The sequence below is a fragment of a genome, unplaced genomic scaffold, assembly GCF_019419815.1.
Source record: "Pyrus x bretschneideri cultivar Hongxiangsu unplaced genomic scaffold, Pyrus_bretschneideri_v1 Contig7, whole genome shotgun sequence".
Classification (NCBI taxonomy): domain Eukaryota; kingdom Viridiplantae; phylum Streptophyta; class Magnoliopsida; order Rosales; family Rosaceae; genus Pyrus; species Pyrus x bretschneideri.
In genome coordinates, this window is record NW_025999809.1 from 587,069 (window position 1) to 728,524 (window position 141,456).

The 141,456-nt window shown below is 37.9% G+C and overlaps 14 protein-coding genes, 3 long non-coding RNA genes and 2 pseudogenes across 26 annotated transcripts; 17 read left to right on the top strand and 2 right to left on the bottom strand.

Moving 5' to 3' along the window:
• Positions 1–1,096: 1,096 nt before the first annotated feature.
• On the top strand, positions 1,097–2,532 carry LOC125468074. The gene is made up of 4 exons (XR_007254348.1): positions 1,097–1,192; positions 1,432–1,501; positions 1,621–1,741; positions 2,512–2,532. It is a non-coding gene; the product is annotated as an uncharacterized LOC125468074 (long non-coding RNA).
• A 294-nt stretch (positions 2,533–2,826) lies between these two features.
• Positions 2,827–11,834, top strand: LOC103966258. Of its 6 annotated transcripts, XM_048573748.1 has the most exons (15): positions 2,855–2,890; positions 3,869–3,946; positions 4,039–4,091; positions 4,229–4,386; positions 4,639–4,837; positions 5,602–5,721; positions 6,474–6,559; positions 6,686–6,760; positions 7,590–7,667; positions 8,449–8,537; positions 8,767–8,915; positions 10,381–10,523; positions 10,615–10,667; positions 11,109–11,219; positions 11,764–11,834. In XM_048573748.1, exons 6-15 carry the CDS (start codon positions 5,704–5,706, stop codon positions 11,784–11,786), a joined length of 825 nt encoding a protein of 274 aa, XP_048429705.1. In that variant the 5' UTR covers positions 2,855–2,890; positions 3,869–3,946; positions 4,039–4,091; positions 4,229–4,386; positions 4,639–4,837; positions 5,602–5,703; the 3' UTR covers positions 11,787–11,834. The 6 variants fall into 6 exon arrangements, with proteins under 6 accessions (XP_048429706.1, XP_048429705.1, XP_048429704.1 ...); XM_048573749.1 differs by lacking the exon at positions 4,039–4,091 and having other exon boundaries at positions 2,827–2,890; XM_048573747.1 differs by lacking the exons at positions 2,855–2,890; positions 3,869–3,946 and having other exon boundaries at positions 4,029–4,091.
• Positions 11,835–12,743: 909 nt separating this feature from the next.
• On the top strand, positions 12,744–14,136 carry LOC108865412. Its single transcript, XR_007254347.1, has 3 exons — positions 12,744–12,803; positions 13,538–13,659; positions 13,831–14,136. It is a non-coding gene; the product is annotated as an uncharacterized LOC108865412 (long non-coding RNA).
• Positions 14,137–15,857: 1,721 nt separating this feature from the next.
• LOC103966261 lies at positions 15,858–19,207 on the top strand. Of its 2 annotated transcripts, XM_048573753.1 has the most exons (4): positions 15,858–15,964; positions 16,809–18,368; positions 18,501–18,708; positions 18,824–19,206. In XM_048573753.1, exons 2-4 carry the CDS (start codon positions 18,042–18,044, stop codon positions 18,922–18,924), a joined length of 636 nt encoding a protein of 211 aa, XP_048429710.1. In that variant the 5' UTR covers positions 15,858–15,964; positions 16,809–18,041; the 3' UTR covers positions 18,925–19,206. The 2 variants fall into 2 exon arrangements, with proteins under 2 accessions (XP_048429710.1, XP_048429711.1); XM_048573754.1 differs by lacking the exon at positions 15,858–15,964 and having other exon boundaries at positions 17,955–18,368; positions 18,824–19,207.
• Positions 19,208–21,641: 2,434 nt separating this feature from the next.
• Positions 21,642–22,449, top strand: LOC103966231 (peptidyl-prolyl cis-trans isomerase). The gene has a single exon (XM_048573755.1). The coding sequence runs from the start codon at positions 21,682–21,684 to the stop codon at positions 22,198–22,200; it is 519 nt and encodes a 172-aa protein (XP_048429712.1). The 5' UTR covers positions 21,642–21,681; the 3' UTR covers positions 22,201–22,449.
• Positions 22,450–23,242: 793 nt separating this feature from the next.
• Positions 23,243–27,144, top strand: LOC103966232 (probable magnesium transporter NIPA6). The gene is made up of 9 exons (XM_009379387.3): positions 23,243–23,693; positions 23,883–23,939; positions 24,040–24,130; positions 24,225–24,385; positions 24,492–24,619; positions 24,718–24,855; positions 25,370–25,462; positions 25,583–25,706; positions 26,211–27,144. The coding sequence occupies exons 1-9, from the start codon at positions 23,570–23,572 to the stop codon at positions 26,303–26,305; spliced, it is 1,011 nt and encodes a 336-aa protein (XP_009377662.2). The 5' UTR covers positions 23,243–23,569; the 3' UTR covers positions 26,306–27,144.
• A 1,003-nt stretch (positions 27,145–28,147) lies between these two features.
• Positions 28,148–31,129, top strand: LOC103966233 (eukaryotic translation initiation factor 4B3). Of its 2 annotated transcripts, XM_009379392.3 has the most exons (3): positions 28,148–29,439; positions 30,426–30,581; positions 30,932–31,129. In XM_009379392.3, exons 1-2 carry the CDS (start codon positions 28,253–28,255, stop codon positions 30,532–30,534), a joined length of 1,296 nt encoding a protein of 431 aa, XP_009377667.2. In that variant the 5' UTR covers positions 28,148–28,252; the 3' UTR covers positions 30,535–30,581; positions 30,932–31,129. The 2 variants fall into 2 exon arrangements, with proteins under 2 accessions (XP_009377667.2, XP_009377666.2); XM_009379391.3 differs by lacking the exon at positions 30,932–31,129 and having other exon boundaries at positions 30,426–30,802.
• A 1,400-nt stretch (positions 31,130–32,529) lies between these two features.
• On the top strand, positions 32,530–34,350 carry LOC103966234. Its single transcript, XM_009379393.3, has 3 exons — positions 32,530–32,712; positions 32,915–33,377; positions 33,809–34,350. Exons 1-3 carry the CDS (start codon positions 32,562–32,564, stop codon positions 34,158–34,160), a joined length of 966 nt encoding a protein of 321 aa, XP_009377668.2. The 5' UTR covers positions 32,530–32,561; the 3' UTR covers positions 34,161–34,350.
• Positions 34,351–35,484: 1,134 nt separating this feature from the next.
• LOC103966255 (probable amidase At4g34880) lies at positions 35,485–38,132 on the top strand. The gene is made up of 5 exons (XM_018652144.2): positions 35,485–36,408; positions 36,644–36,858; positions 36,996–37,232; positions 37,323–37,518; positions 37,619–38,132. The coding sequence occupies exons 1-5, from the start codon at positions 35,866–35,868 to the stop codon at positions 37,979–37,981; spliced, it is 1,554 nt and encodes a 517-aa protein (XP_018507660.2). The 5' UTR covers positions 35,485–35,865; the 3' UTR covers positions 37,982–38,132.
• A 1,632-nt stretch (positions 38,133–39,764) lies between these two features.
• Positions 39,765–43,019, top strand: LOC103966236 (probable amidase At4g34880). Its single transcript, XM_048573806.1, has 6 exons — positions 39,765–39,922; positions 40,609–41,093; positions 41,372–41,586; positions 41,705–41,938; positions 42,023–42,209; positions 42,373–43,019. The coding sequence occupies exons 1-6, from the start codon at positions 39,886–39,888 to the stop codon at positions 42,871–42,873; spliced, it is 1,659 nt and encodes a 552-aa protein (XP_048429763.1). The 5' UTR covers positions 39,765–39,885; the 3' UTR covers positions 42,874–43,019.
• Positions 43,020–43,161: 142 nt separating this feature from the next.
• LOC103966235 (probable amidase At4g34880) lies at positions 43,162–46,080 on the top strand. The gene is made up of 5 exons (XM_048573805.1): positions 43,162–43,899; positions 44,311–44,525; positions 44,723–44,962; positions 45,042–45,240; positions 45,394–46,080. The coding sequence occupies exons 1-5, from the start codon at positions 43,345–43,347 to the stop codon at positions 45,904–45,906; spliced, it is 1,722 nt and encodes a 573-aa protein (XP_048429762.1). The 5' UTR covers positions 43,162–43,344; the 3' UTR covers positions 45,907–46,080.
• Positions 46,081–66,198: 20,118 nt separating this feature from the next.
• Positions 66,199–66,774, top strand: LOC103966253 (annotated as a pseudogene).
• A 2,745-nt stretch (positions 66,775–69,519) lies between these two features.
• On the bottom strand, positions 69,520–74,716 carry LOC103966252 (translocase of chloroplast 120, chloroplastic). 3 transcript variants are annotated; one of them, XR_007254509.1, is made up of 3 exons: positions 74,570–74,716; positions 70,234–74,225; positions 69,520–69,869 (listed from the first exon to the last, which is right to left on the bottom strand). XR_007254509.1 is itself a non-coding variant. In XM_048574255.1 (2 exons), the coding sequence occupies exon 2, from the start codon at positions 74,183–74,185 to the stop codon at positions 70,319–70,321; it is 3,867 nt and encodes a 1,288-aa protein (XP_048430212.1). In that variant the 5' UTR covers positions 74,186–74,216; positions 74,570–74,715; the 3' UTR covers positions 70,016–70,318. The 3 variants fall into 3 exon arrangements, 1 of the variants encoding a protein (XP_048430212.1); XR_007254508.1 differs by having other exon boundaries at positions 70,234–74,216; positions 74,570–74,715; XM_048574255.1 differs by lacking the exon at positions 69,520–69,869 and having other exon boundaries at positions 70,016–74,216; positions 74,570–74,715.
• A 4,120-nt stretch (positions 74,717–78,836) lies between these two features.
• Positions 78,837–81,026, top strand: LOC103966240 (pentatricopeptide repeat-containing protein At2g21090-like). The gene is given in 2 exon segments (XM_009379397.3): positions 78,837–80,111; positions 80,113–81,026. Coding segments are annotated over 2 exon segments (1,839 nt in total). The 5' UTR covers positions 78,837–79,010; the 3' UTR covers positions 80,851–81,026.
• Positions 81,027–81,176: 150 nt separating this feature from the next.
• LOC103966241 (PI-PLC X-box domain-containing protein DDB_G0293730-like) lies at positions 81,177–84,163 on the top strand. The gene is made up of 2 exons (XM_009379398.3): positions 81,177–82,003; positions 82,792–84,163. Exon 2 carries the CDS (start codon positions 82,897–82,899, stop codon positions 83,851–83,853), a length of 957 nt encoding a protein of 318 aa, XP_009377673.2. The 5' UTR covers positions 81,177–82,003; positions 82,792–82,896; the 3' UTR covers positions 83,854–84,163.
• Positions 84,164–85,193: 1,030 nt separating this feature from the next.
• Positions 85,194–89,356, bottom strand: LOC103966264 (annotated as a pseudogene).
• A 3,275-nt stretch (positions 89,357–92,631) lies between these two features.
• Positions 92,632–95,619, top strand: LOC125472355. Its single transcript, XR_007254285.1, has 2 exons — positions 92,632–93,330; positions 94,616–95,619. It is a non-coding gene; the product is annotated as an uncharacterized LOC125472355 (long non-coding RNA).
• A 22,602-nt stretch (positions 95,620–118,221) lies between these two features.
• Positions 118,222–120,168, top strand: LOC103966243. The gene has a single exon (XM_009379401.3). The coding sequence runs from the start codon at positions 118,222–118,224 to the stop codon at positions 120,166–120,168; it is 1,947 nt and encodes a 648-aa protein (XP_009377676.2).
• A 19,046-nt stretch (positions 120,169–139,214) lies between these two features.
• On the top strand, positions 139,215–140,280 carry LOC103966247 (glycine-rich protein 2). The gene is given in 3 exon segments (XM_009379405.3): positions 139,215–139,463; positions 139,465–139,552; positions 139,555–140,280. Coding segments are annotated over 3 exon segments (630 nt in total). The 5' UTR covers positions 139,215–139,316; the 3' UTR covers positions 139,950–140,280.
• The last annotated feature ends 1,176 nt before the right edge of the window (positions 140,281–141,456 follow it).

Consider the following 141,456-nt stretch of genomic DNA (forward strand, 5'->3'; position numbering starts at 1 on the left):
ACGAAGAGTCTATCGGGAGTGGTCGTTGAGCATGACAAGGACGAGAAATAGAGGACAGTCTTAGCTAGTCCCATGGTTATTGGGGGTCTCACTAAGACCTCTTAGTGAAGGGTTTTGTCCATACTAGTCCCCTTTAGTCTCATTAATGTTAGTCCCAGTATGGAACAAACACAGTATTGGACTAATAGCTAGTCCAGTCCAGTCCAGTCCGACTTAGTGAGGGCAAACAAACGCCCCGTTTTAAGTTCACCCTCTCTGAGCTTCGAAGCTCCGTCAATGGCAAGCACTAAGCCCGTCGACGCCTCCCTCTGGTGGGACTACTCTTTCTCTCTCTTACTCACCGAGCTCGAAAATGCCTCTCTGTCGTCCGACCTCCCTCCCATTCTGGTAAACCCCCATCTCTCTCTCTCTCTCTCTCTCTCTCTCTCTATATATATATATATATATGAATAAAAATGTATGAAAATTTATGAACTTGATTGGTATTTTGCTAAGGTAAACACATTGAAGGACAATCATGCATGGTTCGTGGACACAGTGTCTTGCTTCAAGCCGCCCAATGAGAATTCGGGGGAGGCCTTGAATTCACAGCAAGTGAAAATTGGGTCTCATCAGTTGAATCTAAAGCCTGAATTGAAGATAAAGCTTTGAAAATCAGCTCCTATTTGGTGAGTTTGTACTGCTGCTTTTATGCCACTTGTACTTCTAAAATGTGTGTGCATCTGGTGTATATATATACATACATTTTGGATTTTCAAATCAACTAAAATTCCGAATTTGAACTTTGTCCTAGTGTAAAAGTTTTTGTTTTTGGCATTCAGGCTCTGCGAGAACTTTGATTTCGTTTTGGAGTCTCAATTACTGACTTGTAGAACTAATCAAGCAGTTTTAGGAATAATGAAATCGGTTATAATGGGACTTTTTTCTGAGCTTGGAATGATCCACATGCAAAATTTCAACAACTGGGTGCTGCTTGGCTGATTTAATTACATGTTCTCATGTTGTTGGAAGCAGATAGATAATGATATTCTGTATAACATAATGAAGGTCATTGATTCTCCATTTGCTACGAAACTTATTTTGTTGTTTGTCTCAATGTCTGGATGAGGTGCAATCGTACATTCTTGTTGAAAGGTCTCTTGAGAACAAAGATGTAGCTCTTGACTCTATACTGCACGAGTATTTTCATGCGGTTAGTATCTCTCTCATTGCCTGGCTGATATGAGTGTTGGATGCTATAATGGTTCCTATGTTCTAAGTACTTGGTGTAAGGGTTGGATGAGCACAGTGTAAACGAAATTTTTTGCTGCTTACATAAATCAGACATTTTTTTACCACAAAAGGGAAAGAAAAAAGAAGAGGGACATTTATAGCTAGTGGTCTGTCACACTTAATTTGTTTCTGTTTTCCCCCTTCTCTTCCCTCATGCAGGTGATTATTCACTATTACGTTGAACGCCAGTGCCTGCTGAAGTGCATGAGGAGTATTCTCACACATGCTTGTAAGTCAATCATCAATCCCACCCTCCATTTAAACTTTCTATGGCATCGTGGATACATTTTAGAGCTGAACTTCAACAAATGTTTGAGAATTGGTCATTAATACAGTGTCTTTTGGAAGCGTCTCTGGCGAAGCTAATGCTATTAAGGAGGAAGTACTAAAGTTGATTTCTGACGGAATGGAGGTGAAGCTGATAAATGTGCTGCAAGTCCTTTTCTACTCCGATCACCCTGAACAATTGGTATGCATAAATCCCAATTCAAGAATGGACTTTGTTGGATTTTGAGTCTTCTAAACTAGATGGAAAATATGATATTACCCCTTAAGTTTATAAATCCCTACTCCCTAGTGGAGCAATTAGGTTGTTTTCCCCGCTTCAGGCGCCCTTTTGATCTTTTCGTTTTTATGGGATGTGCTATGCCAAATTATGAAGTTCATTGACGTAGAAATTACATCTTACTGCATGGTTGACCATCTTTGGCTGCAATGTCAGTAGTGGGGGATAGGACACAATGGACAAAGTAACTCTTTGGTATTTTATTATTTACTAGGTTTTCATATTGTTATTTGAGATAGTGTGTTGAAGGAGGTTATGTTAAGTAAAACTGAGGTTGTAGTGACCTAATTGGACTGTGGGAGTCATTGCTATGACAACAGTTGGGAGAAGTTCAAAGCCAGTTATTAACATCTATCAAGTCTCTGCTCGCATGTGATGCTGTAGCCTAAGAAACATGTATTTGGGTGGGGAACATCTATTTAGTTGTCCCTGTCTTACATTCATGCGAGGCTGTAGGACAGAGAGGTGAAACAAATTTTAGCTTCAACAAGTTGGACAATCCTATCATACTTGACAATCTTAAGTTACCTATTTATATTTGAAATTACGTTGATGCCCATGTACAAATACGCGTCTCGACATATGTGTACACGTCTACATGCGCATTTTTTGGGATTGAATAATTATGTATTTGTTACAAAACCTGATGTTATCTTGTCTGGTTGCTTTATTAGGATATTGACCTTTTCACTTTGTGGGCTGAGGAGACACTAATTGAAGACAATTTGGTTTTGGACATTCTTTTCCTTGCTTATTATGAGTCATTTTGTACTTTTAATGGTGAAAGGTGGAAAACTTTGTGCTTGCTCTATAAGGTATTTTGTTATCTTCGTCACAGAATTCATTTATGAAGTACTTTCTTATCCAGTCCAAGCTCAATACATTTTTCCTGCAGGGAATTTTATCTGGGTCTTATAACTTTGAAAAGCTGGCAGTATCAACTGAAGCACTACGTTCTTCTTATCAAACTAAAGTCCAGCTGCTTCTAATCCTTATAGAAACCCTGGACCTGGAAAGTCTTCTCCAGATGGTTCATGATGCAATCCCTTTCAGGTTCTTAGCCAGTTAGGATGCATCTATGTATTTACTCTGCAAGTCATGATCTAGTGACAGTAAATATCTTTGGTCAAATTGTTGATTTTTGCATTAAATATCTAAATTGTGGAGTTCACATTTGTTGCACCAGTACAGTGCAATATTTTTTGGCTTATGTCATTACTCAATGAAGATTCCTTTTGGCGGAGACCAAGGGATGAACTGTCCTGAGGTGGAATCCACTTGTAAGGCAGATGCCCCATGCCTTTAGTTTGCCTCATCTTTAAGACATGGTGTTGTAATTTAGACAGGACCGAGTTAAAATAACAAAGGTGGATTTAAGTATTGGTTTCTATTGGGTCAGAAAATTCTGCTAACTATGAAAACCAAGAACATACGATTTTGCTCTTTTATTATCATTTTTTTCATGTGAATGCAATATGATTGATACTTTTATATAAATAAGAATCACTGATCCATTACTAGGTTGAACATTTCCATACCCAAACTACAGAATCCCGATTTAAGTGAACCTTCACTACTATCTGATCTATAAGCATGCTTTTAGCCAAGCCTGTGATGCTACTGTGACTGGGAATTCAGGACAATCTATATTTTTAGGTTTGCAATCGGAGGACCATAGGATAATCTTATTTGCAATTTTAAAATGCCATGAAGGCAACTATGGATATACATAAGCTAATTTGTGCTGGGTAACTTTCTTTTTATTTATTAAAATGCAAACTGCATCGTTGAATTATTGTGTTGAAATCCTTCAAAGTGATGTGTTGAAGGAACCAGATGTAAGTTATTCTCAATTTGTTAGTGTATGTGTTTAGAGTGATCAGTTTCTAGGGGTGCCCCATATGTTCAGGTTTTCTGCTTGTTTTTTTCGTCTCTTGGGATCCATCTTGAGGTGTTAACGAGTTTTGCATCTCTTCCCTCGGTCTTTTCATTTCCTAAAGAGTGATCATTTTTGTGTTTTGTTTTCTTTAGGGGCCTGCTGACGGCTACCGTAGTGTGTTGAGAACTTTTGTATCTGCATTTATTGCCTCTTATGATATCAGTCTTAAGGTAAATGCATAATGGACCTCTGCTTAAACCTTGTTAGCATTTTTTTAGATGTATTTCTTATTTTTTCTGTCCTTGTTTTGTGCAGCTGGAAGATAAATCTCTGAAGTTGTTACTGGATATTCTTTGCAAAATTTATCAGGGAGAGGTTTGGACACTTATTATCTTTCAGCATCTGTGACTTCAAATATAAATATTTTATAATTATAAAGTTCAAATTCGATTTTTGTTTGAATAGTGTAATTGTTACTCATTTCTAAATTGCAGTTCATCTGAATTTTGCAGGAGTCACTTTGTATCCAGTTTTGGGATCGTGAAAGTTTTATTGATGGCCCTATCCGGTGTCTTCTTTGCAACTTAGAGGGTGAATTTCCTTTCAGGACTGTGGAACTAGTTCGTCTTTTATCATCACTTTGTGAAGGAACTTGGCCTGCAGAATGAGTGTGAGTAGAATTATTTGGCATGGTCGTTCAAATTCTGGTTTTTGATAAACAAAATGAGTTGTAGACCTGATCACTATATGGGTGTAGGATTAAACTTTAATTTGGTTATTGAAATCCTCATTCGGGAAGTATTTTCTTTATTACTTGAACTTATAATACTAAGAATTTTTGTAACAATTAATTATATTCGTTTATCTAAACGATTAATTATTATGTTGTTCTCTTATTGTTGTGTAATCATCCTGTCAACAGGTATAACTTTTTGGATAAGTCTGTGGGTATATCATCCCTGGTTGAGATTAATGGCTCCCTTGGGGAGGATAGGTCTCAAATTGTGGAGACGCAACTCCCGTTGCATGTTCCTGGATTTGAAGGTCTGGTCATTCCCAGTAAAACCTGTGGACGTATTTTAAGATTAGTTAGTGGAAATACCGCTCTTGTACGATGGGAGGTAAATGGCCAATTACTTTAACTAACATTGATAATTGCTTTGTATTGGTGAATTTTGTATATTCTTGAGAAATATCACTAGACTTTCAACTGCTTGTAAGTGCACAGGTATTAGGTTATACTTTAAAGAGCATTTTCCAATGTTAGTGCATTTATCGCTGTGTTGTTTTTCTCCTTCCTCTTCAAAGTTTTGTGAAATACTCTTTCTAATGTAGGTCGAAAATTGAAGAGGCATTTTCAGGAATTATCATGTGAAAAGTTATTACCTATCCTCAAAGGGTTAAATTTTGTCTTAAGTTTTTATTTCCCAATTATACGCACTACATGTGCGGCATCAAAATTTTATTTCCTAAATTATCTTCCTTCAATATCGTTTTTTATTTCATCTTCCTTCACTTTCTACATTTTTTTTTTTTTGAGAAGAAACTATAACAGTTTATTAAAAAAGAAAAGTGAAATACACAGAAGTGGATAAGAAATCCACCAAGAACAGAACAAGAAAATCTCTCAAGAGGATCTGATTACAAGTAGGAAAACCTCAACCAAAATCACTTTACAACTGCTAACATATCCCACAGTATGTGAGAAAGAGAGTAATTCTTAAAATCATTAGCAATGACAAGATTTTTTTCGGAGATAATGGGTTACATTTAGTCTTACTTAGTGGGTTGTGAAACAGTATATTCAAGGAGAGTAATAGAAGATATGCAATTGTATTTTCAATTTGGTTGCTGTTTTGTGCTAATTCATGCCTATTTTGTACAGTATACACAATCTGGGGTGCTAGCATTGCTCGTGCACCTGTCTCAGGAGCTGTATTTTGACAGAAATGACAAGGCTCTTCTTATTCTTGACCTATTTAGCCGGATGGTTACCTTTAACACAGTATGGTTTTCATCATTAATTGCTGGAGTCTTTATGGTTTTCATCCTTTTTTTAGCATTTATTCGATTTGGCATATGCTAATTGGCTGAGGCATACACTTTTCATCAAGGTTTACGCCTTTTGGGATAAAATGACATTTTAAGGTACTAACAGTAAAAGCTTCAGAAACTGCCTTTTTACTCCAATAACTTGGTGGTACTTTGCATGGTGATCGTTGTAATGATGACAAAGAGGACTAGAATGAGTGAATTGGATTTTCCCTTATTGGAATTGCCTTTTGATTATGCTTGTTTGGATTTCCTATTCAAGTTTGATGGTCTGGTTGAATTATATGTTTAATGGTTGAATGACAGTTGGTAATTTATTTTATATTTTTGTTATTATAGTTCAGGTTTTCAAAGGGTTATGCCTCAACGTGTCAAGGTTAAGGCCTTGTCAATGCTTTCGCATTTTAAAGCATTTGATAATAATCTTCATTAAGTTGTTTTAAATAAATGTGGATGCATGCAGTCAGAATATTGAAATAGTTTTCTCTTGGGTTGCCATAAATATGATAACATTTTATCAGCCTCCACTGTTAAAACGCTAACTTCTGAATTCTTGTCCTGTTTAGAGTAGAGAGAGAATAGTATAGCTGTAATTGATCCTAACCTTGCCTTGTTTCCTTCCCCTCTCCCCTCTCCTCTCTTAATTTCTTACCATCTCTGTAACCATCTCTACTTTACCAAGTTTTAATTTGGTGTTTTATTTAGGCTGTATGTTTTGCTTTGATGGACATTGGGAACTCATCACATTTCCAATCAACTGGCATGAATGGGCAGACAGAAAGTAATATGCGGTAATTAAGCAGCCTTTTTGTTTGTGCTTGTGTGTTTCCTCTTTCTTGCCTATATTATCATGTCTTGTAATAGGCACTTCTTGTTTCACCATCCAAGTTGGTTGAAATCATTTGCACTTTGGTCAGAAAATTATCTCCTACTTCGGGCGGTGCCGCTCTGATGTCCGTGGGTATAAATATATTGGGAAAGATGTTAAGATGGTAACTTTATCACCTATTGTCTTTTGAGTTCTTCTGCATCTGTGTGTCGTTTTAATCAGGGTCTTATGAAATTAAGTTTTGAAAGTTTCAGAAGTCTTTATGCTATTATTTAAAGCCTTCATTTCGTAAAATTATAGCAATAAGTAAAACTGAAAGAACTAGGGATATGATGGGGACTTGTAGCTCCAGTGGTAGAGAGCCGTTAACTCCACACCCAAGTTCCAATCCAAACCTCCTCCTCCCCCTTTGATATCCTCTACACCAGGAGGAAATGCAGATGACACACAGGAATGCATTTTCTACTAAAACAAAAACATTAATATTTATTGATAAGATGCAAGTGTAATACACTGAATAAGTTGTTAGTCCATTGTATGCAAACAATTCTAAATATTTAAAATTTTAAGTTAATCTCAATATAAATTTTTAGCCTTGTCGCATGCAATTGATTAGCAACTGTTACTCAAAGCTGTCTTCAACTGGAAATGTGTTGTTGGCTATGTATTGGGTGTGAGTTACTTTTGATCTGTTATAGAGTTGATGTTATGATTCTGATGTTTGATACGGCTCATTGTTGTAGGTTTGTTCTTTTTTTGGTGGACTTGTTTGCTGTGCTTGTAATTTTGCTTTGATTTTATTATTAATAAAGTTCTGTTTCCTTAACAGCCCAATCTTATATGCAATGTATTTTGAACTTTTTTTGTGTGGATAAATAATATATCTTGAATTTCAGAGTGTTATATTAGCCTATAATTATTGCTTGTATTGTTTTTGGCATAGGCCGGACCTGAGCACAACCTGTTTTTCTAACATGCATTTACTGTGGCAGTTCCCCTTCTCGTGTGTCTGAGGTGGCCTTAAAGGCAAATATATTTGGTTTCAGCAATGGCCACAATGATCCATCAAGGTGATACCTTTGAGAAAAGACTAGCTTTCTTTGTTCTGCTGTTATCATGCATACATAAAAATGTGCGGTTTACATTCTTACCTTTAAGTTAATTGAGGTATACAATTATCTAAAGTGGAGCTTTATTTAAGTTTCTCATTTCTTGTTTTCTTTCAGTGTAGAGAATTTTTTTATATGACATTTTTTCCCCACTATATATTGTTGGGTTTTTTTCCACCCCATGATAAGTTGTCCTAAGTCTATTGGGAATTAATAGTCTTAGAGGATTAAATTGTTTTCTCAATTGGAGTTGTTTTCCCAATTGGAGTTAGTTTCTCAATTGGAGAATGATTCATAACTAGATTCCAATTAGGATTAGTAATCCTTATTGAAGAAGACCTTTATCATGTCTATATAGAGGGGCTATTGTACTAGTTTTGAGGGGGGGGAGCAAAACAATAAATTGTATACCACTCAAGGGATTAGAGTGAGAGAATATTGTAAAGTGTGTGCAAGAGAAAAGAAAAAAGATAGTGTATTTCTTGTTCTTGTTCTTTCAGGTTTTTCATCAAGTCCTAGTTCTAGAGATTTGGCAAGATTATTGGTTGTACTCATTACTGACATGGTGAAAGATTGTTGTTGTTGTCCCGTGGACGTAGGCACATATTGCCGAACCACGTAAATTCTTGGTGTTATTTATCTTGGTTATTTGTTTCTCTTTATGGCACTTCTTCGGCTTTGCACTTTCCTTTTTTTTTTCTAATATTTTCTATCACTTTGTTTATTTTATTTTTGTTTCTAGAGGAACATGGTTTCTTTCTGGGAAACTGGCAAAGATGCTATTAATTGACTGTGAGCAGAATGATAGTTGCTGCTCGTTGACTATATCAGGTATAAGTTAAATCATTCATTTTGCCATCTTCTGTTTTGCTAATTCTTGCATTGATGTTATGTGCTTTTGCTGGTGTAACATCATCTAGTTCCATCTTGATTTGTGTTGTACTAAAATATGTTGATACATACAATAGGAAGTACTGGATTTTTTTTTTTAATTTGTTTTTTGTTTTATTTTTATATCTTAGCTTTCTGCTTTGACATGGATGATTTTAAAACGTTTCAGTGCTGGACTTTACCCTACATCTCATGGAGACAGGATTAAAAAATGATGCTGTCCTGGATTTAATTGTTTTCTCCATTCAGTATGTTCTTGTTAACCATGAATACTGGAAATACAAGGTGAAGCATACCCGTTGGAGAGTAACATTGAAGGTACAGCCTTGATGAAAACTGATGGGGTTCAGCCTTCTGGTTTGTGTACAACTAACATAATTTGGTTTCTCTTGTGCTGGTATTATTTTTGACACAAGTTAGTTCCACTGTTTTTTTACGAGTACGGAACAAACTTGATGAATACTGATGGGGTTCGGCCTTCTGGTTTGTGTATAACTAACATAAATTCTGATCTGGTCCTATTGATTGGATTGCCTCCCTATATCAGCCTTGAACCATCAAACGCCAAGAAATGACAAGAGAGTAATTTTATCATTATGAAATTCCTTTAGATTTATAGAAATGACAAGAAATTTGGCAAATCAAGGATTTTTTCTTTTTCTTTTTTTTTTTTTCTTTTTTTTTTTTTTCGTTCATACGAGGTCAACTCCATTTGCCCTGCATGCAGTTGATATCCTATTTGTTGTACCTTGTTATGCTGTGACATATTTGGTTAATGAGTGCGAAGCCTTTTGTCTTTCTTATGCCTTCTGCATTTGTTCTTTTAATTGATGTAACTTAACCAGTTAAAGAGTATGAGGCATATGACTCATGAGTCTTTCAAATACCTTTCAAATAAAAATGAATGAGAGTACAGTTATATAGGAAGGGGGCTTAGTTAGGAGGTGGTTGTAAAGATTTCCATTGGGAAGATAATCTTTTTGGCCTTTTTCCATTCATGTTCGATTTGGCATTGATGCCACTATGTGAAGCTTTAATGTGGTGGCTATAGGTTTGAATTAAGGTCCTTGGAATGATATTTCAAGCGAAGTTAGTTATTTTCTACATGATCTTTGGTTACTTGTGGGAATGGGGGAAGAATTGGTTCTTAGGGGGATGACTAGGTTGGGTACCTTCCTTTTTGGCTTTCTGTATCTATGTTTAGTTGGTTATAATTTGTCCATGATGTGCCAATTAACAATCTCTGCTCTCCTACATTCCAAATTTCCAATGAGCTGGAATTTCAATTTCCGGAGAAATTTGAATGATTTTCTCTCCCTTTGTTCCGTAGTTTGAATAATCTTCCAGAACTGTTAAGTAGATAACAAGCTGGTATAGGACTTGTGTACCTTTAATGGATTACTTGTTCTCTGTTGTACTATTTTCACCTCATTCTAGTAGTGTTATTCTGTTTATTATCGAAGAAAAGAAAAGAATAAAAGAATCAAGTTGAAAGCATATTTTTAAGCTGATACACGAGCCCAATAGCCAAGCTTGTAAAAGAATTCACATCTGAAATTTTGTCTGCATCAATGTGTGCATGTTAGGGAACCGCAATGTGCATCAATGCATGCATGCATGCATGCATGGTACTGAACATTGTTTTCTGCACCTGAATGTCGCTTCTCAGGGCTAGTTAATCTACTCTATTTACTCAGTTATTGAGGTCTCTGAAATGAAACTTTGCGTTGTAAATGTCGATTACGGTGGGAGGGTCAATTTTTACATTATTTTACTGGTTCAGGTGCTAGAAGTGATGAAAAAATTTATTACATCTGTATCATGCTCTGAAAAGTTGGATGAAGTCATCCTGGACAGGTTACTGTCTGATTCGTCCATCCATAGTAATCTCTTTCGGATTGTTTGTACAACTACCAAGCACTGGAGGTGGGTTATGTTATGTATCTTTTAATCTTATTTGGTAATGACCTGCTGTTGTTTTTGTTCTAATCACTAATTTGAGAGCATTTTTCTGCAGACTTTATTTCAGCCGGCTCGTTGATCTAACAGAGATTGAAGGTTTACAGATGGGTACATGTTCCATTTTAGATATCCTTTTCATCATGCTCTCTAAATTTTCTAAGATATTTGGAAATAAGCTTGTTGAATATACGTTTTGATTGCATGCTATGTTTGAAAGACTTTTAAAGTCGCACATGTTACAATTTTTTGGGATTATGGTAGATGATGCGCAGATGTAGTGTTCTGTTTCTGTCCAAAAGTGAGTTTTCTTGATGTACGGTACAAGTTTAAAAAATAAACCAACCCTCTAGCTTGCTTTAAAAAGTAAAATGAGCAGTGAACAGTACAACGAAATCCTGTGTGTTCTTTTACCTATTTTCTAGAGTATTCTGTGTATGTGCCAACTATATGCATCTGTGATAGATATCTTTCTTTATTTGAAATATGATGGTTTCATTTTTATTTTGTACAGTAGGTCCGTAGTTGATGTTCAATTATGTTTATTTTCAGGATATATCTTCCAGTCCTCCATTTTTTCATCAAGCAGTTTTCTCATCAGCTACCAGACCAATTCCTGTTGTTGCAGCGCTTGTGTCCTTGATATCTTACTTTCGCAATCCTGTATGGCCTTTCTCTGTACTCAATTGTTATTGATTACATTCTCTTCATTGCGTATATAAATACTATAGTTATATTGTTCTTCCATTTCGGTAACCGTGTATTTACCTGTACATTATCAAATTATAATGTTGTTTTTTCTTTTTGTTATTTCTGCTGGAAGAGTTCCTCATTTACTTATCTCCATATCTATGTGATTATCGTTATGTAGGAGTTGCATGTCAATTTGTTTCTGTTTTATATACTTTGTAGAACACATGGATTCATAGGAAACTTGTAGTTGCATTCAGTGGTTTGTTACTCAGACAGTTGGGCGTGATAGGCGTAATGCTAATCTTTTTTACCTTCAAACTGGAATGCCCTACTGGATAGTAATGGCTTTGTGCATATCTTATTTGCATTTAATTATGAAAAGGTTGGGCAGACTATAAATATGGGGGAATGTGTCTTTGTTGACTTGACCTTAATTGTTTGCTTGGTGGTAAGTGGGATAATAATCTTATAATTGTTGAGCATCTTTATTAATATTCTCAAGTTCTCAATGCAGGGAATACAAGTTGGTGCTGCTAGGGTTTTATGCAACCGTATTTGTTTGGTAGCAGCTTCGGTCTGGATGATAAACAGGTAATGTTGATTTATGCTTATCTTTTAGTTCTTAATTTCTTGTAAATTGAATTGAGTGAATCAACTGCTTCTAAATCGATTTGTGGCATCACTGAACCGTCGTAGATTGGAGAGCTGAGGCATTCTATTAGTTACATACTACTTGAGCAGTCGGAATTGAATGAAGATCTCTTTGTTGCTACAGTCAATCTCCTCACTTCTGCTGCACTTCATCAGGTTGTTATAGTAGGTTTCAAGTTCTGTATTTTTTATTTGTTGGAGTATCACTCATAGATTTATGAAAGAAAAGAAAGAATGCTTAAGGTCCAGTTCTTTCAGCTTAATTTAAGCTATCTTCACAATTGTTTGATTAATGCTTTAAAATTTCTCATTTTTCAATTTCTTAGAAAAAAATAACTTTTAAATTCTGTGTTTATGTGCCCGTAGGGGTGCTTTTGGTCGGATCGATCGGAAACAAGCATTCCAATCCACTCCAAAAAGGGTTGGAATCAAATATTAGTTCCAATTTCGGATTTTGGATTATGGGAATTTATCAGAAATTTCAAAATTGATTTTATCTCGGAATTTTTGGAATATAATTCGTATCTCTTGCATTTTGCAAGACTTAGAAAATTTTCAAACTTTTATGTATCCACCATTCAATATTTTTTCTGAATTTTTGCAATATTTGTAGGCCGCTGCATGTGTGACATCCCACATTGCCCAGGGGAGTGGATCCTGTAAGCCTTATATGTATATTCCCATCTCTACCTAGCACAAGGCCTTTTGGGAGCTCACTGGCTTTGGGTTCTATAGAAACTCCGAAGTTAACCGAGTTCGCGCGAGAGCAATCCCAGGATGGGTGACCCACTGGGAAGTTCTCGCGTGAGTTCCCAGAAACAAAACCGCGAGGGCGTGGTCGGGGCCCAAAGCGGACAATATCGTGCTACGGTGGAGTTAAGCCCGGATGTGGTGGGGGCCCGGGTGAGGATGTGACAGCATGTGTGTTATGAGATAAAATCATATTAGATAAAATAAAATAGTATATATGATTACTCTTCATTTCTAATTATATAAATACCAAATAAAGCATATCCAAATATAACAATAAACATGATAAAATAAGAATATGCATGGCTTTTTTATAGTACTAAGTTTGAGAAAATTCAGATCGGAATTTCGGACTTTCAGATTGGATAGGTAAATTCCAATTGCCATCCAAAATTTTCGGAATTGGAAATTTTTGGACTTGGAACGGAAATTTTTGGTTCAGATTGGAATTTCCAATCGAACTTGCAGCCCTACGTACGAGCTCATCGTTCACAAATATTTGATTAGATTGGCAAGCAGTGTATTAGTTGTGTTTTGCTTGGGGCTGTTTTAGCAATCGATTACCCTAATTTCAATACTCTGTGTCTTTGAAGTGAATGCTGCCTTGTCCACTTGCAATTTTATCGCTTGATCAGTAAGAAAAAATTTCTGTTGCAAAAATTTAAAAACAAAAAATGTGTTCGAGTGATTTGGCCCAACCAAAGAATTAGTTAATTGAATTGCATTGTATTTGTGTGCATATGGTGGCAATTTTAATGCATTTCATCCCCAGGCAAACTTACGTAGTTATATTGAAACCTTTCATTCAAGTTTTGTGATCTATTCTGATAACAATTTCCTCCGCTGTTTGGTTTAGATGTTTCTTATATAATTGTTTATTCGTGCAGCCTGCTTTTCTTGTTGCTGTATTACCAACCAAAGTGAATAAGGATGTCCAACTGAGTAATGGTGGTGGTGTGAAGCTGCCAACAAATGATTTTGAGTCTGGAAAGGCAAGCGTTGTCAACTGGTACTTTTTCCTGAATGAATTCTCAATTTGGTTTGTCTTTCATCATTTACCTTGCAGTCCTGAAATTGTGCTTCTTTTTTTTTTTTTTTTTTTCTGGGATTGATACGGTCATGTTTCAGAATGGTCACTTTTCAGTTGTTTGAACCTTTTTTTCTTTTTCTAAATCTGCAGCAATCCCCGATTGCTGCTGAATGTTCTTAACTTTCTAAGGCGCTGTGGCAAGGTGCTGGTCAGTGCACTAATATTTTGGAATGCCTGAAAAGCTCTGAAATTTTCTGGAAAAAATTGTCCAGTTCTATTTCGACAACCTCTAACGTGGAAGCTCCTTCACCTGAAAATATAACTGAGACAGAAGCTGAAGATTTGTCATTCAGATACCAGTGCCAATCTGCCATACTGGAAATAATAGCGCATGACATGTTCCTGCACAAAAAGCTGTTACATGCTGAGTCATTTGTAAAACAACTGCCTGATCAGGATACAAAATACAGTAAGATCAGAAAAATCAAAAGCTGCGGATCTTGAAGCTATTTTATCAGCCTGGTGTGAGAGCTCCGTTTTGGGCAATCTGACTAAGTCACTTACCTGTTGTGAGTATGACCCTGAGTTGTTTTTGCGGGCAAAGGTAAGTTCTAGTCAGAATCTTTTATTTTTCTACAAATCCATTAATTTTAACTTGTGAATTATGTCTCTGGTTTTGTTTTCATTTTGGTTGTTGGCTGTTTATCACTTCTTTTTTCATCTTCATACATTCTGTGAATTTGTTGGTTGCCTTATGTTTTATGAGTTGAAGCTTTTGGTTTTCCGCTTAAGTTCACTGCTCTAGGAAATAGTCATTTTTTGTATAAGAAAGTTTCTCACCTATGCATTATTGTGTTCAATATGCTTCATGACATACATTAGTACTAACCTATTATCTACACTAAGGGGTGGGGGAGTGGCTAAGCCTCACAATGGGCTTGCAATAATGTGGTTCAAATTCCCCTTTGGCAAGAATAGAAAATAAGACCTCTCACATACAAGTGAAGAAGAATACCATTGGACCCTAGTACTAAGTGGCTTATAGGTTCTTAATTTTTAGAATGCAATATTCATACCTCTGTAACTTCACAGGTTGCTGCGAGTGTAATCACTGCTCGTGTGATGGTGAACTTATCAATTGGTGGTGCAGGAAGTTTGTCTATGTCATTAGTTCAGAAGTCCAGTAACATGTCAAATAAGGTTCGTTCCCTTCTTGATTGTGTTACTTAATTTGTAATCCAAGATGATTGTATGCTGAGAAACCCATTAAAGGTTCAATTTAGTTTCTAATTTCATAGATTCTCGTATTTAGTACTTTCCGTTTTAGTAAAATTGAGATTGTATAATTTGCATCATATCTGATTGCTGTTATCTTTCTTCTCACCCTTCTTCATTGGCAGCTGAGAAGTCATCCTGCTTTTTCTGAATTGTTAGCTCAATACTCACAGCATGGTTACAGGTAACATGTGTGCTATTGTTAATTTCGGTTGGAATTTCTATACTTAGCACTGCCACTTTTGAACAAGGCATTTGTAAGTCAACAAACTGCCTCTATACAGTACCTCGCCTGAGGATTCTGGATATTTATAACTGCCCCTTCCAGTAAATGTGTTCTTATAGTGTGAAAACAGTTCTTGCTGTGTTATGTGTGATAATTTAGTTTTGAGTTCTTGTATTTGACAGACCGTCTAAGTGGTGACATGCAGTCATAAGTTTGGGAGGTTAAATTTGCATAGGCTTTGAAGACCATATGTGGTTTTTGTTTATTTGTTTCACATGTACTCTTTTAATAACATGTGTTATATCTCATAAGAATGCTGAGACTACGAAAATGGAATCAATGAATAATGCGTGTTATGTATGTGCCTATGTATGAATAATATATTATCTTATTTTCAGTGCAGGGAAAGAGCCAAACTATTTGATACTTAGTGATCTCTACTATCATCTGCAAGGACAGCTTGAAGGCCGTGAAATCAGTCCTGGACCATTCAAAGAACTCTCTCAGTTCCTGATTGAATCAAATATTTTTCAGACTTACCAACACAAGGATGATGGTGATCTTTTTGTGACCAGAAGAGATACATACTTGTTTGATCTTAAATGTGTACGTGCTGATTTGGGGTTAGATCTTTGGGATTATTCAAAATGGAAAGAATCAAAGGCAACTGCAGAAACAATGTTGCATCACATGAAAGCTGCAAACTCAATGGCGATGCTTACAAGTTCGAAGCTTTCTGCACTGAGACCATTAAGAAGTGTCTTAACTGTTTACGGGGAGGATGTGAGTACTCTTTTAGAGTTTCTAATTGCTTTTAGATGCTTTCTCATTGTTAGAAATTTGATATGCAGTGTCCTTCCGTTGAGGAATCCCTCAACGAAAGGGGTCCAATAATATCTGTAACTGCATTTTAGGGTTGGATATTTTAAGGATCATGCAGATGTAAAGAGATGCAATGTTTTTGAAACATGTTACATCTGATGCTAACAAATGTTAATGTCTAATATTCTACGGGAACCTGTAAAGTTTGTGTAAAAACTATTTCAAACATTGATTTCTCATTTCAAATATTTTGGAAGTTGAACAGCATCAATGATATTGCTGTCTGTGAACTCTATGTTATACCTATGTCATGTCTACTTAAGTGCTGAAGAATGCAATCAAATAACTAGGACCTATGGCTAGAGTAGTAACTCTCATGATATAAGATGTGTCAAGTTTGTATTGTTCAAAATTGGGGTATGAATAGTAAAAGCATTTAATGGAAACTGGAGAATGCAGATTTCATTTCGAAATACTCTTTTAATTAACTTCTATTCATCTTACAATGAACGGTTGTGAAGTCATTGCATTCCCGTTAAATCAAGAATATGATAAGAAAAACCGAGATGATGAGGTTTTGAGAGTTTGGACATATGGTGAAGGCTACTTTGTCTTCAATAAGACACATGATCTAAGCCACCTGCTTTCACCAGTAGCATCTAGATGCTGACCAGCACGGTATTTTTGTCCTTGTGTTGAAGGTCGATGAATTTTTTTGTTGTGACGGTTTAGTTCTTGTCACTTTGTTGCTTTTACAAATATCTTATTTCTTTTGAAACTAATTCATGCGTACCTGCTACTGCAGTCACTGGAGACAAAGAGGACAGTGAGACAGATCCCTGATCAACTTGTTTTCTCATGCATAGATCACATATGCCTGAGCTTCCACAACACAGTAGAATCATTAGCTCCAGTACCCAGCGCTTCTGAAGATATCTTTCACTTCCTTGCGGCTCAAGCAGAATCGCTTCTCTATTTTATGATGTATGCACATAAAAGCCTGCCTTTATCTGTTTGCATTCTCGTACTAAAAACATCAGGTTCTGGCTTAAAGCGTTGAGTGATTCAGAGCATTAGTTACCAGGCCATCAGTTATGGGGGTTGATACTTGATACTGTAGTCAAGCTCTTACTTATGTTGCTTCTCTCAGCGGTGGAGTTTAGTTGTCATAAGTTGCATTTGGTTGGGGCAAGAGATATAGTTTCTGTCGAAGACATGGCTAAAATATCTAATGTGAGTCTTGGTCTACTACCAGTTCTCTGTAACTGTATTGCTACTGCTGAGCACGGAACCCTCTCCCTAACTACTGTGGACTTGATACTTAGAAATTTCTTGACTCCCAACACTTGGTTCCCCATTATACAGAACCACCTCCAGCTTCAGCATGTGATTCTGAAGCTTCAAAATAAAAATTCTCTTGAATCTGTGCCTGTTATAATGAAGTTCTTTATGACTCTTGCCCGTGTTAGGCAGGGTGCAGAAATGCTTATTAATTATGGCTTTCTCTCGTCTCTGAGATTCTTGTTCGCTGAATACTTGGATGGTACATCTTCTTCCGAAGCTATTGATAACAGAAATTCCAACTCATCATCTGAGAAACTGGAAAAGCCTAAGCAGATTGGGGACTTGGTTTGGCAGTCATCACAGCTATGGTTGAGTCATTGGGAGACAGTTCTGATTGTTCCAATCTTGTGGAGAATGTAATACCTTACTTCTTTTCAGAGAAGGACTATATGATTTCTTACTATCTGAGTGCTCCGGATTTCCCATCTGATGATCATGACAAGAAAAGACCTTGGGCTTAGCAGAGACAAACTTCTCTTACTGATCTTAAAGAAACTGAGCACACTCTCATGCTAATGTGTGCTAGCAAAACATTGGAATTCCTGGGTTAAGTCCATGAAAGAATTGGATTCCCAGTTGAGAGAGAAAAGTATCCATCTTTTAGCCTTTATCAGTCGGGGAACTCAACGGCTTGGAGAACCTTCTAGTCTTAGTGCCCCTCTGTTATGTCCTTCTGTCCTTAAAGAGGAATTTGATGGCTGGAAGAAACCCTATCAACAGTAAAAGCGGATGGTTTGCTCTTTCAGCCCTCAGTTGTGTTTCAAAACCAAAATTCTCCACCATCCCTACCACATCTACTGCGCTGGTTATTAAAACTCAAGCAACTGTAAATGGCAGTCACATTTCTCAGTCATATTTCTCCGACTCTATTGCCCTACAGACCTACAGAATAACTTTTCTCCTTTTGAAGTTCCTGAGCTTACAAGCTGAGGGTGCTGCTAGAAGGGAAGAAGAGGCTGGTTTTGTAGATCTTGACCATTTTCCTGAGCTTCCAATGCCTGAGATCTTACATGGCTTACAGGTACGACGATAAATTTTGTTCTTTGCTTAGCTTTTTGTTTTGTTATGTGAAACTATATCTGGTCTACAATAACTTGTAAGTTTTGAGGTGGCGTTCCTTTTTAATATGGATGTGTTATTATCTCTGATGTAGGACCAAGCAATTACAATTGTTACAGAGCTGTGTGTGGTTAACAGATCAAACGAGATTCAAATTGAAGTCCAGAGTATCTGTTGCTTACTGCTACAAATAATGGAGATGGCCCTGCACTCGGAACTCTGTGTTCTGCAGATATGTGGCATAAGACCAGTAATAGGTCGTGTGGAGGATTTTTCAAAGGAAGTTAAACATTTAGTAAAAGGTAAAAACTCCCATTTATCTGCATACGTCTTCCAGTTGCATTGAATACGTAGTTTGTTACCAAGCTACTGGACGTTCAGAGAGTACTTAATGTTTTCTTGTAATGTGTTTTGTAGCGACGGAGAGACATGCTTTCCTCAAACCATCTGCGAAGTCCTTGAAACAGATTATATCGGTCATTTATCCCGGATTATTACAGGCTGACGAGTTTCTGTGAGATAGTCTTGTGCATATAGGCGAAAACCGAAAACTGTAAGGCTTTGCAATGTAATGTAAAAACTCTGCATCACTTGAAAGGAAGGCTCAGATGAATGGCTTTAGAAATATTCCACATTTTGGTTATAAAATTGTGGGGTTTCTTTGAGGCTTTTGAGAAAGATGTGTTGTATGATTGATGGGCAAGATTTTGTTGAATCCGTGGCCACTTTTCATTGTCGCATGCGAATTTCCTGTCCTTCCCTTTTCCAAAATTGATTCAGTCAAGTGTTGCGTTTTCATTGCCCTTCTCTCTCTCTCTCTCTCTCTCTCTCTCTCTCTCTCTCTCTCTCTCGTGTAATTTACACGAATTTTGATTTGAAGGGAAGATACTTTGGAACGGAGTAATGAGATTTTAAACGAAGAGATCTTTATCTTTGATTTGAAAAAATAGGGATTAGTTGTAGAATTCATTCAGCATTGAATTTTAACGATTCGAACCATTTATTTTTTAAGCCTTGATTCATAGATCATTTTTGCAAAATTTTAATTCAATTCGAAACTATTTGTCTATTTACTAGTCATGATAAAATTTCAATGTTTTTAAGAGCATGGTGTGTTGTCAATTTCTTTGAACTAAATTAGATGACTAAGATCTGGCAAAAAAAAATTAGATGCCGAAAATATTTCTAATTTGACTAATATTTTACAAGCTGATCTATGAAGTACAACTTGAAAAATAGATGGTTCGTATTGTTAAAATTCGATGTTATGTGGATCTCACAACTATTTTTCATTTTTGAGAAAAATGGAACTCCCTTTCCTTAAAGACTCTGATTGTTACTATAATGCTCAGCGATATGCCTCACATTGTTTTATTGTCCTTGCATGCCACTTCTATATTTGTGTAAATACAATGAAAGAATTTTATATACATCTGTCTATTATTTGCACATCTCATTTTAATTCTGACTTTTGATTTCGCTACCAATAACTAAACAAAAATGTGCAAGAGGTGAAAATCAATTTACAAAAATAATATCCCTAAATACGCAAGTTTAGAAAGTTGGAAGGATTAAACTTGAGATTCATAGGAAAAATCTAAAAGAAAAACTGAGACGACTGTCCATGTAACGGTGACCACGTGACCAATGTTGCGAGAACATCTGTCCAAGCACCCAACGAAAATTGCCACATTGGAATAAATTGAAGATAATCCCCCAACTTTACTAAACAAAGTGCCCTCCTCTTTTTAGGAACAACGACCCTTTAACCATATTACCTCTATTCATTTCTGATTTATATTTTCCATTATGAAGAAAATTAACAAACTAATCTTAATCAATCTGCTTGTTGTTTGGATCAATCCAAAAGAGATCTTTCAATGTGTCTAAAATACGAGACGGTATGTCATATATTATTATATAAGTAGATGATTTTTTTCTTCAAGTGTCTATCTATTCGTATAATAACATATGATGTATGTATCTTATGTTTCGAGTACATTAAAAATCTCCCGGCAACCCACATTTCCATGGTTGGTGGATCCATGCTCCACGGGTATAATCATATGTAATAAATAAATATATAAATATATAAATTGGTTTCCCTGATTCGTAATTTCAGATCTTTTGGCTTCAAATATTTGTTGGCATCTGAATAACATCGTGAAATCTCCACCGTTAGATCTAATCAAGAGAAGGGTTAGTAAATCAGTCAAATTGTCAGTGTTAACTTGTTATTAAAGACGTGTGCCACGTGCCACAACAATCAAATCCACACCCGAAACCCCCAAACGACGTTGCATCTTCTCCTGATGTGCCGACGAACCCTTACCCGAAAGCAGAAATGGTTTCAAAAGTAGAGAAGAGATCATCTCTATATCTCTTCCATCAAAATTACCAAATCAAGTAACATGAACTTTTAAAATTTCATTCAACAGTAAAAAATTATTATAGTTTTTAAAGAGTCAAAATAAATGGGCCGTTAGATAAAATTTCAAATGTCTAAATCACTTGATCAGATATCTTGGTAGAAAAAATCCGAAAATAAATCTTTTCTCTCTAAAGTGAAATTACAAGAGAATCACTTTATGTTTATAATACTATATTTTATAGAGTAATGCTATTCATAAGATATTTTTGTACCGTATTTTTATATCACCTTAGGTGATATTTGATGTTGATAGGCACATTATTTGAATTAATAAGATTTTTAAATTTAGATCATTATTTAATAAACTAATAATTAAAAAAAACTAGTTAATTAAATGATGATTGTGGTATACGAGAAGTCTTTCTCTTTCATTTCCTTGGGTTTTGCAAATTTTTCAAATGATGTGGATTTCTACATCAGATGTCATATATTATAATGATGGAATGAAAATTACTGTAAAAATCAGATTCAAAAGTGAGACTCTTAACTCGATAATAACTCATGTTATGGCACAGTATCTTTTGTTATTGAAATGAAAATTAATATTAAATTATGAGATGATAGGTGGTCTCATTCCAAAAATGACAAAAGCATATACCCAGCATGCCCACTTCATTCAGCCTCGGATCCCAAAATACACCACGGTTAAAAAGCCGACCCAACCACGGTTAGCCCGTCCCTCTTCGGATTCGCTCCACGTTTTTCAATCCAACGGCTGACAGAAACTTGACCTAGACATTCCCAGCAGAAACCCTTTTATAAATCCCCGCGTCTTCGTGACCTTGACCACGCATCACAAAGCCCAATCCCACTCTCTTGATTCTCTCCTCTAGAACGAACCGCAATGGTAAACCCGAAGGTTTTCTTTGACATGACGATCGGAGGCCAGCCGGCCGGCCGAATCGTGATGGAGCTCTTCGCCGACACCACCCCCCGCACCGCGGAGAACTTCAGGGCTCTCTGCACCGGCGAGAAGGGCACAGGCCGCTCCGGCAAGCCCCTCCACTACAAGGGATCCGCCTTCCACCGCGTGATCCCCGGGTTCATGTGCCAGGGAGGTGACTTCACCGCCGGAAACGGCACCGGAGGAGAGTCGATCTACGGCGCCAAGTTCGCGGACGAGAACTTCAAGAAGAAGCACACCGGACCTGGAATATTATCCATGGCCAACGCGGGTCCCGGAACCAACGGATCTCAGTTCTTCATCTGCACAGCCAAGACCGAGTGGCTCGACGGCAAACACGTGGTGTTCGGGCAGGTGATCGAGGGGCTGGATGTGGTGAAGAACATCGAGAAGGTCGGATCTGGACAGGGAAGGACCTCGAAGCCGGTGGTTGTCGCCGACTGTGGCCAGCTATCCTAGACGGCGCCGCTTGGGCTGCTGATGTATGGACGATGGAAACGTCGTCGTGTCATGCGATGAGTGTTTAAATTTGGGTATTAAAGTAGGTGGGGTCATATTAGAGTTTGGGTTATGGACCTTATTATGGTTTTAATTTTCCAATTTGCCGTATAATGCTCTTCCGGTGGTTTCTGACCTGAGATTGAGACTCTTTATTCTGTATTGAAACGAGCTATTATCGTTAAATAAAATAGGTCTTATTCTCAATTATTATTAACTATCTTTCTTTTCCAATTTATCTTCTTTTTGGTTTATCATTTAATTATTAATTGTTAATTGTTAATTGTTGATCCACTTGTGTTTTTGGACTCTTGTGCTTGTTGGCATCTTCAATAACTTGTATTGGAAAATGTATGTTGTATTTGTGGTTGCAATCTAGTAATGTATCTTATTGATTTACTTGTTTATGAACCCGTTCGATGTAAATGCGTTTGGCGCATCCGCCCGCCGCTGTCATCCAACTGATCACGTGACTTACTGTAGTGGATGCAGATGTGCTGCGCCCATAAATCCACTGCCCAGCCTGTGAACCCATAACTGGAGTGTAACAGCGTTAAAATTCAAACAAATTCAAGAGGGAAAAAAATAGAAAGACCGAACAAAGATACTGCTACCGTCGCCAAAGCAGATCCAACACAAAATGGCTTCCGAACCCAATTATTAACAATTACAGGGATTTGAATTAGCCTTCTTCTAAACCCATTTGAAAAATCGAATCAGATAATCCTAATTTTTTATACAGTTTTAACGATTCGAATTTAGAATTTCGGATCTAAAGGAATTTTCCAGCTCGTCCAATTCGGCCGAGGTGAGCTGAAGTTTTCTGATTTTTCTTTAATTTGTTTTTTTTTTTTTTTTTTTTTTTTCTTGTCAAGTTAACAGAGTTCAAATGTTGTTAAGTCCTAGGACACTTGTCAACATACGAATGTTATGCAAACCGCAAAGGGTCTTGGCACCTGCCAGTAGAGCAAGGACACGCTCATCATTTCAGTATGGCCCTCAACAAGTCACGGGCCAATAGAATCAGCTCCCGCAACATGGGGGTAACCAGCGCGCGAAGCAGGGAATCATTACCTCGGTCCCGACGGCCACCGGAAACTTCCGACAAGACGACGGAACTTGGGAGTCGCGAGAGAGGATTTCAATTTAGCAAATAAATCAGGAATATATAATTAAAATTAATAGAAATTACAGATCGCTCGCTCTCTCTTTCTCTCTACTCTTTGAGAGCTTTGGAGGCGTATTGCAATTTACAGAGAAAGAGAGAAGAGAGGAACCTGTTGTAAAATTCTGGTTGGCGGGAAATCGAAACCTAGGGAGAGAGAGACCGATGGGGGTTTCGGAGAATACAAAGGGGTTGATACTGGCGATGGCGTCGAGCGCCTTCATCGGGGCGAGCTTCATCCTGAAGAAGAAGGGTCTCAAGCGTGCCGCCTCCGCCGGCACCCGAGCAGGTAAGTTTAGTTGGATGCAATCCCCAGATATTGGGAGTTGGAGTAAATTACAAATATGTAATCAAACCATTCAATTTTTAAAAATTCTTCTAATTGATGGGTTCCAGAAACCCAACTGGCTGATTGATTTTGTTATGGTGATCTCATTGATTTGTTTGATTGATAATTTGTCTAATTTGAGTTGTGTAGGAGTTGGTGGGTATGCATACTTATTAGAACCACTCTGGTGGGCTGGCATGATCACCAGTAAGTGTAGCTCAAACACTTTCCCTGCAGAAAATTTGACTGAATTCCTAAGTAGATGTGAGTTATTGATATTCGGTTTTCGATTTTTCCAACTGGGTAGTGATTGTTGGGGAAGTTGCCAATTTCGTGGCTTATGTATATGCTCCGGCACTTCTTGTAACCCCACTTGGTGCACTGAGTATAATCGTCAGGTAAATGCACTTGTACAACACTCAGTTCATTTCTGTGCTGATTATTGTGTGAAAGTTTGTGTTTCCGTCTTACGGGTTTGTTGGATTTGTCCAGTGCTGTTTTGGCTCACTTCTTGTTGAAGGAACCAATAACAAAAATGGGTATTGTCGGATGTGTTACCTGCATCGTGGGATCAGTTGTGATTGTGATCCATGCACCTCAGGAGCATAGTCTAAATTCTGTAGAGGAAATCTGGGTCCTGGCGACCCAAACAGGTTCATGAATCGTGACCTCTATCTCGTCCTTTTTCTCTTTCAATGCTACTTGTCATAAAACCTTCATTGGCTTGTTTAACTTGACGTGTTTTTCTTTTCTACACAGCCTTTTTGATTTATGTTGCAGTTACAATTTCCCTAGTGTTAGTTTTGGTCTTGCATTTTGAACCTCGGTATGGACAAACGAACATACTGGTCTATTTGGGAATCTGTTCCTTGATGGGTTCACTTACGGTAACTATCCTTTTCTTGTTTGCTAAGTACGTATAGTCATTTTGTTCTTATATGTTCAAATTGTTAGGTGCTTAGCTGTGTACATTATGCTACTTCAGGTTGTCAGCATAAAGGCAATTGGAATTGCTATAAAGCTAACTCTTGAGGGAGTAAGTCAGATAGCTTATCCACAGACATGGTTTTTTCTGACAGTTGCAATAATCTGCGTTGTTACACAGTTAAATTACCTTAACAAGGTCAGTTTGCTCTTTTAATTTTGGCACCTTCCTCCAAGACCATCGTCACTGGCATTTATGTGGTGACTAGCCATTTTTTTGCTAAATGTCTGCTCTACCTGCAATGCCTAATTTGTATTTCCTTTCTTAGATCCTGTTCAGCCCATTTGTTTACCTTTTGACTACATCGTGTTCCTAGCCGATAAAGGAGGGGCAATTGATGTATTCTACTTTTGCTATATAACGTGTCAATTTGCTGTATAACTTGTCAATATAATAGCAGTAGATAAAGCATAGAGTATTTGCATTCTGATAAATTTGGAAATTTCTCAAAGTCTTTTCAATTGAAATTTGAAAGTAAGTTTAAGTCGGTTTACTTATTGAAAAATTCAGCTTATCACATGCTGCTTGGATGATAATCTTATTGGTATTTTCTTTCAGCCATCTTTTAACTCAGATCTCTCTAGAAGTTCGGATTATAAATAATTACATGCTGAGTCTCGTATCACTTATGTTGCCAGCATCTTTGTTTCAGGCTTTGGATACATTCAATGCTGCAATTGTTGCCCCAGTATATTATGTGATGTTCACAACTCTGACCATAATTGCTAGTGTAATAATGTTCAAGGTAGATTTCTTGATCTATATACTGGGGTTTCCTTCTGATGCCTTAATTTGTTACTTGTTTGCCATGCAATTATGAAGACATCGGATTCTGATTTCACGTTGTTTCCTATATTCTAAACAGGATTGGTCTGGTCAGAATGTGAGCAGCATAGCCTCTGAAATATGTGGATTCATCACTGTGCTGTCAGGAACCATCATACTCCATGGAACAAGAGATCAGGAACCACCTGCTCCACAACCACAAGGTATATATATGGACTTTGTTTCCTTAACCTGTATTATCTGGGATTTGGGGCTCTTTATTATACTTAATTTCTCCTTTAAATTCAAATCAATATAGCAAGTAAAAATTCTGATCTAATAAACAGGTTGAACATAAAACAGATGCTGCAAGACATTTGGTTTCCTCATGATAGGAAAACTAAGATCAGGAATAAAATTTACAATGTGGTAACATTCCATCACCATTTTAACTACTACTCTGGTTGAGCACCAAAAGAGAAAAAAATACTTCGCATGGTGTGTTTCTTTGTCGGGTTGAACTGTTTCAGGAGTTGGTGTGATTAACACATTGGTTTGACTAAGGATCATGTTACAGTTACACTTACAGTTGGCTATAACATTTACTTTCTTTGCTTGTGATTGGTACCGGGAAACTCTTCTTCAGAGTGCTTTTGAATCTTAGTATATGGTAAATCTTTGTATTGGGTATTGACTTGAACTTACAATAGTTCTTCTCGTCATCGCAGGAACTGTAACATGGTACATTAGAGGAGATTCAGTGAAGAGTTCTGAAGATGAACGTTTGCTCACTTTACAGAATTCACATTATCCTGAACCGTAATACCAATTTTAATCTGCAACAGTCATCTTGAAGAATGCAATCCCAAGCAATGAAGCTGCACTGCAACTATCATTTTGATAGGAGTTAGTCTGTGGGCATCCAGCACGTTGCTAACTATTTTACCCTTACTCTTCTAAAAAACATTGCACTCCCATCCACCGTCCCCTTTCGTCCCCTTCCTCCATCCCATCACTGGCCTGTTTTTTAATTTCTTTTCTTTAGCAATGTGTTGGGTGCCAATAGAACCACCCTTTACAGAGTGTTTGTAGATGGGGAGTTCCTGGTTTCTTCTAGGCAGATATTGGAGCTATTAGCAGATTGCGGAGTTACTTTTATGTGCTTCATCGGCCAGCAGATGAGGCCCTCAGTGAGTTGTGTTTGTGGCACCCCTCTGAATGCTAAGTTCTGAATCATCCTCCGTCAGGAATGGGGTTACAGTTCTGTATCAATATCAGGGAATAGAGAGACTTGTGATGCTGGCGATGTCCAATCTCTTCACGACGGGCTAATGGCATCTGTACATAATGATGCTCAGCTTCTCATTCACTAGTTTCGTTCATGATCCTCGTTGATATCCAAATGAGGTTGATTGTTTCCTCTCTTTCTAGTGTGTATCATACCGGCATTGATAGATTATAGAATAGAGCTGATGGACAGAGTTACGTTTTAATGGGCAAATACTACATGGAATTTGTAAATCTTGTATAAACTCTTCAATTTTGGGTTTTCTTGTCAATGAGTTTTCCTTTTTTTCTGAAAGAAAAAAAAGACATGGATGGCTTCACTCACAAATGTGAAATGTCCATCTACATATATCCGAATCTGCAGATTGTGCAATATTTTACCATTTGAATGTAATCTTCCCAAATTTCTTTAGCCCATAAGAAATGATAAATAGTGGGTTCTAGGTAAAAAAGGGAAAAGAGGAATCACTAATTTCAATTTCAATCCTATGGATATGGACACATATGGGAAAATTGGAATAAGTTTGTAATGGAATGCATTCAATTCAACAAAAAAGACCTTAGAGGTAAGGTAACGCTCTCGACCATTTAAATTATAAGTTATTTTTGGATATAAGTGTGTCAATGCATAATTTAAACTCCTTCGAAGTTAAAATTCTATTTATTTTTCTTAGATAACGACTTTGGCACCTCCGTTCTAAAATACCCCATCTTGAACCGACTAGCTTTTTGTTTCGTGATATAGGAAATAGAGATTGTAAGGTATCCCCCTCATTACAAGAAAAATACTCCCAATTCAAATTTGAAAATGTGTAGAAATTAAACTAAATTTGTTAGCCCTTTCTTTGTATATGAGAAAATCTAAGTTGCAATAAGGTTCCCTTTTCGTTTGTATACAAGAAATTTTAAGCTTTAAACGTATTATATGTAATGAGAGATGCTAATAAACTATTGGTCTTTAACTTGTATACGAAAAATTTGAAGTTATAGTCGGATCATCTGTTCGTTTATATGCGAAAAATTTTAAACTTTAATCGTGTCATATGTAATAAGATAATCTTTAACTTGTATACGACAAATTTGAAGTTGTAATCAAATCACATGTTCGCTTGTATGCGAAAACTTTAAAAGTGCATTTCAAGTACCATTTTACTTGCATAAATGGAATTTCGCTTCGCACCATAAAAGATACTAGTAAGGAAAAATTAAAAAAAAAAAAATAATAATAATAATTAAAAGTCAGAGTCCTTCTCCATATCTAAAAACAAAATAAAAATAAAAATAAAAAACCTCGCAGATTCCCCATCTGATTCGGAAAATCATAAACTCCAATCAACCGTCGGATCAGATCCTCATTCCTTACCCTATATATTCGTAGAACCCCTTCACCGCTTCTCCACAACGCAACCCCGAAAACCGACTTCGCGCAAGAGAATAAAAAGGAGCCACCTTTTCAGTTTTCCACAGAGCTACCACTGCAACCATGGCGGCCACCGTGTCTCCGTGGGCCAAGCCCGGCGCCTGGGCCCTTGCCGCCGAGGAGCAGGAAGCCGAACTCGAACAGCAAGCCAAAGAGGAACAACAACGCGCCGTTGAGCCGCCCTCCGCTGACTTCCCATCTCTCTCTGCAGCCGCCGCCACCAAGCCCAAGAAGAAGAAACAGACCATCTCCCTCGCCGAGTTCAATAACTTTGGGGCGCCCAAACCCAAGCCCGCGGAGCATCCCGTGGGCCTGACCCACGAGGACCGGATGCTTTTGCCGACCGGTCCGCGCGAGCGAACAGCCGAGGAGCTTGATCGGAATCGGCTCGGCGGCGGGTTCAGGTCTTATGGGGGCGATCGGGGAAACAGCAGGTATTCCAATGGTGACGAGTCTTCGGAGTCGAAGTGGGGTTCGGGTCAGAGGAAGGAAGGTGGGTTTGGGAGGGAATCGAACCGAGATGAGCCTTCGAGAGCGGATGAGGTTGATGATTGGGGCGCCAAGAAGAAATCGATGCCGGGAAATGGGTTTGAGAGGAGGGAGAGAGGAGGACCTGGAGGTAGTTTTTTTGGTGGGTCACAGTCGAAGGCTGATGAATCCAACAGCTGGGTATCGAATAAGAGCTCCATGCAGTCGGAGGGACGGAGATTTGGCGGTGGTGGCAGCGGGTTTGATCGGGACAGGAAAGTAGGGTTCCCATCTAATGGAGGTGCTGATTCTGACAATTGGGGGAGGAAGAAGGAGGAGACTAATGGTGGGTCTGGATTTGATAGAGAGAGAAAAGTTGGGTTCGTTTCCAATGGCGGTGGTGCGGATTCTGATGTTTGGGGGAAGAAGAGGGAGGAGAGTAATGGTGGTCTTAGTGAGAGTACTGCGAGGCCCAGGCTTAATTTGCAGCCGAGGAGTTTGCCTGTGAGCAACGAGACCTCACCAGGGTCGACCACTCCACCGAAGCCCAAGGGCTCTAACCCATTTGGTGCAGCAAGGCCGAGGGAAGAGGTGTTGGCGGAGAAGGGGAAGGACTGGAAGGAGATTGATGAGCAGCTTGAGTCTGCTAAGATTAAGGAGGTGAAGGAGATAGCGAACAGCGAGTCGTTTGGGAGGAGTTTTGGGATGGGAAATGGGCGTGCTGGTGATCGAACTGAGAGAGCTTGGAGGAAGCCTGATTCGGCTGATTCACGGCCCCAGAGGTTGGTTATTTCAGTAATATGATTGATTGGGAATCTGAAATACTCGAAGTTAGGATGCTTAATTGTGAAGTTTGATCCTTTCTATACTTTTGCATGTTGATTTTGATTGTATGTTGCTGTTAGAATTGTTTGAATGAGTTTTTGGGAAATGTTGCTCGATGGAACAGTGACTTCGCATATTGGTTTTATGTTGTGTGTGTGAGTCATTCAGTTTTTCTTTGTATAAAGGGATAGTTTTGGTTAACTCTCTAAACCTTGTGGGGGAGATGTAGGGCATTCATGTACACATCTATGTCCAAAGGAAGCTTTTTGAACTCTTGACAATGTTTCTGTATTTCAAAAGAATTTTTCTCCGCTGACCATTGTCTGCCATCTTATTGATTAGTGTTTACGGAATTCTTGGTGGTTTGATGAAATGAAATCCACTTCTGAGGTGTTTTGTTTTGATCCGTCTCATGTGTGTGCATAGACAAAATTAAATTAGTGGCACTTTTTCATTTTGTTCCTTATTACATATTTTGAAGGTTGAGCGGTGATCTGTAGATGCGTATCCTTCTGCTGTTTGCACACGCGTACTGCTGTTTGCACACATGCGCGCGCGCACACATGCAAACACACTCACACTCGCTCGCTTGCTCACTTAGCCCCCTAACCCTGCAGCTGCACAAGGAAAGAAGGTGTTTTACGCACTAATTGCTTGCTCACACACTTAGCCCCCTAACTCTGCAGCTGCACAAAGAAAGAAGGTGTTTTACGCACTAATTGTAGTTGCTAGTATATGCTAATTTCTGAATACTGGGCTAGAAGGATATAACCATCTTCAATGGAATCATTTAAAGTTTAAGGCTCATTCAACCATGCATTCCTCGTCCGTTAGTTTCAACTTTGTAACTTGTCACTGTGCGATTGCATGTGCTTCTAACTACGTGTTTCCTATTTTCAGATTTTGTTAAAACTTTGATCCTCATTGTTTTCTTTGGGTGCAGTGCTGATAAAAGTGAGACTAGGAGCAATTCTGAGGAACCACAGAACGAGCATGTTGAGTCGGAGAACGGGAATATGGAACCAGGGAACGAGCATGTTGATGAAAATTGAAGAGGAGGTTTTACAAGTTCGGTGTAAGGCATGGGAAAAGATTTAAGGTTACTAGAGAGCTTGGATCCATGAGGCTGTTGAATTTTCAGTTTATAATTTATGTTCCCTGCTGCGACTGTTATACATTGAACTTGAGACGATTTTTGTAGGCTTTTTAAACAGTTAAACTAGTTTTGCGTATAGGATTTATTTGTATGTTGTATTTAAGATTGAGAACTGCTGTTACTCTAATTATTATTTTTGACCCTTAAAGCTCCCGGTTCCCACATTTGTTGAGCGCTTGTGCATGGTGTGCAGATTTTGGTTTTGAAGTTGTGATCAAGTAAATCTAGAGTTTTCAGGTGTTCTCTATAACTTTCTTCTTTGCTTTGACATGTGATGTTGTATAACTTTGTAGGTTTCTGTTTGTGCGATCGATATGTTGCTGAATGTCTGCTTGGTGCGAGATGAATAGGGAACGCTACAGGACGAGGGTTATAGCTCACTGTATTTATGTATTCTGGGTTCATGCATTTGTTCTGCTATATTGAAAATATCTGGTTCATAAAATAATGTAATTGATACTATGAGCAAAATTTGAGGCAGAGATTCTCTATGCACGACGTCCATGAAGAAGAAGTTTGAGGCTTCATTATAAAAATAATCGCCCATATGGAGAGTAGTTCAATTTACTCGTAAGTTCATGCAAAATTCCTCATCAATGTGAGATTCATTCTTATCTGTCCATTTTTTACTTAAATGACCCTCATTGAGAAACTCTAATTTAAACTCGACTCTTTTTGCACTGAAACATACTTCTTGTCTAAAAAAGAACTAGGTGTTTTTCGTCTCTCACACATCAAAATAAAAAGTTCACCTTCTTCATGTGCCCTAGCTATCACATGGACAGACACAAGAGAAAGGCCATACCTTTTGCAGACGTGGATTGGCTGGCTTTGCAAATCATCACTCTCTCTCTCTCGTGGTCTCATGAATGTGTGTGGTGCTACTTTTACGGCCAACGAATACCCCCCCAACCAGCAACGGCTTGAAATTCATATTATACATCTGGCGGCAAACCCACCCATGTCTAATAATGGTAATATGGACTTTTTATTTTATTGCCTAGAAAGCAAAAACTCCGGCCCACCGACTAGTGTTTTCTTTGCCGGTTCTCAAAATTAAGAATGTTTACTGGTGTAACTTATTAGTATAACCTAGTGGTATACTTTTATACTTGTAAGTGAGAGGTTTTAGATTTGATTCTCGCAAAAAATGAGTTTGAACCACATTATTTCTAATATTGTTTGTTAAAAAAAAATTATTTCTCATATAATTTAGGGTACCCTATAATTTACTTCTACTATTAATTTCAGTTGAAGTTCACATGGAAAGCGTTTTCAACTTTTGACTTGCATAACTGGAGGTAACTAGTTAGGTTTACAACGAGACTTAGGTCTCATTACTACATATAATTTAGAATCCACATGCATATTTGATACAGAATGATTGTAATACTATTGCACATGGATGCTAAGTTGTACAAATCAACAAAAAATAAACATTTGATCGAAACTAGTATTGGAAGTAAACCGTAAGCATAAATTTGGTAAATTTAAAATCAATACTTAAATTTATCAATTATCATGAACAACGACTATTACTTGTGACTTTCAATCAAAATTCAAAGAGGTTTCAAGTTCGAATCAGCTATCTTATTTGACAAAACTCATGCATGGAATAGTGCAATTAAATCTCCAACTCATGCACATTAAGTTAATTTCTAGATCTAGATGGTTTAGGCCATTAACTGTTGGTCCATGACACTTGTGATTCAAACATTAGTCGTAATGAAACCAAGAATAATGGGGCTATTAGAACCAAGCCTTAAATGTACCTCTGCAAGTCTGTACTATCAATTGTCCCTCCTAGTTTGAAAAATAGTGTTCCCTTTCCACTCACCATAAATATTGGCAGTTGAGAGTTGGCATATAAGAATTGCTTTCACTCCTAGTTCTTCACTCTCTCTCTCTCTCTCTCTCTCTCTCATGGATTGGCCGGAGAAATTCTTTTTTGTAGCAATTCTGGTTTTGTTTGTAGCCATTGATGCAGCTCAGGCAAATACAATGGTGAGTGGCACCGTCTTCTGTGACCAATGCAAAGATGGTGAAAGATCCCTCTTTGATTACCCCATCTATGGTGAGTTCCCTACTCCTTAATTCCTAATACTACATTCTCCTTTTTAATTTATTTTCGGCGATTGAAGCCGAAAGAAAGTTAGACATCCGCAGCTGTAGATTTTTTAGTATGATCCGCTATACACTGTAGCATAGTAGAATTTTTCAATCACATTCTCTACTTAGACTCTTAGTGCTAAACTTATATGCTTTGATTTTTGTAGGAGTAAAAGTACAAGTGGCATGTAGTGACAGTAATGGGCAAATCACAATGTCAAGGGAAGAGACTACAAATTGGTTTGGAAACTATGCCATCGGGTTTGATGGGACACCAGATTTGAGCGGCTGTTATGCTCAGATTTCTTCAAGCACAGGGAGTGGCTGTGTGGTTAGTGCTGGTCCTGCTCAAAGTCTTAGACTTGTGTTTAGAATGTTTGACGTGGGGATGTATGTTGTGGACTCTTTGCTCACTCAGCCTGCTCAACCCATGTCATTTTGCCCCAAGTCATCTAATCCTGTGCCTGCACCGGTAACACCGGTTAACCCTCTACCTAAACCAGTGACGCCGGCAAGCCCTCCGCCTTTTAGGCTCCCCCCAATGCCTCGATTGCCTCCACTGCCACCACTGCCCTCGTTGCCTCCAATGCCGCCGATGCCCTTCTTAGAAGCTACAGCATGCCCACATCAGTAAGTTATTCATTAAGCAAATCGCGTTCTTGTTGGATTGTGTCATTCATTATTTCGCAAATCACGATTTGACACATTGTAGAATATTTATAAAAAAAAAAAGTTTACACTCAAGTGTAAACTGTGATTGGCAATCAAGTAAGAATGACTTTCACCATAGGGATGAGCCAAATATGACTTTACCAAGTTGTACTAGACTAAAATGCATTAGGGTTTAAGGCTGTTTAGCACAGCTAATTCACTGCAACAAAATTAAGATTTGTTTCTCCGTAAAAGTGCAAAATGGGTTAATTTACTATGGTATAGTGATATTTCTATTTTCAAACGAATTCCATGTTCAAACATGCCTTCCCTTTCTATTAGCAAGAAGAAATGTGTTCCTAGTTGGCAAGACTCTTTTGCTGATTGTGTGATCGGATTGTGATTCTCAGACAGTGGACACTACCAGAGCACAAATGCTACTGGAGGGCAGTGAACCCGAACACAAAGGTAGCCGTTATTTTTGGACCGGTGGCGGCTGGGAGATATGGGACTGACCTCACATTGTGGCAAGGCCTACAAGGAAGAGGAGACCCTTATAGGACACTCCTAAGGGAAGGGATCACTGCATTTCTCAACTCCTACAACAGCCTTCAATTTCCTTACAATTCGATTGTTGTGGTTCAGCATTTGAATTGGGGCTTGATGGGCTCCAACAGAAATGTCCTCCTTACAGGATTGAGGTTCATTAGGGCTAATTCAGGTTATGGGAAAGTCCCTTGCAAATTTACTGCTTGCAAGTGATTTGTGTTTAAGCTTGCTTCTATGTTTATCTTAGGCTACAATTATGTATTTTCATTTTAGAGAGAGGGAGGCCGAGAGTTGAACTCTGCTTATTATGAGTATACAGTTAAAGTGCTCTGCCATTGAAGCTATAAGCTCTTGCGTAATATAATATGTACAATACATTTTTATGTATTGTATTTTAACAGTAGTTCATCTTCGTCTATATTTTTTGTGTTGGGTTGTATTTCATCCATATCTTACCAATTTGAAGATTATATTCAAGCTTATAAGAATGAGCCAGTACTTGAATGCAGAAGGTAAAGCAGAACACATTACTACGTACCAAGTAGGATTCATCATTGAGCTCAACTAGGCTCGAGCAGGGCCCAACAACCTTTCCACATTTTTGAATTGGGCTAGGTCCGATGGATCATGGATAATCCATTCCTTGACCTAAACTCATGGGTGATTCATAACTCTTGAGTTACATATGTATCAACGGGTAATAGGCAAACTAATGCTCGTGGCTTAATTTTTATCTAACGACTTGTTCAAATATGCAACTTAAATGTGCATTTTTTATGTGCACTGTAGAAAGCCCCACATTAACTTTGGGTTTTCTAGTGGTGATCCATGGCAGCTCCATTAGTGTACTTTCATGGAACCTCATGACGGAGGTTGGGTGGGAGTTCGCGGTGGTTGGTGGGCGGGGAAGTTTAGGATGGCTAGTGAGTTTTGCAAGTTCACATGCATTATCATCAATGAAACAAAGGATGACTCTACAGTGTAGTTTGTGAGGCATTATTGACAAGTTGAGAGTAATAGTAAGACATCACACTTGGGTATCAATCAAATGAAGCGGCCCCAGCCACTAATCGGTGACACGATGTCTCGAGATTATCAATTTGTCCGCTTGTGGCCTTATTTAGAATTAGAACATCAAACTCAAAATTATTTAACAATAAAATGTAATTATCTCCACATCAACACTAACAATGTGATACACATGACTGATACAATGCACAAGCAAAAGACAAAAAATAAAAAAATATCACCACCACTAACCATATTCTGCATAATCATCGTGAAAAGAAGTGAGAAATATTGATGCGATTTCTTCCAACATGTACGAAACAAAGGAACAATTATTTCGACCCACTATGCTTCAACCTGGTTTCACACTTTGCAACCTTATCCATATATCTCATGATATTATGTTGCTTCGACATATTTTCTAAGGCGACCATCAAAGAGATAAGATAATTAGGGCTCGTTTAGTGAACTGGATGAGATTGAATTATAGAGATAAGCTTGGAGTGGCAGAGATGAATTACATAACTCATGTGTATGGTTGGGTCACATAACCCATCATATTTCTCTTTTTTTTCGAATTCATAGTCAATCTAATCCGTGTTACAATTTTTCTCACCAAACATTGATTGGACTATTTATCCAATTTAATTAGATATAACTTATTCCATTCTGTCCACCAAACGGGGTCTCAAAGCATCTTTTTAAACGTGCCCGGCAAATTGTAGTGATGGTGGTCCTTGTGGTCACAGTACCAACACCGATAATGGTGCTGGAATTGGTGGAAGCAGTGGGCAGATTTTTCTCCGTTTACACTATTTCATAGCTGTTTGTGATACTTTTCTCCTTTCGGATCCTATAAATTTGTTTACACCAAGCTTGGAGTTGCAGAGGCTCCACTAATACTGCTTCCATGGAGAAACCAAACCTCCATCACTTCTCATCCTTACTTCTGGTTTTTCTGTTTACATTGTCGCTTGGGACTCGGACAACGACGGGCCGGAAATTCTCGATCAGGGAAGCCACCATTGACGATCTCCAACTCGCTTTCAAGCACAACCAACTCACCTCAAGGCAACTTGTCCAGTTCTACCTTGGAGAAATCAAAAGACTCAACCCTTTCCTTAAGGCGGTCATAGAAGTGAACCCGGACGCGCTTTACTTGGCTGACAAGGCGGATTACGAACGCAAGACTAAGGCGCCGCCCGCGTCACTCTCTAAGTTACATGGGATTCCCATTCTGGTCAAGGACAACATTGCTACCAAGGACAAGTTGAACACCACAGCTGGCTCGTATGCTCTGCTTGGCTCAGTTGTTCCTCGTGATGCAGGTGTTGTCACCAAGCTGAGGAATGCCGGGGCTATTATACTGGGAAAGGCCAGCCTGAGTGAGTGGTCCTTTTGGAGGTCCAACGATGCACCCTCCGGTTGGAGTGCCAGAGGCGGCCAAGGGGTGGTGAGTTGAGGATCACTTGTTGGCTTAATTTATGTTTAATCGCTGAATAACTAGTATGTTATGTTGTGAAACTGTCGAGCTAAAACTTACATTTAAATAAGAGTCCAACTGATTAGTATTTCAGATTGACAATATAACTTGACAGACTGTCTCCTAAGATAACATTTCTATAGTTTTAGACTGAACAAGGCAGAAAAAAAAAATCAACAGACTAAGCTTGTTAGGTGGAATGCAGAACCCTTACAATTCTCTTGCAACACCTTGCGGCTCAAGTAGCGGTTCAGCAATATCAGCGGCAGCAAATTTGGCAACAGTGACACTCGGCACTGAAACAGATGGATCAATTTTATGTCCATCCAGTTTTAACTCAGTCGTGGGCATCAAACCAACAAACGGTCTTACTAGTCGAGCAGGGGTTGTCCCGATCTCTCTAAGACAGGACACAGTTGGGTGAGTGGTGATCAATTTACGTAATTTTCAGTTTTCCACACAATATAGAGTAGGCTCGTGTAAAATTAATTTTGGATAAATTTTAGTCATATTTACTATTTTGTTTCTCTGTCGTTTGTTGGTCTTGGATTGAACAGGCCAATTTGTCGGACAGTATCAGATGCTGCTCATGTTCTTGATGTCATTGCAGGCATCGACCAGAACGATGTTGCAACAACTGAGGCATCGAGGTACATTCCCAAGGGTGGCTACGCACGGTTCCTCAGGCGTGATGGGCTTCGAGGAAAGCGAATAGGGATAGTGAGAGCCTTATTTAACATCTCCGGTCAAACTTCGTTGACTCCAATTTATGAAAAACACTTCAACACGCTGAGGTAACAAAAAAAGTCATATATTAGTCTCAATCGGAGACATGTATCCATTCTGATGAAATACTAATTAAGTTGTTGGAAAATTAAATTTAGGAAAGGTGGTGCTGTTTTGGTAGACAATTTGGAAATACCACATTTTGATGAAATCTATTCCGATGGAAGCAGTGAGAATACTGCACTGTCAGCTGAGTTCAAAATATATATAAACACATACCTTAAGGAGTTGGTGGCTTCGCCAGTCCGATCCTTGGCGGATTTGATAGCCTTTAACAATAAAAACGCAAAACTGGTGAGTAAATAGGAGCAAGCCGTTGTTCTTCTCAAACTATGTTTCGTTCTGAATAAGTAGCTGCGGAAACTAAAACCGATTTTGATTACTTGGAATGCAGGAGAAGGTGAAGGAGTATGGCCAAGGCCTATTTTTAGAAGCTGAAGCAACAAATGGTATAGGAAAGGCAGAGAAGGCAGCATTGTTAAATTTGGCAAGATTCGCGAAGGATGACTACGTGAATTTAGTGACAAAGAACAAGCTAGATGCCGTGGTGGCTCCTCTTCAAAACGTGTCGCCGTTGCTTGCGATTAGCGGCTCCCCGGGTGTGATTGTCCCAGCAGGATATGATGATGGGGTACCAGTTGGCCTTTCCTTTGGAGGGCTGAGGGGTTGGGAGCCGAAGCTAATTGAGATGGCATATGGCTTTGAGCAAGCAACTAAGATTAGGAAGCCTCCTTCACTTAAAAAGTTGAAGTTTTAGAGCTTAGTAATGCCCGTGCGTTGTTGTAGGATTAGAAATCAACTTTCCAGTAGTATATGAATTTGAGCTAATAAATGTACGTTGGTATAACATTGATTAATATAAATAAAAATATCTCAAGAGAGGAATAATTTTATTTGCTGCAGAAAAATTCTTGTTTTGTTACTTTACCAAGGCAATTCGCTTCAACTTCCTTGGTGTCATTGCTCATCTCAGCGACAATCTTTGACATTCCGAACAACTAAAAACGAATGCAAAATTTCTCAATCAAAATTAGAAGCAAGCCGATTCAACAATGAAAACATTTGCACACAGGCTGTATAAGCATTAAATGTGAAGGGGGAACAAATCTTCTGCATGGTCTTCTTGAAGCATGTTTTATGTTGAACCGTAGATGCATTGACAAAATCATCAATGTGATTCTTCAAATCCTCCAAGAAAGTGGCTTGCTTGATGCGACTTTTCGCACTTGGGCTTCTGTTATTACTAGTTGGACCACCTATTGTTATTACTGTCCATTTGACCCATTATATAGGTGATAACATTAGGCTCATTTACAACTCAAACTCTACTATTCTTGGGTGTATTTAAACACTTTTTCTGATGTAAAGAGTACTATGAATGAAAATATGAATTTACTTTGATTTCTTTTCCATTTTCTGCATTTACTTTCTTGCAATTTCCTTGTTACCATGTCTGATCCTATCATGCTCGTTCTTTCAGCATGAAGTGGCGGCTAGGGTTGCAGCAGCAAGTAATAGCTCATGTTGAGTTTTATGTGATTCCATTGTTAATAGCGTCTGATACAGAAGTCATTCGTTGTAGAAGATCTTGATGAATGATAGACCAATGACTTTCAAATTTAAAATAATGCAAACTGATCCTTTTAAACTAAATTCAAGCCACTGCGACAAATTCAGTACAATCATCTTATGCAGGGTAAAAAAACCTAAGTAGAACCAACCAACAAATTCAATTTGTTTTATTTTACTATTGGTCTAGATGTTATAATTGAAGACTTGCTTGTGTATGGAGGAAAAGTATGTTGAAAATGCATAAATTTTCTTTCCAATATACATGAGTTTGTAAAAGGAAATACTATTATGAAATTTGAATTTACTTGGTCAAGTAATGAGTGGCCTTTTGTTAGTACCCCGATCAATTCTTGACAAATATATTCTTTTACCTTCATTGATAATAGCAAAAAATATCGTCAATAAATTATTATTTCAATTCCCGAAATGGTATAAGGACTTAAAAGATTGAAATAGAAAAATGCATGTTAAATGTACAAATAACGACTTTTAATTGTCAAGAAAAGAAAATTATAACAAATTTCTTTTTTATTTTTTAACTTGTTAAAAAAAATAAATAGGTATGCGGTTACGGCTAAATGCATACACGATTATGAACAACCGTTTATAAATAGTTATAGATATATTTGTTTATTTAATTATCCAATGAATAAAGCTTGTACAGGTAAAAATTTAAATGGTTAGGGGTAAATAAACTCAGACCGCTGCCTGTCATAACCACACAACAAATATATGATATCTTAATTTATGTTAGCAACAAAAGCAAAAGATTAAAGAAGGCAGGCAGACCATAAAATGTAACACCAAGCAGCATGTAAATTTGGAGAAAGATTCTTTACCCTCTAATTCTTATTCCTTTCAATTCTCTTTTCTTACCCATTATTTTTCGTCTTATTATCTTTATATAAAAATTAATATAAAACACTACCATAACTTAACCATGTCAAAATTAATATAAAAAATTTTGACCGAAAAAATGCAGCAGTACAAAAATAAAGTTGAAAATATAATGAATTATACGACTCCATTCCCATAAGCCTCGAAAGCATATAGCACCAGACAGAGGAGAGAAGGTGAGGTAGTGTGTCAATGGCAGCTGGGGATGACTTTCCCTTGACGGGTGGAGGTGAGTTCGATTTTGTTTGTTCGATTCAATTTAGATTTAACTGGGTTTTTAGTTTGATTACTTTTGTCTTAATTTGGTTTGCATTAGACTTAAATTACAGATTGTTTGGTTTCAATTTGCATCTTTTTCCTGGCTTTTGGATGAATACCTTCACAAATTAGCCTGCTTGGTATTCTTCTTATCCAATTTTTTCTGTTTTTGAAACTAATGAGTATTAAGTAATGTAGTTATATTCGTTCTTTTTAAAAACTATAAATTATTTTAGATTTTAAGCATTCTTCTGTCTTTCTTCTGGGTGTGTTTGCTGATATCAGGAAATTTCAAAAATATCGTGTAACGTCGTCCATATCTCACTAGGGAGACTACATTTTTTTAACAAAATTATGTGGTTGTTGATGATAGATTATTACTTAACGTGTTTATTTTCTATTGGTGACATATTATTTCGTTTAAAATTTTGGTCTTTCTAGCATTACCCTCTCAACAATGTCAGGTAAAATCTTATCTAGTTTGGAAGAATTCTTTAGTGTGACTGTTAGATCATCACGTGACATTCTATTTATGTGTTCTAGGTTCATGAACATCATCTGTCTTCAACCTATATTATTCAAGACATGTAAACTAGTAGCATCATGTACAAAACCTCCCCCACACTTCATCCTTATTTCTGGTTCTTCTCTTTATAGTGTCGCTCGGGACACAAGCAACTACAGTCCATGGATTCTCAATCAAGGAAGCCACCATAGACGATCTCCAACTCGCTTTTGAGCACAACCAACTCACCTCAAGGCAACTTGTCCAATTTTACCTTTCTGAAATCAGTAGACTCAACCCTTTCCTTAAGGCGGTCATAGAAGTGAACCCGGATGCGCTTGACCTTGCTGATAAGGCTGACTATGAGCGCAAGACTAAGGCGCCGTCCGCAACACTCTCCAAGTTACATGGCATTCCCATTCTTGTCAAGGACAACATTGCAACCAAGGACAAGTTGAACACCACATCTGGCTCTTATGCTTTGGTTGGCTCAGTTGTGCCGCGTGATGCAGGCGTTGTCACCAAGCTGAGGAATGCCGGAGCTATCATACTGGGAAAGGCCAGCTTGAGTGAGTGGTCGAATTGGAGGTCCAATTGTGCTCCTAGCGGTTGGAGTGCCAGAGGCGGCCTAGGGCGGGTGAGTTGAGGATCCTTAATTCCCTCTTATATAGAATACCTTCACTTTAATTTGTTTGCTTAAATTTTACTGTTAAGTTCTCTTGCTAGATGCCCGCTATGTTATGTTACACCTTTCAATATGAAAAGTACATTCAAATTCAAACAAGAGTCCGCTTGGTTAATGGTCGAGATTGACGGTTTGATAATATAACATAGTAATGTGGTGTGAAAGCATTTCTATAATTTAGACCAGACAAGAATAAAATCAACAGACTAAACCATTTACGTGGAGTGTAGAATCCTTACAATATTGAGGTGACGCCTAGCGGCTCAAGCAGTGGGTCAGCAATATCGGTGGCAGCAAATCTGGCATCGGTGGCACTGGGGACTGAGACAGATGGGTCAATTTTAAGTCCGTCCAGTTTTAACTCAGTAGTTGGCATGAAACCAACAGTCGGTCTTACTAGTCGAGCAGGGGTTGTCCCAATCTCCTCAAGACAGGACTCAGTTGGGTAGGTGGTGATCAATGGCAATTCTTTTTCACTATGCTCCTATGTAAAATTAATGGATACCTTTTATTGTCGGATGACTACTTTTCTTCTCATTGTTTCTTGGTATTGGATTAAACAGGCCTATTTGCAGGACAGTATCAGATGCTGCTTATGTTCTTGATGTAATCGCAGGCATTGACATCAACGATATTGCAACAACTGAGGCATTGCGGTACATCCCTGACGGTGGCTACGCACAGTTTCTCAAACTTGATGGACTTAAAGGAAAGAGATTAGGGATATTGAAAAAATTCTATGACTTAAATGATACTTTCTTGACCCAAACTTTTGAACAACATGTCAACACATTGAGGTAAGTAGCTTTCCACTCTTGTATTAATCTCAACTCGAGACATCGGTCTATCTGATGACATAACACTATATATATTCAATTTAGGAAAGCAGGTGCTGTTGTGGTAGACAATTTGAAAATGGCTCATGAGGTCAATTGCCGTGCAAGTGGCAAACATGCGTTGTCATTTGAGTTCAAAGTATCCTTAAACAGATACCTTAATGACTTGGTGGATTCCCCGGTGCGATCCTTGGCAGACGTGATTGCCTTCAACAAGAAGAACTTGAAACTGGTAAGCAAATAGGACTCAGTTTATTCCTTTCAATTTCTCGTCGTAGACTTTGCTTTACATGTTCAGTTGATAACTAAATATGGCAGTCTAGTGGATAATTTTTGGGCTAATACATACATATACGGCTCATTTAAGTTTTACAAGGAAGAATGGTCATTCGCAGGAAAAAATCGATGAATACGGACAAGAGCTCTTCGAAGCATCCGAGAAGACTAATGGAATAGGGGAAAAAGAGCAGAAACTGTTGTCAAAGTTAGCGACACTGTCGAGAGATGGATTTGAGAAGTTCATGACAGATAACAGACTAGATGCCTTGGTGACCTATTCTAGCAGTGCGTCTTCTATCCTTGCAATTGGTGGTTTCCCGGGCATTGTTGTGCCAGCGGGATATCATGACACTGAAAACTACCCTTTTGGCATTTGCTTTGGGGGACTAAAGGGTTCGGAGCCAACGTTGATTGAGGTCGCGTATGCATTTGAGAAAGCAACTAAGATCAGGAAGCCTCCGCTTCTAGACCAACTTATCTCAAGTACCACCACTCCTACTGCTCCCGATCAAGTTGAGTCTGCGACATCCACCATCGCTGCAGCCACAGAAAGACTCGGCCTAGCCGCTCAAGAGCACCCCCAAGGAAGTCTCTTGCAAGAAACTGGTCAAATATAATCGACCCCAAAACAAGAAGGCTCCCTGCTTGGGGGGGGACGTCTATTAAAATGAAATGATAAAATTCATATGCTAGTAAATATTTCTGTCTTAGAAAATCATATGACATCAAATCTTATTGAGTATGCGCAATGACAGTTTCTCGACTCCAAACTGTTCAACATCTCAGCACAGGTTTCGGGTTTCCAAATAATTATAAACTGGAGTTTTGTGATCATCGGAAACTCTCTTACTAAGATGTTGGTCATTTGTTAAACAACAAATTTGGTGTCAAAATATTGTCGACAATGAATTGATAACGTTCGTAAAGTTTTGTTCCTGACAATTAGATTGCTTGCAATTGGGGACATCAGCAAATTACTTAACCTGCTGCGGAACAATAAACAAATGAAATCGCAAAAATATTGACTTTCAAACAACCTTTGTTTAAATGGCAAAAAAACCCATCAATTTCTAGCTTTCATCAATTCCATGGCTACCACCAATTCAAGGCAGAGACTTTTCTCTCTCCTCTCGTTTCTTATTCTAATTCTTCAATCCAAAATCTCATCTGGGTCCGAAACCCCAATTGAAGAATCCACCATTGACGACCTCCAGATCGCTTTCAAGCTCAAGACTCTGACTTCACGGCAACTGGTTCAGTTCTACCTGGACAGAATCCAAACCCTCAACAGCCACCTTAGAGGGGTCCTGGAGGTGAACCCAGATGCGCTTTCCCAAGCCGATTCCGCCGACGAACAACGCCGGAAATGGGAATCAAACCCATCAGCCAGAACCAGAGCACTGCCGAAGCTGCACGGGATTCCCATTTTGCTCAAGGACAACATTGGCACCAAGGACAAACTTAATACCACCGTCGGCTCCTTTGCGCTGTTGGGTTCCAAAGTTCCGAGGGATGCCGGGGTTGTGGCGAAGCTGAGGAGCTCTGGGGCTGTGATTCTGGGGAAGGGTAGCTTGAGCGAGTGGTCGTATATCCGGTCGTTTTCCGCGCCGTACGGATGGAGTGCCAGAGGCGGCCAGGGTGTGGTGAGTTCGACTTAGACTTGATTATCAGCTGCTTAAATTTTATGTATCGGTGTGATTAGTAGGGGCCACTGAACCGTCTTTGAAACTTTAACATATGATATATCTATGCAGTAGCATTATAAAGTTTTGAGTTTTGATCATTGTCAAGTTGATAGTTAGTTGTTCACGATCCCGAAAACTGGTGAGATGTTTTGCTAAATTAGCGTTTGCACCGAGTTGTGATCACCTTTAGAACGTTTCTGTGTTTCATTTAAGTGTTGTGATCAGTAAATGTGATTGCCATTTAAGCACTGCAAAATTTGGTTGTGGTATGCATGAATCATTCACTAAATTCTACTTCGTCTGTGGATTTCGTATATGAATTTGGCATGAACCAGAATCAAAGACGTGTGGTTTTGTTGCTATATGCAGAATCCTTATAATTCATCGCTGGAAGTTTGTGGATCAAGTAGTGGACCAGCAATATCTGTATCTGCAAATATGGTAGCTGTGGCTTTAGGGACAGAGACTGACAGCTCCATCTTATGTCCGTCCAGTTATAACTCGGTAGTAGGCTTCAAGCCAACCGTTGGTCTCACTAGTCGAGCTGGAGTCATCCCAGTGAGTCCGAGACAGGACACAGTTGGGTACGTGATGTGCTTATTGTTATCGAACAAATTTACTTTGTGCCTGAAGTTTTTCTGTTTCTTTATGTGATCATGCATTGACACTTTCCGTTGCTGAAAGTTTTGGTAATTTGGATTAATTGATCAATTGTAACATCTGTTTGTCTGATTAGCTCAAAAGTGTGAGTAACAAAGTGATCATTTGGAACTTGGAACAGGCCAATTTGTAGAACAGTGGCTGATGCTGTTCATGTCCTGGATGCCATTGTCGGTATTGATAGCAACGATATCGCAACGCATGAAGCATCACAGTACATCCCAGTGGGTGGCTATGGACAGTTTCTCAAGGCTAATGGTCTCAAAGGAAAGAGATTGGGGATAGTAAGTCGCTTGTTTCGTGAAGTCAAGGATGATTGTTTCTTGAATCAAACTTTTGAGCAGCACTTTACCACACTGAGGTAACAGATAAACAGAATGCATTTTTCGGTGCACTTTCTAGTCTATAATTATGACATACTATTCCTTGCTGCAACGTAGGAAACAAGGTGCAGTTTTGGTTGGAAATCTTGAGATAGCCAACATTGAAGATATTCTCGATTATTCTTTGAGTGGTGAATTTGTAGCAATGTTAGCGGAATTCAAAATGGCCTTGAACCCATACCTAAGTGAACTAGTTGAATCTCCGGTGAGAACCTTGAGAGATGTGATAGCATTCAACAAGAACAACTCAGTTTTGGTGAGTGTCTGAGTAGTGAGTACAAGACTCTGTTTATGTATTCATGTCTTTGTCATTTTGTTATTCCAAAATATTGTGTGGCATACAAGTTTAAATTAGATGCATTCAATAACCACAAACGAACGGTGAACAAAACTTAATGGTCACCTACAGGAAAAGATGAATGAATATGGACAAGATCTCTTAGAAGCTGCTGAGAAGACTAACGGTATAGGAGCAAAAGAGCAAGAAATATTGTCAAATTTAGCAAGACTGTCCAGAGATGGATTCGAGAAGTTGATGAAAGATGAGAACCTAGACGCGCTGGTGACTTATTCCAACTCTGCTCATTCAATCCTTGGAATTGGTAGTTTTCCAGGCATTGTTGTGCCGGCAGGATATCATAACGATGACAAGTACCCTTTCGGCATTTGCTTTGGGGGACTAAAGGGTTCGGAGCCAAAGCTGATTGAGGTTGCGTATGCATTTGAGCAAGCAACTAAGATCAGAAAGCCTCCGCCCGTTGGTTCTCAAGGCCAACTCCTCTCTACCACCGCTACTCCCACGCCTGAAGTTGAGTCATCAATACCCACCATTGCTGCAGCCAAAAGAAGACCCATCCTAGTCACTCAAGAGAACCTCCAAGGAAAGCGCTTGCATGACAGCAGTCGACATGAAGTTCTCTAGAAGGATACTTGGGGCAGTTTTAAGAAGAAGCAGTTTAATTATGCCGCTAATCTAAGAAGTCAAGTCTACTGTGATTGTTGTTGTGTGGAAAGGTTGTAGATTGTAGGTTCAAATCCTGTATATCGAACGGAAAAACAATTATGCTTCTGGTGAATAAATAATGTGTCATTAGCACCTGTGAGTGTATGGTTTTGCAGGTTGTATTGATATGGTTGTATCATTAAAACCCCGATTATCCCAAATACAAGCAATTATGCAGTAGAAGTTATATTTACTCGGTCTGGGACTGCCGGGGTACGAAATGGTCACACACAAGTTTCTACATCAAAGAAAAATGCTAAAATTTAATCCCAAGTGGGAAAATACTCGGGAGCCTTTTCTTCTTGCAGATAAATTACAGTTTGATATGCTCAAATAATTTTTTTTGCTTCAAGTGAGTTACATGTACACGCGTCGGACTGATTTGCACATAAGCAGCCAAGCAGCATCCTCCGTGGATCATACTCTTATTTGAACTAAGCAAATAGACCATGCCTGGTTGAGATTATGAATTGCCAGTTGGTCCAGAGTTTTTGTTTATTTAACTTCTAGACCAAAAAATTAGGCAAGTACAATTGTTTCATCAAATCAGCTACTACATTGTTTTTCCATGGCCTCAAAACTTTCTCTCTTTCCATTGTTTCTTTTGATTCTTCTGGCTATAACTTCATTTGGTTCCCTAACTTTCAAAGTCCATGGATTCTATATCAAAGAAGCTACAATATTTGACCTCCAACAAGCTTTCAAAAACAACCAACTCACTTCAAGCAAACTTGTTGAGTTCTACTTTCAAGAAATCTGCCGGCTAAATCCTCTCCTCAATGCTGTCATATAAGTGAACCTGGGCGCACTTTACCAAGCTAATAGGCCGACTATCAGTGAAAGAGTAAGGGCCCCGATTATTACTCTGGATTACATGACATTCTTGTTCGGGCAGGAATTTCGTTGGGAAGAGTCCTTGGCTCGAGCGCACAGCTCCCCGAGGAGTTGGCACTTTGGTTGCCTGTCGGGCTGCAAGAAGAGGACAAAGTTAGTTTTGAAAGGTGCCTTTGTCAAGCCTTAGGTGTAGGTCTTGAGGCTCGTAATCAAAACCAACTAAGTGCTGAGGCGTGCCACTGCCATCTTTGTATGGCAAATGTAGAATGAGTGTATTTAAGTCGATTACTTGCACCCCAAGTTATTCTGACTTCTTATCATCAAAGGATTGTCGTGGATGGGTTAAGTGAAGGAAAATTTGTGAAAAACATGTTCATTTAAGCAACATCAATAGCATGCAATTAACAATTAAAGGCGGAATCATGCTTGTATGCACTTAAAACAAAACATTTACCCATGAAATTCAAAGCCTAGTAGATAGGTGAATCAAGACTCAACTCAAAACAAAGTGAGTTGAGAAATCAATACCTTTGTAGATTCCTCTTTGCATAAGCAAAGGCTAATCACCCAAAGAGAGGGCCTTCATTCCTTGCATCTTGGATCCATGGATTTGGATGGATGAAAAGGTTTCTCCAAGTTCCCAAAATTGAGAACCTCTAAGTCTCCACACCAAGGTATATTGAAGAAGAAATGAGTGACCTAGAGGAAGTAAGATTGCTAGATTTTCCCCTCTAGATTGGCCAAAATTTTAGAGAGAAAGGAGAGCTTGTGTTCTCATCCTTTTCCCCAAAAATAACCCTTAGTAAATTTTAGGCTATAAAGTCCTTTATATAGTCCCTTCAAATAAGTGACCTAATGGACCAAAAGCCCTATTCTTTTACACATGGCTAGCCTATAGGTTTATTGGGCTTTCAAGCCCTTTGTTTTATTCAAGTTGTCATACAACTTGAGTTAATGGGCTTTGACATTCAAATCCCATTGGGCCTTGCGGCCCAAAACTAACCCGAGGTCTTTAACGAACTTATTCGTTTGATTAATTAACATATTAATTAATCCTTGCCATAAATAATTAAACCATTTAATTATTCTTACTCATCTCCGTTGAATCTTCAAACTCTACCTTACACGGTGTACGATCCATTAGGTTCCTTTTAGCGAGGCAGTGGGCGATTCAAACTCTTTCAAATCGATTGTGAATTGAAACTTACTTTCAATTCTCCCGTTAGTGATAATACACTTTTAGGGCTTCCACAAACCATGAGTGACACCTAGCAGCATATCATGGTTACCCAAGCTAATCAGAAGAGGTGGAGAACCTATTCAGTTTAGGATTACAAATGCAATACGGTCTTTCTCTAATACAATACTCTTGACCACATTGTTTGGTTTGATAGTTTATTCATGTCTACTATCCAATGTGAATCTTTGTACTTATATGATTACCTTGAATGTGATCTGGAACGCATTCCAACATCTCATTCATACTCTGGCCAGAGATTCCAAATCATATCATAGAGTATTCTCCCTCAAACAGTTTGAAGGTTAGAGATCCCTTGTTGCGCATTCACTTGCCTCCATGGCTAAGTGGCTTAACCCCGACGATGCCGTGGACACCCTGATAGAGTGACTTTGACATAATCAAAGATTAAGGACCTAACCACAAGACAACTGTGATGCCTCAGGTCAAAAGACTAATTTGCATTATCCCAACCATGAGTTCTCATGTGACATGAATATGAGAACTCTTCGTTGATCGTGTTCAGTGAACTCATTCTCTATTGAGCACCTACGTACTTGTCTTGATGTCACACACACCAATGACTCGAGACTAGTCACTCTCCCTGAGAGAAGACATAGCACGTACTGATCTTAACGGACTGTTAATGCCCAATTGACAATCCTATGATCAGGAACGTTTAGGATGTGTCAACGAAAGAATGGTCTCATGAATCTAACTTCTTTAGATCGCATTCTTCCAATCACATATTCCTTGGACTTATCGTTTAAGCATATAACATTTATATTAGACGGCTCAAACAATAATCTTTGCCCTTTAAACTACATTAGTTTGAAATGTCCGTAAAGTATCATCATATGATTGGTTTTAGGGCACATTTCCAACAATCTCCCACTTGCACTAGAGCCAATCAGCTTAGTCATCATTGATGATACCTCTTCTGTAATTCATTTCATAAATGGCTGAGTAGTAGGCCTAAACAATGGATATCTATATGTTATCCATAGAAGCAACCTTGAGAATAACGACGTCACCATTATACATGATTCTCAATCATGTGGTTCAGTCTCTCATTTGAGTTCGGACCTTGATGAGACCTTGATTCCCTGGCTTGAGCTATCGCCCCATTAGTGTCATACACTTTCTGGTTGGAACCGAATGGAGAGTTCATGAATGAACTTTCCCATCCAAACAACAATGTTGTAAGCTTCTATATGGCAATATATTTTGCATACATGATGGAACACATTAAAGTCATTTACTTTTAACGTTTCCACCCAAAAATCTCTTTAGTCATAATAAAGAGATATCTCATTATCACTTCATTCATAATGAAGAGATATTCTATGATGGATTAGATTCATAATCTAATACATTTACGCTTCCATTACGTTACTCTAATTCTTCCTCATTCTTGAGGAATCCATCCTTAGTATTTCTTAAATACCAAAGGATTCACTTGACAGTTGCCATGGTTCTGATCCTGGGCTTGCACTGATATCATCTTGTACCGTTCTAGGTACGACTTATATCAATGTTTTCATACAATATGAAATACATAAATCACCTTTCTGCGTATGCATAAAGGATTCTATTTACGCATTATTTCTTTGGGAGTCAAAGGGTACATTCCCTTTGAGAAGAACAACTTCCTAGTCTCACTAGAATTGTCATTCTAATTGAAGTTTATCATCATATGAGAAACTTCCTAGCATCTCATTGTCTATTTTAGGGATTGATATAATCCAATTATATCTTGAAATCTATCATTATAGATTTCCATCCCATGTATATAGACTATGTCTCCCATATACATTCTATCATTATAGAATGTTTAAAGTCATAACTTTAACGATGAAGAATTCCTTTCATTTTCAAAATTAATATATATCATGTATATATATATATTCTAATTTAGGAATATGATCAACTCCCACTAATCTTTTGTAAACCTAGTAAACAAAAGATTCATTTACATCTTTATGAGAAATCAAACAATTGATCTTTTCTCATAAGACGCTTATAGCTCCCACTAGCTTGCTAAGATCCATGATGGATGGATCTTCTTACAACTAACATGTCTTAGAAGTATATATCATATATATATGGGTAATTGATAATGTCCAACGAACTAAATCTTATTTATGTTCATTCTTCTCCTAATGGAGAAATTCATTATCTTATGATGCTACTTTCCTTGATGTTTTTCAAGGAAATTAATCTAAAGTGTTACTTTTTCCTTGGATCAAATCTAAGGAGGTAAATACTTTAGACGTCTTACTCATCTACTTACATTTCTTGAATTCTTTGAAACCTTTTGCAAAGTATTCGGACTTGTGTTTATTCAAAATAAACTATAGTCCAACCGAGAGTGATCTTCGGTGAATGTCATACAACATGAGTAGTATTATGTTGTGGACAAGTGCCACTAACATCTAAGTGAATAAACCTCAACAACTTTGTGATTCTTTCTTCTTTCCAAAAGAATAAAGATTCGAACATTTCGCCTCTATACAATTTTAACAAGAAGGTATTGGATCCGGATCTAACGCTCCAAAGCATCCATCTATGACCAACTCGTAACTTATGTTTTAGAGGTATCACAACTCAGTTGGGATTAGTCACTACCTTGTAACCTTTTGGGTTTTAAGCATCATCGTATTCTAAACAGTTAAACTACCACATCATCTCTACTATAGAGACAACCAATTAAATTACAATAATCTAATTTATTGATTAATAAAGAACAATGTTTTTGTCAAACAAAACATTTATCCATCTCTACTATAGTGACGGATTTAAGTTCCTTAAAATTGGAATGTAAAGACAATCTTTAGTATTTTCCAATTTCTTTGGTAGTTCATATGAGGAAGTAAGTACAATCCGCTTTCGCAGAGATCTATATTTTATTCACTTTCCGAATGTGAAGTACTTTCTCTTCTCTCATTTAATCTTCTACTTCTTATTAGCACACTTTTACAACAATTGTAAAACATAGTTACTAATACGGAATCAAGCATTCAAGTAGAAGAACCAACTGTTTTGAACTATTTCAAGAACATATTACAACACCTTCGAAAGGTGTGTTCTTGACACTTGCAAGACATTTCTTGCAAATACCCCTTCCAATGTCCATCCTTTCATAAAGAAAGTTTGTTCCCTTGGAGTTATTTTGCCTTCTTTATTTGACTTCCCTTTTGATTACAATAGTCATGGTCCCTAAACTCCCACTATCTCTCTTGAAACTTATTTTAAATGTGTTATACACATCAAACGATTTGGAGAGCGTGCGGTTATTGTTCACTATATAGTTTACAATAAACTTAGTGAACCATTAGGATAGGGACACAAAGGTGAAGTCCTTGCCTAGTTTCCGTCTCGTTAAGTGGTTTAACACTTCAACACTCAATGATTCAAAATCATCATAAGTCCATATAAATGGACTATTTTTGTCAACCAACCATTATGTTCTAAACATAATAACAAACTTTCAAGAGTTGTTCAAGGCAACTCTCATTTCTTCATACAACAATTTGTAAGTGAAGAATCATGGCACATAAAGTGTTCATGCCCTTGTGCTTACTTCTCAAGTTCCTTGTTTATGTAACAAAGAGACAAGCACTAAAGTTTGTGTTGATTAAGGGTTGTTCAAAGCAACTCTTATTTCTTCATACAACAATTTGTATTTGAAGAATTATGACATTAAAAGTGTTGTCCTTCTCATGTTAGACTTATCTAACATATTCTTCCAATGATACATTATCAATTGGAAGATTGTGAGGATGAGACTACTTAGTTACATCTACAAGCCATTAAAGACAATCTATGGGATTGTAGAACTAAGTCCGGAAATCAAAGCGTTCGGTTTTTCTTTGTCAAGTTTTGGATAGCGTTTGCAAATATATTGGTAAACAAATACATAACGAATATAAATTGATTGATTTTAAGCCATTTGATTCGGGTCTTTAAATCAAATAGCACCACCCACTATTTTTGGCAAATTCCATATCCCTCATCGGAATTCGAGAGTTTTGGAGGAAACTCTTAGTAGGGTATGGGAGGCTCACTATTACCAAGCCCACCTCACGATGATACGATATCGGCTAGCATTAATAATAATGAGAGAGTACGCTTACTCATTTGCATCTCATGCAAGTACCCATCTTATTTGGCCTCTAGAGAATGTTGCCTCACAATGATATGATATCGGCGCCATTGCACTTAGTTAAGTTATTCCCACCATGCTTAGTTCATGAAGGGGTTCAAGAATAGCCTCACAATGATATGATATTGGCCATCCTCGTTGCCTACACTCACCTCATCATATGCGTATAGACTCCTCCTGAGTGTAAGCATGCACTTTGTACTCCCCCATGATAGGGTGAAGCCGGTGTACAAGTCACAAACGATTGGAGCCTACCACGGTGGAAGGCCACGAAGAGATATTCAAAGCATCTCTCGCTTATCAACTTAATATTGGTTTGTTGAGGGTTTTAGGTCTCATCACATATAAACATACATTTTAATCCAATTAAAACATTTTGGTCCTATTACAACTATTGGTCCATTTGATTGATTTAGTTGTATATAATACTCCCACTAAGCTTTTAAAACGGTTTTTAAAGCAAGAGTATATGATACTACTAACATAAGGTTTGCATTCATTGATGGACTATATAGTTGCCTTAGGGCCTTAGGATGACTATGAACCTTTGATTCGATTCAACACGAGCCTAGTTGTTGAATCTCGGTCTAGGGATGGTGATTGATTTTAGTTACGCGTTTAATCACATTAAGGCGTGTTGTCTTATTGGGCGTTGGACCCAACTACTCCAATTTCATGCATATCGAATAAAACAAGAAAGGAGTACTTCAAAGTAAATAAGAGCTTATGCTCTTTTACAACAATTGATCAAATCAAATTACTTTAAAGTAAAGAAGAGCTTATGCTCTTTTACAACAATTGATCATATCAAATTACAACCAAAATTTAATCTACACATTCCCATGGTTCAAACAAATTTGAAACGGCCTTTCACATAGCTCAATTATCGTAGGCTAAGGTTCATAATCACCCTTTCTTTAATTAATTAACGCTTTAACTAATTAAACTTGAATGCAACATTTTCATTTGGTTTTTGTATCCATAGAATTGATTTAAATGGAGCTAAATGAAATGAAAATCCAATTCTCATTTAAAGAGACAAAACAATTTTTGTTCTCTACCTAATTTGGGCCAAAATGCTATGACCTCAACTTGTTTGGGCCATAGTGCAATTAACCTCAACTTTTGGGCTATTTTGCAAAAACTTAAACTTTTGGGGTCACTTTGTAAAAACACAAAAGTCCACTACTTCATGTAATTACAACTAGAACCCAAAAATTTCCACAAAAAATAAAACTTCATTAAAGGAGCAAAACAATTTGTCCTTTTAGTGATTTTGGACCTTTACGTAAAAACGTAAACTTTTGGGTCAAAATGCAAATACACAAAAGTATCAAAACTTTATATAATTGCACAAAAGCCCCACAAGGACCCTAATTGAGTAGGGTGGCTGATTTTGAAGCAAAGTAATAAAAAAAATTTCAAAGTTTTTGTAAGTGGGGTGTGTGTAATGGAATAAATCATTACACACCAAACCCACTATAATTTCTTTAATTTTTCAAAATAAATATCTAATATATTTAAACATAAGAAATATTTCAAAACAAAAACTTTATGAAATAAATCAAAACTTTGAATCAAAACACCAAACCTTTTGTTCTTGGCAAGAACATATCAAGAACAATGAAGAACATTCATGAAAACCCATAAGAGCTCCATGAACATTCTTCATCCAAAAACATCCCAAAACCACTCAAACTTAAGGGAAATAACATACAACCATACTATGGTACATAGGGGTTCCAAAAGTCACTTTAAAACAATTTTAACAAGTCAAACAAGAACCCAAAATTCCACCCTTTGGATTTGGCCGAATTTCCCAAAAAACATGGCACCAAATTTTAGCTCCAAAATTCATGCTCATATGAACTACATCTACAACATTTGAGATGGTAAATTTTCTAACAAAATTTACATTCAAAGAAGCAAGAATAAAGCTTGTAACAATTACAACATTCAAATCATAAACTATGAACTACAAAACCCAAAAGGATTCACCAACTACTAGACTTAGGCTCTTGATACCACTTGAAGGAAAATTTGTGAAAAACATGTTCATTTAAGCAACATCAATAGCATGCAATTAACAATTAAAGGCGGAATCATGCTTGTATGCACTTAAAACAAAACATTTACCCATGAAATTCAAAGCCTAGTAGATAGGTGAATCAAGACTCAACTCAAAACAAAGTGAGTTGAGAAATCAATACCTTTGTAGATTCCTCTTTGCATAAGCAAAGGCTAATCACCCAAAGAGAGGGCCTTCATTCCTTGCATCTTGGATCCATGGATTTGGATGGATGAAAAGGTTTCTCCAAGTTCCCAAAATTGAGAACCTCTAAGTCTCCACACCAAGGTATATTGAAGAAGAAATGAGTGACCTAGAGGAAGTAAGATTGCTAGATTTTCCCCTCTAGATTGGCCAAAATTTTAGAGAGAAAGGAGAGCTTGTGTTCTCATCCTTTTCCCCAAAAATAACCCTTAGTAAATTTTAGGCTATAAAGTCCTTTATATAGTCCCTTCAAATAAGTGACCTAATGGACCAAAAGCCCTATTCTTTTACACATGGCTAGCCTATAGGTTTATTGGGCTTTCAAGCCCTTTGTTTTATTCAAGTTGTCATACAACTTGAGTTAATGGGCTTTGACATTCAAATCCCATTGGGCCTTGCGGCCCAAAACTAACCCGAGGTCTTTAACGAACTTATTCGTTTGATTAATTAACATATTAATTAATCCTTGCCATAAATAATTAAACCATTTAATTATTCTTACTCATCTCCGTTGAATCTTCAAACTCTACCTTACACGGTGTACGATCCATTAGGTTCCTTTTAGCGAGGCAGTGGGCGATTCAAACTCTTTCAAATCGATTGTGAATTGAAACTTACTTTCAATTCTCCCGTTAGTGATAATACACTTTTAGGGCTTCCACAAACCATGAGTGACACCTAGCAGCATATCATGGTTACCCAAGCTAATCAGAAGAGGTGGAGAACCTATTCAGTTTAGGATTACAAATGCAATACGGTCTTTCTCTAATACAATACTCTTGACCACATTGTTTGGTTTGATAGTTTATTCATGTCTACTATCCAATGTGAATCTTTGTACTTATATGATTACCTTGAATGTGATCTGGAACGCATTCCAACATCTCATTCATACTCTGGCCAGAGATTCCAAATCATATCATAGAGTATTCTCCCTCAAACAGTTTGAAGGTTAGAGATCCCTTGTTGCGCATTCACTTGCCTCCATGGCTAAGTGGCTTAACCCCGACGATGCCGTGGACACCCTGATAGAGTGACTTTGACATAATCAAAGATTAAGGACCTAACCACAAGACAACTGTGATGCCTCAGGTCAAAAGACTAATTTGCATTATCCCAACCATGAGTTCTCATGTGACATGAATATGAGAACTCTTCGTTGATCGTGTTCAGTGAACTCATTCTCTATTGAGCACCTACGTACTTGTCTTGATGTCACACACACCAATGACTCGAGACTAGTCACTCTCCCTGAGAGAAGACATAGCACGTACTGATCTTAACGGACTGTTAATGCCCAATTGACAATCCTATGATCAGGAACGTTTAGGATGTGTCAACGAAAGAATGGTCTCATGAATCTAACTTCTTTAGATCGCATTCTTCCAATCACATATTCCTTGGACTTATCGTTTAAGCATATAACATTTATATTAGACGGCTCAAACAATAATCTTTGCCCTTTAAACTACATTAGTTTGAAATGTCCGTAAAGTATCATCATATGATTGGTTTTAGGGCACATTTCCAACATTAAGTCCACATTAAGTTCTTTTCTATGCCTTGAGATCAAGGACTTTTGTTTATCTTGTATGCTTTAAAGGGTAGGGGTTCAGATCTGATCAAGGCATCAATTTCATTTATTTTTACGATAGTAAAAGTACTAAGTGAACCAGGTCTGAGAGTTAATAGAACTTTGGATCATTAAGAGACTGAAAATGACTTGCATATATATACTGAGGGATACATTATAACACCAGATCTATTAATGGAAAGGCAAAAACAAAGAAAGTCGAGCAAGATTTCACCTTGTCATGCAAGGTTAAAACGGCTTGCAATCTCTCATTTTTCCAGTTACAAAGGGTTGAGTAATAAAGAGGGATGAGGGGTAAACGAGTTTACATAAGAGAATCGATACTACAGAATTTGGGGACAGTAACAAAGCTTTTACATGGACAAATTTCTACGGGAAATCTAAGGCTAAAAGGGTGTAGAATTTGGACAAAGCACGGCTTTCTGAGTATTTGCTTCACTGAGAGAAAAGTTGTATGTTTGTTTGTTTGATTGGTTGAGTGTCCTTGTCTCTGAGCCTTCTTCCTCCTTGTATAGACGAATTAACCCAAATGTGCTATTTCTATTCTTGCTCGGAAGTAACTGAGGGGTAGTGAATCATCAACATTTTTACTTGTACTGCCATCCAAAAGTACTTTTGGGCCAGGAGTAGGTGGATTTCCATCGGTTTTCACTTCTCTTGTAAGCACCTAGCCTTTGCATTAATGGGGGGCCGTCATTTCATCTTGAGATGGATGTCCTGGGCTTGACTCTAGGCTTCAGGCAAACCTTCTTTATTGAGCTCATTTGGGCTTCTTTCCCTTGAAGCCCAAAGTTTAAATATTAACCCAACCCCTTCAATCGTTGTTAAGCTTGCAACTCGAGTCGTTAATAATGATTGAACAGTAGTTATAAGCGCACACCTTCTCTCAGGACTTGTATTAAAACAGTCGTTGTACTTTAAACCCTTGCGCTAACCCACGAATTCAATCTCTAAGTTGTCTGTTCACTATAAATTCCCTCCTTGACTACTTAGTTAAGCACCCTTTGAGCTTTCAATATATTCTGAACTTCTCAGAATTCTTAGAACCTTCATAATTTCTAGAAAATCTTCACTGGCTTTCTCAGTTCTTGATATCACCTAAAATTTGAACTCAGCCCTCTTGTGAGATTAGTGAGGAGATTTCCACTGTGCGCCGCTTGATATATAGCCCTCATCACCTTTGGGTTGGCCTGCATACTGAGCTTTTCTTCGATGAGGACGGAGTGTTTTCCTTGGAACCTACATGGATATCTCAGGTTTCAATAACCACAAAAAGCAATATGCTTAGGGCAAATCATAGCCTCTGTATTCTTGGTCACTTCATCATCATAGGTGTATGCTTTGGGAGGACTATCATCAGCCCAAGCCTTCTTCTCCTCAAGCATCAAAGTATCTATCAGCATCTCATTGATTCGAATGATGGGTTCAACCATGAGATTAGTAATGAGTCTTAGCCTCAGTTTCTGCCCCCAATTTTTCCATTCCACAAAGAGACTTTAGTGTACCCAAATAACTCCATGGGTCCTCCAAGCATGGATGCAGAGAGATTTTATTGCTTCAGATGAGTTAAGTAGAATCTTTGTTATTATGCTGTCATATCATCCTAAGATAGTTGCTTCAGAGGAGTTGAGTAGAATCTTCATGTAACTTCATCATTTAATGAAATGAAAATGTTCTCTTTGCTTTACCTTAGCTTGCTCTTTCATTTTTCAACTCAACTGTGATGAAGATGCTAATTGTCTTTAGATCTTTCAAACCAATTAACCCTCTTCGACGTAACAATCCCTAATATCCCATAAAGTCGGACGATATTTCTTCAGAAATTTAACATTAATTGGATGTTTATGTGAATGTCCCTCTAAATTGGCCAAGTAATATCCTCCCTTATCTAATGCTTGATGACTAATGAAAGGACCTTCCCAAGTCAGACTCTATTTCCCAAAGCCCCTCACTTGGGCTCCTAAGGGCAAGATTGCCTTCTATACTAAGCATCTATCCTCGAAAGTTTTCAATTTTACCCTTTTGTTGTAAGTTTGGGCAACAATTTTCTTTCCTTCTTGACTCTTGTCTAAGGCTTCAATTCAGGCTGCATCTAAATCTTCAATTCCTTGACACATATCCTCAATGTATTCTTCACTGTGTAGCCCAAACTGGTTCTAAATCCTGACCGAACTCAAGTTAATTTCCATAGGAATCACGGCATCTTGCCCAAAGGTTATAGCATAAGTTGTAGTCCTAGTTCCTGCCCTCATGGAAGTTCTATAAGCCCACAAAGTATCTCCCAACTTCTCATGCCACTTCTTTAGACTATATACCACCATTCTTTTGATAATGTTAACCAAGATCTTATTGTTGGCTTCTGCTTGACCATTTGACTGGGGGTAGTAAGGACTGGATAGAATCATCTTTATCTTGAACCTACCAGCAAATTCTTTTACTTTCTTTGAAATGAAAGATGGTCCACGGTCTGTGACAATTGTCTCGGGCACACCAAATCTGTGTAAGATCTTAGTTTCGATGAATTTTTTAACAGTAGCTGAAGTTATGGTTTTTACTGCTGAAGCTTCTACCCATTTGGTGAAGTAATTTATTGCCATAATTATGAATGTGTGTCCTTTGCTAGAAGCTGGGTGAATTTGCCCGATGAAGGCCATTGCTCACCCTCTGAAAGGCCAAGGCTTGACCACGGGGTTTAAGGGCATAGAGGGCACATGTTGGAAGGGTTCGTGCCTTTGGCATTCTTCACACCCTCAAGCATAAACTTTGCAATCTTTCTCTATCTCGAGACAGAAATAACCGTATCTCCTAAGCAGCCACCTCATTTTGGTTCTAGCTTGATAAGTGTCATAGATTCCCTCATATACTTCAGCCATGACTCTCATAGATTCTTCTTGGCCTAAGCATTTTAGCAACAATCCATCTGGGGTCTTTCTTAGCAGATTATTTTCCCACCACACATATTTAGTTACCTATTGCCTATTCTTCTTACTTGTGGGAAAAGAATGATCTTCCAGGTATTGAATAATGAGTGATCTCCAATCTTTTATCTTGGGCTCTTCGGTCATTACATCCAAGCTGAATCCTCTATCAAAGATAAAAGGGAGATTTCTTCTTTGCACCTCTACTTCTACTTCAAATCTTCTTTCTCGAATTTGGGCTCCTGAAGCCAATTGGGCCATCTCATTGGCCATTGCATTTAATTCTCTGGGGATGTGACCGACTGATATTTCGGTGCCCCAATAACTTAACAACTGAGTGGCGCCAGGTAATAATCGGCCATAGTGATGTGTCTGCATTTATATTCCCCATTTAGCTGATTAATTACCAATTCTGAGTCGCCAAACACCTCTACTTTGGTTACCCCAATTCCATTAGATCTCCAAGCCAATTATCAGTGCCTCATACTCTACCCGATTGTTGGTAGTCTCTTGATAATCTAAGAGGAATGAATAACAATGGTGAAAGCTTTTGGGATCGATAATGACAATCCTAGTTCCTGCAGCATTCTGAGTGCAAGACCCATCAAAATATAGTTTCCAATGAGTAATCTAAAGACTAGTTATTCTTTTCACTTCTTGCTGGACCCATTCTTCCTTGCCCAAATAGGCTCTATTTGGCGGGATCCATACATTTGCCATTCCAGAGTTCCTGAGATACTAACCATTTCCTCTTGAGATTCTTGGTGCTCGGCCAAGAAGTCTACAATTGCTTGCCCCTTAGTTGTCCTTTGAGGTACATACTGGAAGCTGTACTCTGAAAGTGCTAGGATCCATTTTCTAATCCTCTCTGTCAACATTGGTTTTGACAACATATATTTGATCACGTCGGTCTTGGCAATGATATGGATGTGGCAAGGTAACATGTAATGCCTTAACTTGCAAGGAGTAAAGTAAAAGGCCAAACATAGGTTCTCCACTAGAGTATATCTTGTCTCTACCTTAGGGGTGGAAAAAATTCCCGAAAATCCCGAACCGAACCGAAAAAATCCCGATCCCAAACCAAAAATTTCCCAAACCGAAATTCCCGAAATTTTCGGGATGCTATCCCGAACCAATCCCAAAATTTCGGTATGGGATTCGGGATTGGCTTCTCGATATTTCGGGAATCCCATACCAAACCGAAAATATATAATATTAATTATTATATATATTTATACATATATATTATTCTTTTATAATTGATGCTAGTAGTTTCTAATTCATGCTCAGCAACCTAGAATGCCCTACACCTTGCATATTTTTCATGTTCTGTTTGATATTCATGTGGATTTTATTATTGCTGCTGCCATGGCTGATGATTTCAGAAGGCTTGATTCTTTTGTCTCTCAACAGATTGCAAAAAGAGTTTAATTAATTTGAATTTTGACTATGATAAAAAGAGTCAAGCATGCCAGTGTTCAATTAAATGGTAGTGTGAATGAAATGAAATTCCTAGTTCATAAATGTGTTCTTGAATTATATATTTGAAGAACAATTCATAATTTCATATTTCAATTTGGGATTCCCGATTTGTCCCAAAATCCCGAAAATATTTCGGGATTCCCGAAAATTTGGTTTGGGATTGGCCTTCAAATTCCCGTCCCGAAAAATTTCGGTTTGGGATTCGGGATACTAGTTTCGGTATGGTATCCCATACCGAACCACCCCTACTCTACCTTAGTAAGGATTCTACTGAGGTAGTATATGGCTTATTCCTTTCCTCCTTCATTGTTTTGGGCCAGCAGGCTCCCAATTGACCTCTCCGAAGCATAGATATAAAGCTTCAATGGCTTCCCCCTCTGAGGTGGCATGAATACTAGTGGAGAGGCTAAGTATGTTTTTATGCTGTCAAAAGCCTATTGATGTGGTGGGTCCCATTCGAACTTTTGTTTATCTTTTAACCTGAGTAAAAGGGTTAGCGGCTGAATCTTGCTCGCTAAATTTGTGATGAACCTTCTCAAAAAGTTAATTTTCCCCAGCAACCTTTGTAGTTGTACCTTATTGGTGGGGGGATGTGTCTCCATGATTGCCCGAGCTTTGTTCTTGTCAACCTCCACTCCCCTTTGGTGAACAAGGAATCCCAAAAAGTTGCCCAATCTTACTCCAAAAGCATATTTCTTTGGATTCATTTTAGCTTGTGGATCCTCATTCTTTTTAAGGCTTGTCTGAGATCTATTAAATACTGCTCTTTAGTCTTAGATTTCACCACGATGTCATTGATATACACTTCCATACTATGGCCGATTAAGTCATGAAAAATGGTGTTCATTGCTCTTTGATAAGTTGCATCATCATTTTTGAGCCTGAATGGCATTACCAAATACTCATATGCCCTAACATGACCTGGGCATCTAAAAACTATTTTATATGTATCTTCTTTGGCCATTTTCATCTGATTGTATCCGACATTTCCATCCATAAAAGACAGAACTTTGTGTTTGGCAACTGCATCTATGAATAGATCAACCATGGGCATGGGGTATTCATCTTTAGGCGTGGCTCCATTAATGTTTCTGTAGTCAACACAACATCTAACCGCTTTAGTTATAGCTTTTAATACATGTACAATGTTGGCCAACCACTTAACATATTTGGCAGGCCTAATAAATCTAGCCTTTACCAGCCTCTCGATCTCTTCTTTAACCTTTTTCTCAATCTCTTTCGACATCCTCCGTGGTGCTTGCTTGACAGGTCTAAACCCCTCATTGATAGGCATCATGTGTTCTACTAAGTTGGATCTAAACCTAGCATTTCAGTGTAGTGCCAAGCAAAATAGTCTTTAAACTCATGCAGAAGGTTGACAATCATTGCCCGATCTTCGGTTTTTAACAAACAACTGACCTGTATAGGCCTTGGGTCCTCCTCAGTTCCTAAGTCAATGGTCTTCAAGGGGTCTTGTACTTTTGGGGTTAGTTTGTCAGGTTCTGCACACAAAAATTCGACTAGCTACTGGTTCTCGGGCAAGTCTTCTGGTCCTTCCAGATCATATATGCACTCAGCTATTTGGATGACCGCTTCTAATTCTTCCCTATAAGACTCTACTTCTCGGTTCTGGCTACTCAAAGCCTCTCTACTCAGCTATTCATCTTTCATGGCTAAGTTCTCCCTTTCTTGTATTTTCTCTCTTCTATATACCAACAGTCTTTTTATTAAGGACCTGACTGCAATCACCTGGTCCTTCCTTTTTTGTTCTGACATTAATGGTGTTGGGGAGTTGGGATGATATAGGGCGGATCCTATTCTTGCCTTATAAGGGATAACCCTTGCTCTAGAAGCTTTTGGGTCGTCACCTTAGTCGGGCGGCCATTCTTATTAGCTCCTGAACACTAAAGAATCCCAATACTGGGATCGTAGAAGTTAGCTTCTGCTATGTTGGTTGTAGGTAAGAATGGTCGTGATTCGACCTCCACCATTTCCCAAAATCCAAATCATGTTTCTCCCTCTTCATGGTAGATAGCCACTTGTTGGTGTAAGGTAGATGGCACAGAGAAACTCTGATGAATCTAATCTCTGCCCAGTAAAGCCCCATAAGTGGAAGTATTATCCACAACAAAAAAGGCTAGCATGATTTGTTTCAAACCCAAGTTCACCTTAAATGGCAATATCTCATGCGTTTTGGTGCTAATTCCCGAGAAACTAGAAACTATAAGATTGGTGGGGATAAGATCCTCCTCCCTCTTGCACATTCTCTTCATCTGCTTATATGGCAGCACATTGATCGTGGCCCTTTCATTAATCAAGACCTTTTTGAAGGGTACTCATTCCAGGTGCACATTTACATATATAGGCTTGAGATGGTTGGCTAGGGTCGAACTCGAGCAAATAAAGACCATTTTGTCTGAGTATATTCTCTCAGGCTTCTTTATTGGTTGCTCAGGCAATCATGCATGGCTAGGTTCTCCTTGTTCCACTTCCTTAACACTAACATGTGCTATCATAGGTTCCGTCGTCAAGTAATCACCTTTCATCATGAGAGGTTGATCATGCTCGACGTGAAACATGGCTGATAAAACATATGTCATGTGTACATAGAAGTTGTTGAGTCCAAGTAAATCTTTCTCCTTGCCCCCAATGTGGTTCATAAACTCATCTAACTAAGCATGTGCTTCTTGGCAGCATTAGTTCAAACAACGCCTCTTTTTGAGTTATGACAAAGTTTTGCGCCTGCACTAGGCTCTCATAGAGATTATCAACCAACAATGGTGAGGGTATTCTCTTCTCAGGCGAGATTGTTCCGAAACAGATTAACTTCGGGCTCTACTTTGGTGTTAGCATCATCACCATATCCTCTTAAGCTCTTTTCAGATTCTATACTTCCCTGGATGAAAGCTTGGTGGCACATGGTCTTCTTCCCCCTCGGTTTTGCTATTAGCTTTCTCCACCTCTTTTTTGGTTCTTCAGTGAAGTAGATTTTTGTCTTCATCAAGTACCTTATCCATCATTACATTTTCAGAGGTTTCTGAAGTGGTGGGGACTTTCAATGAGTTCATGTGGGCCTTATGTTGCCTTTGGACCCTTCTGATCATAGAGGCTCCCATTTTTTTAACAAGCTTTCCATCTTTTCTGATTATGTACCATTTCCGCCCAAGTCGAGCAACATTTTTCTTTGTGACTGGGTTTTCGGTCTTTTCCTTCATTCTAACATCTCCACCGTCATAACTTTGTTGGGGTGGCCTCACATCTACCCATCTTGGTACCTTGGCCTCTTTGTCCTCTACTTCTTCTGAAGCTTCATAGTTTCTGAATACTTTTGACAAGTTTTTAGGCTGCGAGTCTCCCCCCAACCTCTGGAAGACATTCCAAGAGGTTTCTTTCTCATCTACCCACATACTATTTCTACTAGATTCCTTCTCTTCTCTCTCCCTTCTCTTGATCAACTCCTGATCAATGATGGCTCCCGCCGTTGGTTCCTTTAGCTCACACTCACATTGACATTTACTGCACAAAACCACCCCGTTGATTATTGCTGCTTTAGCCTTTTTAGGCAACTTGATAGCTTCTTCAATCGGCCTATCAACTTGTCACCCTTCAGCTTTTACCTCCCGGGTAGCTTTCTCTTTCCCTTTCTCTGCCTATGTTAGGTTAATCATGTTTATTGGGGTTTGTAAAAAGGAATCAACATCTATCGTCACATTAGCCTGTGGTTCTTTCAGTAACCACTTTATTTCTGACCCGCACTGCCCCCTATTATCCAATAACACAGGGTCAGGCAACTCTGGCTTCTTAATTGTCTTCAACACTGGCTGACTGTTTCCGGATTTTTCCTTGTTTTTCTCTTCACTCATTTTTTCCTCAAGTAGAGGAAACAAAGAAATAACTGGCTCCTCTATCGAGCTAGCTTCCCTCATTATCTTTCCAGTACGATCATTTCCTAGGGTATAACCCTTCAGATCTAGCCTTCTTTGCAGACTCTTTGTTGGGGAAAAGAGTCTATTGACTTCTTCGTAGAGAATCTCTCTCCATGCTTTTTATGGCAGCCATCATGGTAGCCTGTAAGTCTTTATTTGTGACCTTCCTTCCTGATTTCTCAGAAGGGGTCGGGCTTTCTGTAAGGACAATTCCTTGCAAGTCTTCGGGGAGATTTGCCATGCTAGATCTTTGGTGTATACTAGGGTGGTTTCCGTTCTTTTTTCCACCTGAAGGTTTGTTCTTTCTTTCGTCTTCTTAGCATACAACATTTGTGTCCCACCGAGCGTGCCAAAACTATGTTCAGGCAAGAATTTTGCCAGGAATAGTCCCTGGCTTGAGCACACAGCTCCCCGAGGAGTTGGCACTTTGGTTAGTTGTTGGGCTCTCACTCGCTTGTTGGACTGCAAGAAGAGGACAGAGTTAGTTCTGAAAGGTGGTTTTGTCGGGCCTTAGGTGTAGGCCTTGAGGCTCGCAATCAAAACTAACTAAGTGTTGAGGCGTGCCACTGCCATCTTTGTATGGCAGATGTAGAATGAGTGTATTTAAGTCGATTACTTGCACCTCAAGTTATTCTGACTTCTTATCATCAAAGGATTGTCATGGATGGGTTAAGTCCACATTAAGTTCTTTTCTATGCCCTAAGATCAAGGACTTTTGTTTATCATGTATGCTTTAAAGGGTAGGGGTTCAGATCTGATCAAGGCATTAGTTTCATTTACTTTTACGATAGTAAAAGTACTAAGTGAACCAGATCTGAGAGTTCATAGAACTTTGGATCATCAAGACTGAAAATGACTTGCATATATATTGAGGGATACATTATAACACCAGATCTATTAATGGAAAGGCAAAAACAAAGAGAGTCGAGCAAGATTTCAACTTGTCAGGCAAGGTTAAAACATCTTGCAATCTCTTCTCTTTGCAGTTACAAAGGGTTAAGTAATAAAGAGGGACGAGGGGTAAACGAGCTTACACACAAGTTTACAAAGGGTTGAGTAAATTTGGTCTCTCTAGCATTACCCTTAGGGAAAAATAAAAAATCTCAAGCCATTGTTTGATAACAATTTTTTTTTAATTAGTAAGTGGTACACATGAACCTTTAGTTATCATCCCGCATTTTGTTTATTTATACATGAGAAATACTAAGAGGCTCTTTTAAAAGTGAGACTTTCGACCACCTCACAGTTTAACGTCAATTATCATATCAATATTATAAAACATTGTGCCAAAAATATAAAGTGTCAGAGAGTTCATGGAGAGTCTCACTTTTGAGAGAGTCTTCTTAACATTTCTCTTGTACAAAAACAAAACTTCATCTACTTATGACCTGAAATAAAAAAGGGGGTGTAAGAGAAGAAAAAGATTCGTGGTTATCATTCCTTCTTAATTTTTAAAAAGTGAAAGATGAAAATGAAATGGTTATAAAACAACTCTTTGTTGATTCCATCATTTTTATTTTTTAACAAAAGCAATAGTGATACTTCATTGACAGATTACAACACGACTACAAGAAGGGTTTCAACTGAATACAGATTCTCCAATTACCAAATCCTTGATCATCATATTTGATTACTAAAAAAAAAATTATAAAAGGGCCACCACCAATGGGCAAAACAATCAAAACAGCTATAGAAGAATATATAATATATAATTTTTTATGCTTCAACAGTTCCACTATATAATCCCTCCCTGCCCTTCAAGCTTTGCTATATACAGAGAAAAATGGAAAAGGTCGGTTCAATAATATTTCTCAACCATTTGTTCATAATATGCCTCGCCACGCCATTAATGGTACATGAGCACCATTGAAAACCCTAGGGAGAACATTGACCAATGGTTCCAAAACCTCCCCCGTGTAAAACAGAAGCTGACCAGGCTGCATTTCTACTTCCACGACGTCGTTCTCGGCCCACACCCAACCGTAGTGGCGGTGGCCAATGCATCCAATACTTCACATCACCCACCTTCTTCGGCCGAGTCAACATCTTCGACAACCCCTTGACCCAGGGACCCGAACCTGGTTCCAAGCTCGTGGGGCGCAGGCTATATGGGTTTACCTCACAGGAGGAAGTGAGCCTGCTTATGGCTATGAACTTTGTTTTCAGGAGTTGGAAGCACAACTGCAGCAGCCTCACCGTTTTGGGGCGGAACCCGGTTGGGCAGTCGGTTAGAGAGTTGCCCATCGTCGGCGGAACCGGTGTTTTTCGGTTGGCACGTGGATTTGCGTTGGCCAAGAGTTATTTCTATAATGCTAGTGTTGCCACTGTTGAATATAATGTTGCAGTTTTGCATTATTGAATGAGATTCGTGGTGTAAATCTGGGTTTATTTTTGAAGATATGTTTCTGGTGTATCCACAACGTTCTAATTAATTGTCTTCTTATATTCAAATTATAACACAAATATTTATTTATTATTAATATGTTCAATAACTAAAATATATTATTTATGTCGCTCATTTATATTATAACATGAAAAATAGTACATTACGTAGAAAATATTCTGCATGCAAAAAATTTTCATTTAGTTCCTATTTGCGATAGGTTTCGTTGTTTTCTGAAGAGAACTGCTCTTCTAATGTCCTCGTTTTGAAAACCTGTGAAGTTCTTTTTTATATGAGCCATCAGATTAATCTTATGACAGATTAAACTATTAACTTAAAAAATCCATGTTACACCGAAAGACAATAATTTTGGGAAGTGATTAAATTATAAAAAATTATTTATCTCTGAGAAAACTTCCACATTCTTCCTCTTCTACTCCATATCCCCTTCCCCTCTCCATCTCTCTCTCTCTCAATCGTTCACTCACCTTCTCTATTCTTGAGGTTTTTTTTTTTTTTTTTTTTTTCATTTTCGCATATGAAAAGGGAGAGGGATCTATTTCAAAATTTTCACCATTGTTGAAAAATTTCATATGAAAAAATGGTTCACATGTTCAAGAAGGGGATTTCAATTGTTTAAATGACACAATCTCAAATTTTTTTGGTGCTTTGTAACTAATTGGGTTTGAATATTATTGATAAACGATTGGATGTGTAAAGTTATTAGGTTTTATGCAATTGGATCGCTGGGTTCAAATATTTGACAAGGAGACTAAGTTTTGCAGATGCAAAGGATTCAACATGAACTGAAACTTTCTTCTCTCTTCTTATTTTTTGTTTTTTTTTTTTTTTGCTTTATAAATTAGTATTTTGTGTATAAATTAATCTGAGAACTTATCTAAAAAAGGACCTCACATGCGGTCAAAATGAGGTCACTAGGACAGCAGGTTTTTGGAATTTTAATATGTTGTATAAAGTTGGAATTATTGACCTTGCCAAATGACAAGTAGCCTTGTGGTTTTTGCTGGCGACATTTTGTATTTAATATTGGATTTGGTGAGCAAAGTTTTGATTCCTTGCTGGCGATACGAATGTATTATACACTAAAAAAAATAATTATATGGGCCACTGGTGTATTTTAAGACAATAATACTAGCTAGAATCATCAAAACTTTATTAAATTATTAAGCACAACCACTTAATGATATGGCAAACAATTTGAAAGCATCTTGTTAAAAAATGAAGATTGAAATTTGAGACAAATTTGCAAATGAATATGTTTGCATTTCCGAGAGTTGGTTTACTTAACATAAATGAGAGTGAAAAAATTAGATATTTATAAATAGAGTAAAGAAAGAAAATTGGATCAACTATCTCTTAGTTGATCTGATTTCTAATTGTTAAGTATTTGATTACAGAGCTTAAGGGGAAACTCATACTTGTTCAATTCTGTGTGTTAATAAACATTAAAAAAAGTTAAAAAGTGAAATGATTCGTGTACTCATATTTTAGTTAACACATGGAGTCACAATGACTCCAATTCATTTCATGTCGTAAAAATGAGATTGTTTTATACATTTAACTTTGCTCTTTTACGCCAATAAATAAAAGTACAACATTTTTTACTGTTTCATTAAGGGATTTGAAAGAAATTTCAATCGGAAAATGATAGAATTTCAAGTATGAGATTTGAAGTTCCATAATTAATAATTCTAACTTGACGGAGGTACAAATCTAGAAATGAGTACATCTGTGTTAGTGGTCGAGGAAATGGTGATGGCGGTGGTGGTGGGAATGGTAGTGGTGGAAACAGCAACAACTGTCATGGTGGAAATATAAACGGAGTACTGTTCTAAAAAACATCACCTAGCACCGCCAAGGCCCCTCCTAAGCACTGGGTGGTTGGCCACTGCCTCGATTAGTCCCTAGGCATTAAAAATTAATAAAGTGCGTCTAGACCAGCTTAGGTATGTTCGTCTAGGTTGCAACTCTTACTTAGACAAAAAATAAATGTTTTATTGGTCAGAATAAAAAACAAAAAAATGTTAGAATAAAAAAATGTGGGCATTAAAGTAATTTTGCATAAATAAGTTTTTGCTATTTTTTTTCACTACTCTCTAAACTCACACTCTCTCTCTCTCTTTCTCTCTCTTCTTAACAACCCCAAAATAAATTAAAAAAACAATATTAGAAAAAAAATAAAAATAATTTTTTGCTAGTCCCTGTAAGACCTACTCCAACCTTTGGAGTAAAACTCAAATTTTAAATTCTAAACTTATCCTAACTTGCTCCAACCCTTGGGGCAAATATGAGTTAAAACCTAAGACTCATTTCTAGAACAAAATTAGTCTAGAATTCCCCCTGGGCTAGTGGGGCTAGGCCATTACATATATGTATTTTTTTAGTTTTACATTTATAAATTCATTGAATTCAACAGTTAAGATCTAATTTGATCAAATCCACCAAAAAAAAAAAAAATCTAATAGTCCATATTTAAATCCAACGGTTAAAGTAATTAAAAAAAATTATTTTATGTGTTTCGTAAGCCTGTTTAATGATTTTTCAATATTTATCAGAATCTAATATTTTTTAGTTAAAATGTTCATAAAATTAAATTAGGATAATCTACATAGTTTATTTTTTTTAAGTTATTTTAAGAAAAAATTATCCTAAATTCATTATTTAATAATCTCAGACTTAAAATTTAACCCAAAAGAGTTGGAGGAAAAAAACTATTTCTGAATTAAAAATTTTAGATTTTAACTCAAAGATTAGAACTCCCGGTACATTACAAAGAAGAGTTCACAATAGTCTAACTGACGCACAATTCTTAAGTCTGTCAAAATTGCGTTACAAACACAAGGACAAGAAAAACAGCGTCGCGCAGAAGATACCCTCGTCATTTTCCATCATCCTGCTGATGATTCCCCCTTTCCTTCGCTCACAGTAACGAGTGCAAGGACGGGTTCAAGCAGAAAATTATTCATACTTCTGGCTTCCTTTAGGTGCAGCTAACATTGATGAAACACCAACCCGCAAAAGACTAAAAACTTGGTTGTTTTCAAAGCCCTCTGCCATGTACAAACAATATCAATGACTGACAGTGAACACTCGGCTTTATATTCAAAGCCCTCAACCATGCACAAACAATATAAAGTAAATGAGATGAGCATTGAACTACGAGCGTAAGAACCTAAATAAGCAGAGAATGAGTAGAGGCCAAGCAATCAACAACTTTGGCAATATAAACAAATTTTCACACCTATATGGATAATTAAGACAAAGGCCTGACTGAAATAGTCGCAACACCGAGCCCAGTACCTTAACAAAACTAAATTTACCAATTGTCAATATATAGTTAGGAAGCTAAAATCACTAGGATCAATGAAATACTATATTGAAATGATTTGAAACCAGCAGCTTAGAATCACTCACTTGTGGTGATGACCATCACAAGGTGAACTCCTCACTCACTCTTGATGAGACCTATACCGCAACTGCTTCCACCGCACAACTATCATCATTGTCCATACTGCAACTGTTGAGGAAAAGTGAACAACTTTCTGAGCAGAGGAACGAGGCCGATCAATGCTAATTGAAGCTGTTCCGAGCTATTTAAGCGCAAGCTGAGTTGCCCTGCCCCTCTATTGTTCAAATTGGCACGAGCAATCAGGTTCGTATGCCGTCCAACTGGAATCTGAGACTGTATATTGCACCCTATGGCAAGATCTCCATGCCAATCCATGACAGAGAGCCCAAGGGTTGATAGGGAACGACCCAAAGGATGGTCTTTGTCTCTCAACTGAGCCTCCAAACTACCACCATAAGCAACGTCACCACGCGCAGTCATTGCACCACCAGTCATAACCAATTGGAACCGTTTATTAGCAACAAATTTGTCTTCAACTTTCATACCAGCCGATAGAGCATCACCCAGGAGAGTAACTGAGAGACCAGCAGTAGCCTTATTCTTCCTAAAGTTACTGATCCTTGTGTCACTTCGTAGAGTATAAGCCAAGTCCTTTCCAACAGTCTGCATATCAAACCCTAATGAAGTAGCTTTCCCTTCTCCATGCTTTATTGAAGTAGCAATTTCCATTTGGACATTGGCGTCCTTCTTATCCTTGGTAACCTGGCCAGAAAAAGATAAGGGTATCTTTTCTTTAACAACAAACAGTCTTTCTGCATTTATACCCTCATAACCAACATCATGATCCCAACCATGCTGTTCCAGAACAGGTCTTACGAGCCACTGGTTGGAGGAATCTAGATACCGGTAACGGTGAGTAGGATTATCAGAATCAAAGGAAGCAGGCAATGCCAAATCTGGCATGGGAATAGGTACAGATGCTGCACCAGAACTTTCTTCTTCCACATTTTCGACATAATCACTTGGCAGTTCGTTTGATGCAGCTGCCATTTTCTTCATCAACTTCCGCCGCTTTTTCTCCTCCTTCAACTGTTTCTTCATAAAGAGCTTTTCCCTGTACTCTAACTCATCAAAATATGCCTTTTTCTGTGCTTTTGAGAGTTTTTCCACCTGGGCCTTGGTCAAACGTCTGAATGGGGGCAATTCATCAAATTCTGATTCATCATCAGAATCTGAAGATTCATCCAGATCATCGTCTAAACTGTCATCGTCACCAAACTGCTCCTCAGGCAGCTTCAACTGTGGTCTTGACTGAAGGAGTGATGAAAGCAAGAAAGGTAAAGGAGGTGCCCTAGTTCGAGTCGCAAAGGGTTTTCCAGGTGGACTATCTTGCAACTTCAATAATGCATTTGCTTCAGCCAGAATCTTGGATGCAAAGGAGAGCAATAACAAATGAGGTTTCCAAACCTGACCATTTGGCAGGACTCTTTGCCCAGCCCTATTAGTTCTGCAAGCAGAGTGGTTCTCTACTAATGAAACAGGATTCATGAGGCGCATATCCCCAGCTGCCTGACGAATGGCTTGCTGAACAACATGAGATCGTGAAGTGACAAACATGTCATAACTAGAAGCAGCACCATTTGGGCCCTCAGGTGGAGCTGATCCAGCATGAGTCAGAACCACAATTGCATTGAACCATATAGAGGGCCCAAAAATGTCTGTGATGGTGCGCAAGAGTGGCATATCACTGAAATCCCTGCTCTGCATGTCCAACCTATCAAGATACAACACAATATCTGGAGGAGTTTTCTTGATAAAGCGCTTAACATTTAGGAGAGTCTTCTCATTCTGTCGCTGGTCCGACCAGGAAGGTAAAAGTCCAGGTGTGTCAATAACCCGTACCTTAATCCCTTGCACAGTACCCACAACATCCTGAACTTTCTTTGTCCCCATCTGAAAAGCATCAGTGGTGAACCTCCTATCATCAAATATAGAATTGATGGTTGCACTTTTACCAACTCCTGACTTTCCAAGAACCATAATGGTACAAGCAAAATCAAGGGGTTCATTCCCTGATGCCTCAAGCTGTTCCGCCATGGCACTCGCACGGTCAAAACTAAAGGCACCAACACGGCCCCCATTTCTACCACGCAGCTGCTCAGCTAATCCCAATCTGTACAAAACCTGAGCCACAACAACATTATGCGGAGTCTGCCCAAGTCTATGTGCAAGACGTAAAAATTTCACTCTTATCATCTGAAGCTTTTCACGAGTCTCATCAGACTCCTCTGTCTCTCCATTAACGGGGTCCTCAATTTGCTGGTTTTGAGCATGAGATACTGTACCATTTACTCGAGGATGCTGGACCACCCTAGGCGCAGGTTCCAATAGTGGGGCAGCACGCCCAAGGCCAGCTGGACGAGCAGGAGGGGGACTTGGTTGTGTAGGATTTCCAGATGAAGAAAGAGCTGATACATGCTGAATCTCTTGTTCCTTGTTCACTTTTGTGACTCCCTTTTCTGCCTGAACGTTTTCTTTCTTTTCACGCTCTTCAGGCACAGCAATGTTGTCTCGAACTTCAGGAGTAATTTCATCAGCTCGCTGAGGTTGATCATCTTTGTTACTTTGTGCTCTCAAATTGGTGGCACCATCCTGAATCTTCTCTGTCTTCTCAGCTGCAGATCTTTCAGAAAGAGCTGAGATCTCCCTTTCTGACGTAACAATCATTTCCTCACTATCCTCCCCAGACAGTTGTTTATCAGATGAAATGCTTTTTGGTTCAGATTTTTCCTCGTGATGCTCTGAACCCAGCACAGTGAAAGAGTCTTTCACTTCCCCATTACTGAAACCTTCATGTTCTGCATCTGTAAAAGTCAAAGTATCTCTCAGTTCTTCAGTCTTATTATACTCCTGCTTTTCTTCAATGCCAAGCGTGGCATCATTTGATTCAGCACTATCACCTTCCTGATGCACTGTATCCATGTTTCTATCAAGCAGTTCCACACTGTTATCATCTTCAAGCTTCAAAGGAACGCCATCTGAAGCACTTACTAGATCCACAGTCTTCTCATCCTGATTCTCTATGCTCGAGGAATTCTCCTCTAACTCCTGACCATTACCAGCTTCCTTCAAAATCTCCTTATTAAATTCAGTTTGAGGAGAATCAAGATCTTCAGTATCTAATTTTTCCTCTGTAGATACTGGCTCTGAAGTTGAATTATCAAGATCATCCTTCTCGGGCTCCTTATTTTCAAGAACAACATTAGGCTTTGAATCAACCTCACCCACATTTGTCAAACCTACTATTTCCGCACCAGTAATAATCTCAGATACTTCTTTCACCTCAACGTCTTGGCTCCCCACAAAGCCACCATCCGCAAGTCCATTTAAATCAAAATTGTCTTTTTCAAACTTCACATTCTCGAGAACTACAGACTTTACATCAGCCTCATCCCCACCTGTCAAACCTGATATTCCTCCACCAGCCTCAACCTGAGTAACTTCTTTTACTCCATCTTCTTGGCTGCCCACCAACCCATCATCTGTCAATCCATTTGTTTCCTCAGTGACTGCTTCCTTTTTAGTCTGTTCATCATCAATTCCGCCTGCCACTCCAACCTCATCATCGCTGTTCCCACCCACAATATTTTCCACCTTCACTTCAGCATCATCATCATCATCATCATCATCATCAGATTTCCCAACCTCATCAGGAACTTCAATTGCCTCTTCAAATGTCTCGACACTAGGACTCTGAATAGGAGACGCCAACCCCAAGCCACCAACTGTCTCAGTCTCTCTTTCTTCACCAACAACAGCAGCATCCACTAAACCATCTTCACTGCCCTGCTCCTGCAAATTCTCCTGCGTCTCTATTGCCTCCTCGAAAACCTCATCTTCCGCATCATCCTTGAGTCCATTAGACACCTCTACAACCCTCTCCTCAACGACCTCAACATCCACACCCTTGTTCTCCCCCACTTCAGACCCACCGGCAATCTTATCACCATTTTCCATCCCCAAATCCTCAATATGCAGCCTCAAAACCCTAGATTCACTAAACCCAGAAGAAGAAGAACGCCAATTATCAGATTATTCAACTCAAATCCACCCCCCCCCCCCAAAAAAAAAAACAAAAAAAAAAAAAAACAACTAATCACAACTAAAAAAGACTCCAAATTTAACAACAAAAGAGCATTCAAACAAAACCATTAATATTTCCAGTATGTACCTATCAATCACTAATAACAAAAAACAATTGAAACGAAACACCCCAGATCCCACCTTGAATTTTCATTAGGGTTTATGCAGAAAAAGGAATTAAAAAAACCAATACGAGACAAATTAAATGAATGCATAAAGGAGATTAAATAACCAATAAATAGCGGATAAACAGCTTACCAGGTTTTCTGGGTTGATAGAGATAAAGGCTCTGCCTTTCGTCTCGCTTCGATTCACAGAGAGAGAGAGAGAGTGAGGCTCGGCTCGGGGATTTTCTTCTATTTGTGTATTAGATATCTCTACTAGGCTTAAACCAGCAGAGTAATTAAGGATAAGAGTCCGATGGACGGTCAAAAATGATTGTGGGGATTTGATCTGACGGTCAAGAATATTTCATCGATTTCCTCGTGAAAGTCGTTGATCGGGATGACGTGGGCGAGAAGCTGGAAAAAGGGTTTCCTCTTTGGGTCTACTATTTGCACTTTGGGCTTTGCGCACGTGCGGATCAGCTGCCGATTTGGTAGCTCTTTCAATTGTCACGTGACTTATGCCCACCGTCCGATTGACGACTCGATGATCAACACTTTTGATTGATCACGAATTCACGACGAGGGGAGGGGAATTTTTTATTTTTTTATTTTTTCAGAACAATCGGTATTATCTACAAGGGGATGGGTGAGTTTAATCTTACAATGAACTCTCAGTAATATGATTTAAATTCATCTTTGAGCTCTCAGTAAAATAATTTAAATTCATCTTTATAAAAATTAAATTTAAAATACTCATTTACAAATTAAAAAAAAACACCACTAGATCTTAATATCAATTCACGGAAAATGTTTGTTTGCTTTGCTTGTAAATTTTAGATGAATGATATCACGTGTTCGTCACGTGGGAAACTCAGGGCACCATTTTCGAAGCATGTTCCACGAGCCCCTCTCTTCTCTCTCTCTCTCACTTTATTTTTTAGTTTTTTAAGTTAAAATAAACCCTAAAATTGAATTAATTTCTAACATTAAAAATCAATAGTAGTGATATCTAAATTTGTCTACCATAAATTATTTTGATCATTTTCTGAAAAATTTATCAGTATTCTCGTTAAATTGTCACATAACCGACCGCGTGACCTTTTTTTTATAGACATTTTTATCAACTCAACATCTCTACTTAATAAGAATATTGACAAATTTTTCATGAAATGACAATAATTTACGATAGAGAAACATAAAGACCACTTCTATCGATTTTCATTATTAAAGAATGATGAATTATATCAATCCTAAAAAATATTTTAACTAAAAAGGCTTATTTGTTGAACCATTTGCACTTGGGTTGTTCGATATTTTGAATGGAAAAATGTGGTGGAGGAAAATGATTCCTCCACTTACCAAAGAAAAAAAAACTTATCTAAAAAGTCACTCCAACCAGATCTTCACATTGAAAATAGTTTTCAAGTATTTGCTTTGGAGTTTGGGCAGTTCACATTTGTGACAAGCGGCTCATTTATCTAATATTGAAACGTATTATCAACAATATTATTATAATATAAAACTATTCATTTTCACTTGTAAGTGAATAATTTTAATATTGATTTTTGTGGATGCCAAGTTCAAATAGTATTATAATTAATTCATTCCATGAATTAGCCCAAATCTTCAATTCTATCGTATTAAAAAAAATACAATTTTAGTAAACTTTTACAAATAAAATTTTGCAATTTTATGATTAAAAATGAGAATAACAAACAAATTTTGCTTTATTTTTTTGTCAGAAAATGTGTGTCACATCTCCGGCCCGAATTCCCAGGCTCGACTCCACCATAGCACGATATTATTCGCTTTAGGCCCCGACCACACCCTCACAGTTTTGTTTTTGAGAACTCACACGAGAACTTCCCAATGGGTCACCCATCTTGGAAATGCTCTCGTAGCGAACTCACTTAACTTCAGAGTTCCAATGGAATCTGAAGTCAGTGAGCTCCCAAAAGGTCTCGTGCTAAGTAGAGATGAGAATATACATTTAAGACTTACATGATCCACTTCATTGGACGATGTGAGATGTTACAATGTGCCTAATAATTTAATTCAAAAATGATATTTTTAGACAAAATGTTTTGAACATATACACATACATGAAACAGAGGCCATAGAAGCTAGATTTACATACAATGTTCATGGTTGTCAAAAATTTGATAGCGTTCAATTGCTGATTGTTCAAAAGATATAGATGCCGAAAGCTAGATTTATGTACATAAGTTGATATTTTCAAAAGAAGGCAGTGTTCAACTGCTCATTGTTTAAAAGATAAACATACTACGAAAGCTAGATATTTGTACATATGTTCATAGTTATCGAATAGTTGGCATTGCTTATCTGCTCAATGTTCACGAAGATATTTCTTTGTCATCTTTGATCTTGCTTGTTTGCAAATGAGCATCTTTCTCTTGGTCATCATGTTGTTGAAGCGATGCCTCTTCTTTTTTGTTTTGTCCACGAGTTTTTTCTTACTTGATGTATATTAGGAATTAGAATCTGTAAGTACTCAATTTAAAAATAAAATTTTCACTTTCTTTAATCAAAATCAATTCTTATTGTTTTCATGTAAACTTGTAAATTTCGGTATCACAAAATGGATTACGATTTTAATTGGAGAAGACTCCAAGGACCTTAATTACCATTACCATGATGATTGATGTCTTGAGAGAAGAATAAGAATAGTGGAAGATGAAGCCCAAGACTTAAATGTTTATGCAAGTCAAATAAACTCGAAAACTAATATCATGTTCCTCAAACATAACTAAAATATTACTAATTGGATGTATGTATGATCCAACATTAAGTTATTAACCACATTGTTTCCTATCATTTCATTATTTGTATTCAAATTCCTAAATTTATGCCAAATTAAAAGTAGTAGAAAAAGTGAAATAAAATGAAAAAAGTGTTTGCATTAACCGTATCTATGTTAAACTAGAAAAGTAGTTTTTTTTTTTTTTTTCGTGATATATTTTGTAGCAATTTTATCCATATTAATTGGTAGGTAAATTAGTTTGTTCCAATTATTTTAAAAAAAAAAAAATACTACACCTATATTATATATTTTGAATCAAATAACATTCCTCTAACTTGTAGGTAAATTATTTTATATGTATTGTTATATATGTTAGACACGTTTTGTTGTTGTATAAACATGAGTGGAACATAATATTGTTGATTTTATACATCAAACTGCATTTCTTTTGTTATAGGTAAATTATTTTCCATGTACAAGTACTTATGTTAGGCAAGTTTAGTTGTTGGTACCTACACCCATGGTATAATTGGTGTAGGTAAATTATTGGAAATTAATTTGTAGTTAGGTAATGAACATTTTGCATCATTGGAAATGAACATTTCAAAGAGTAGGTAGGTAAATTAATTTGTTCTAATTATATAAAAAAAAATTACACGACACCTAGTTATATTTAATTTTTCCAATTATTAAAAAAATTTATGCTACACCCAACCAAATAACATTTCTCTAACTTGTAGGTAAATTATTTTCCATGTATTGTTAGATATGTTAGGCACGTTTTATTGTTTTATAAACATGGGTGTAACATAGTATTTTTAATACTATGCATCGAACTACATTCCTTCTTAATATAGGTAAATTATTTTCCATGTAATTAGTACATATGTTAGGCACGTTTTTTTGTTGGTATATTATTTTGCATCATTGTAAAAAGGAGATATTATATTACACCCATGGTATAATTGTTGTAGGTAAATTAATGTGCATGTAGATAATGAAATACAATGTTCTAATATATTAATAAAAAGGGATAAATTCAAAAGTATTCAAGAGTAGGGTGAAAAAACTAAATCGAATAGTTTTATGAAAATTCAAAACCTTTCTAAAAAATTAATATGCAATAAATTTTTAACATTAATGTCTTTTTTTTTTTCTTGTTGCAAAATCATTTACTATTTCCTTACAATTAATTGTCTACATCAAGTATGTAATAGGGGTATTTTAGGCATGTGAAAAATGTAAAATGTGTGAATTAATATGAAGTTAATGAATTTGCTTATGTGGATCCTAGTCATTGGGTTTTCTTTGAGTAAAAAAGTTATGTAGGGTTTTATATAAAGAAAATTGAGTTTGAAGGGCTACAGTCATATTTTCACTAAATTTAATGAAAAATCAGTTGAGCATGCAAACAATTTGTTTTAGAAAAATTACAAAAAAATTGCAAAATTCTTTCAAAAAGCACGTAAATAATTAGGCTAAAATACGAATATCTCATTCTTTTTAAGAAAATTCAAACTCACTGCAATTTGACAAAAATTCGAACTAGTGCAGCAATTTCTTGACATGTCCCTTTTAAGATACAACAGTCCAGTTGAATTGTTGTATGACTTGTCCCCACCAACAACTCGTAAACTCGATTGTCCTAGGTAAGGCCCAACCGAGTTAACATAATGCGCAGGAGGAAAACACCGTCACTGCCAATTCAATCGTCACCACTATCGGTAATGCTCGCCGGAGCTGAACACTCGAGACCCACCGATCCAACCGCCGCCGCCAACCCACTTTAAATGAAGACTTCAATCCAAACCTCTCATGGTTTCACTCTGAAATGCCCTCTTTCTCTTCCCCACCTCTCCCTCCTCTCACCAAGCCTAGCAAACGCCTCGCCGGCACCAAGCGTCCCTGCGTCGTCCAGTCTCTTCTTAAGCTCTGCTCGCAGGGCCACCTCTCGCAAGCCCTCTCCTCCCTCGACCTTCTAGTCCAAAGGGGTATCCGTTTACCCGCCAAGACTCTCGCTTTCCTCCTGCAACAGTGCGGCGCCGCCAGGTCCCTCCGAGAAGGCAAATGGGTTCACATCCATTTGAAGCTCACTGGATTCAAGCACCCCTCTACGTTTTTAGCAAACCATTTGATAAATATGTACTTTAAATGTGCCGATGATGTAGAAGCCCGCAGGGTGTTTGATAAAATGTCAGTGAGGAATTTGTACTCTTGGAACAATATGCTTTCTGGGTATGCTAAGATGAGGAAGTTGAGTGAGGCCAGGAGTTTGTTTGAAAAAATGCCGGAAAAGGACGTCGTGTCGTGGAACACCATGGTCATTGGTTGTGCTCAGAGTGGAGTATGTGATGAGGCTTTGAGGTTTTATAGAGAGTTAAGGAGATTGTCAATTGGTTTCAATGAGTTTAGTTTTGCGGGTGTTTTGACTGCTTGTGTGAAGTTGAAGGAATTGGGCCTTACTAGACAAGTTCATGGGCAGGTTTTGGTTGCTGGGTTTTTGTCAAATGTTGTGCTTTCTAGTTCGATTGTTGATGCTTATGCCAAGTGTGGGGAGATGGGAGACGCGAGGAAAGTGTTCGATAGCATGCCTGTGAAGGATGTTCTTGTTTGGACAACATTGGTTTCGGGGTATGCGAAATTTGGTGATATGGAATCAGCTAGTGAATTTTTCAATCGGATGCCCGAGAAGAACCCTATATCGTGGACAGCTGTGATTTCCGGCTATGCTAGAAATGGTTTGGGGCATGAAGCCCTTGCATTGTTTACAGAGATGATGATGTATCAAGTTAGACCTGATCAATTTACATTTAGTAGTTGCCTTTGTGCTTGTGCTAGTATAGCTTCACTTAAGCATGGTAAACAAGTACATGCATCTTTAATACGAAGTAATTTTAGACCCAACACTATTGTTGTGAGCTCTCTTATCGACAGTGTATTCAAAATGTGGGGATTTGGGGGCAGGAAGACGAGTTTTCAAGCTCATGGGTGATAAGCAAGATACTGTATTATGGAACACATTGATATCTGCCTTAGCACAGCATGGTATCGGCATAGAGGCAATGGGATTGTTTGAGGAGATGGTCAGATCAGGAGTGAAGCCAGATAGGACTACCTTTGTGGTCATTCTCAATGCATGTAGTCATTCTGGTCTAGTGCAGGAAGGGCTTAGTTTTTTCCAGTCCATGACTAGTGATCATGGCATTTTTCCTGATCAAGAACATTATGCATGCTTAGTTGATCTCTTGGGTCGAGCTGGACATTTTGACGAGTTAATCAACCAGCTCAAGAATATGCCATGTAAAGCTGGCGATCAAGTTTGGAATGCATTACTCGGTGTTAGTAGAATTCATGAAAACACAGAGCTGGGAAGAAAAGTGGCCGAACACCTTATTGAGTTGGAGCCTCAATCTTCTGGTGCCTATGTACTACTTTCAAGTATATATGCCAAACATGGGAAATGGGAGTTGGTGGAGAAGGTGAGACAGCTTATGGATGAGAGACAAGTGAGGAAAGAGCGGGCCCTTAGCTGGATAGAAGTTGAAAATAGAGTGAATGCGTTCACTGTATCGGATCAGTTGCATCCTCTGAAAGAAGAAATATACTCAGTTTTGGAACAATTAGCTGGCCAGATGGAAGAAGATGTTTCGGTACCTAATTCTGTGAGGTAAAAGTTTGATGGTTTGTTACTTTGGGGTTTGAATAGGGAAAACTGGTGATATAACATATCCATTTTGTAGTTTGTAACATGTTTTTAAGCTACCGTTTTCATATTCTTTAGATTTGAATCTCAAAAAAATGATATACGTGCGAGATCTGTTCAATAAAATCTAAATTTCTGATCGCATGGAAGGTATTGTGTTTAGTTTTTGCATCATTTGCTTCTGTTTATTCATTAAAGACTACCACACTTGAGGGGCTTTACCACTTACAGTCTTACACTACATAAAAATTTCAACATTTCAATTATGTGCATGTAACTGAAAACTTGCCAAGTATGCTTATTTCTCATTCAGATTACAAGAAGTGAACATGGGTAGAAACTATTAGGCATGGGGTGGGCTTCTATTTAAATTTAGTTTGTCAAATTGGATTCAGGCTTTTTGCCTTCGGTAGCCAAATCGGCTCCAACATTTGAACATTTTGTGCCTGTCTAGTATTTGGTTTTCTGTTTCACCTGACTTAATGATTGTGTACATGGATCACTAGAAGTATCTATAGCCGAAAATAAAAAACGAATAGGATAGAAGATAACAGATTGAGAGGCTGATCAAGATTAAAGAAGTAAAACAAAAAGATTTGATAAGTGATATTGCATATAAGAGAAAAGAATGGAAACAAAAGTGAAAGGTTGAATTAATGCTGCTTAAACTGTGGCAGCTGATGTTCTGCTAAACCTCTCAAGAAAGTTTCATAATCTCATCAACCCCTTGCTAATTGATTCTGTTCTGTTTCTATTTCAATCGAGATTGCAGGTGATCCTTATCCTGAATACGAACTTACTCTATAGAGTTCGGATCTAAGGGGAAGTATTTTCACATGGCATCCCCCATGAAACTACATGGTTTTAGCTTCTTGTCAATTTTCTTGCTTGTCTAATTTAGGACTGTCGTTGCGGAACATTGCTTGGCTTGTCTAATTTTGTTCATGTGACCTTCCAGTTCATTCACGTCTTTTCTCCGACTGAAACGTTTTCCAGATTCATGACCATTCTCAAGCATTAACATTCTCTTTGTCAAAAAATTTCGAAACCTTTTGCTGTAACAGTAGAGAAAACTGTCTGATCGGAGGATGCTTTAGCGATGATTACTGATTACATGACAGGTAAACATTGTTCTTGCCTTCAAAACAGTGTTTAGAGTTCACATTCAACAGATGTGGTGTTTTATTCTTTGTCAATTTCACTGTTGTTAAAGCCATAATTCTTGCAATTTCCTTCAATTATTCAGCGTTTGTGCTCTGACTTTATTAGGTGGGTATCCTTTTAGGCCATAGTTTATGGTTGAATCCAAACAGTTATCAAACTTCACATAGAGGTCCTAATGTTACTATTCGACTCGATATCTGTAACGTGAATCGAGTGGATTAGTAACTGTACACCGTCGTTAAAAGTGGCGAGCAAAAATATTCTCTAAATGATTAAAATAATACAGTTTCTTGTTAAGTGAAACAACAAACGAAGGATGGATATCAAAGCCAACAGCTCATACAGCTTAGGACAGCCATACAAGTGGACCAACCAAAGAAGACAAATCAAATATTGATGAACACAATCGGACCATTAAAACAGATACATCGATTGTGACAATCCACCAATAATTCAATCAAACTGGCGACCCACCAAGATAATAGATAATTGCATTTTGTCCTGTTCTTAATCAAACCTTGAAGATAATTTTAAATATATTTATGCACTAATAAACAAAGTAAACTATTTCCGCAAACCCTTTTTCTCACTCCACATTTTCTGTTTATATTTTATTTTCGGATTGAATAAATTAGAGAAAAATCAAGGAACAAAAATAACAGAGTGAGCCGAAAGAATAAAAGATGAGCGGAAATCATTTGATATAAACAATAATCAGTTTTTGACTTTTTGTACACATGAATAGGTCTTGCAACAATAAAATGTCCGTTTTCTGCACAGCATCCTCCATTTACAACCAGAAAGGGTAGTAAAAAAAGTCTCTTCTTGTTCTTCTATTTTCATATTGGAGATGGGTTCCGAGGTCTCGAAACAGGTAGAACGGAGAAAGGCGATCGCGGCGGAGAAAAAAACACTCTGTGATCTTCACCAGAGCTGTGGTGAAGAGTTTCCATCATGTGCCTACAAGCCTTCAGACAGAAAAAATTGGATGGCTGGGGTCAACCCTGAGAAACTTCACATAAACAAGATCGTATGGCCGGGAACTCACGACTCTGCAACCAACAAGATTGGAGTTCCATGCATCACTAGGCCTTTTGCTCAATGCCAAAATCTCTCCATCTACCAGCAGCTCGAGAAAGGCAATAGAGTTCTCGATATTCGAATCCAGGAGGACCGAAAAGTCTGCCACGGAATCCTCCTCACTTACAACATTGATGTTGTGATCAACGACGTCAAGAAGTTTTTATCGGAAACGCAGTATGAGATCATAATACTCGAAATCCGAACTGAATTTGGACATGAAGATCCACCTGAGTTTGATAAGTACTTGGTTGATCAGCTCGGCGAGTTTTTAGTCCCCCAGGACGATCATGTTTTCGACAAGACTATTTCAGAACTGCTGCCGAAGAGAGTGATATGCGTGTGGAAGCCGAGGAAGTCACCTCAGCCAAAGGCAGGGAGTCCTCTGTGGAATGCAGGGCATTTGAAGGACGACTGGATTGACACGGATTTGCCATCCACCAAATTCGAGAGCAACCTGAAGAATTTGAGTAATCAGCCGCCGGCTTCATCAAGGAAGTTCTTTTACAGGGTGGAGAACACGGTCACGCCTCAGGCTGATAACCCGGTTTTGTGTGTTAAGCCTGTGACCGGAAGGATTCATGGATTCGCGAGGCTGTTTATAACTCAGTGCTTCTCTAGAGGTATTGCAGATAGATTGCAGATCTTTTCTACAGATTTTATAGACGAGGATTTCGTGGATGCTTGCGTTGCGGTTACATATGCAAGAGTTGAAGGGAAAGCATGAAGTTTCCATGTCTGTGCAGTCTTGTTCTTGTTTTCGTGTTGATAAATCTTCCTTCCCACCGTGTAATTCAATCCTTTCTACTACTTGTTACCATTTTCTGCATCCAAAGAGCTTGCATTGTTATTCTTAAGGGATAGCGAGGATGTCAAGGTTGCGTTGTTCCGAACGTATCACGTGTAATTCAATCCTTTTATTTATGTGTTTGTAATGTAATATATGAAGGGAGTAAAGAAGATGTAGTGATCTCACATTCTTCATTCTTGTTGGAGAAGAAACCTTTTTTTGTGAATAAAAGTTGATATTTCTCTAATCTCTGCTGTAAAACTACATATTCTAATGAATCTAATCATCTGCAGCGTGTAAGTTTGAGCTGGAGAATGTACATACATGCCGGAACTCCGGAACGTCCAAGTACTTTTGAGTTGTTCATAAAAGTTATGTTCTACTCACTGTTCTAAAAAATTTCACCTACCGCAGCCTAGGCCCTGCCCAGGCGCTAGGCGGGTGATTACCAACCCGATTAACCCTTATGCGTTGAAAAATTAAGGAAGGGTGCCTAGGCAAATGCTTAGCCTGCCTAAACCCACCTAGATCGCGATCCTCATTTAGACAGTGTTTGAGACTTGTTGAATACTTGGATTTCCAAATACTTTAATATGCCATCTTATTTTGTAATTTATGTATCCCAATACAATTATTTATTTTTGTAAGTATAAATATGCACTAATTTATGATATATAATAAATTTACTTAAATCTACCTAGTCCACCGCCTAGGGTCCCACCTAGCTGCCTAAGTGCTAGGCCTTAACCTATTGCCTGACTAGTATCTAGCCTGTTTTAGAACCTTGGTTCTACTTATAACCAAAGCGCTTATGAGTAAAAGTGTTTCCCGCATAGATATTAACAAGTGATCCCCCACTCTAATACACTAGAGAACGATAATTTTGTTTACAAATCTTAAGTGGAAAATCAACCTTGGAGCTGCAATTTTTTCTTCAAGAAGCATAAAAAAAAATAAATGGTCCTAATTGAATTAAGGAAATAATTTTCTTACTTACCAATCTAATGAATAAAATCAGCATTGGAGCTGTAAGGGTTCAAGGAAAAAGGAAATAGCAATAATTTTCAAATGAGAAAAGAATTATCCTTGGGTAAATAAAAGTAAGGAAAAGACTTCCACCTAGTAGCTCTTTGCTTTTTCCGACCAACTAGCTGTCGACCTAGTAGTAAATCCTACTTTCAATATTATAAGAAGTTCTAAGTTGGAATCCCCTCTTCCACATTGATTAAAATAAAAAATTAAAAAAAAGTGCGAGAACCTAAACAACCAATTACTAGTGTCCAAATGAGTCCACAAAAACTGTGTCCATAAGTTGTATTTACTTGCAATTACCACCCTGGAAGTGGAAGGTTCATTCACGTACAACATATCAGATTGATCAAGCATAGAAACGACATTGATAGGCGATGAGGCAGCTTCTCTTTTCATTGGCATTACGTACAAGATTCACTTATCTCAAACTTGTACCGACCAATCACTTTACAAGAAACAAAGTAACTAATTTGATCATGTGGTGAGGGAAGATTAAATTAGGACTCAGGAGCATGCCATTCAATACAACAAAGTGAAGAGAAGATAATCAAAAGTGTTCAGGTCACTACACTGAATTACAAGTGCGATATAAACACTGTTGAAGTTACGTTTTATGCGTTTGGGGTATACAAAACAGAGGAAATATTGGACCGGATGAGAAAACTAGATCAGATGTGGATATATGTCTAGTGCGGCTATATTGCTGGGAATTAGACAAAGAAAGGTCTACTGCGGCCTACTTCCTTCTACAGAATCTGTGTTTCAGGTCTTCCTCGAGTCGTTGGAATATTGGTGAGAATTCTCCTGCAATTAACATAAAACCATATCTTATAAATCTTCCATTGCAAAACATTTGGCGAGAGGTCCTGCAAGTTAATACGTAGGATGTGATGAACTATTCTTTCCTCGGGAAATTAAATGAAAGATACGCATGAAATAGTGAAAAACAGCATATGGTTACTTATTCTGTGATCATCACTGTCATCCTTAATGAGAGTGTCTAGCATATTTCTTGGAGCTGCCTCAAAGTTGAGCAAATACAACAACTAAAATTTAGTGACATCCAACTGATTTTAACGGAAACTAAAGTGGTTCAGAACAAGTAACATATGAAAAAGTTCATGGAGACATGAATGCAAGTCAAAATGGTCAACATAGGCAGTCAAGACAATTGTAGGTCAATCATTTTCACGATCAAAATCATTCAGACGCACAAGGAAAGATAGATTGCACTGATGTTGGTGACAATTCAAAGCTAGTAAAAGGAAGTAAACGCATCACCAGAGCGTAGTACAATGGTTTATGTTAATAGAATTTGAGAAATAGGTAGGTGAAAACCTGAAAGTTGACTATCTCTCTGCTGTAGTGAGCCTTTCACCAGAAGTGTCCCTCAGTTTTGCTGAAATACCTATAAGAAAGAGAACTTCGTCAAACTCAAGCACAAATTCTAAAGACAACGTCACCACATACAAGCCAAGTAATGACAGCATCGTACCGAAACATGAAAACCTAGATGAATTGAAGGCAAATTCAAACAGCTTGAACTTGTGGATGCCTCTTGCTTATCTTCACAACTGAAAACTCTATCACAATCTTGTGACTCACCCTTCAAGATTGCATCTGAGTGGTCTTTTGTCATTGTGATCTGTTAAAAGTTAGATAGTGCTGCTTGTAAGTACACACCAGTATCACTTGATGAATAAACAGAATAACAAATTAACAGATGAGCATACATCAACAGTAAATGAGGATGTGTTCAAGTTCACATGTCCACATTAGTAGGAACAAGACAGTAACAAAATGCAAGAGAATAAGAACTATGAGATAACGCGATGTAAGTCAGTCCTCTCGGTCCTCAGAGATGATGATTGTATTCCTAAATAAACACGTATTTGCTTATTATAGAAAAAAAGATATTAGACCAAAAAAATAGAAACAAAACAATCTGCTAGTGCAAACAGTGGCATAAAAAATGGAAGGAATTTTAAAATCTTTTCAGCTCACTACTACTGGGATTGCAAACTTAGGGAAGCCATAATGTTGTACTAATTATTGAGCAAATTACATGTGCAGGGAAGGACTAACTACTATTCATCTTTCAATAATTAGAATTGTTCATTAAAAACTCAAGAAAATAAATTCTTGGAGGTCTCCAGTTGACATTAGAATAATGGCATCATTGCTACCAGTCCTCGTACCAAAATAGTTCCTCCTCTCATCTAAGAGCAGGTTTGTCATTCAAACAATCAAATGGATGGGGGTTTGTCAGGGTGGTTCACAGGGTTTAAGGGAATCCTTAACCTCATGTTGAAAACTCACAACTTCCAATTTGCAACATTCAGAATATCAGGTAGATGCTTAAAATAGGTGGTTGAAACAATATAAAAGAAGGACAAACAAACCTCAAGCTTGAAAGAGAGATTGTTCTTCACAGCCACATGAGATGATACTAACTTCTTGGCAGGAGGCAAAAAGGACCGGGCCAGCCCCCATCTGAGATTTTTGGCTTTGGACCAATTCAGTTGTCTTTACCATGGTGACTCCAACTTCCCAAAGCTTTGACGTTAGGATTTTGATGTTCAGTTTCCTACCGACCATTGATGTGTACCACCTGCAAGTCAAGGGGGAGGCATAAGAGCTGAGTTTTTAAGAAGATTACCCTGAGACAGAAGAGATTTGGAAATAACATAATGGATGATAAAGAACATTACTGAAAAGTATGCTTCAATGTGAAGCTATCTTCAATAATGCGAGTGATGAAAGCCCTCTCTCCACCAGGACAAACCATCTCGGTTGTGGTCCCACCACATGCAGTTTTTGGATTTAGTCCTGCTTCCTCCATGGTCTTGAAAAATGGAGGGTTACACATGCAGAAGTCAAACTCCACCATCCTTAACCACACCTAGGAGAATAGGTGGCCCGTGATATGTGGATGAAGAGGAGGGTGGAGGCGCTAATTCCCTCCCACATCTGAGTCAATTCTATTTTTCTTTCAGTACTAACCAACATCCCATTATGTGATCCTTCTACCGGAAGGGTCTCTTTACCACTTTCAATCTTTCTAATTTCAATACGTTCCGAGATATTTGAATTATCTCTAAAAAAAATTTCTGCCCACTCTAGTGCAACATCACTCATATCTGCAATCAAGGTCAGTGAAAATGTTTTTTAGGTTCTGCGCCAGACATTGGCGTATTTAAAAACCAAGTCTCAAAACACTAACAAAAAACTAATAAACAACCTGACCCAACGAAGCTCCAACCTAGAAGAGAAGCACCAAGAAGCGGATATATGCAGTTTGCGCCAGTTCCAATATCAAAGCCCCTCACTTTATCACCATTGCTTGGAGTCTTCACAATGATGTCAGACGAGAGAAGATCTTCAATCCAATGAATGTAATCGATCTATTGGGCACAGTAGGGCACAGCTGCCCATCAGGAATCCACCTGGGAAATTAAATTCACATTGAACGTCCTACATATACAAACCCCATGACAATGCAACTTCATTACCTGCATAGACATCAAGGATTCAACCTGGGTTTACACCCCATTGCAAAAAGGCGAGACCAACAAAATTTGAGAGGGAACAATACAATGACTTAGGAGTTAAAATGAGTTCGGACTTGGATATATAATAACTTAAGCCACCAGAATTTTATCACATTATTAAGCTGAGTATAAATGTGTCCTTCAATGTAACATTAAACCTAGGCTATGATTTTTTATTCTGCGTAATGAGGATGGTACCAAGATTATAGGTCTGTTTAAATTGATCATCCAAGTTAAACTCATAGGCTGCAATATTTCATACTTTCATACCTACTGGGATCATGGTACTACTATTGAAGCTAATTAGGGTGGCAATGGTCATGGATTCAGTGACGTAACTAAAAGTTTTTGACAAAGCAGATACACAATACAAGTAAAACCAAGGCATATTCAGCTAAAACAAGAAACTGGGTAACCTCAAAAAACAAAAAAGATACAAACTTTCAAATCAAAACCCATGAATTCTAATTTCTAACAGCTGCCCAAGTAGGCAAATGCAGATATGGATGAGAAAAATTACCAATTGAGGCGGTGGTCGTGGAGGAGGAGGACCCGGGTGAGTTCCCAGGTGGCGTTGAAGTCGGTCCAGTCGATTCAGGGACGACCGTCTCGAGAGAAGAAGACGAAGGGTTGGAAAGAAGGGTAGGGGGAAGCCAAGTGAGCAAAGTCGGGTGGGTTCTCGGAGTATTTGTTTCTCGGGTGGGTCGCAGGTCGCTCATCCTTTCTCTTCCTCTTCTTAATTTTGTTCATCGACATTTGAGACTGAATGTAGTATGGTGACAAGTGAGAAACGCGTCCTGTCACCCGCTGAATGACCTGAATTCTGCTCAGCACTTAGAAGTGCTTCTAATCATACTACATTCTGTAAAACTTACTAACTCAGTGTTTCACTATAATTGCTTATCCCACAATTATGGGATGCATGTATTTATAATACTTTCATGATAACAGTTTGGGTTTGAAAACCCTAGATACAAGGAGCGTTTGAAAAACAAAATACAAACAGAAAACCAAAGAGAAGATTACATCCACATGTTTAGATTACCACAGAAAACCAATCAAACAAACAAGTCCTAGAAACTAGGAACAACTTAGAGGATAAGAGTTTGATCCAAGTCAAACTCCTCAAGTTGCAGTGATTTCCTCAGCATACTGACCTCGTCTAACAGCCCCCGCAAGCTGACAGGTTGTGGAACAACGGGAAGCTTGGAGACAAGGAACTTAAACCGAGATGAAGACAGACCTTTGGTAAACAAGTCAGCAAGTTGATCTTGCGAACAAAGATAATTAACCAATAATTGCCCACGAACCACCTGCTCTCGTACATAGTGATAATCGACTTCCAAGTGTTTAGTTCGTGCATGGAAAACTGGATTAGACGCAAGAGCTATGGAAGATATATTGTCACACCAGATTTGAGGACGAACCAAATACAAATGCAGATCTTTGAATAATGATCTTAACCAGGAGAGCTCAGCCGCAGTGTATGCCAACTGCATGTACTCGACTTCAGCACTAGACCTAGAAACAGTCTTCTGCTTCTTTGAACTCCAGGATATAAGGTTGGAACCAAGATATATACAAAAACCACCAGTTGAATGACGAGTATCCGGATTCCCTGCATAATCCGCATCAGAGAAAGCACTGAGTTGAGTAGGTCCAGGTTTATATAGAAGACCATGAATATGCGTGGCCTTCAAATATCGTAAAATCCGTTTGAGGGCCATCCAGTGAGTTGTTTTGGGAGCATGCATAAACTAACATACTTGGTTGACAGCATAGGACAAAATGGAATTGCCAAGCGAAAACATCAACACATTATTGAAACAAGTATAGTCATGCTTTCCCAATCTCACATGCCCAAAAATTTTTGGTTTGATGCCTGTTCCACGGCAGTTTACTTGATAAATCGTTTGCCAACTAAGCTTTTGTCTTACGCATCTCCTTATGAAAAACTTTTTCAAAAAAAACCAAAGTATGATGTTTTAAAGGTGTTTGGTTGTCGATGTTTTCCTTGGTTAGTTCCTTATACACAAAATAAACTTTAACAAAAATCCAAACCTTGTGTTTTCTTGGGTTATTCACTGAATCATCAGGGCTACAAGTGCTTGGATTTGTCTACAAGACGCATTTATGTGTCTCGCCATGTCCTATTCGATGAGGACTGCTTCCCTTTTTAGGGACTCACATCTTCTTCAGAAAACGTCACACCTTTAGGTAACCTTCTGACCCCCGATCTCTTATTGACGTTTGACACCCCTAGCAGCCCTAGTTTGCATCCAACACTTAACCCTAATCCTGCTGTCTCATCTCTTTCCCCAGAAGTTAACCCTAATCCAACCACTCTTGCCACAGGCGCCTCTCCAACTGATACCCATCCTAACCCAACTTTATCTCAACCTTGCCCTACAATACTTGTGCCTTCCCTTACTATCCAGTCTGTTGCACCATCGAATGAGCAAGTCGCTGAACATTTTGAACCTATGCTCCCTGCTACTCCTGATGTTCCACACCATCAAGTGCAATGGAGAGCGGGTTGGCTCTAATGGTGAGAGAATTGTTTGCCAAATCTGTGGCAAACCAGGTTATCCGGCCCTTGATTGTTATAATAGGATGAATGCTGCTTTTGAAGGATGAATTCTCACTCAACGCCTCGCAGCCATGTCGTATGCCCCCGTCACTCTCAACAAATAATAGAATGGTACCTGGCTGTTGGACACCGGCGCCAATGCTCACATAACTCCTGAGATTCAGAACCTTGTTAACCCTAAAGAGTATAATGGTAATGAAACTGTTGGGGGTGTAGGTAATGGCTTTGATACCATGTAAAACTTACTAACTCAGTGTTTCACTATAATTGCTTATCCCACAATTATGGGATGCATGTATTTATAATACTTTCATGATAACAGTTTGGGTTTGAAAACTGATACAGGGCTTTGAAAACAAAATACAAACAAACGAAAGAGAAGATCCACATGTTAGATACCAAAAACAATCACAACAATCTAGAAACAGACAACTGAAGGAAAGTTGATCCAAGTCAAACCTCAATCGGTGATTTCCTTATCATATGACCTGTCTAACCCATTCACCAACAAAAGTGCTTCCAATCTTAACGGCATTCACTAACAAAAATGCTTCTAATCATTTTAAAATCGTGTCTAGTATATCGGCCAACTCTACAAGCGCTTTCTGATAATTGCGGTTAGGCAGCCGAAATTTGGGCTTGCTGAAGTTGGACTATCATCGCCCACATTCTAGCTTGCGACTTCAAAGGCCCATGAGCTGAGTTATATTATCGTGGTCTATAGAATAAGATTGTTAATGGGTCAGCCAACTACAGTTTGGGTTTAATTTTATGCTTACGGACTCCAATCTCTCCACCCATCCACACTGGTGTGGCGTTACACACATTTCATTTGAGGTAACGTTAAGAAGACTACATATTTATATTATATTGATGTGTTAATCACATATGATAAGCAATGCAACCAATATAATCAACATTCAATTAGAGAAATTTATTAATTCAGTAATGTATACACATCACTTGTCATCTAACGTGATACAGAATTATTGTCTCCTTGACATTTCTATTTTTTACTTTAGTTTTTTGTGTGGCCCGTGTCACTTGTCATAGGTTGTTTGCCTTTAGGCTTTTGGTTCGGGACTTTGGAAAACATGAGCTTGAAAAATTCTTAGTGATATAATGTAGTGGTAATTTTTTTTTTTTTCCATTTTCTAGTTTGAGATTTCAAGTTTGAGCCACTTAAATGGCAATTTCATACTCAAATTCTCCATCTTTTGGAGTACAGTAACGCTATTTAAAGAACCATGACATTATATAATAGAGGAGAAATTTCATACAACAGGAATGTCATTATGGTGGTCTCCTAAGTTGATAAGAGAGATATACAGTATACTTATAGTTGTACTACAAAGTGATTGCAAAGTTTTTTCTCTATGAGATGAGTTAGATGTTTTTTTATCCATGGGGGCACATTGTCCCTACAAACAGTTTTTTTTCCTTTTTCTGTCAAGTTACTATCCTTCCTCTCCAGTGCATTCCTCGCTGTCATGCAACTTCAGCAAGGATCGATACAGCTGATGAAATCTAAACCCAAATATGTTCAAGACCAAGGACAAATCTATTGCAAAAACATAAGATTTCAACTTGTATAGAAACACTATCAAACCATTCAAGAAACTCTCATGTTTGGCAAATTGTTTTGTTATACAGTCTCACTACCAATAAACAAGTCTACAAACATCATTTGAAAGCACTAATGACTAATTTACTAATTTGTAATCAGAATGAGAGAAATTAAATTGATGAAGAATTGTATTAAGACGAAATTAAAATAAGATTTATGTTAAAGTTGTTTACTAAACTATCTAAAATCAAAGTAGGAATGATAGATAATTTCTTATAATTGTTTACAAATTCATTTGAATCGGAATTAAAATTAAGTTGATTACGATATTGCCCTTTCTGTACAACATATATTTTAGATTATCCAGTAAAAGATGACAATATCCGGCAAAAGAGAGATCTTGTCTTGCCCTTCATGGGAATCTGTGAACCTCTCCTCCCTCCCACCTCTATGTTCCCACTTCCACACTACCCCATAGGCACCTTCTCGTCCTCCTCGGTCGCCGCCACCACTCTCTGCGTCTTGGGAGAAGCTATTCTGATTTGAGGCTCTACCAAATTACCAATCTCATGCAGAGGGATAAGAGCCACGATATTTGATGGTCCTGCTGGTGTTGTGGTGGTGAAGGCACAAGAAGTCGGTGAAGAGAGAGGTGAGGGGAGGGACTGCTACAGGTGAGGATGCTCTTTTTTCCTTCAGATAGAGTTGAAAGCTCCAACAAAATTTTTATCAGAACCCATTTAAACACGTTATCTTTCACTTTTTATGTTTTATTTTATTTCAATACATATCGTACTTCTTTTCTCCGGAATTCAAATAACATTTTCATACGAGTAAAATCCAATTCTGCAAAATTAAGAGTCTGATCTGATCACAGATTTTAAGTGGACGTATTTTCATTTTCTAAATACTAAATAAACACCTGAATGCCTTAAAAGGAGGGTAATTCCTTTTCTTCCCACTCCATCCAGGTCGGTAGACAAACCATTTATGAGTGACAATAGTTTGGCACACGTCCTCCGAAAAAGAAAAAAAAAAAAAAAAGTTTGGCACACAAGTGGAGTGGTTGATGAATAAGCTCCCCACAGTCGTTAGTTGCTCAAACGTTCTCATCAGGTCTGAGAAAACTATCTCAATCTTTTGTCTAATTTAATTAAATTAGCAGTTATCTTTTGAGATTTAATTAAAGTGGGATCTTGAAGTTCCTGGTAAGAGCATTCTCAATGGAGGCTTTATTTTGCATAAAGCTATTATATTTTCAACCTTAACAAGAAATTTTATCTTCAATGAGCCAGGAAATATGGTTAGATTTACCATTGGAGTTAGTAACTTCTTTTCTTGGGTACCATAAAATCCGATTACATCTAACCCAAAAAACAGTGGATCCCACAAAATAAGTAGCAACCAATGTGAGTAAAATTCTATCACTCTTCCTTCATTTGCAAATACACTTATACTTTATTTTTATTATTTTTAATTATTTTTTCTTACTTATTTTTCTTGCAATTTGGCTAATTAATGATTGTTTTAAATTTCATAAGAATTAAAATTTCAAAATGATTTAACGTTCATAAGCATTGATGGGTGAAATTTTCAAATAATTTTTTTTAAAATTATATGATATTAATTTACCAATTGATGCAAGGTAAATTGTTGTGTTATGAAAAATTAAATTATTTCAAAGGACAAAGTGGAGATTTGATTCTTTCAACTGATGAGATTTTGATAAATAAATCTAATCCAACAAACGATTTATAAATGATGAAATTTAATTTTATCACAATTTGAACTTTTTATGTTGAAAGATTCATTTAAAAAAAAAAAAATTTAAGATAGGACGTTTAAAAAAGAAAGTAAAAAGTGGAGATGCTTTAAGGATGTGAGAAGTGGGGCCAATGAAAACAAATACAACAAATCATGAATTCACTGCACCTAACTTTATCTATATATCCGGTGCAGGGAGGGGAAAGTGGGACCACTGGAGGAAAGTGTAGTCCTATCCATATAAACAGCACAGCTGACTCAGCACAGTACGGCATCCTATGGATAAGCTCTTAAGCCCTTTGCACAATTCCAAGAACACTTTCTCATGGTGTACAATCCATGTTACTAATTTTGCATTGGTTGATCGTTTAAAACGATAACATTATATTATAATCGACAGTGCAGATGATGTTTTTATGTATCATTCATCCATGCAATTGTTCGAGATAGAGATGTTTTTGGTACAATATTTTAATTGAATCTTGAATATATGTAATCATCGACAACAGATGTTTAAGTCGTATTGAAGAATCAAACAGAAGATACATAATATCCACTTCTATATAAACTAACACAAACAGCTTCCCATTTATCCCAATCCTCAAGCCCTCCAACACAACCTCTCACTCACTTCACTCCTTATCTCAATCTCCTTCCTAAAAATCTAGCACCTAAAAAACCCCAGAGTTGAGTCTCTTCCTACCAACCCAAACAGATTCCAAAGATTCAAACCGGCGACGTTTGAAAACTTCATCATGGCTGCAGCAGCTAGCTCAACTTCCTCACTGTACGAGGTTCTTGGCCTTCCAATGGGTGCAAGTGGCCATGAGATCAAGGCAGCCTACAGAAAGCTGGCCAGAAGGTGCCATCCTGACGTTGTCGCCATGGACCAAAAGCAAAACTCTACTAATGAGTTCATGAAAATCCATGCAGCTTACGCAACGCTATCGGACCCCGATAAAAGAGCAAACTACGACAGGGATCTTTATAGATGTCCCCAACCTTTCCAATCTTCGTACTCGTCGGCGAACATGGCTGCGGCCGCTTCGGCAATGGCGGGGTCTTCCCGACGGACTAATAGGAATTGGGAGACTGACCAATGTTGGTAGCTCAAAACAGAGGAAACAGAGGATCCCCTGTTTATTATGTGCATTTATAAATGTCTGAAATACATTTTAGCTTTGTGGTTTGTTGGCTTATGAATATTGTTTGTTGCTAATGGGATAAAAATCAAAAACCATTTTTTTTGAAAAAAAATTACTATTATTAAGGAGGAAGAGGAAAGTTAGAAACTATCGCCATAATTTAAAGAAATAGAGAGTTTTGAACTAGGTCGCATGAGGAGAACCCCTACATCCAATCTACTAAAATATTGGATTACATGCAGATAAAATTAAACTAATTAAGTGTCATGCGTTTGGTTGCTAGAGTTTTCATATTTGAGATCGCTCTATTTGTGGAAAAGTAATACGTACTTATTCTATTAATTATTACAGCAAACAAATGATCAAACATCTTGCAACAAAATGGGTCTCCTCTAAACACACCATAAGCCATTTATGCAACAATTTATATAAATTTTCATACTAAATTTAGGAGAGATTTAGGTGCAACAACAACAATATCGACACTATTAATAGTAAAGATTAAATAAAATAACTCAAGTTGTTCGTTCGTGGCCACAAATCAGTCTGTTATCAACAATATAATTCATCACAACCAGACATAAATCTAAAGGGTGCACCTCCCTTTCAATGTCAATGTTCCATTTCCTTTTTCTTTGTGGAAGATGGACCCATCTACACTCTCGCTAGGACCTCACGCAATTAGTCCGTTATCAACCATAACCTTATCCGATTCCAACTTAGTCGCTCGTACTATGCAACCTTTAAAGATTTTTTTGTTCAACAATTTTGATACTTTCCATTTGTATGATTGAACTGTTAACTGGTAATCAAGAGACATTACTGGTGTGGAATAATGAAAATTTGAGATATTAGTTAAGGCAACGTGTCCACTTCCTTACGTCCGAGTTAAATAACTCTCACATAATTAAAATGATTCAAAACATAATATTGATTCACCACTTAGTATTACGATCTGATGGTATTCCTCTTTACTTGTAAATAAGAGGTCTTAGATTTCATTATCGTCAAAGACGAATTTGAAACCATATTATTGATGCTAGCCCATAACATATCATTTGTTCAAAAAAAAAAAAAAATATTTCTGTCCAAAAAAAACAAACATTCAATTCAAAGTTAAACTATTTCCAAGATAAGTTAAACTATTGGGTTGAAAAGTCCAATATTTAAAGGCAGCCCCTGTTAAGAATCAACAAATTTTCCATCAAGCCCAGTTAATCATCACAGCTCACCAAATTTCATGAGGATGAACCATTTGATCTTGGGCCTTAAAACATATATTTTGGAATATTGGTACTCACTCTTCATACGTAGAACTTAGATCACTGCGTCACTCAAAAAGATATTTAGAATTATAGAGTGAATTGAAGAGAAGAGTTCGATGTTTTAACTTGCAGCTTAAATGATAAGGGCAAATACTCATGTATCGGAGGTTCTTTGTTCGATTAATCTACTTCCTGTATCACTTGTATTTTAGAAAACATATAATTAGAGCCAAAATCGAACTTACAAGGATCATGGTTCGCATTTGTATATGAATGCTAAATTTCTGGATCAAATTACACGTAAAGTAATATAGTATTTGCCATACAGCTGAAAACTAGGCCAAACATCCACAAATATACATATTACATCAAGCGTGGAAGAAGGACAATATTAATTAGCTTAAATTTACTTTTGTAGCAACTCTTGTCGTATTTACAGCTTGTTGATACTTCTATTGATTGGATCAAAAACCATTTACAATGCCATTTTTCTGTCTAGAAGTTTTAACTCTCCGAATTTAGCTTCTCTAAGTGGATCTATGCTCCAAGAGACTTTTAAGTTTTAAACCCACTAATCACATATATTTTTCCCTCAAACTTTTCTCTTTCATAATCATCGTACTTTTTTCTCATGTCTACGGTAAAATTTAACACATGTGAATTGTTGTAACTGCTTACTTTGTGATGAAAACCACAACAAAATCAACTTAGCCTTTATTTTTTTCTAGATGAAGGAAAACTATATTAGTTCTAGATATTAATTGTTCAAAATTATACGATTGAATAGTCAAGTCGGTATACATGCACGTAAATTGTGTGTATGGCATTGCCCTAGTCCGAGTAGAGCACGTGCAACAGAATCATGCATGCGATGCAACTTGGCCTTGACCTTAGTCTTTTTGGAATCTTCATTGCGCTTCCCATAGATTACAGCATTACATGTGATGGCTTATACCTAACAAGAAGGAAGGAGACTGGGTTACCCTGTCCTCTGTAATGTAATTGGGGCAATGGAAGGAGCGACACGATAGTTTGGCTACGGCGTTTTCCTTGTAACTCCCTCTGATGTCCGTTGTTTTCTTTTGCTTTACTGTTTGCTTGCCTTGGTGTAGGCTCTCTATGTATTGACTAGCATCTTTGCCAGAGTAACGAATTCCCCAGTTTCAAAAAAAAAAAAAAAGAAGGAAAAGAGTGTCAAGGGTAATACTAAAGAGACCAAATATTTAAATCAAATTTACAAATCAAATGACATGACTATTGATTATTAGATTATTATTTAAGCACTGATTAACGTGTTTATTTTTTATTGATGCATATCATTTGGTTTGTAAGTTTAATTTAAAAAATTTAGTTTCTCTAGCATTATCATTTCCAAACATCCATAGCGCCATTGAGCGAAATTAATTATGTCATGTTTGGTAGAGAAATCGATCGGCAGTGAAAAATCCAAAAGAGAAAATGTTTGCTACATGGGTATATGCATCTGTCATAGTACAATTTGACAATGCAATTTTGCACTGTTCTTGCGCAAAACAAACGTTTCTGACTATTCTAATTCCTTTATAAAGAAAGAGGAAAAAAAACCAAAGGTTTTTACATATTGTTGGACAACTTCGTGCAACAAAATATTATTTGAAACAACTTTTATCAACTTAACTGATTAAGAGCATTCATTTAGTAACTTAATTAGATCTTGTGTTCCGTTCCCTAATAATGTGAAATACAATCATATGATAACTCTTTTGTGTTGATTTTGTGCTTATTTTTAAAATGATATCGTTTTGTGTTTTAAAAAACAATATATATTTTTTGGATATATTAAGGACAAGAACTAGGAGAAAAAATTATTATTATTAAGAAGAGGGATATGATTCAAAATTGATAAAATAACTTACCAAAATGGGGAATTTCGAATCCTGGATGCATGGATAGAAACTTAACATCTTATCCACTAGAATATTCAGATAACATACAACTAAGAGATGCACCACGTAACAATGTGTACTATCTTAACTATTTTAAAAATTAAATTATATAATTGCACAAGGAAATTTTGAAGTTTTTTATCCGTCATTCTTGGAGATACACCACATGACGAGTTTTCTAACTTGAACACTTAATTATAAGTTGGAAATTTTTATCCTTTGACCATTACATGTGCTTAATATGTTCTCACTACTAGAAAATACTATTTGCCGACCAAATTTGACCCGATGAACGGTATGTTGTCGGGCCAAGTAGTTTTACCCAATGAAAATTAACGTTAGTCAAGCAAAGCTAGTCAACATTTAGAGTTTTGTCGAGAGGCTTTGCGTGACAAAATGATTTCGGAAGGCAAGGATAAATTTTGGTGCCAAGGAAAAAAATGGCGTGTATTGTGTAAGGATTATTTGACGGAAATTATATTCGTCCCTAACGATATGTTTGTTGGGTCAACAGCTGGGCTAAGGCTCACAATGACATGTAAAAAAAAACACCGACAAAAATTTTGCTCGACAACTTTCTTACCTTTGCCCAACGAACTATTTTGTTGGGCAAACCCCTATTCATTAAAAAGGTCTGCGCCTTTTTCTTTCTCCCTTCTCCTTCCTTTTCTTCTTTATCCCTTACTCTGCCCCCTCCCCGTGCTGCTGATCTCAAAAAAAAAAAAAAAAAAGAAAAAAGAAAAAAACTCCTCTCTCTTTCTCTTTCTCTCACCTCACACCCATATCTCCCCATCTATCCCCATATCTCCCCCATCTATCCTTCTCCCAATTGATTTAAGATAGTTTTTTTTATTTGTTAAATATTTTTTTATTAATTGTGTGATTAATTAATTTTGATTGTTGTAGGTTCGTGATTGGATTGGAAAAAAATTAAAGAAAAGGTATGTGGTTGTCTCTAGGCTTGGCAAACAAGTGTTCTTTGCTGTGTTCATTTTGTTTTCGTGTAATAATTGCATGGCCGGCTCTGAGGGGGTGTAAGTGGTGCCATCGCACAAGGCCCCCAAATCAGAAGGGCCCCCAATTTTTCAAATTTGCATGCATATACATATATATAGTAGTATGTGCAAAATATTACGAACTTGAGTCTTAGCAGAAGTGGTATTATTGCTTTTTTACATCAGCCTAGGGGATGGGTTCGAAACTTGTCTCTATCGTTTTTTCAGTTCATTTTTATTAAATGCATAAGCTTCCACTAAATAATATAAAAATTTCACACAATGACATGAAAATTTGAACCCTGACCCTCTAAATAGTTAAGGAAAAACAATATGCCACATTTCCACTTGTTGATTTGTTAAATTTGTTTGAGCTATTAGAATTTATAGAAGCTCAATTGAAAACTAAAATTATTTTTTTTTTTAACAAAAAAATAAAATAATTAAATTCTTAGTACCTTTTAGGGCCTCCAATTCACTTTCGCACAGGACCCCTGAAATCTCAGGGTCGGCCCTGAATAATTGTTATCTTAACGGGTCGTTTCATGTCATACCCATTATCTTAATAGGTTCTTAATGTGTTGTGTCATTTTACCCGTTAAAATTAAAATGTGAAATGATAAGACCTGTTAAGAAAAATATATCTTATAGAATTTGCACGTACCACATGCCATATAAATACATTTGTCTTTGAGTACTACATACGATTTAATAAGTGCCTAATAAAAAAAAAATTCAATACACTGCTACAAAATATCAAATATACAAGGATACGCAAAATGAAAGAATTTTTTTAATAAAACATTGTGGAGCCTTACTCAAAAGTCAAAACCTTGCCAATGAGACTTCTTGGGTTGCATGCAATGAAGTGGCTTAGCATTTGAAGATTATTAGGGAATATCCATTGCAAGGAAAGGAATTTGGGTTTTGTTATTAGGGAATATCGAATTTGGGTTCTGGTATAAGGGAATATCCATTATTATGGGGTCATGTTTTTGGGTTCTGGTAATAATGGAATCTAGGAAGGAGAAGAGACTCGAGCGGGATGGAAAGAAAGACTAAGATAGAGTCGCGTTGAGAAGGTGAAATGAGATAAGTGTTTTATAGCCTGTATTAGTGCTATTAATTATAGTATGCTTTTTTTTTTTTTTCAGTTAAAATTATTAAATTAATATTTTTTTATCGTGTAATGGGTTACTCACGTGTATACCTAAACTGACATGTTATTTTAACATATGCTTATCGGGTTACTCGATAATGCCCCGATTGGTTAACGTGTCAGCCCGAAACTTGTTAATCATAACTCGTTCCGGCCAAGAAAAAAAGCACATGGCCAATAAATCTATGAGAGATTATTTGTAAAAAGATATATGTCTGGAGTAGATATATTCCAACCTCCTAAGTAAAGAATTGTTGCAAATAATGATTACAAATTACAATAAAATTACAATGACGAATACAGAAACAGGAGTTTTTAAAATGCGAGATCTAAAAACATATCTCTCCATAGCACTGGTAGTAAGTACTCTAGGTTTGGATCTTTGGCAGGTTTATTGATAGAGATCAATCGTTTTTTTCTCCTGATGCATTGATATTCCCCTTTTTTTTCATTCTAACCAGCTCTCTCTCTCTATAAGTTCCTAAAAAAATCCGATTCGTGCGGATTCTTCCCCAACTAAAGAACATTAAGTAATCAATAATCAGATGATTCATAAATCGTCCATTCAAATTAGATCTTAGGATTGGACAAATTATTCATTAAAATTCTAAATGGCTTTCTAGTTTAAAATTTTTCTTATTCATTGGTAGAATGGAAAGAATGAGAGGAAGAATGGCCCACGGGTGGTGAACTAGATACCTACTACAGGCCAAGCAGCTAAGAAAAAGTGTAAAGAACGAGAATTGTTGAAACTAGAATATTGGATGATCAATCCACAAGAGGTGCCCCATGACAACCTCTAGATGGAGAAATATTTTTCCTGAGTTGAAGCATACGTTGATGGTAGAGCTCTTGGTAATGTGTTCAATTCAATATTTAAATAATTTTAATCAATATTCAAGACAATTACTTATTTAATTAATGTATTTTTATAAATAACATTTTTTTTTGTCTATTTCAGAGCAACTTTGAGATCAATCTGGAAGTGCTGGTATGTCGGAATACATAACCTCGTTGTGGAACGATCAGTTTAGGGAGTGGAAGTACGAGTTGCGCAGCCACTGTAGGACTTTAAAAACTCATGATGAAGCTATGACCCATACGCCTTATGTAACAACTCGTCTCAATTTTTATTTATGGATTTTGGAACCAAGGCATTTTGAAAATTTTATGGGTGAAAGATATTTTGGGCTATTACTTTTGGGCCTCAAATGGTGAGCCGGGCGAAGCCCACCTTTCTTTATGGTCCCCAACCTTCCCTTTTTCTTTGCCTGCCATGTGGCACCCCTACCTCATCTCTCCATTTTCTCTCATTCTCCCCAAGCTCTCTCATTTTCTCTCTCTGACCTCTCTCCTTTTTGCAGACCTCTATCTCTCACTCTTCTCTCCTTTCTCGAGGACCAACGCACACACCCACCCACTCCTCATGACGACACCACCACCACCACCATGATGGGCCTCTTTCTCCCTCTCTCACTCTCATCTGTGAAGCAAAGAGAACCCAATGATTTCCTCCGGCGATGGACTGCGGCTCCAATTGGATTTCTCTACCACGGCTGGGCCTAGAAATGGTATGTTTCACTTCCCATCACTCATAGCTTCATTTCCTTTGTTTAATCGCCGAGTATGGTTGAGAATCGGCGTCGATCGAAGCTCGAGAAGCTCTTCTTCCTCGTCGAAACTAAGTCAAACCGACCCACACCCGGAAACCCAGTTATTATCTAGCCCAAATCTTTGGGCCAAGCTACCAGGCCCAACCCAAATGAACCCAGCCCAGTTGTTAAACCCAAACCCAATATAACCCAGGCCTTTGGACTGTGCAAACCTAGGCCTTTAGCCCATTGAACCCTTGGCCTAAAACCTTCGGCCAAACCCATGTGGAACCAACCCAGAACCCAGAACAAAGTTCAACTCGGATCCGCCCCAACCTAGTCGGATCCCAGGTCTCTGATCGCACATGGGTTTGTGAACAGGGGAATGCCTTGGCCGACTTGTGGAGCACATGTGCCTCTATTGGAGGTACTGTGATCTGCCGTTCATGGTAGCGCCATTGACTTTTTGGGTGACCCAAAATGGCGCGTGCGGCAGCACGTGGGAGTATTCGAGGTCCCCCCTTATGTTTTTCGACGTCCTTAATCCGTTTATGATGTCCATTTCCTAAAATTCAATTGTTTGAGTATAGTTCTATTAATTGGACCATTTATGTGCTTAGGTGCATTTACTATGATGTATCCATCTTCGCTAGTTTGCATGGCTCTTCGGAGGCGGAGTATCTGTGAGTGGACTCCTTCTAAAATGCATGATTTTACTATTAGAAATGCATAAATGAAAAGCATGATTTTATGGATACGTTTTATGAAATGTTTATGAATAAATTGGTTTCATGCTTTATGAATTATCATGTTTTATCGATTTTTACGTTCTTTGTAGTATTGTTGATCTTAAAAACTACTAAGCCTATGTGGTGCGCAGGCCGAGTAATTAATAAGCTAACTACGTCCTTCGGTTGTATGTGGGGCGTGCCAACTCGTCGGTCAAGTTTGGCCGGGAGTAAAATATGTTGATGTGGCGTTGGGCGCGCTACTGACTTCTTGATCTTGCAATTGCAGCTGAGGAAGAAACACGCATCGGCCTTCGGGTTCTAGAGCCTGAAAACAAGGTTGCTAGTTCTACGAAGTTTAATTTCAAATTTGGTTTTCAATGTGCCAAATGTAGTAACCTGGTAACACCTCACTTTGCCGAGAATGAGATGACCTCTACCAATAAGGATTCATAAATCCTTGTTGACCGAGACTTGGATAAATAACTAGTCGATCTCGAAGCAATGCTATTTATCCAAACAGAAAGTGTTCCTTGGTCGGCTGATTCTACCCCTCCAGTGCAGTTTATCCAAATTGAAAATGTCGTCGGTTGCCTTCACAGTGCTGTTTATCCAAATTGAAGATGTGTTGGTGAGAAGAAAGGGAAAAAGGATAAAATCTCAAAGGTTGTTGAGAAGCTTTACGCAGGGCAATTTGTGTGTTGAATTAGAAAGGGCCTTTAATGATGCACAGTGTCTCTGTATTTATAATGATGCTCTTACTGATGGCCAAGCCGTAAATCTTTGAATCTCCTGATGTGTCACGGTTACTAGAGAATAATCTCTGGTATCACAACTACCAAGAAGTAATCACTGAGTCTCTCCTTACGCCACAAATCTTTAATATTTAATCTGACAAAAAATGATGGCTTTATCCTATCATCATGTCCATAGGTTGAAACCTACTACCTCTTTTCCCTAGATATAATCATCCTAATTACATCACATCACTATCTCACAATTTCACCTTTATCCCATTGTTCCACGTGGTTCTACATGCAAATCCATTCAAATATGGAACCCATGCAACTTACTAGATACCAAGTTGCATGGCAAGCCCTCCCATAACTCTCCTTACTACCACATTAATTGTAAACGGTTAGCAAGCAGCCAGTTGTGCAATCTCCTTTAATTTCTCCACAATTTGATAAAACCCTTGATTATCTGCAAAAGAATCCCACACGTATCTCTACAAGATTTAAGGATACTTTCAAGATAATTACTATGATTAAAATCAATAGTAATGCGAAGACAAACCTCTTAATTTTCATAATCATCCAACCGCTTCGATTACTTGGGTCGAAAATGTAAAATCGGGACCAAAGAAGTATATATGATTGATGACTATATGGTGTGAAGATGTTTTAAGATATGATGTTTGAGCTACTAAGCTCCGTTGAGATACATGTAGTTATGTTTGGAAATATTATGTTCAATGATTTTTGTGCTTATCTAGTGGTCATTATATGCCTACGGATAAATGATACTTATCTTGGCGCGAGAGATATATGATATGACTTTGGCCGGGAGATATATGATATGGCTTGGGCAAGGAGATATATGATATGGCTTCGGCTAGGTGATATAAGTTATGGCTTTGATCGGGAGATACATGATATGGCTTCGGTCGGGAGATATAAGATATGGCTTCGGTTGGTGGTTTCGGCCAATTATGATAACATTATTAAGCACACTATATGATATATGTTTTACGAAGGTTTTATGGCATGCTAGGGTTTTCGGAAAACCTATTACATAATATATTATTGAGTTTCATAAACTTTGGGGGTTAGTACATTGATGAATAATTGTTTTAGTATTACTTATATATCAAATTGGTCCACTCATGTTTTGTTTTGCGCCCTCTCAGGACTTAGATTCGAGGCATACAATCCCGGCGTCAAGGCACTTCCACATCGGCATCTTCGAGTCCTCTCGGTGTAGGACCCATCCTTTTGTTTGTTCATTTTTATATTATTCCTTTATATAATTCAGGATTAGTTGTATGCTCTGAACACGTTCCATAATTGCATTTTCATTATAGTTAAATTTATAAGTTTTATTTATGTTCGTTACTTCTCATGCACGTGCCTACCCTGGTGTTCAGTGGATATCAGGGTTAGGCGTGTCAATTTGGTATTAGAGCGTGGTTTGTTCAGAGCATACTTAGGATCTTCTGTTACTGTAGTAGTATGACGGTCATGACATCATTTGGAGGTCACGACTTCCGGATTTGTTGTCATTCAGCACGATGGTGCAACCTTCATTCTGCGTGAATAGTCACATCTTATTGAAGAATAAGAAATTTTGTGTCGGGATTGTGTCTCATCGGTGACGAAATGGATTGTTGGACGACTTTCAACATCGGATCGATATGTTGCAACATACGTTCCTTAGGAATTGCGGGCAGAGTCGGTTTTACATTTGAAGTGACGTGGATTAGAAATCTCAATATGAGGAAGTCTAGTTAAGACCAACTGAAGATCTGAGATGGCGATGCTACTCTGCAACATATGTTCCTTAGGAATTGCGGGCAAAGTCGTACCTACATAGGAGTGTGGTGAAATGAAAAATCTAAGTGGTTTAAGTTTGGAAGATCTGAATCGATAATGTCACTCTGCGACATGTGTTCCCTAGCAATGGTGGGCAGAGTCATATCTTTATGGAAATTGTTCGAAACATTTGAAGTTCATGTTCGAGAAAGAAAGTAAGCGCTAGATGTTGCGAAGTGTAGTAAGTGTTATTTTGGTGGGATTGAATCTATGTCCTCAGACTCACTCCCGCTAAGGAAATTCGTGTGGACCCTTAGAACAATTCTTGGCAATTGTTCTATCGATAACCTTCTCGCTTACTCCAACCATGAGGTCAAGTTCACTAAACATCGACAGTCAGCTGTACGTCAAATTCTTCGAACGTTGTTTTTGTTTAAAGTAGATACTTTTCTTAGGAGTTTCTTGGGTAGCAGACGTTTCTCCCATCAATTTCCAAAAAGGGTTACAACCGTTGGAAATTGGAAAATCCTCACAAGATGTTTTGAAATACGAAATGTCTTTGGTCTTGTCAAATCATATCAGCAGTTCTTAACTACTCTTTTGAGCTTTGACCTATTTCCTTTTTGGCTAAAAAACTAGTTAACTTTATTGCGATACTGACGATGAACGAAGTTTCTGACAACAGGGTATTGTCTCATGACGTTTCTGACAACTCTTTTGAGCTTTGACTTATTTCGTTTTTAGCTTTTACACTTTTCAAATTTCTATGGTGGTGTATTATTAAATGTTGGCTGCATGTTGATGCAGCAAGATCGAGTAACGTGTATGCCTCTTGATGTTTGGAACCGCATGATGTGAACCATATTAGCTTTGACCTAGAGCTGATAACGATCTTCCTTGCTGTGAAATTTGGTGACGTTTTCTCTACGGCGAGAAATGTTGCGTCCTTTTTTATTGAAGAAGATGTAGTGTGTTTGCACATAGAAATAGTTGAGTTGGAGACAGAAGAGGTGGATGAAACTCATCGGTGAGTTATTTGCACCTTTGAGTACCATCTTGGTCAGGCAATTATCATAGTTAATGCTCTTAGTCAGAAAACCCCATGGACAACTTACTTTCATCCGAGCAATCCATGTCCCACTATCATTTTCTCTTCGTGGAATTGGAACTCCCTTGATGTAGAACAAGTTGCTTTTTCCTAAGGACGATGAAGTTGGAAAAAGGAAATTTTTTGGTGAGGCTCACATTTCAGCGTATGCCATGCATGCTGGTAGTATTAAATTGTACCATTGTTTTCATCTTTTATTACTAGCATTGTATGTATAAGATGTCGTTGAATATGTGAGTAGATGTCTGACTTACTAGTAAGTGGAAGCGGTGAGATGGAAGCATTTGCGCTTATCTCAATTTCCTTATATTCTTGTTTGGAGGTAGGAAGAAATTCCCATGTTTGTCCTTCTTGGGTTGTCGGGGACCCATTAAGGATGCGAATGAAAATGCGTGAATGTCACCATAGATTTCCTGTACAAACCACCTTATACACGTGGAGACTATGATAACGTTTCGATATTTGTTGATCAACTCACTCTTCGTATTATCTACCAGTCCGTGAGGACTATACTTTCAACCACTTGGCCAAAAAAAAAAATTCATTCTAGACTTCGTTATACCGATATCTTGATTACCATCGATTTCAACCAAAATCTTTGTTTCACTTCCTGGTACTGGAAGGCATTCTAGTCGACTTTGGGTTCATACTTACCCTATGACACTTCGTACCATTTCTAAAGCAGATAGACTATTCAGGAACACCACTCAGTTCTGAAAGTTTTAGCCGAAACCATCATTCATTCCATCACCCTTTAACATCCTATCAAGCGAATCATTACCACCAGTGATTGAATATTCCTAAGTTTATCGTTGTAACAAGTTGTTTTGAAAGTTGAAATGGGGAAAAAGTTTGAGTTCTCATCCATCAGATTGCTTTAGACTACCACCGAGTCGAGTTCGCATTCAACCATCTCGACTTGCCACCATAGAATGACATTAGGTACTTACACGTATTCTTGCATCAAAGCTATGCTTTTCCTCCAATTATCATATACTTTAGATTTGTTGGACTTGTTTTGACCCTTACATTTGTGAGTGTTCACTTAGCCCTTTCGACATAGCTTTTCGCTAAATTCGAGAGAAATTTTTAATAAATCAGCTAGCATAGGTGCTGTGGATTACATTGTTTTGGTTCTTGGTGTATTGCCATTTTTGTACCTCGTTGTGATGCCCGTGTCGCTTCTAAGTTTTGTGAAGTTTTCGTGAAGGTCTTGAGTACTAAGTTGTTTGTCCTGTATCGCATCTTTATTTGCAGACTGTTGGACAATTTTTAATGAACTAGCTAGATCTTGAAACACGTGTTGCGTTCTTTTGATTTGTGGTTTCTAAATGATTAGATTTTGCACCGATCTCTTTTGGAGTAGTTACGACGATGATTTTATTTTCAGTTTGTGTGTAGCACTATTTGATACCTGGTATGATAGATTCTATTGGCAGCACTGGTTAGATATTATAGTTTTGTGAATTGGTTTTCGGATGTTTGATTTACGATTGGAGAAACTGTGTGCTTGTGTTGTTGTCGCCTTAGTGGCTGGACAAATTGGTATGTTTGCACCTTTAGGAAATTACTATTTGCTTATCAAGACAACAATGTGTTGTCGATATTGTGGGCATCCGATTGTGATATCGATGGCTTATTCGTTGGGTTCATTAAGCAAGTGGACAAGTAGACTTGCCTACGATAGTTGTTACTATTTAGTTATTTTTAAGGCTCGACCCAAAGACGCACACTTGTTCTCAAAGTACATGACATTACGAATGCTTGGACGAGACCCATTTTTCAATTTCGACTTTAATTTTTAGTGCAAGCATTTTAACTTACCTTATTATAGTTATATATGTGTTTTCTGACATTACAAATGTTTTGGGGGAGATATAAGATATGGCTTCGGCCGGGAGATATAACTTATGGCTTCGACCGAGAGATATATGATATGGCTTCAGTTAGGAGATATACAATATGGCTTCGGCTGGGTGTAGGTTGGGGGTTCAGGTCGATTATGATTACATTATTAAGCACACTATATGATATATGTTTTACGAAGGTTTATGGCAGGCTAGGGTTTTCGGAAAACCTATTACATATTATACTATTGAGTTTTCATAAACTTTGGGGGTTAGTACGTTGATGAATAATTATTTCAGTATTACTTATATATATCAACTTGGTCCACTCATGTTTGTTTTGCGCCCCCTCAGGACTTAGATTCAAGGCGTACAATCTTGACTTCAAGGCACTCCCACATCGGCATCTTTGAGTCTTCTTGGTGTAGGACCCATCCTTTTGTTTATTCAATTTTATATTATTCCTTTTTACAGTTCATGATTAGTTGTATGCTTTGAACACGTTCTACAATTGCATATTCATTATAGTTATATTTATAAGTTTTATTTATGTTCGTTACTTCTTATGCACGCTAGTATGGCTTCGTCACCTTCGGGTGTCGGCCAATACATGCCTACCCTAGTGTTCAGTGGATATCAGGATCGGGAGTATCACCTTATGGTTTTGAGAATAGGATGGACAAGTGTCACTGGCTCTGTGGTTATTTTCAAAATTTACAAATTCTGGAAATAGGCGTCTGTTGAGGTGCCGTAATTGAATGAGTAAAGCAATTTCCCATCGAGAATAAATTTGATTTCAGTTTTATTTGATTTTATTTAACAAATAATATTATTTACGCTAAGGTAGAAGGGATGGGTTTAGCCTCACAATGGGCTAGCAATAATTGTACGGACATTTTGGTTATCATAATGAAATAATTTTTTTTTAATTAATGTTTATTAATAAAAATTGTTTAATAAATTACACATAATTTAATCTTTTTCTTATGGCCTATATTTAGTTGACAAGGAGAGGAGGCCGGCAGCATAGAGAAAATATATAGAGAGAGATGTGTTTGTAAGGTTGTTTAGAGGATGTGTTATTCCCCCTACGTAGTGTCTTTATGTATAATAATAAGGGAGAGAAGAAATCCTCCTCCTCCAAGGAAAACAAGTCCTAATAGGGACGAATAGCTACAATCAAATCTAATCTAGGATTTATATTTAAATAAGAAGTTTATATAACACTCCCCCTTAAGTGTGTAAATACTCAAGTAGATTTGGTATCATGTAGTAGTTGAGGAAGTCGACTCGTCGAACTAATTCTGGGAACACGCTAGTCTCAATAAGGTAGGAACTTGCATAAGCAACTAAGTTTCACAAAAAACCCTAAGGCTATGGTAAAAACCCCAAGTAAGGACAAAATCCATAGTCTAAGGAAAAATGTGTGAGTAATGCAAAGTCAAATGAAACGTCTATAGGACGTCATCAAGGATTTTATCAACCTAAGGTGGGTGCCTCATCAAATCCTAGTTAGGTAGCAAAAACCCAGTGGGAAAAATGCTCTTAATCGTAGGGAAAAAGAGTACATTAAGATTAAGCAAGAAGAGAACTAACAATGTTACAACTCAAAAAGTTTACGCATACCAATTCCTTGAACAAGCTTCTAAAACGTCGCCTTCGGTAGTGATTTGGTGAAGAGGTCGGCCAGATTGTCTTGTGAATGGATTTGCGTGACTTCAATCTTCTAATGCTCTTGTTGTTGATGTGAGAAGAAGAACTTCAACGTAATGTGCTTGGTTTTGTCTCCTTTGATGTAACCTTTCTTGAGTTGTTTAAAGCATGCTGCATTGTCTTCATAGATCATCGTCGGGACGTCAATGACGGGGTAAAGATCGCAGGAGCTTTGAATATGGCCCATAACTGCTCTCAGCTAGAAGCATTCCTGAGTTGCTTCGTGTAGGGTCAGAATTTCAGGATGGTTAGATGAAGTGGCAACAAGGTCTATTTAGTTGACCTCCAAGAGATTGTGATGCCTCTAACGGTAAAGATATAACCCATTTGAGAACGTCTATTATGCGGATCAGAAGTATCATGCATCGACATAACTAACAAGGCAAGAATCGACTTGAGATAAGCGGGTGCGACATCAGTCAAGGATTTGTAGAGATAGAACAAGCCAAAATCCATGGTACCCTTAAGGTAGTGGAAAATGTCTTTAACACCAGTTCAATGTTTGCATGTTGGTGCATTACTGTATCTTGCCAAAAGATTAACAGTGAAGAAGATGTCGGGACTAGTGCATTGAGCTAAGTACAATAAAGCGCCTATCGCACTTAGATAAGGAACTTCAGGCTCCAAAATCTCTTCATCATCCTTATTCGGACGGAATGGATCTTGTTTTGCATCTAGCGATTGAACGACCATAGGAGTACTCGAAGGCTTCGTTTTATCCTTGTTAAAGCGGTGCAACACTTTCTAGGTGTAGTTCGATTGATGTATTATTCCATCCAAAACAGTGCTCTATCTCGAGACCGAGACAGTATTGAGTTTTTCCTAGATCTTTCATCTCAAATTCCGACTTCAGGTGCATGATAGTTCTTGTGAGCTCTTCAAGAGTTACGATGAGATTCATGTCATCGACATATACTGCAACAATCGCAAAATCGAAATGTGACTTCTTAATGAATACACACAGGCATAGTTCATTATCCACATATCCCTGACTAGTCAAATACTCACTCAGACGGTTATACCACATTTTTACGGATTGCTTCAAACCGTAGAGTGAACACCTCAGCCGAATTGAGAGCATGTTCCGGGGTTTGGAAATATTTGATCCAATCAATGCAAGTTCTTTGAAAACTTTTATATAAATTTTTGTATCAAGATCCCTATAGAGATACGCAGTTACTACTTCCATCAGCTACATACTCAGTTTTTTGAAAACTACCAAACTGATAAGGTAATGAAAAGTAATCACATCCATAACGGGTGAATAAATTTCGTCATAGTCAATCCAGGGACGTTGTGAGAAGCCTTGCACAACAAGACGAGTTTTGTAACGCACAATTTCGTTCTTCTCATTACGCTTCTGAATGAAAACCCACTTATAGCAAAGGGCTTCACATGTGGAGGAGTATGAGCTACAGGTCCAAACATCTTACATTTCGCTAGCGAATCAAGTTCAACTTGGATTACTTATTTCCAGTTTGACCAATCAGTTATACGTCGACATTCATCAACGGAACAAAGTTCAATGTCATCGCTCAACATGATCTCAGTAGCTACTGCATATGCTAATGCATTGTCAACGATCATCTCATTTATACATTAAACATCATCCAAGCTAACATAATGGACCGAAATCTCACGATTCTCAGGAGGTGGATTCGTCTTTTCAAGGACGCTTCAGTAATTTAGAATTTCCTCATGAGTTGGATAAAATGAGTAGGTGACAATCGGATTCACGATAGGTTCTTCAAGGGCCTGTGTAGCGAGTTTCCTCTTCCAGAGGTGTGAAACCTTTGAACCAAGTGGTTTGCCACGTTTGTGTGTAAGGGCAGATGATAAGCCAAAATTGTGGCTCTGGCCTCCAGAAGGGAAGTCTGTCATACAGTTGGTACATCCATCTTTATAGGCACATTCGCAGCTGGAATATGTGATCTTGTTACTCGCACTAGATTAGTGAAAGCATTTGGCACGCTCTGAGCTATGCTCCGAAGATCTAATATGTGCTGTACTTCAGTCTCAGACTGAGCGGTGCGAGGATCTAAATGAAAAGACTGTATCATTGAAGAAGAATCATATCCGATATAGATTCCCATCTTTCGCTAAGGCCCTATTTTTGTACATAAGGGCGGTGAAATCAGCATATAAACCGCATATCCAAAAATGAGCAGATGCGATATGTCGGGTTCATATCTTGTAACCAATTGAATGGTGTCATATGGTTGGGAAGTAACAGGCTTCAGGCGGACCAACATGGCTGCATGTAATATTGCATGACCCTAAGCAGCAATCAGGAACTTGGTACGTATAACCAATGATCAAGTAATCATTTGTAAGCGCTTAATGAATGCCTCTGCCAGGCTGTTTTGGTTGTGAACATGGGGTACTGGATGTTGAACTTCAACCTCAACCGACATGTAATAGTCATCAAAAGTTTTAGATGTGAATTCTCCAGCATTATCCAATCGAATATATTTGATCATATAATCAGGGTGGTGAACTATGAGCTTGATAATGCAGTATTCCTTGTGGACAACAATTTAGATAATGCAGTGTTCCTTATGGACAACAATTTAGAGAATGCAGTGTTCCTTGTGGACAACAATCACATGTGTGGCCAACGTGCGGAAGCATCAACCAAAACCATAAAATATCTAAATGGTCTGCAGGGAGGGTGAATCGGTCCACAAATGTCCCTCTGAATCCTTTGTAGAAAAATAGGAGGATTTGAATGAATCTTGTCATAAGAAGGTTTAATAATAAGTTTTCCCATAAAGAAGGTTTGATATGCGATTCTTTGAATCGAACCTAAACTTCGGGTTAGTGGATGCCCGTGTGATGATTTGAGGATACGGCGCATCACTGTTCGTCCAAGGTGTCCCAAAAGATCATGCCAAAGTGTAATTTCATGCGTGGTCTTAGAGGTAGAGCTAGCCACATAGTGGCTTTCTATAGGGCGTAGGTTCGTAATATACAGACCACTCAGGATACGCTCCATCTTCTTTAGAATATGCTTCTGGCTATATTCGTAAGAAGTGATGCACAGAAATTCAACTCCATGTTCTACATAGGTTTCAGCGTGGTAATTATTATCTCTAATATCCTTGAAACTCAACAACGTTCTTCCAGAACACGGAGAATAAAGTGCCTCATTAATGGTCAAGATTGTACCATTAGACAACATTATATGTCCCTTACCGTATTTTCAATCAGGTTGGATAAGTCGGAGATGGTTGTCAGAGGTGCATTCTTAGATATGAAGTTAGTGAAACAGATGCGTTCACGTAAAACGGTATGTGTGATTGCACTATCTGCCAGAGAACTAACTTTCCCACTAGTCATACCTAGAAATAAAAATGAATTTGAATTAGTCACATGCATAAAAGTTCCAAAAACAAATATCCATTCAAAATAATTTAAGTATTCAAGGATGGTAATTAATAAAAACTTAATATCCAAAAAACAAATCACCAACAAATAATCCAAACATAAAGGAATTTGTTCAAAATTAAACCAAAAACAAGGGGGGTTCGACCACTAGGTGGAATTCGGCCCCTAAGGCTCTAAATTCAACTAAAAATAGTTCATGTCTAAGATTCTAATCTTCCATAGGGTTGGTATCTTCTTGAAAGTTAGAAACCTCCATCTTGGTACTTTCCGGTTCTTCCACTTGCACAAAGTTTAATTCAAACTTATGACGAGAATGATATTCAGCTACAACCTTTTGGGGAGCTTGACAAACATGGGACCAATGGTCATTTGAACCACAATGATAGCATATGTCCGCAACCATGATTTCAGGTGCTTTGCCATTATTCTTGAAGTTTGGGGCCTTGGGAGCGAGGTTAGGGAGCTACTGGGCTCAGTTTCCTCCCTTAGGTGGGCCTTGGCTCTATTGACCTTGACGGGGTGGCTTCTGGCCGCCCCTACAACGTATATGTTGGCGTTTTGGGCGTTGGTTTGTGCTATAATGTGATTCAGGCACAACAGTCGCCCCAGTAAGTTGAGCTTGATGATTTTTCATCAATAGCTAATTCTGCTTTTCAGTGAGAAGTAAAACAGAGATCAAATCCAAAAACTTAATGAACTTCTGAGCCCTATATTATTGCTACATGAATATTAGAAGTAGATAAGGTCGAATAGGTCTTCTCCAAGAGATCTTCTTTGGTCAAGGTCTTGTTACAGAACTTGAGAAGCGATCGGATTTGACAAACTTCATAATTATATTCATTCACAGACTTAAAGTCTTGGAAGCGCAAATGCTGCCAGTCATGTCTTACTTCAGGCAAGAAGATCATTTTGGTGATCAAAGTGATTAGCCAAAGCGACCTAAAGTGCTCGTGGATCTTCTTTAGTAAGGTACTCGGTTTGCAGTGCATCATGAATGTGTCTTCGGATGAAGATCATGGCAGCGACTTTCTCAGCTTCGCCAACCGGGTTGTCCATCTCATCTTCAATGGCGGGACGCAAATTTTTTGCAATGAAGTGGAGCTTCACATATTAGACCCACTTGAGGTAGTTTCTTCCAAAGACCTCCAACACGGTGAAGTCGAGTTTGTTCAAATTTGACTTGTTCCTATCACAAAATAAATGGACAAGATGTGGTTAGTGTAATGGAGAAAAAATCAATCCATTCACATAGGAGTAAAACATTTAGGTTCTAATAAACATGTATTGGTTTAAATTTAAATTAAAAAAACTTTGGATTTTCAGGGGTGATGTTTTGAAGGAAAACTTAAGGTTTTCAAACAAGGCATGTTTCTAGAAACTTCAGGTTTCGAAATAATTATGAACTTTAGGTTCATATGTTCCTGCAGACAAATACATACATACATACATATATATATATATATAGAAATATGCAAATAGATCTTCAGGTCTTGAAAATAATTGAATTAATTATTTGGACTTCAGGCCAAAATTAAATTATGGGTGAAAAAATTATAAAACCCATAAGGCCTAAAAAAAAAAGCATTTAAACTTGGGGCCCAAAATATTGAGCCAAAGCTCACGGGTGGGCTGAGTAATTTAAAAGGTGCAGCCCAAGCCCAAAAATTGGGCTGGGTTAGGCTCGACTTGGTTGTAGGTCCAAGACAAATAGGCACAAATTCGCTGCTTCGCAGTGTATGTGTTCCCGGAGGGCACGATCAAGTGCGTCGCATGCTAAGTGCACCGAATCACCAGCTACAGGCTGGGATTTGGTGTAGGTTGGGTGCAGGGAACTTGGAAAGCCCTATAGGGGCTGGGTTTTGTTACAGTGGGGACACTGAGAGACCAATGCCCAATTAGGCTGGTGTCATTCAAAGGTAGGGCTTTGAGTAAGAAACCCATATGCACAAACGTGGGCTAGAAATGCAGGCCTAGATGGCTATGGCCCAAATAAGGGTGCCACTCGTGTGCAATATAGACACAGATACACCAGCACATCGGCTGGGATCCAATAGGCCAGTGTTGGGCCGAGAAAAGTGCCGAAGCCCAAAGGGCTGGTGATTGTTGAGAGATAGGCCAAGCTTAAGTGGCTTGGATTTTTTATCTAGACACCCTAGTGTAAGCTAGGTGAGCTCGTCATAGAAGAAAACCGTTGCCACTGCTTCAGGCGGTCGTGTCATGTGCAAAAAATCACGGTGAAAGCCGTGGGTTCAATGGCAACCCAAAAATTTGAATGAAAAGTAAAAATTCTCAACTTTCTTTTTAGGAACCCTAAAAATTAAATTGGGATTTCGAAAGAAAAACATATGAGATTCAAATGAATCTATATCAAGACTCGTCGGTGACAACTTCAAGTTGTCAGGGAGGGTAGCCGTGTTTGCTGGGCATGGCTGCAGGAGATGCAACCCTGTCTAGGCGTCAGGTTTAAGGTTTAGGCCTGTAGTTGTGGCTCCAAGATTGGGTTTCTCCGCTCGAGGAAAGGGATGGCACATGCGACATGGTTGGGTTTCAACGAAACCCTAAAAAAAAAAAAAAATTTAACTTAATTCCAAATTATAAAATTAATGAAATTTAATGCATATTCAACATATAATTTAATTCATTGACAGATATATGATGCAATTCATGGCGATATCAATTCACATAATTCATATTATGGATATAATACATGCACAATTTATGTAGAATCTAAAATTTGAAAAATGTAAAGTTGGGTCATGCATTATGGTGAATGTTCATGCCATTAGGGCTGCACAAATATCAAGATAAAAACAGTTGTTTTGAAAGAACCTGATTGCGTGATGATATTGATGAACTGGTTTGATGCAGAAAACTTCCACGTAAGATTCCTAAGCACAGCGGTAGGAGCGTGTTGATAACATGTTGTGGCCTATATTTAACAGACAATGAAGGGGGCTGGTGACACAGAGAAAATATAGAGAGAAAGATGTGTTTGTAGGGTTGTGTAGAGGATGTGTTATTCCTCCTACGCAGTGCCTTTATTTATAGTAATAAGGGAGAGAAGAAATCCTTTTCCTCCAAGGAATACAAGTCCTAATAGGGAAGAATAACTAGAATCAAATCTAATCTAGGATTTACACAATCACACTTAAACAAGAAGTTTACAACACTTTTTTTATTGTTTTTAATATTAAATAATTTTTACCTGAATAAGAAGGTCGTCGGTATAGGTTTTTACATTTTTATTCTTTTTTGTTTATAAAGCTTACCCATCGAAATTTCGTCAAGTAATATACAGTATATTTTTTTTTTCGTAAATTTAAACTTTGGTCGAGGAAAATATTTGGTCGGGCATGCCTTTCGTCGGGCTTAGTTGGTTAACACAGATTTGCGCAACAAATTGATCGTCCATAATTATGTCAGGCAAACACAGAGTTGCCTAACGAATTCTAAATATTGTCGGGTTAAACTTCGAGCGACGACTTTTGCACGTCAAACTTTGCCTGATGGGATTTCGTTGCCTAAAATTTTCGAAGACGAAACCATGTTTTACGTGACAAATTGTTTCCTACTAGCAAGGTCTTTTATAGTGTCTACTTCTAATTCTAAGGTATATATATTAATGAAAAAACACACACATGTTATAATTGAAGTAAAATTGTAATGTATTTCGGGTACCCAAAAAATTGTTCTATCATCTTGAGAGAATTGAATATTTGATTACTTTAGAGTATAATAATAATCGTAATGCAAAACCCTAAAGTCAAAACTTGATTTTATTGGAAGCTATAAGCCTTGCACAATTCAAATCATAAATGTAAAGCCATATTTGGACCCATCTTCATAGACTTCATTAACTTTATTCTCTCGTGCATTTGAAAATCTAAGACAGTTTTTTTCTTTCTTTCTTTTTTGTCGAAAGAGAGTTTTTTTTATTGGATAAAATAAATCCAAAGGAAAGTTAGACCAATCAATTCACTTGCTATATATAACGTACGTCAACATGAATTGTAGTTTTTTTACGTGAAAGTTGGAGAAAAACCTGTTTCACCTTAACAATTAACTCATCTTCCTCCTCGTCGTACCGGCGGCGCCACCCTCCTCTTCAACCCTCAGAACCACCACCACCATCACTGATACAAAATTGGGAATGCAAACGCATCCATAATCTTCCCCCACCGGGACACCAATGAGACTTCATCTGCCATAGAAATGATACCATTGTTGCGTTAATGTTTTGATCGAATAAACATGAATATGTGATGATCAAAGGATCAATCGCATTTCATTATTGACATTTGTTGAAAGACAAAAACCCATCTTTGATTGGGATTTTCTGAGGTGGTGGGTTTCTTCAGTTTGAAGGTGTTTGATCAGGTTTTGGAGGTTTGGGGGGGGCCTTGGCCATGGCGGCAATTGTGAAAGAGATCCTGGCAAGGCCAATACAATTGGCAGACCAGGTGAGCAAGGCCGCCGACGAGGCCCAATCTAACAAACAAGAGTGCATGGAGCTCAAATCCAAGACTGAGAAGCTCGCCGGCCTCCTCCGCCAGGCAGCACGTGCGAGCAATGATCTCTACGAGCGCCCCACGCGTCGCATCATCGACGAAACCGAACAAGCCCTCGACAAGGCCCTCACCCTCGTCATCAAGTGCCGAGCCACCGGCCTTATGAAACGTGTATTCACCATCATCCCCAGCGGCGCCTTCAAAAAGATCGGTCAGCTACTCGACAACCACATTGGCGACGTGTCGTGGCTCCTCCAAGTCTCAGCCCCTGCCGACGACCGTGATGATGAGTATCTAGGGCTTCCCCCGATCGCCTCTAATGAACCGATCCTCTGCCTTATCTGGGAACAGATTGCGATCCTCTACACTGGCTCGATGGAGAAGCGATCTGATGCGGCAGCTTCTTTGGTGTCGTTGGCGAGAGACAACGACAGGTACGGGAGGCTGATCATTGAGGAAGGCGGGGTGCCTCCGCTGCTGAAGGTGGCGAAGGAAGGAGGAAAGGAAGGGCAGGAGAGCGCCGCCAGGGCAATTGGGTTGTTGGGAAAGGACCCCGAAAGCGTCGAGCAGATTGTGAACGCCGGCGTCTGCCCAGTGTTTGCGAAAATCCTCAAAGAAGGCCACATGAAAGTCCAGGCGCTCGTTGCTTGGGCGGTCTCCGAATTGGCGGAGAATCATCCGAAATGCCAAGACCCTTTTGCGCAAAACAATGTCATCCGATTGCTCGTGAGTCATCTCGCTTTCGAGACGATTCAGGAGCACAGCAAGTACACTATCCCGAGCAAGGAACAAATGTCGTTGCACTCGATTGTGATGGCGAGCAACAACAACACGGAGCATCAGACGGCACACCCGATAACTGGGAATCAAAACATGTTTAGTCAGATGCAGAATGTTGTGAAAAGCACAATGGCTATGAACAATGAGGGTCCGGCTCCCCTCGGCTCTGGTCATGCCCAGGGGAAGCCGACTCAAAATAACAATCACCAGAACCTTCATCATCCGCCTCCGAGTCACCACATCGCGAGACCGCACAATCACCACGTGGCACTGTCCGGGGCCAGCATCAAGGGGAGGGAGTACGAAGACCCCGAAACCAAGGCGGAGATGAAGGCAATGGCGGCGAGGGCGCTATGGAAACTTGCCAAGGGGAATGCGAGTGTTTGTGGTAGCATCACGGAGTCAAGAGCGCTTTTGTGTTTCGCTGTTTTGCTAGAAACAGGTTCTTGGGAAGTTCAGCAGAATTCGGCCAATGCGCTTATGGAGATCACCGCGGTGGCAGAGCAAAATGCGGACTTGAGGCGGTCGGCTTTCAAGCCGACATCCCCCGCCTGCAAAGCAGTGGTCGAGCAGCTGCTGAAAATAGTCAAAAAGGCAGACTCCGACCTGCTTGAACCGTGCATCCAAGCGATCGGAAACTTAGCAAGAACTTTCAGAGCGACGGAGACGCGATTCATTGGGCCATTGGTGAAGTTGCTCGACGAAACAGAACCGAATATCTCTACAGCGGCTGTGATTGCACTGAACAAGTTTGCATGCACTGAGAATTTCCTCCACGTAAATCACTGCAAAGCGATTATAGAAGCTGGGGGAACCAAGCATCTAATTCAATTGGTTTATTTTGGGGAATCCGGGGTGCAGATTCCGTCATTGATTCTGCTGTGCTACATTGCGTTGCATATTCCGGACAACGAGACGCTTGCTCAGGAGGAGGTGCTGATTGTGCTAGAGTGGTCGACAAAGCAGGCTTATCTGGCGAATGAACCGTCAGTCGAAGAATTATTACCGGAAGCTAAAAGTAGGCTGGAGCTTTATCAGTCTAGAGGATCAAGAGGATTTTATTGATGTAACCAAGTTGTACAATATTAATTTTTTAGGGGATATAACACAAAAAACTAACCTCATTATTAACTCTTGACTGCTTTGTTTTTGTTTCATCATTCTCTTAAGATGTGCATACATATGTGAATTAGGTTTTAGGCCAGCGCTAGTTGCTGCATTTTAGTTTCTAGGTCATTTTTCTTTTCAAGTTTCTTCATTGTTCAAACTGAACTTTCTGTTGAAGCTGTAATGTAGTTCGAATTGACAAATGTTGTTCATTTCTATATACAAATACAATTGTTGCTCCTTTTAGGCTTATTTTAGCTACGTCCCTTATAACTCGATTTTAATCTCACCTTACTCAATAAAACTCAAAAATCACTAATTTAGTTCTGAAAAAAATTTTGGGTCAAAATTTTTTTAAAAAAAATTCTCATTTTTTCCTATAAATACCTTAGTCATTCCTACACCATTCCTCACAAAATTTTCACCATTTCAATTCTCATATTTTCTTTCCTCTTCCAATAATCTTTCCTTCAATTTTTCAATAATTTTCAAATGGCCTCATCTGCAATGAAAGGTAGGGCTTGAACCTGAAACAAAGATGAAGCTCTTTGCAGGGCTTATAGATGGGTGTCAGAAGATAGTGTAAGAGGGAGTTCTCAAACAAGTGAAGGTGTTTGGACTCGTGTGTCCAAAAAATACTTAGAGTTCTACGAAGGCACCACTCCACCCAATACCCGAAACCACGAGAGTTGTTCTTCGAGATGGAAGAAACATCTTCATCCAAGTTTGAACAAATGACATCAAGCACTGTTAGTAGCAGCAAGTAGACATGAAAGCAGCGCCAATTACTACGACGAAGTAAGTGTTTTCACAATTTATTTTAAATATTTACTTATATTACATTTAATTTCATAAATTAAATTCCTTTAATTTTTGTAATTCTATTTAATTATATTACATTTAATTTTATAAATTAATTTCCCTTAATTTTTGTAATTATATTTTCTAGGTACGCCAAGTGGAGGACTTGTATATGGAGGGCAGCTCGAAACCCTTTTAGTTTCACGGTTGTTGGGAAATATGTAAAGGGTGGGTGTTATTTGAAGATCCACCTCAACATAGAGTAGGTCCTACACCGGTGTTCAAAAATGTATCCTTAGCTGTAGATATGAATGAAGATGGATCTCCTACCATTCAACAAACAAGGGTAGAAAATCCGTCTTCAGGTGAAGGTTCCATACCTAGGGCTATGGGACAAAACAAGGCCCGAAGGTTGAAGGAAAAAGGTAAGGCAAATGATGATCACACCAATCAACAGGAAGTGGCGGCCTCATTGCGATTAATGGTGGAGCAAAATGCCCTTGTCGCAGAAGAAAGGAACCGTAGGCATGAAGAATGGGCTAAACAAATACAATAAGAGATGGATGATAAGAATATAGAAATGAACACTTCAAATTACACTCTAATGAGTAAAGCCTATTTTGATAGGGGGAAAAAAAAAAGAAATTATGACCCGGCAGTAGTTGTTTACCTCTGACTATACTCCTACAATGGCAGATGATGAAGATAATGATGATTTTAGATATTAAATTTAAGTTGTTGTAGTTTTTAAATTTTAGTTGTACTTTTTAAATATAAATTGTTGTAGTTTTTAAATTTCAATAATAAATTATGTTTGGCCATATGGCTCTTTGACCCTCGGTTGGAGACGGTTTTTTGTGACAGGGCTAAAACGAGTCATATGGCCCTTCGGCCTTCGGTTGGGGATGGTAAGAAATATGGACATGCACTGTTCATTAAAATATTAATTTCTTGGAGGGTCAAAGGGCTAAAACGAGCCCTCTGGCCCTTCTTCGGTTAGAGATGGTCTAAGGGATCCTTTAATGGGCCTTGTAGTAAGGATCAACTGATCCAAACACCAAATTTAGGTAAAATTGTTTTACTAACTATGGCTAGTAGTGATCCACTCTTAATCCACCATTTAAAATTTTCGGGATATCACATTGAAAATTACATGTTTTAAAATTGTTCCATCTCCATAAATAATGGATTAATCTATTCTAGTGATTAGGACTTTTCTCTTCAACTCACTATGTCCCAAATTCAAACCATCACTTGTCCCTTCAGTTTAGCTTAGGAGTAGTAATTAATGTTAAGTAAGGCACATTTGGCCTCATTAAAAAAAAATAGTTTTAGACCAAGGACTTCTTTTGACCTGCTGATCTCTACAGAAAAGGATCCTCATCAAATACTTTTTCTGGGGATCCTAGGGATCCCATGATCGGGACCGTCCATCGTAAATCGTGCGTTCAGTTTTCGTTAGGTACTATTTATATTTATTTTAAATTTTAAATTTTAAAATGATTTCTGACCGTACGATATACGATGGATGGTCCCGATCATGGGATCCCTAGGATCCCCAAGAAAATGATCTGACCAGGATCTTTTTCCTTCTACAACCGAACGCTCATTCCGACTTATGAGGATCCTCTCCGGACCCTGTTTGTGAGGATTCTGAGAATTCTCAAATCGTGTCCGTTTATCGTATATCGTGCGGACAATTTTCGTTATGCACTGTTCATATTTAATTTTAAATAAAAATATTTAAAATGATTTTTAATCATACGATATACGATGAACAAACACAATTTAAAGATCTTCAAAATCGTCACAAAAAAATCCAAAAAAGACCCTCATTCCCTTCCGACAACTTTTCGACCTCTACAACCGTGCGCTTGTTCAAAAAACTTTCTGAACCGTTGTCTCATGAGTAGACCTGGCATTCGTGTCGTGTTTCTCGTGTTCGTGTCGTTTTCCTGTCATACCCGATAGCTTAACAGGTCGTGTCGTGTAATACCTGTTAAAGTAAACGGGTAATATGACCCGACCCGAAATCAACCCGTTAATATTATCAGGTAATATGACCCAACCCGTTACCCGTTAAGAAAATTATATTTTAAATCAATAAAAATGAAAAGAAAAACATAATTTGACCCAAAAAAATGTAAAACATAATACTAAATTAGTATATACATACTAAATTTCGGAGTTGACCCCTTAATGAAAGTTGTAAAGCTTTTCATTACGAGTGATTATATTTTTCACACTTATTATTATTAATTTTTCACTCAAATAAATAACATTGTTCATGAAATTTGGAGGGTTTTAAAAATCTACACTTATTTATACTTTCATCAAGTATAACATAAGATTTTATGGTATCCACTAGTGTAAATATTTTAAATTGAAGATCGAATTCATTCATTGTATTCATATAGGGTCAATGAGTGCAGCTGTAAAAAAATCATCAAAATCGGAGTTAAAATAACAGTTAAATCGTAATTTTTCGTTTATAACCGTCGAAAAGTTTTGTCTTATTACTTGATCTCTGAATGTTTGTTTTTTTGCAATTTTTGGCGTATGCGATCTTGAAGCATATATAAACAAGTTTGACGGTTGGATCGTTGAAATTAGTTTCGTAGGATGCGTATCCCATCAAAACGATAGATTCACTAACACTTAAGAGTTTATTTATACTTTCATCAAGTATAACATAAGATTTTGTGGTATCCACTAGTGTAAATATTTTAAATTGAAGATCGAATTCATTCATTGTATTCATTTAGGGTCAATGAGTGTAGCTGTAAAAAATCATCAAAATCGGAGTTACAATAACCGTTAAATCGTGATTTTTAGTTTATAACCATCGAAAAGTTTTGTCTTATTACTTGATCTCTGAATGTTTGTTTTTTTGCAATTTTTGGCGTACGCGATCTCGAAGCATATATAAACAAGTTTGACAGTTGGATCGTTGAAATTAGTTTCGTAGGATGCGTATCACATCAAAACGATAGATTCACTAACACTTAAGAGTTTATTTATACTTTCATCAAGTATAACATAAGATTTTTGTGGTATCCACTAGTGTAAATATTTTAAATTGAAGATCGAATTCATTCATTGTATTTGCTTAGGGTCAAGGAGTGTAGCTGTAAAAAAACATCAAAATCGGAGTTAAAATAACCGTTAAATCGTGATTTTTCATGTATAACCGTCGAAAAGTTTTGTCTTATTACTTGATCTCTAAATGTTTTTTTTTTTTGCAATTTTTTGCGTATGCGATCTTGAAGCATATATAAACAACTTTGATGGTTGGATCGTTGAAATTAGTTTCGTAGGATGCGTATCCCATCAAAACGATAGATTCTCTAACATTTAAGAGTTTATTTATACTTTCATTAAATATAACATAAGATTTTGTGGTATCCACTACTGTAAATATTTTAAATAGAAGATCGAATTCATTCATTGTATTCATTTAGGGTCAAGGAGTGTAGCTGTAAAAAATCATCAAAATCGGAGTTATAATAACCGTTAAATCATGTTTTTTCGTTTATAACCGTCGAAAAGTTTTGCCTCATTACTTGATCTCTAAATGTTTGTATTTTGCAATTTTTGGCGTATGCGATCTCGAAACATATATAAACAAGTTTGACGGTTGGATCGTTGAAATTAGTTTCTAAGATGCGTATCACATGAAAACGATAGATTCACTAACACTTAAGAGTTTATTTATACTTTCATCAAGTATAACATAAGATTTTGTGGTATCCACTAGTGTAAATATTTTAAATTGAAGATCGAATTCATTCATTGTATTCATTTAGGGTCAAGGAGTGTAGCTGTAAAAATTCATCAAAATCGGAGTTATAATAACCGTTAAATCATGATTTTTCGTTTATAACCGTCGAAAGGTTTTGTCTCATTACTTGATCTCTGAATGTTTGTTTTTTTGCAATTTTTGGCGTACGCGATCTCGAAGCATATATAAACAAGTTTGACGGTTGGATCGTTGAACTTAGTTTCGTAGGATGCGTATCACATCAAAACGATAGATTCACTAACACTTAAGAGTTTATTTATACTTTCATCAAGTATAACATAAGATTTTGTGGTATCCACTAGTGTAAATATTTTAAATAGAAGATCGAATTCATTCATTGTATTTGTTTAGGGTCAAGGAGTGTAACTGTAAAAAATCATCAAAATCGGAGTTAAAATAACCGTTAAATCGTGATTCTTCGTTTATAACCGTTGAAAAGTTTTGTCTTATTACTTGATCTTTGAATGTTTGTTTTTTGCAATTTTTGGCGTATGCGATCTTGAAGCATATATAAACAAGTTTGACAGTTGGATCATTGAAATTAGTTTCTAAGATGCGTATCCCATCAAAACGATAAATTCACTAACACTTAAGAGTTTATTTATACTTTCATCAAGTATAACATAAGATTTTGTGGTATCCCCTAGTGTAAATATTTTAAATTGAAGATCGAATTCATTCATTGTATTTATATAAGGTCAAGGAGTGTAGCTGTAAAAAATCATCAAAATCAAAGTTAAAATAACCGTTAAATCGTGATTTTTCATTTATAACCGTTGAAAAGTTTTGTCTCGTTACTTGATCTTTGAATGTTTGTTTTTTGCAATTTTTGGTATATGCGATCTCGAAACATGTATAAACAAGTTTGACGGTTGGATCATTGAAATTAGTTTCATAGGATGCGTATCCCATCAAAACGATACATTAACTAACACTTAGGAGTTTATTTGTACTTTCATTAAGTATAACATAAGATTTGTGGTATCCACTAGTGGAAATACTTTAAATTGAAGATCGAATTTATTCATTGTATTCATATAAAGTCAAGGAGTGTAGCTGTAAAAAATCATCAAAATCGGAGTTAAAATAACCGTTAAATCGTGATTTTTCGTTTATAACCGTTGAAAAGTTTTGTCTCATTACTTCATCTCTGAATGTTTGTTTTTTGCAATTTTTGGAGTATGCGATCTCGAAGCATGTATAAACAAGTTTGACGGTTGGATTGTTGAAATTAGTTTTGTAGGATACGTATCCCGTCAAAACGATAAATTCACTAACACTTAAGAGTTTATTCATACTTTCATCATTTTGAAGGGATACGCATTGATGTTATACTTAATGAAAATATAAATAAACTTTAAGCGTTAGTGAATCTTATCGTTTTGATGACTTGGAATAAATATATTAATTATTTATATATTTTAAGTGTTAATTAGACTATGTTTCAATTAGTATGTGATGATATTTAATAATAAAATTACATTTATGTTTTTTATTACGTATTTTATTTTTATTCAAGTTAAAATGTTATAAGAGATAAAAAAAAAAAAAAAAAAAAAAAAGCTAGTTATTTTTTTTCTTTGGGTTAAACATTAGACGGGAAATGGATGGATAGGTTGCAAAATTTCCCAAACATTAGGTGGGAAATGGATGAAACTCTTGAAATATTAGGCGGGATATTAATTATTATAATTTTTTTATGTTTTTGGTATTTTTAAATTACTTGATATTTTTATTTTTAATGTGTTTTATGATTTTTAATCTCAATCTTTGCCTATAATATACTATAAAAATAAATAAATAAATAAAACTTAAATTTTAAAATTTATATAGAATAATAATTAATAAACAATATATACATATTCATTCTATCTATTGCATTTTATAGTAAGTTTTTTTTAGTAGTTTAAAAAATTAAAATCATCAAAATAACATTTTTCTTATCGTGTCGAAACAGGTTACCCGCGTGTCACTTTCATGTAAACCTGTTAAGGACCCGTTATTAACGGGTTATTATCGTGTGACCCGATAATGACCCGATTAGTTATCGTGTTGACCCGAAACCCGTTATTTTCGTGTCGTTTACGTGTCGTGTTAACGGGTCGTGTAATAAATTGCCAGGTCTACTCATGAGGGAGATGGACCTACAATGTGTGCCAGTCATCGATATGGAGAATCCGTGGTGGGACCTTAACCTTTACATACTTGGCCACTAAGGGGCCCAAGAACCGCAGAGCATATATTTTGTGCTGAGTACGTGGGTCTGTATAAAGTAGAGAGGAAACCCAAAGAAAGGATTGGATTCTGGAGAGAATGAACAAGCGCACTGCTCCTTCTTTTCTCCTTGAATTTGTAAAGACCCCTCCTGCTCTCTTCATTGAAACCCAACAAATACATTATAGATTCTCAGTGAATGTAGATAGTTTTTTGGGTGAGCCACTCAAACTCTCATGTCTAGGTATTATGCAAATCCATGTCCTTTTTATTTGACCACTTCGATCTTTTGTTGACCTTACCAGTTTCAGCGTAATAATTAATATTGCTTAAAAAAACTCGTTTTAAGTTCTAATTGTATATCATTTTGTTCAAAATGCTAATACATCAGTTGTCATAACAATTTCAATGGGAGATGTAAAATGTAAAATGATAGTGACGTTTTATTCTCAAAATATTTATTGCTGTAACTATTGGTCCCTCAACTCGTCAAAATGTGCAACTATGATTCTTTTTGTTAACACAGTCAATAGTTTCACTAAATTCAGTCACGTGCACGTGAGACTGATTGTAAAGGAAAATAAGGAAACATATTATTTCACGAGGGTTGAAGTCGACTAAACGCAAAACCTATTTCCAAATGAAACTTCCTCCATGTCCAATCTCATATTCCTCAAATTCTCACCATGCTGACCAATCCAATTGGAGCAAATTGATTTAGTTTCTTCGGCCAGACCATCACCAGAGAAACAGTAAGGAGCTCAAAACCAAAAGGCTCAAGTGAAATCTCTATCTTCTTTGATGGCTTCGAGAGCTTCATCTTGCTTTGCTGGAGCATGTACACAGCAGATGTGGTCACTCATTTTCTTGAAATTGGATTCTTCCCTTGAATTCCACGTCTTTTGGACTAGCAAAACAGGTCACAGACTTTGGGCAGTCGGGGGCGATTTTGTTGCGCCTGGACTTGGAGCAGTCGATTGACTTCAACCCTCGGAAAATAATATGTTTTCTTATTTGCCCTTAGAAGCAGCCTCCATGTGCCACCCACGTGATTGAATTTAACGGAATTATTAACTGTATTAACAAAAATGATTATAGCTACAAATCTTAATAAGTTGAGGGACCAATAATCACGGAAATAAAATTGATGGACCATTGATTTAATTAAGTTAAAGTTAAAGAATCAATGATAAAATTTTCAATCTTGCTATTTATGGGCCTCGCAAGTTAGACTTTCACGAAATTGAATTCTATTTGAGGCTTTGAATACATGCCGGCGTCCAAATCTATACAAAACAAAATACATAGGCTAATGCATGTCGTACACTTTGATGGACGAAGAAAATGAACTTGTAGCGTCTCTCTGTAATTAATATCAATTAATTTAATATTATTTTAATAAATAATAATTTTATTGGCTATTATTGACTTATAGACATTATAATTCTCTAAAGTAAATACTGGTTTGGTACTAAGGTGATTTTATAAAAAGTGGGTATAAAAAAAACTGAGGTCAAAAAGGTGTTTGGTAAACACTAAAAAAACAACTTATTTTCACAGTTTTTGGTGAAAAAAAGTTGAAAACGTGAAGCAGCAAAAATGAGCTTGTTCTCACAGCACAGCAGAAGCATTTTTTTTTCAAAGCACAGCAAGACCAAACCAGAGTATGGTTGGAGTACAACTTTTTCGAGAAGCTTCTAAAATAACTTTTTGACAGTTTTAACTAAAATTTTACTATAAAATAGAGAACATGATTAGAGATGCTCTAATACAACTTAAATGCAAGCTAATTTGTACAAGAATATACACAAACGCCGAAATTTAGGTACGGTGCACTTAATCATCTAAGTAGCTGGTAGGAAGTAAAATGCACTTAACCATCTCAACCACTCAAAATCCGTCTATGCCTAAAAAGTTCAGACTAAATTTTTGAATCGAAGTAAAGACCTCAGTTGTCACTTAGTACTATGATTTAGTGGTATTCCTCTTCACTTGTAAGTGAGAGGTTTTATATTCGATTCTCACCAAAGACAAATTTGAACCACATTATTGCCAGCTCATTGTAAGGCTAAGCCAACTCCCTCCCTCAAGTGTAGATAATACCATTTGTTAAAAATAAAAAATAAAAAATAAAAAATAAAAGATAAAAAATAAAAATAAAGTAAAGAGCTCAGCTTCATCCAAAATTTTTATTTTTTGTTTAATAAGCAACGATATAGTGATTGCATTAATAAACAAATACACGAGGGTACCACATATGACACACCCCGAACGAGATCAGGGCGTGCTGGCCGTCACGTGGAAGTGACGTAGCCATGTGCACAGTGCAAAAGCTAATAAAATAGTAACGTAAAAGTACGAATAAATAAAAACTAGCATACATAAGGTAAAAGTAGTAAGTGCTAGCGTAAGTGAGACATAAGTTCAGAGCAGAAAGCCTAAAGCAGTCCAAACTAAAATGACGCTACAACAGTACACCCGAAGGTGGACCTACGCTGGTGATCGTCTGTCAGAAATGCCGGGAAAGCCCTCTGGGAAACCACCGAACTTGCTAGCTAGCTAGAACCTGGAGGGGCGCAAAACAAAAGTGTGAGTGGGCAAAAACAAAGCTTTTCGAAAACCATTTCAAAAACAAGATTCTAACCCCTCGCCGTAAAACCTGTATACTTCCCAGAAAATAAACTTATGTACGTATATATAAATATGCCAATCATGCTCCATAATATGCCATGTCGGAACCTCAAAATGAAATGCAAGTGCTCAGGTATAAATCACATCAATAACATATAACTGGCAGCCGGAGTCACCTAAAGTGACCTGTACGGCTGAATCTAGAGCTCAAATCTCAATCACAATAACTAAACCTGCCCACGAGTCGGAACCACCTAAAGTGGTCTGTATGACAGGTCTGGATGTAATACATATAAACGCTCTAGTGCTACGATCACGTGAAGGCTGTGCGAATAATCGCGGGTCACCTACGAGTCGGAACCACCTAAAGTGGTCTGTACGACAAGACTGTGCACCTAACTTGGATCCAAGCTGAGCGTGTGGTGCGGGAGGTGAACATCACGTGAAGGACTGTGCCCTACTCTGGGCGGGAGCACTAACACCGGGGGTGCAGGTTATGAGCTCTCTAAGCATTTCTAATCACTATTGAATGCAAATACTAAATAAGGCTTACCTGGCACTTACCTGTGCATCCATAGCACCAATATATATATATATATATATATATATATATATATATATATAAACATATAAATGAATATATAAATAAACATATATGCGACTAATCATGCATAACAACCAACAATATAAAAGGAATGGCATATAACTAATAAACATTTATATAAATTTCTGGGAATTATAAGTATATAGGTATATACGGAAAACCAAAAGCCCACTCACTGGTATGTGGAAGGGTCGTAGCCCCCCTGCCTCGAGGGACCACGCTCGTCCTCGGGATACGTCTCACCTATATGCGAAAATACTATAAAAACGTTAATTTTAAAGCACATAACCTTCCTTTCGTAATAACTTCTCATACATTGCTCAAATTGGACAATTGAATATACCAACGTGCTTTACACAACCTCAGGATCACACCCAAATTTTTAGAAAATTTTTCCACCGCCGCACGCGCCCCCACGCGCCGGCCAAGGCACGGCCACACACGCCGGCCACGCGCAGGCACGTGCCTGGCACGCTGACGGCGTCAACTGACGCCGTAGGGAATATTCCGTTAGTTCTAACGGATTCCGTCAACGGCGTCAAGAATATTCCGTTAGATTTGACGGAATATTCCCTCTTCTTCCCCGGCTAACCTTCGGCGCCGACGCCGGAAAACTGGAAAATTTTCAAACGTTGATATCTCGTTCGTTTTTCGTCCAAATTTCATAAAATTACTACCAAATTGAAGCTTAGACCTAGGAGAACACCAATATACCACTTTTAAGGGTTAAAAAAATCACGAGATCTCACATGTCCACACAATCCAATTCCGGCCAACTTCGAATACAGTGATCCCGACGTCCAATTCCTTCAAACGAACTACTCCGAGACTCCTTGGGACCTCACCAAGCTACCTACAAGCTTCATTTTCCCTAAAACGTGAGAAATTACGTTTGCATGAATAGTACCCAAATCAGACATCGTCGAATTGACGTGAAAACGATGGAGTTCTCACCTGAAAATGGTACGGTTGGGCTCCCACGAGCCTCACGAGCTCGAATATGTACTTAGTTCCTTCGATCTGTGGAGGTTTAGTGTGCTTGTGTGTGTGTCCGTACGTTTTCAAAGAAAAATGGAAGGAATGGGGAAGGGAACTGGGCACGGGATAGGGGGTACAGGGCAGGGAAACTGTGTAGGTGTAGGTTAGTGTGTGTGTGGCTCACAACAAGCCAACAAAAACCCAATACAACCACAACACGAAAAGAGAACGCACTAGGGGCAATATTGTCTTTTCACACGTACGTGAAAATGTTTTTGGGACGGGCTGTCACAACATAGGTACATCTTCTTCAGTGATCAATTTCTTGATCAGAAGATTAATTTGCACAATCAACAAATAAGTTAAATCTTTACACAACCACTGAAAAACTACCACAAAAACAAAATACAAACTATATAAATTTGTCACAAAAACAAAAGAGGCGACAAATCTAGCCCCGAAAGCACACACAACACCACCACAATTTAAAAAGGGCTCAATTTTGATCAATCCTCAATAAACTACCCTACTTGGAAAAAATAAATAAATAAATAAATTACCCTACATCAATGTTAAAAAGGGCTCAATTTCGCTCTATGCTAAAATGAGAAGTATAGCCAAAATAATCTCATCCGTTGATACAAATCCAACGGCCAAATGAGTTTCACATCTTTTCTCTCATTCCGCTACTTTGTTCCCCTTGCTCTCTTCCCCTCAACTCCTATTTCGCCCTCAATTCGAAGCAACCAACCCACCGCCACCATATTATGAACTGAATATGAACCAACATCCCAAACTTCCCTAGAAAACTTCCATTTTTATTCTGATCGTGACTATGGTCTTCCACCGAGTGTTGAATCCTTCTACTAGCCCTTAAAGAAATAGCCAATTTAGCCAATTCTAAAGCTAACCTCCAATAGATGTATAAATACTTCAAAATCTTTTGATGGACATCCACCCTCCCACTGTAGTTCCACATCTTACACAACCTAGCAACCCTTTCCGGCTCTCTCCCACCCCAACCTCCCCTGCTGCAAATTCTTCCTCTTCCTGTTGAATAAAGTCCCAATTCAAAGGACTTACAAAAATATCACTGGACATACTGCAAAAATTAAAGATTTGAATCATTCAACCAATTTTATTATGAATTTTGATTGTTGTTTAATTTTTGAAGTGACATACATCAGCATTGTTGCAGCTTTCAACCGATTTGAATTGAGATCCTCTCTCAATTTTTTTGTTCCCAACGACGGATCTGAAGATTTGAATCATTCATTTTAAATCATGCAATCTTAATTAGCTTATTTTACTAACTCATTTCACATAAGAGTATGAATTTCTTTTTTCATCGGCTCGGATCTTTAAATTTTTAAATTGCAGACACAAAATCCGGAGAGAATCACGGCTCAACCTTTTTATCCCTGTGGGTGGCATGGTCGTATCCCAACCCTGTAGAGTATATTTGACCCCTATTTAGCACCTTGGTCAATCTTTACCCCAAAAAATCCAATAGCACAAGTATTTATTTATTTAATCACAATTGGGTAATTATTTCCCCCAATTTATGAACAATAATCTGACCAAATGTATTTAGTTTCCACGGCATGCTCATATGTGTTTAGTTTTCTTCCAAAATTAAAGAACAATGTTTCATGATGAATCCGTATCTTACATTTTGTACAAAAAATTAATATGTATTGTCGCTTAAATTTAACTGAAGAATTGAGGGTGAGGAGGCATAGAGAGAAAAGAAAGGGGTAGGATATGTGTCTTTTTCTCCTACTTTGTACTTTTATTTATCATAAACATAACGAACTTACTTGACCTATAAATAAGAAGTCTAAGATCTTTTATATTACAAAGGAATTCTAAATACAATCTACTAGAAGTTACACAATCACACGTATGCTATAATTCTCACCACAACAATATCTTAAATTTTGTTGCCTAACATTCTTTGATTTTATTGCGACTTAGAATTTTAAAGTATTTTAGAAGAGTTATAAATTTAGTTTAATTAGAATTTTAATAAGTTTAGAATATTCAATTCGGATTCTAAAGGTGTCTATACAAATCTAAATCTAAATATACTCAATCAAAATTCGATCATAAAAAGATTTAAAAAATAATTAATTTTGGTAGATTAATAGGGATTTCAAGTGAATTCTAGACCTTAAAGCATCTTCGATAGAGAAATGCAAATTTGAGATGTACAAGTAACATTTATGGGATTGATACAATACTTACGTGTATTTAGTAAAACCACATCTTGAAGGTCAAATATAACCCATGTAAACACGTTACGACCCATCTCGATAATTTTCTATTGTATTCCCTAGTGTGTGAATTGACCAACTGCCCATAGAAAGGTACGGTTTGACTTTCGTTGACCTAGTGTTCGTGGCACGTGTGACGTATTAATTAGTATATTTGAATAGTACAAGGCGCTATGAGCGAAAAATGTGATTAAATTTCAACCTAAAAGTGCCTAAATATAAGAGTGTGCATGTGAGAGGGATTGAACCCAATTCACACGTGATGTCAGAGCATAAGTACAGTACAGTAAAAGTAGAATGAGAATTATACCATCGGAAGGTAAACACCTATACCAAGATTTGCCAAGAATCTTCGTTGACATGAAAACTTAGCTACTAAAACCTAGAGAGGCGAAAAACAAGGGTGAGTGGGCCTAAAATAAAGCTTTGTAAAAACTTTTTTGAAAACATAATAACCCCTCGCCGTAAGTTTCCGCATATAACATACAACGTATAGTATGAAAATACTTACTGTAGCTAGCAATATCTCAATAATGTAATATGTCATGACATTTCATAAATAAACACATAACATCCGGTAATCACATAATTTCGCATAAACAAATATATCATATCAAGTGCTCATTGACATATGCTGACACATGAGTCATGCAGAGATATCTGACATGAATAGGGCTGGGTGTAATAATGATTTACGCTTTAATACTACAATCATATGAAGACTGGGGCTAGGCGCATCACATACAAGTCCTAATTGCCTATAGCAATCTAGGACATGACTGGCACCTACAATGGATCCAAAGTGAGCGTACGATGCGATGTGAACATACACGTGAAAGAGTGGTCCTGGCCCAAGCGAGTACTAACATCAGTGCAGCACACAATGAACATATAATGTAAATATGATCATGCAATGGTAAAGTGTTAATTCTAGTAAACATAAGAATATTCATGGCCGCAAATATAATTAAGGCATCCCATAATAGTATGCATACCTTTGCATCTCGCATAATTTAGAATAATTTCATAACTCTCAACATTACAACCTTTCTTATAAACATTAATTTAATTATAGCAATCATGTAGAAAATTCATTATTAAATACTATGTGAAAACTAAACAAATATATATACTATATAAATTTTGGAGGGAAATTTCCCTGACTCCATTTTGGGTTCAAAACATAACCATTTTCAAAGATTTAATATCCAAAATGAAGGTAAAGAGATAAGGATTCGAAATATACTTAAGTAGGACCAAGCTGTGGCCAAAGTTGGCCAAAAAAAGCCTGCAAAGCAACAGAGTTCAACTAGAAAACTAGGAAAATTTCTTCCAAGAGATTTCTACATCCAAACAACACCAAAATGTTTCAAAAACAACCAAATGTACTCCTAGGCACGATCTACAAATTTTTAGGAAAGTTTCAGGCCTTACCTTCGCCGGATTTGGTTTTTGCATAGCGACGGTACTATGTAGCGAGGGAGAGAAGGAAAATGAAGGATTTCAGCATGGTCCGGGTTCGTGAGTCAGTCATCAATTATCGGGGAAAAAATCTGTGAAGGTGGTGCTTGCCATTGGTGAGGCAAGGTGGTGGTGTCGATGAGAGGGAGAAAGTGACAGAGTTGAGGGACGAAAGAGTGTAGAGAGAAAGAGAAAGTCTGAGAGAGAGATGAGAGTAAAGAGAGAGAGTCCCCAAAATTATGGGGAAGAAAACGCCACGTGGAAGAGAGGGAGAGGATAAATGAGGTGGGGGGCCCTATGGGCCAAAAAAATTTATGTTCATGATCCTTGCTAGGTCGTAGCTTGGTTGGCAAGATAAAAACTTCCTCAAATTGCCCGAAAACCTGTTGTAGTATCCACCAGTATTTAAAGTAGTATTAGTACAGCAACCCGAGCTACTTACTCTCCCTCCATCTGCAATCATGACTTCAAAAGGTCGAGTGGGGGTTGTTGCCCACCCCAACTTTTTAAGTAATAGAGAATCTATGAAATTGTGTATGCTGCCCGAGTCCAAGAGTATTGTAACAAGCTGACCATTAACGCTACCCTCAACTTTCATAGTTTGCACGGTTTGCTTAGCATTGGTACCATAGAATGAGCATTTGCTCAGTTCCATATGTTGTATCTCTGGCAAAGTATCGGCTAAAGGTGGCTCAACTTCCTCTTCATCCACATTAACCAAATCTAACATCAACAATTGCTTATGAATACACCTATGATCCCTAGTCCATTTGTCGTCACAAAACCAACACTCGACGCACTTCCTCTTCTTCTGTATTTCCTCTAGAGTCAATTTCTTGACTGGGAAGTTAGTAGGTTTAAACAACACCGGGGAAGAAGGTATGGGGTTAAGAGTGTGGAATCTGAGAGGTGGAAAAGGCTTAGACGCCCCACCCTTAAGATTGGTGAATTTGGCATCTAATTGGACTGCAATGGCTATAACATCATGAACAGTGTTTGGATGCAACAACTTCACATCATATTTCAACTCTTTTTTCAAACCACCTAGAAAACAACTCTTCAATAATATAGGCCCTAAATCTGGTATGCAATTTGTCAAACGACGAAATTCAGATATGTAATCCTTAAGAGTACCTGATTGGAAAAGTTTAAAGAGTGCTTCAGCACTATCTTCAAACTCGGAAGGGCCAAATTTGCGACAGAGAGCACGCATGAAAACATCCCAACGTGGAGTGGTCAGTAAGTAGTCTTGCCAATGGAACCATTAAAGAGCCTCGCCGTCAAGATGGAAGGATACCGTTACAACTTTCTAATGCTCCGAAGTAGAGTAATAAGCAAAAAATTGCTCAGCATGGTAAATCAAGGCCAAGGGATCCTTACCAGGAAGAAAACTGGGAAACTCGATCCTCGGCTGCCATTGTTGGTGATGGGAAGAAGGACCACCGTCATATAAATCACAGCGAGGGGACATATGAAATTCGACCGTAGCATGATCGGCGGATCGGGTAAAACATCAGGAGCAACCGGAGCATAGGCCGAAAGGGATCCAACACCACCCCTAGAGAAAGCCATCTCTCGGCGAAATTGATCAAAAAAGATGGAGAGTTTCGATTCTAGAGTATCGGAAATGGCAGTGATAGAAGCCTCCAAAGCTTCAATGCGAGCATCCATGAGGGAAAATCTTGTGTTGTGGGTGTGGCGGGGCATAAAACGGTAAAGGAAATCAAGATCGGATTTGGGTGATACCAATGATAAGACTCAAATCGATTACCTCTCTCAACTTTGACCTGTGAAACAATGGAAGGAGTGCGAAAGGTTGAAGATAAAGCAAAAGCCTCGTGTATATTCTATTTTCTATTAAAATATTCAAATAACCGTTCCTAAAGCAAGAGAGCTATTGCTCTATTTAAACTAACATCACACAAGGAGCGCCAGCTGGAGGATTCCCTTATAAATAATTACTAAAAATAGAAATAGCTACAATAGAAACTTAAACTTCTAATCTCAACAATTAAGCCGAAAACCCAAAATTTACAATTCTTATCAGGCGGACTTATAGTCCTGGGCGTCGAGGGTCTGGTTGACATTTTCAATGCAGTTCTCATGTTTGATGATTCAAAGGTGCTAAACTTGATGCAGGAATGGACGAGGTTGAGCTTGCAGACCTTGGCGTTGGTTGGCAAGGTCGCAAGTAGAGGTGAGGTTGGAAAGGACATGGTCTGAGTCGGCCTTGCCATAATCTTGGAAAAAAGGTCGATGCCTAGTTTCCTGTGAAAAATGTTTAAAAAATGTTGGCACAACAAATTATTGCTTGTTTTTATGTGGAAAAATTTTGACAACCACGTGAAACAAGAAAGTGGAAGTCATAGTTGCCACATTATTGTTTCGCAAAATTGATGAAATAATTAACGAATGTATAATATCAAAACTAAAATATAAGTTTGTATATAATATTATAGTATTTTAAACAGAAAATAAAAGATTACAATTGCATCAAAACTTGAAAGTGTAAAATAATATTTACCTTAAACTATAAAATTAGAATCAAAATCACGGCCAGCCCAGGCCCAGTGCAGTCAGGGCGACTGTCCGAGGCCCAAAAAAATTTAGGGGTACCAAAATTATTAGTGTGACATATTTATATACGTTTTCATAAGAGTATAAATTTATAAAATTTAGCTTAATGATAAATAAATTTAACTAGAATCGTTGATTTCGTTGTTTGAAATTAATGAAGAGGTTTTGGGTTCAAAACACCATGTGTACTTATTTATTTCAATTTTTACAAATTTATTTTCATAACAGTATAAATTGATAAAATTTGGCTAAATGATCAAAAGTTTAATTAGAAGCAATGGTTTTTCGTATTTAAAATTGACGAGAGGTCCAAAGTTCGAAATGCTATGTGCATGTTTATTTTTTTTTTCTTTCAATATTTACGAATTTTTGTTTGGTTTTAATTTATTCTTAATTACTAGCTAGTAACTATGTGGGTTGCTATTTTTAAACATTCGTTCCAATTCAAGTCTAATCTTCAACAAAGGATAATGTGTAGACTAAATTTTTAGACCAAATTTGCAAATCATATGACGTGTCATCAAAATATTTAATTTGGTGCCCATTCATTACTTTTACATATTCTTAAAGACTCGAAATGTCATTATTTCTTTAGTCTTATATTGACGAGGTTAGTAAATAAGAAAAAACACCTCACGATTTATGTAAAAACACTTTAAAAGTTCAGATGGAAGACAAAACTCATAATCTATCTACTTGTAAACCTGAAGTTTTTTGGTCTCCTTCTTTCGATACAAAATAAATTAGTTTTTTCGTGTTTCTAAATTATTGAGTTTGAAGTGTTTTTCTAAATATAATTTTATTGATGTCTTACGTGTGAAAACAAATAATTTTTTTATATGAAATGAGGACACATTTTTTAGTGTCTTTCCGAACCTCAAAAATCTCTGGACCGATCTTGTCAAAATATATAAGTTGTATTATTAGAATTAGAGGTATCTCCCACACACTTAGAGAAAATTGATAGCTCCGGATCATCTTTGTGAGAATCTTGAAGATCCTCAAATTATGTTCGTTTATCATATATTATACGGTTAATTTTAATTAAATACTATTCATATTTAATTTAAAATAAAAATATTTAACCTCATTCATTGATAGCATCCATTTAATCTCGCAGGTACGAACCCTATTCGTTGGAAAGACAAGAGAGTTGCGCAGGCTCACATGACGCAGCAGATAAGACTCTACCTGCAGGTGCTTTGACCGTCAATTTGACTGTTTGACCGCAGCACTCCCCTCACCAGAAATGGAAAAGCTCGTTTTTTCATGCGAACCCGGGAGCCCAAACGTAATTTCACTGCCATATTTCTCAACAAACTAACTTAATTATTGGATATTTTTGCTTGAAACCAAGCACCATTGTTCCACATTCCCGAAAGTGCCCCTCCACCTCGGGCTTAAAGGTAAATAACAACAAGTACATGGAGGAAAGAAGAGGTAAGATATTTTGGGTACTGCTGAAAAGACGAAAATGACACTGTGAATGGACTATTCGTATTACATCGTATCCATTCCAAGGCCCAATCCAGCGGCCCACATAAATCCGTACAAATAAGAAATAACCCAGCCGTAGGATGGAGTGAGGGCATAAGGGAGCCGTCGCTGGGGTTCTCTAGGTCACCACGTGGCAGTCGGACCCTTTCACTCGAATTGGATGTATAAGTAGCTGTCAAACCCTGAGGCCCAAAGACCCACAGTGGTTGTGAGAGAGGGGAATTTCTAGGGTTAGGGTTTTGAGATTTGCGATTGAGAGAGAAAGATGAGTGAGAGACTGAGCGGCACCGTCAAGTGGTTCAATGACCAGAAGGGGTTCGGCTTCATAACCCCCAACGACGGCGGCGAGGATCTGTTCGTCCACCAGTCCTCCATCCGATCCGAAGGTTTCCGCACTCTCGGAGACGGCGAGAACGGTCGAGTACACCATCGAGGAGGATGCCGGTGGCCGAACCAAGGCTGTCGACGTGACTGGCCCAGAGGAGGGTCCCGTTCAGGGTAGCCGGGTGGTGGTGGCGGTGGTGGTGGCCGAGGCCGCGGAGGCGGTGGCGGAGGTTACGGTTTTAACGGTGGTTCTGGTGGACGTAGCGGTGGGGGTAGAGGTGGCCGTGGAGGCGGTGGGTACGGAAGTGGAAGCTACGGATCGGGCGGCGGTGGCTACGGAGGTGGTGGCGGAGGCTACGGAGGTGGAGGAGGTGGCGGTGGTGCCTGCTTCAAGTGTGGCGAATCCGGACACATGGCTAGGGACTGCTCTCAGGGAGGTGGCGGCTACGGCGGCGGTGGAGGCGGATATGGCGGTGGCGGACGTGGCGGTGGAGGAGGCGGAGGTGCTTCCGGAGGCTGCTATCAGTGTGGTGAGTCGGGCCATTTTGCAAGGGAGTGCCCGAACAGGGGTTAAACCTGTGATTTCCATTTCACCGTCTCTGTGCTTGTGGTGGTGGTCTGTTTGGTTTTTGCTTAATCGAGTCGTGGTTTCTAAGAATGAAAAACTCGTTTTGAGTGTTTGGAAGTATTCGGTTCTATGGGTCATGTCCTTTGATTTCAATCTATGGAATTCAACATGAAGGGGATGATGATTCCTTTTGGTGTAGTAATTTTTCTTCTTTTTCTTTTGGGTCAAGTTTTTTAGTGAGGATTTGGTGTTAATTATGGCAGAAAATGTGGATCTGTGGTTAGTGGTTGGATGTTGATTCATACACATTAATATACTCTGCTCCTCCTTAATGTTATCGGCTTGCTTTGGGATAATGTTGATTTGTTTCTTTGCCAATTGCCATGGATTGTTAGGGTTTATCTGATTTGGGAAATTTCAGTTGGCCTAATATGTTTGGGAAGGGACAATAATGCACCTGGGAAGGGATGGCCATTTATAGAACGTACCATTTAGGGGTTGTGGGCCTCCCTTAACGCATTTGTGTTATAATGTATGTTGTGGTTGGTTGGGTCATCTGGTTTGAGGTAGGGGAGTGGAAAAGCATCTTACTCAATGCGTTGCACATTTAATTGGTTCTGAACCAACTCACGCCAAGGAGGAGGTGATTTGTTCCGAATTAATTTTGGCAGAAACTTACACAAAGCACAAAATCCATGACTTGCGGCGAAGGTTTAATTTAGATAGCGATTGGCATCTAAGATTCGGTGGATTTTTTATTTTCAAAACCTCCAAGTCGTACCAATTTTTGATGCGGAATGAAGGGGATAAACTTTCTTCCAATTACAAAATGTTCTAGATTAATTCGCATCCAAAGTTAGCACGTAGCATCCATTTCTTTCCTTCAACCTACAAATAACGAGTCCAAAAATTATGTGTTGGGATTATTTTTATATATGCGTTCCTCCGCATTGGTGGAAATTCTTGTTTGGCAAGTGAATTCTCAAAAACTCAAGTCTGAAAAAAACTCGACAAATATGCCTAATTCTTGAGAAGACAAAATACCAGGTTTTAGAGTTTTTAGACTCTCGCCTTCCTCTGCCATCTTCCCTTAGTGTTTAGAATTTCAAGAAATGAAGTTGAGGGTAGGATTTGGATCTCCTCCGGATCCGCGTTGTGAGGATCCTTAGGATCAAGTCACCGTAGCCACTCCTTAGGATCAAGTCACCGTAGCCACTCACAACATATCTCGCGACGTCGAAAAATCATTATGCCATGTAGATAGGATTAAAAATTGAAATGATTTGCGATTGTAGGATGTGTGGTGAACGGCTCCGATGATTTGATTCATAGGATCCTCACACTGAAGATCCGGAGAGAATCCAAATCCGAGAAGTAGGAATTATTACCTTGAATAATAAATCAGAGTCTCGGCTTTTTTCGGTTTTATAAGCTCTGCAAGTGAACTTGGAAGTTTGTGGTGTTGGTGATGGGTTTAATTTATGTAGTTCAGAAATTTGGGAGTATGTCGAGG

Bases quoted from the DNA above. Each gene is read 5' to 3' on its own strand.
- LOC103966258 (XM_048573749.1), top strand. The intron at 8,538-8,766 runs GTATAAGTTAAA...AAAACGTTTCAG, and splicing joins CTGCTCGTTGACTATATCAG to TGCTGGACTTTACCCTACAT. The intron at 11,220-11,763 runs GTATGGCCTTTC...TTCTCAATGCAG, and splicing joins TATCTTACTTTCGCAATCCT to GGAATACAAGTTGGTGCTGC.
- LOC103966261 (XM_048573753.1), top strand. From the start codon at position 18,042: ATGGCTGGAAGAAACCCTATCAACAGTAAAAGCGGATGGTTTGCTCTT. The intron at 18,369-18,500 runs GTACGACGATAA...TCTCTGATGTAG, and splicing joins AGATCTTACATGGCTTACAG to GACCAAGCAATTACAATTGT. The intron at 18,709-18,823 runs GTAAAAACTCCC...TGTGTTTTGTAG, and splicing joins AGTTAAACATTTAGTAAAAG to CGACGGAGAGACATGCTTTC.
- LOC103966231 (XM_048573755.1), top strand. From the start codon at position 21,682: ATGGTAAACCCGAAGGTTTTCTTTGACATGACGATCGGAGGCCAGCCG.
- LOC103966232 (XM_009379387.3), top strand. From the start codon at position 23,570: ATGGGGGTTTCGGAGAATACAAAGGGGTTGATACTGGCGATGGCGTCG. The intron at 24,620-24,717 runs GTAACTATCCTT...ATGCTACTTCAG, and splicing joins CCTTGATGGGTTCACTTACG to GTTGTCAGCATAAAGGCAAT. The intron at 25,463-25,582 runs GTAGATTTCTTG...TATTCTAAACAG, and splicing joins CTAGTGTAATAATGTTCAAG to GATTGGTCTGGTCAGAATGT.
- LOC103966233 (XM_009379392.3), top strand. From the start codon at position 28,253: ATGGCGGCCACCGTGTCTCCGTGGGCCAAGCCCGGCGCCTGGGCCCTT. The intron at 29,440-30,425 runs GTTGGTTATTTC...CTTTGGGTGCAG, and splicing joins GCTGATTCACGGCCCCAGAG to TGCTGATAAAAGTGAGACTA.
- LOC103966234 (XM_009379393.3), top strand. From the start codon at position 32,562: ATGGATTGGCCGGAGAAATTCTTTTTTGTAGCAATTCTGGTTTTGTTT. The intron at 32,713-32,914 runs GTGAGTTCCCTA...TGATTTTTGTAG, and splicing joins CTTTGATTACCCCATCTATG to GAGTAAAAGTACAAGTGGCA. The intron at 33,378-33,808 runs GTAAGTTATTCA...TGTGATTCTCAG, and splicing joins GCTACAGCATGCCCACATCA to ACAGTGGACACTACCAGAGC.
- LOC103966255 (XM_018652144.2), top strand. From the start codon at position 35,866: ATGGAGAAACCAAACCTCCATCACTTCTCATCCTTACTTCTGGTTTTT. The intron at 36,409-36,643 runs GTGAGTTGAGGA...GGTGGAATGCAG, and splicing joins CCAGAGGCGGCCAAGGGGTG to AACCCTTACAATTCTCTTGC. The intron at 37,519-37,618 runs GTGAGTAAATAG...CTTGGAATGCAG, and splicing joins ACAATAAAAACGCAAAACTG to GAGAAGGTGAAGGAGTATGG.
- LOC103966236 (XM_048573806.1), top strand. From the start codon at position 39,886: ATGGCAGCTGGGGATGACTTTCCCTTGACGGGTGGAG. The intron at 41,094-41,371 runs GTGAGTTGAGGA...CGTGGAGTGTAG, and splicing joins CCAGAGGCGGCCTAGGGCGG to AATCCTTACAATATTGAGGT. The intron at 42,210-42,372 runs GTAAGCAAATAG...GGTCATTCGCAG, and splicing joins ACAAGAAGAACTTGAAACTG to GAAAAAATCGATGAATACGG.
- LOC103966235 (XM_048573805.1), top strand. From the start codon at position 43,345: ATGGCTACCACCAATTCAAGGCAGAGACTTTTCTCTCTCCTCTCGTTT. The intron at 44,526-44,722 runs GTACGTGATGTG...AACTTGGAACAG, and splicing joins CCGAGACAGGACACAGTTGG to GCCAATTTGTAGAACAGTGG. The intron at 45,241-45,393 runs GTGAGTGTCTGA...GGTCACCTACAG, and splicing joins ACAAGAACAACTCAGTTTTG to GAAAAGATGAATGAATATGG.
- LOC103966252 (XM_048574255.1), bottom strand. From the start codon at position 74,185: ATGGAAAATGGTGATAAGATTGCCGGTGGGTCTGAAGTGGGGGAGAAC.
- LOC103966241 (XM_009379398.3), top strand. From the start codon at position 82,897: ATGGGTTCCGAGGTCTCGAAACAGGTAGAACGGAGAAAGGCGATCGCG.
- LOC103966243 (XM_009379401.3), top strand. From the start codon at position 118,222: ATGGCGGCAATTGTGAAAGAGATCCTGGCAAGGCCAATACAATTGGCA.